A 144,179-nucleotide genomic window follows, 5' to 3' on the forward strand; every position below is an offset into this window, starting at 1 on the left:
CCGATAAGTATTATCCATGAAAGACCCAGTCTGCTCTCCAGGTAGCTGTGACACCAGTCTAGAGGACATCTATAAAAGCTTGCACGTGCCTCCTGTTGAATCTGCGGTACAGTCAGCTAGACTAGGGTCAAAAGATCACCTGGAAGTAGCCTTAAGGTAAGTGACTAATTTTGCCACATTGGTTGCAGAAGCAATCTGTTCATTGCAAGGAAACTCAAGCCTGAAATGCTTAGCCGGTGTGACACAGCAGTGTTACTGGTACTTGCAATGGGCAATATACTTTTTAAATGTAGTTTTGTGATCATGCAAGTTGCAGTTCTTATTTTGTTTAAATGAAATTTTGTGAGCATTGTGTTTGCAGAGAAAGCCTTAATAGTTCCTTGTCAAGAGGCAAACTAAAATGACTATTGTGTAATTATTTTTTAAACCTCTTCTTTTTTTGTCAGCTTTAATTGTGTTTTATTATTGCTTGGGTGCAGTGAATACTGAAAAAGTATGCATAGCTGATTAAAGTAACCTTGACTTATGTGCCGAATTTGATAGTAGGGATGTAGGTCCTGTTTCTTTAGGTATCTGCAGGTTCCAATATCGTACCTGCATGGTTGTGCTCTGGGCTGCGTTGGTACAGACAGTAATATGGACAGGCTGAAAAACCTGCACGGTTCTCTTAACCTCCAGCAGAACTGCACAAAGGAGGAGTTTGGTGCAGTGATGTGAGGGAGGCTGCATTGTGTCAGTCATTTGAGCAATTGGCCCCCGGTCTTATCCTTAGCACATACTTAACACATCTTGCCAAATTATGCGGTTGCTTAGTAATGCGAACAAATATCCCCTGGAGATTCAATAACCAAACTCATTATCACTTGTCATGTAGGCCAGGAACTGAATCCAGATCTCCAGGAGTGAATGACTGGTGTGTTAACCTAGTCTCCTACTGCTAAAATAGCAGAATGAATATGTGCAAAGTCAGCTCCATGCAGTGGGTAAAAATATGCCCACAGTAGAAACACAGAGAAGGTCTATTAAAAACGGTTCTCATTACATAGATTCCATTATCTGAAATAAGTAGGGGGGAAGTTAGCATTTGTTAATGTACTGAAGAGAGACACAAATGAAGACTGACTTCTTTTTTTAAGTATTTACTTTTAGTTTTGCAAACTAAGCAATATAGCTGTCCTGGTTAAGTGTTGCAAAGGAAGAGGTAGTTACATGTGTCATCTTCTGCACCTCAAGAGGCCACAAAGTGCCTTTGAAAACAAGACCTTGTTCCAGTGTCACTTGTGGATGCTGTTAGGTGGGTCTACACCATTCACCTATGCTCAACCTTGCTCTAGACAGGCTAGTTTGCTGCATTATGGCCACACTATCAGGGCTCATCACAATGGTGCTGACACCTCCCCAGCATCCAGGCTCATATCCCAGTCATAAATGTGCTGTGCTGCAGGGACATACCAGCTCCTCTGGGACTAGCTGGATGGCACTGCATTGTGCACACCATAAATCCGTGATCTGAAATTTTTGTGAAGAACTCTACTTTGTCTCCCCTCTCTTCAGCAGGTTCCTTCTGGTTCGTCAGGAAAATGCAGATAGTCAGTTTGCTTAACAATGATTTTTGGCAGTGAATCCAATATTTGTAGATCTGCGTACTGAATACATATGCTGTTGGCTATAAAGATACCACATTTTTTCACTCATAAGCAATCCCAGCTGCATATATGGGTTTTGGACTTCTTTAAAAATTTTATTCTGGAGTAAATTTCAGACCAGCTGCTCAGCGTACAAATGCAAATTGGTTTAATTCATGTAGATAATGTATTCACATCAGACACTGGGTGTGTGTGTGCACTCATAATGATGGAAGTTCAGAGGAGATGCAGATTGATAATTTGCCTGAACAAGGTCAATACTGACAAACATGGAAGAGAAAATCTTAAACTGCTGTTGCCCTTTCACTTAATATCTACTCAAGGGTAAAATGGGTGTGATCTCCCTTATGCAGCATCTTCTGTCACTTCTGCTGGACATCGTTAGCACAAATTAATTATTTTCTAGTGTTCAGTCTACAGGATCTTTCCACTGTCATCAGCACTTTTCAACTTCTGCTGAAATAACCTTGTCTGAAAGCAAGTTTGCAAAGTTTCGTGCAATTTTCTGTGCTCAAATAGCCAACAACTGTTATAATGGAGACAAATTGAGGGGATGACACCTTCTCAGTGCAGTGTTTTGGAACTGGGTTTGATTTTTTCCCCTTTGTTCTATGCAGAAATTTGTGTTTTTCAACTATTGAACACATAATTTCTCATTTCCTAGCTGTATGAGAAGACATTGATCTAGTAGCTACAGGATCTCACTAGCTGGAAAGTCCTCCTTTCTGTCTGGGGATTTTCACAGTTATCGGGTTCTTGCAGGGGTAATGGCATGTTTAGCACTCTAGAAGTATGAATCATTAGGTATTTGCTACACCGATACGCCCAAAGGGATTTTTAAGCTACCGTCACACTGCATCATGCTTGCACTGCCTTCATCTTGTGCTGCAGGACTTTTGCAGGTTGTGTGAAAAAGCTTAATTGGGGTTGGCATTCTTGCAAGGATTTAGATATTGGCCACATCTGGAGCCAGGACACAGGTCAGAGTGCACTGGGGCTCAGAGTTATACCAAGCGTCTGCTCAGGCCTGTATCAGTCTTTAGATCTGTGGTCAGAAAGGAAGTTTCTCTTCCACTCAGGCTGCAAGGTACTTTGGTGATGTGTTTTTGAATTTTTCTTGGTACCTATCATCTCACGTGGTAAGAAAGCCTTCACCAAACTTTGCTGAGCTCCCCTCCTTCATCAGGAACAGGACATTGGCATTACTTCCGCTCTCTCCTGTTGTCTTCATTTACCACGTGGAAGTCGCAGCTTCTGGTCATTCCTGCTTGGTGTTATGTTCATGAGAGGGGTTTAGAAGGTGCTCTGTTGCCTGTGGTGAAGTAGAGCATGTAGAAAAAATGGCTGAGAACATGAGAAATGTATCTATTGGAACATTTCTTGTTGCTTGCAGATGACTAGACTCAGAGGCCATGTGAGAGTCCAGCGGTCTCAAAGGGGACTCTTGTTCACCATTTCTTGACTTTTCTCATACTTGCTCAGATTGTGGATTTACTCATACTTGCTCAACTGCTGGGCAATTGCAGCTGAGTTATTGTTGTACTGTAATGGACTTATGCATAATTTCTGAGCACAAATGTATTCTTTCAAGTTCTGAATCCATAGAAACATTCAAATGAGGATATGGACTTAGTTGAGATTCCTTAGTTGAGATTCTGGCAGGCAGGGGGTTGAAGTGGTGAAAAGAAAGCACTGGCATGATATGGAAATTGAATTCCCTTCCTTTGAAATGCAGCACAATAATTCCCATCTGCTCAAGTGAAGGATCCAACGCTCTTTCTCAGACTTGGAGCTATCACTTACTCTCATACTGAAACTGTGGGTTTAGAGTAGGGGTGAGCCTATGCAGCCCATTTGGGAGCTGCTACTCTAAAAGGAGGTTCTGATTCCCATCTGAGCCCTCCCATCAAGTGTGTGGTCCCATTGCCCTCCTTGTGCAGTACATTTTCCTCGTCTTGCAGCCTGAGGAGGCAGCTCAGGGAACTAAGCTCACAGACACGTTAACCAGCAAAGACTGCCTGAAGATGGGCTCACCCATATAATAAAATTACACTGTTGTCCACTTCTTTCTCAAAATCTTTCTTCTAGGTCCCATTGCTGAGATAGTCAAGGAGGTTGCAGCTTTCCCCAGCAGCCCCAGAAAAGGAGACGTCTCAGAGAGAAACCACTTTGACCACAGAGAAGTTGCTGCTATTTCACAAAAATGTACTTGCCGACCTTTAGTCTTCAGGTTTGCTGAGGTCACATGACACACATAATTATGGATGGCTTTTTGGAGGAGGTATGATGGAATAATTAGGCATAACAAGCAGAGAAACAAAGCTTAATTGGTTTTGGTGTCACGGAAATACAAGATTTAGTCTTTTTCAGGGTACGTTTTTATTTTTTCCGAGCAGCACTCAACTCCATACTTTACCTGTGTTTTGCAGATGTCTTGCTTCCATACCAGAATCCACTGTCCTGAATTAGGCACCTAATCCCATCATGAAGAGATAGGGCAGGCTGGGAGTCTGAGGTGTGTTAGCCTGATGAAAGGGGGGAGGGATAAAACTGGTGTGCTGATTTAGCGGCTAGGAAGTGTTGAGGATTGCAGTACGTCTTACTTCTGTCGCTCTCAGAGGCCAAAGTTTTTTCTTCCTTTGGAGAGATATACTCTAATCCTTTCCTGGAGTTGTGTCTAAAATCTGTCTTTGGAAAGTAAAATACTTCTCAGTTTTATAGCATGGCCAGAGAAGAAGCCTATTTTATACAATATCCCAGTGATTATAGCATTAGCCCAAGGTAGAGGCACAGGAGTTCAGTTTTATTCTGAAGGGATTTGAAATCATACAGAGATGAATAAATAATAAAAATGTATACACCAGCACTATTTTGCTTTGTTGTTAAGTCTTTTTCTATTGCTAATATGCAGTGTATCTAATTGAAGACTGTTTCTTTATCAGCAGTGAAAACTGTTTCAGAAAAAGCAGTTTATTTCTCCAAGTTAGACAGTTACCTTCTTAAACCTGAAAAAGAAATGCCCAGACATCCCATTATTATTGGTTTGAATTATTTATAGCCTGTAGCATTTTACAAGACATTGGAAAAGCAAATGTATCCCATATTTTGAATATTACTTGGTGGTAAAAGATGCACGCAATGCAGTATAGGATTGCTATCATAGCATTTCCCCTGGTGTCATTTGCCACGGAACTTGACTGCTGCCACAACAGTGACAATCAGGAACACTGTCATTATGGCCAGTGGGGGAGCGCTTGATTTATTTACATTCACGTAAGCAAAGTCAGAAGTTGGCCTTGGAAAACAGTAAGGTCGTTGCATCTAGCAAGGTGTAGCTGCAGTGTTCAAAATGACTGCACAGCTTGGCAAAGTAGACTTTATGAGCTGGCTTTGTGTTAATAGCACATATATGTGAAATATTTTCCCCTCTGAGGTTTACAGCCCCATATTTTCTGACAGAAAAGCAGGGGTATTAGCTTTGTTGTGCAGCTCTGTTGATGTCAAATGCAGGTGCTAATAATGCAGATGTCTAACTAACTGGGGCGAGATTTCAGTGCTGGTTGTTCCCCCCCTGACCATTTGGGTCCTGAGATTTCCTGAGATAAGTAAGCTGACCAACATCTCAAAAACTGTACCTGAAGTCAAGCAGTTTTGTCCAGGAATCAAGTATTTACCACCAAGACAGAGGGAGACCAGAAATCTGGGACAGAGATGGTGCTTAGGGCATGGTGGGATAAGTGCTGACACTCATGTACCTGTGCCTTTTCCTCCAAAATCTCTGAACATCAGGCACCCTCGCATGAAGCCATGTCTGGCTACACCTGGACCACAAGGGTAAGGGAAGGCATACAAGCAGCACTGAGCATGCCAAGCTGCTCCCACATGCCCTGTCTGACCCATACCAACAGGTCAGTGAGCACCCAGGCCATATCCTATGGCAGGACTTGGTTCCCAAAAACTCTGGAGCTGAGCAAATCTGCAGCTTTGACTGTGCTCTGTGGAAGTACATTCACGGATGATAGAAGAATATGTCAAATGTGTCAATAATACATCAGGATATGATTGAGAGCATAACAAGTCCTTTGATGCTCTTCACCTTGGAGAACAGTCACTCCTCAAAACAAGTGAGCTGACTGTAACAGCAGAGACTTTGACAACTAGACAGCAGAGCTGCTGCTCCATCACTCACCTATGTCCCTGCGGATTATGCTGAGGGGTTTTTGTCTGTTTGGTTTTTTATTTTTTGTACTTCATTAGCACCAGTGCTTGCCATTGTGTACTACATACTCCAGGTTAGCCAGGAAGTCAAACACTTAGGTCATTAATATCAATATCTCTGCCAGAGGGCCAGTTACATCTCAAGCCTTTTCTTTTTCCCTTTCCTAAAGACATTTTCACTCAGATCAACGACTGGTGATTATCCAGTCTAAATCAGGATCCTATTATGTGAGGTAGAGGAGATTCTTTTGACTACTGCTGAAATGTATGTAATAATAATAGCCTTAGAGAGGAGTGAAATGTAGCACAAGCATCCTGTGTGTGTCTCTTTAATTAGAAACCATGCAGAGTTTGAAATCCAAGGTGCTTCCAAACATGTGCAGTGTTCATTTTAATCATTCCTCAGAGTGCAGGAGGAAGCATCAATTAAGTTAAGCATGAGAGAAACTCCTGGGAGTGGGTGCAGGAAATGAATTTTTTTAGTAATATTATTAAGTTGATGATGATGATGATGCCCAGGGGCAGCACTTGGAAAGCATTAACCTGAAAAGGCACCAAGGAGCCCTGTAGTATGTCAGCAAGCAGCCAAAGCACTGAAAGATCCTTAAGGCATAAATCTGACCCATATTCTGTAGGTAATCAACTTTCCTCTCCCCAAAGGGGATTCGGGAGAATGACATAAAAGCATGATTTGCATTATGAAGCCTTGTATCCTCCTTGATGTTTTCCTTGTCTGCTCCAACTGCTGTGGCTTCCTAACATCAAACTGCACAAAGGTTTGCTCTAGCCAGGGGAGAAGCTGCCTCCTGGCGCAACTGTGGAGGGGATCTTTCCTACTGCAGAGAAGAAGAGGACTTGCAGTGTTGGAGTGTGAGATGCTCTTTGACCTTTTCAGTGCAGCCCTTTCCTCTGACTGCCTGGCACATGTCAAAGCCAGAGCTGATTAAAGCCCCTCTGGCAGTCAGCTGGATAATGTGAGGGAAGGTGCCAGCCTGTCCTGTCAGCAGCACTGAGGCTTGAAAGAGATTCCTAATCATCTTGCTGAAGAAAGCATGTGTCAGTAAATTGCAGCTAATGAGTCATTTCGGGACAAGGAACCTGGATGGGAGGACAAAGTGGAGGCAGGGTGCAGAAGGCAGGGAGCCGGCAGTCCCGCCAAGGAATGGGCAGGGATCCCGAAAAATAAGGTCCTTTTTGGGGGGAAAATAACACTGTGATTTAAAAAGCATGGATTTTTCATTTTTAATGGATACCAGATATTTTATTATTGCTAATCGCAGCAAACAGAGGGGAAATAATCTCTAAATTCCTGGCAAGTAGGTCATCGTGTACGTTTCTTCAGACTATGTGAGCATGGAGACCCCCGATGTGCTCTCACTTGAGAAGGTTTCCGACAGCAAAGAGACAAGGAGGCTGCTCACGCAGTGCAGATGTGGATGAGCTAACTCCTCTCACGCTGACATTTTGAGCCAAGAACATTTCAACATTAGCATCTCCTAATGCAGTTTCATCTCCCTGGCTATAAAGCCTGTCCTGGTGCAAAAGAAACCTCTGTGATTTTCGTGTAACTAGGAGAAAAGAGCCATAGCTGGTTTTGTGTAACAGGATTTGTGTGGGCTGTTGGTAAGGGCATGCTGCTGATAAATAAGGTTCAGTTGTAAATATTCTCTAGTGACATGGGAATTTATCCACCTATTGAAGTTTACAACTGAGCTACCAAGGAAACATGTTCTTTAGCTCCACTGTGTATGCAATCCACGGTGCATTTATCAAACACCCTGTCAGTTCAGGGAAGGCACAGTCCAGGTAATACAGTATTTATGAAACCGTGAATACCACCTCAGAAAGTCCTCTTACAAGTACATTTTTTAAAGCTGTCTTATGAAAACTTTGGACAAGTGGAAAGCAGAGGATATATTTTCAGTTTTACAGTGTGGGAATCTGCTCTGTGGTCACATGCAGTGAAGAAGATGCAATAGAAAGACATACCTCCTAAGAACCACATATATTTATCATATAATAATAATAATAATGATGGCCAGTCTTCGCGAGCGAAGATTTGGGAAAGGTCATTAACCCTTCGAGCCTGCGCAGTGGATTTTTTTAGGTGAGACCCAGTGTGCGCTGAACTGAGCCCACCCTTTAATCCTGAGGTTTGTCTGCCGGGGCCGAGCAAGCTTGGACAGTGGCAGTGAGGGTCTCAGGATGTAGGTTTGTTTAGAGTGACCTTCTCTTAGATGGATTGCCTTACAGGGCTGACGAGCTCCATCTGCCCAGGGGGGCTGGGAATCAAACCCGGGTCGCAGCAGTGAGAGTCCTGCACCCTAACCACTAGACCACCAGGGGCCCCTATTTATCATAAAGCATACTGTAAAAGCTGTGTAAGCAAATTAAATGCTACCTTTTGCAGAAGTATTAAGGTTTAACAGGAATTTCATATCCTCCCCTTCATTAGAAATAATAATTAAGGCTGCCTTCTCATCCTCCACCCATTCACCCTTTCAGTTTACAGGCTACACTGACACCACAGGCAGGCTCTTTGGGTCAGCACTTTTTCATCCCATTCCCATATCAGAGGGTCTTCATGGTCATTTATCTTATAATGCCTCTCCCATACTCCTTGGAAACCGAGGCAGTGGCCCTGCTCACTCCCCTATAAAACTATCCCTGTTTCAACCTTCAGACCTTGCAATACTCTGGCAGCCTCAGTGACTCCCGAGTTCCTCAGCTAATGTAGGTTTCAGTATGGAGAAAAGATTCCAACATGGTCCTTGAATAACCCTTTGTCACCTCAGAAAGATAAATGTAAAAAAAATCTTTCTAAGTTGTTTTCTTTGGATACTGAAGCCTATGAGCCGAGGCTGCCAAAGTAACTTGTGTTGTTTCAGGAAATGATTTTCCTGATTCTTGGTGATTGAAATGATGGGAGAAGCTTTTGTATAACCTTTAAGTTAAAGTTTGTGTGAAGAGAGGGAGAAAGAGAGGAGAAAAAAAAAAAAAAGGAAAAATGAAATCTATTCTCTACTAGTAGCAATCCCTTCAAGATTTGCCGGAGTGGGGCTCCCTCTGTTGAGTTCTGGGAGCTTTGCCAGATGGTAAATACACCTGCTCACTCCAATTTTGGGGCAGCTTCATCTCCAGGTCCTTCCTTACCCCTCTCCCCTCCCTGTGGTTCACCTGAGAGAAAAAAAATTGCAATGGAAAAGTCCATGCAAAGCAGGGTCTGTGACATGCCTGGTCTCTATCAGGAGGAATCGCAGCTCTGATGAGTTGTAGCAGGACTGGACCATAAAGTCCTTTCTGTGGTGGAGGTGGGAGAGGGTTTCTGCTAGGAAAATGCTTGAGTCACAAAGCAAGGGGCCAAAAAGGAAGATGTGGAAAGGCTAGAAAATAAACCAGAGGTATTGGGCCAGATAGCAGAGTTACAAAGGCATGTCTAGAAAATGTAAGCTATCCTGTGCTTCATCAGCTTCCATCAGGAAAGATCAAATGTATCAGTTACAGTAGAGATTCACGTTATGGGCTTTTATGCAATATTGTTTAGTATTTTCCCAAAAATGTTCTTTTTTTTCCTTGCGGTGACCTACAGCATAAAGAATTGTGTAAAATTCCAGGGCTGGCTGTAAATGCTGTCATTGTGAAGGTGAAGGAGACTGAAAAAACTTAAGGCTCTCAAAATTGCACAGTGAACTGACTTTTGACTCATCTCTTTTGCTAAAAAACAAGTGAGGACTGGGTTCTGTTAGGTGGCTGGGAAAACTGGGTTATGATTCTTACTGAAGCAGTGTTGTCTGGGGAATAATCAGTGAGAAATTTCATGTTTACTTAAAGGATTTGAGACACTCTTTGAATTGAACACAAGGCAATCTTAAATATATAACTGCTGTAGTGCCTTGAATATAAGGTTTTGTTTTGTGTTTCTCTGCAGCCTCAAGGGAGCTACTATTTGGTTTGTAGCCCGTCTCTGTTGGTGGCTGTGGCAGTCTAAATGTAGTCAACTGTGCTGTCTTTCCTCCTTGAATTGCTCAGGTAGCACATTGCTGTCAGATTGCCTGTTATAGTTGCAGTGGCAGATGTTTTATTCTGTTATTTGGGGGTTTTTTTCTGTGTTAACCCTCCAATAGTTCCTGAAGCCCGGGCTTAGGAAGTATTTGGTGGCCCTTGCCTTTGCGAGGCAGTCAGCCAAGATGTATTTTTACTGATGGTTTCTCAGGAAGTCACGTTGCGTACTTGGGTTAGAAGTCATTTCGGCTGTTGGCTGGGACATTTTGTAGACCAGCTTTTGCTCTGAAGATCCTCGCACAGGATTATAGGGGTAAAATTTGGCCCTTAGGATCCAGTGAATGTTTTCTGCCTGAAATGTGAAGGACAGATTCTCAGGGCATACCTAGGCTTTGTGAAGTCTGTGGCCAGCACAAGACATCACTAAATATTTTCCTTGGTAGAAGCTGCTAGCCATTCAGCTTTGTTTCAGGGAAGATTACTTGTTAAGATAAAGCTCTATACTGGGTAGGAATTTTCTATACATCCACACCACTTCATCAAGATTAACTGGATTAAAGTGGTTTAACTGAAACCAGAATTTGACCTGCAATACCAGCAGTGTGTTGATAGTACCACTTATTAAAGAACAGAGTCTGGAAGCATTTGGGTTTTGCAGAACGTGAGGGACTTTGTGCTGACACAGTTAAACAGCTGGCTGGTGTAACCCACTGATTCTCTGGGCAGCAATAGCTGTGAATTCACTGCTAGAAATCCAGCCTGACCCTGAACATCTTGCTTAATAGGAGTGCATGTAGTTTGAGAATATTTCATGTAAACAACATGTTACTAGGAAAAGGGATCTTTGAATGTGTAAATGTTGATAGATACTGAGTGAGAGGCTGAAGCAATGTGAGACACTCTGCTGAAGCAGAGGATATGAAGCTATTTTAGCCGTGATTATGAGATCAGATGAGCTCTTGCATTCAAGATTAGAATCTTCCTAAGAGAAATGGTGTTGGACTGGAAAACTCAGTTCTTATTTTGGGAAAGAGGAGAATCCCAAACATACCTATGTGACAATCTGTGCAGTGGAAAGCCTGCTGTTTTTTTCTCGGTTGTGCTGCACGCATCAACTGCATTTGCTGAGGGAAACTGTGAAACATTTTTTAATCTTGCTGAGTACAAAGATGGACCTTATTAGGTAAATGCAAGTTGAGACTGTTTGCTGGATAAATTACAAAGTAACCTCGGGAGATGCTGTTCTCTTTAAAGAGCAGTTTGTGCTGCATTCACCCATTGCTGAAGAAGATTAACACTGTCCTGTTCCTCATCTGGAGTGGTGAGCGTCATTGTTCCCTGTTCTTTGGAGAGCAATGCTGATGTGCTAGCATGATGTTGTACCTGCCTGCCTTCGCGTTCCATCTGTTGAGCGATTCCCCTGGTATCCTCATGCTAATTGCAAAAGTCTCTTCTGGAAGTAGCGGATAGGTTCCTAATCTGTTCAGACACTTCCTCTCCATGTATAAATACCACCTCTTGGGAATGTGTAGAGGTGTTTCCAAGACCTTCTAGCACCTCAAAACAGTTCTGAAAAAGCATTTTACCTCCTACTCCAGGTAGGAGCTGCATGCAGCTCAAGTGCATGTTGTCTGCGTGTGTCTTCAGGTATCACAAGGACTGCAGCCAATCCACAGCACCATCTGCCAGGATCAGGGCCTAACTATTAGCTAACCATTTAGCCAAGTAAAACAATAGATTAAACTTCTTAACATCTTTAGTTAAGAAGTTTTATTATTATTGTGATTAATTCTATTTATATGGCACTATCAATAAGCATGCCACTTTCCAGAGTATATGAATGATTGCATTCTGTTTTCATTCTTTATGGTGCTGTTTTTATTGTCATATTAACTATGTTTATTCTCAAAGTTGGTTTCAAAAAGTTTGTACCTACAAAGTGTGATTTTTCAGGCTTTTATGATTGTTCACGCAGAGCTGAATAATAGCATGTAAATGGTTTTTATCTTTGCTACTTTGTGCCAAATTAGATTATTTCTGTTTAATCTTCTGTCATTAGCTTTCTGCAAAAGCAAATGCTGCAGCGTCACTGTTGAGATATGTCAGACAGGTGACCTGGAGGTGACAGTGCTTCTGAATGGATGTACGTAAGACAAACCATCTCACACAGAAGACAAACCACTTTTAAGAGTTTTTGCTGTGAGATATGATGATGATTTATGATCAGTCACCCTGAAAGTTCCTCTTGAGGACAGAAGCCACTAAAAACTCTGCAGGTCACAGATCTGGTGGTGGTATACATTTGTTATGACTGCGCTGGCTCAAGTTTGCCCCAACTCCTTTCTTCTTCAGCTTCTTGCATGTACAAGAAGGTACATTCTTGATTCCTAGGGCTGACTAAGTGACGTGTTCTAAGAACCACAATTAATTTAAGCGAAGTGTTGCTTTGGAAAGGTGTTAAATCAAGAGCAACTGTAGTGGGCAGGATGGCAAAGAGCAAGTGGGCAGCACACAGTCCTGCTGCCCTTGCCAAGTCTGGCAGACATGGCTGTCATTGCCAACGCAATCGAGTTGCTTGTTGTGCCAGACTGCCTTCCACTTTTCTGTCCCGGAGGGATCCAAGCAGGCATTTCATGCTCACAATTTAAATTGCTCTCATCTGACTTCAGTGGGTGTTTTTGATGCCAAGATCCGGGTGCTAGTAATAGGGAGTACCCCATCTCCTCAGCAGTCCTGCTGATGGATGCTCCACCACACAACCCCTCTCCTCTCCAGCACAGCTGCTGCAGTTTCTGTGGAGTTCTTATGGATGGCAGGAAACCATATGCTGAAGTGTTGCTCAGCCTGCTCGTGGGGAGTTTCCTACCATTTGGAAAATGTAAATTCAGTCCCGTCCGTCTCCACTGAATCTTAGCTTGTGTTGACTGGGAAATTCAGAGTAATATGTAATGCTTCAAAGTAATGAAGCAAGAAATTAGCAGTATGTATTTTAATTATTATTTCTACTCCATAGTAGTAATTTATGTTTAATTGTATTTTACCACTGAGATGTGCATGCTTTTCATTCTTTTTCATTACTTTTTTCTTTCTGTGTCTCTTTTCTCTATCAACTTTTAATTTACTCTGGCTGTTTGCACTTGGCAGTACTTCATGAAGGAGATAAATGTAAATACATTCATTCAGATGAACAGACTCTTCAGAAATGTATTTGGAAGATGGGGGATATGGAGATAGATGTTGGAGAATTTTCAAGAACTGCAACAAGCAACATGCCAGTGTGTTTTGCTAAAGTGACTTAAGTACAGGCTTAGAAAAAAAAAGACTTCCTGTCCCTAGCAGTGTTCTTATCAGGCTGTTCCAGTAGCATGTTCTGAGGCTGTTTGGCTTTGTCCATTCCTGCTTTAACTTTAGCTCTGACTATGAACAAGAGCTGTGAAGCAAAGGGAAGAAGGAGTTAAACACTCATCCACCTTTTGATCTTTTGCATTTCCCCAGTTCTTTAATCCTTTCATCCCCCTGAAACGAGGGTCAGGTGATGGTGCTGCCCCATGGAACATGCAGCATCACACCTGCCGCTTGTGGGAGATCCCCATGTGCAAGGGAAGCCCCTGAGGTTTCCCTTCTTTGCACAGCTTGAGCTGGACAAGGCAATAGCTTGAGCGAGAGAAATTACCCTTCAGCATTAACATGGCTTTCACGCTGCAGAAAACCAATCTTCTGCTCTGCTGTTGCAGAGAGGAGTTGTAGCTGTAGCCTCAAGAGGTTTCTTGGGTTTCAGGGATCTGAACACAAACCTGGTTTGAGAGAAGGGTTGGATCATAGCACTTCTGTCTGGGTCTAGTAGCCTTGCCCCTGTTAATTTTGGTTTTGATTTCTTATTTTGTAATCACACACACTGTACTACAGGCAAGCATCAGACCTTTTTTTATGTAGTGACCTCCTCCATCAAGTACTGCACACAGAAGTTGGCAGGCTTTGACCCATGTTGGAGCTTGCATTGCTTTCAAGCACATTGGGAAAATGTTTATTTTCTGTAACTTTTGTAAACTTATTACTTACTCTATCTGTGCAGCTCACATTCTACTAAGCGTTCTACTGGGAGAATTTATTGGAAGCAAGTATGTTTGGGTTTCTTCATGTTCCTTTTGTTCTTCAGGATACATAATGAAGAATTCTCCAGCTTTGACACTTAATTGCTTCATGGCTGTTGTTTGTCAATTTGCCAGCAGGTTTCTGCTTAACTGCCATTTGACATTGCTGAAACACAAATGCAGAATGATTGAGTTGCCAACATATCATTGAGTCTTCTGCAAGGGGGATTTTCAGCATATTAACGCTTCAGGCTTTTACGTCAGTATTGATTGCTGAAATTGAAAAGAAACCTTTGGCAGTATTCAGCATTGTGCCAGCATGGATTTACTGGCAGGAAAAAAACCTGGCTGTTGCCATTGACTGTGACTTCATCCCTTCCTTCCTGTCTTTCTTGCATTCTTTATTCCTATACACACCCACACAGTTTTGAAATTTAATGCACATTGTGGTGAAATGCCAGTTAGCCTCACAATAAATCAACACAGCAAATCAAGTACTTGATACAGTCAGATGTCAAGGCTGTTTAATTTTGCATCCACCTGCATTATGCCTGATCAGATTTCATGGCAGCTGGGGAGGGGGTGATGGCAGGCGTCCCTCGGAGTGGAAGTGCAGGTCAAGGGCTGACTTGGAGGAAGGTAGTGGGGTGGTGGTCTCTGCCAAGCTACTCACAGGGCAGCCAGGCTGCCACCACATCGGTCCCTGGATGCCCGAGTGCCATTATGGAGCTGGATACCGTGGGGAGAGGAACAGCCTGATGCTGCTGGGGCCAGGCTGGGAAAGTGAGTTTCCCTCCCTGGACATAGAGATGCTGAAGATGCCAACATGGGGCTCACAGATGAGCTTAGGTTGCGGATCCACAGGGACTTAGGCTACAGAGCAGGGCATGAAGTGCATGGTGAGGGTGTAGTGTGGTGGCTCAGTGTTGTCCGCTAGCTGTTGCTGTGGCAGTGCCCATGCGTGGGATGGGCAGAGCAAAAGGAAGGTGTAAGCACTCCTGCAGTTGCTGGAGAAACATCTCTATGTGCTTTGCCTCACCAAAACCATTGTCTGTCTGCTTTTCTTTAGTCTAATCTCTTAGATAACACGTTAGTCTGTTTTAGATTAGAATATTTTGTAGGAAGTACTACTTGGGCATTCTGAAGGTGATGATGTCTGACTGAAATGCGGTTAAATGGAAGAAAGACTTGAGGGGAAATAGGATGGGGAACGGAGCAGAGATTTTGAACATAATTTGGGAAGGACATCCTCACTGGAAGGTCTTGGGGAGTTTGCACGTCAGTCAGATATTAGTCCTGGACAACTGCTTTCCCTTTGAATTGGGGAAGTCAAGTGAAGAAGAGAGTGGTTAGGCTATAATTGCCTGCACAAAGATTTGGCAAAGAGGTATATAATCACAGGATCATAGGAAGATTTCTAAGAACCACCTAACTGTTGATGAGGAGTGACATTACAACTAGCAAACAGCAGCAGTGATTGTTTTTCTTCTGTTTCTGAAAGATGCTTAATAATCCCTCCTTACAGGTGTAGTTCAGAGAAGCTTTCTGAATCTGACTTGCTCTCAATTTATGGATTAACCAAAAGTAGGAACAATAAGGGAAACTTCCAAAAATATGCTTCTTAGGGACCATTAATATAATCTGAACACAAAAAGTCCACTGAAAGCTAGACATTTTGGCTAGAAAATATCACAAAGGAAGCTTCAGGAGTTTATTTTGGTTGTGGGTTTTGTGGGTTTGTTTGTTTTGGGGTTGTTTGTTTGGTTTTGTTTTGATTCTGTTTTTTTAATTGTGCTGCAAATTTCTCTCTTTGGTCAATCTGAGCAGACACTTTAAGCCTTAGAACAGGAAAAGTAGCTTTATTTGAAAAGACTTGGAGGATTCTGGTATTTCTTTACCCCTGGGCCACAGTAAATGCAAAGTTTACCTGGGATGCTCAAATCAAAATGGGTACTTCTGGCCTTATGGAAAGGCTGGGAAATGTCTCAGTTACAGCAATTTTTCAATAGGAGGTTATCTTTTCCACTGAATAACATGTTCATTTTAAAAAAATGCCTCTACAGAGTTTTTAGTTGAAAAGCTGTGGCTCAGAATTAGAAAAGCTGTAGCTGATAATTGGAACACTGACTTGTGGTTTAAGTACCTTATTTGCAGATCTCTGTGTAGGACTGTTCATAGATAGTCCCATAGCTAAGCCCATGAAAAAGAAGAGGAACACAAGCAACTAAATTGTCCATTCCCCCATTAAGATCTCCAAATAAAATAGTGCCAGATTTCAAATGAAAATTTGTCTTGCAGTTTGTATGTTTTGCTTAAAAGTCTGCATTTGCATCAAGGGAAGGTAAAAACAGGCACCTGAATCATCTTCTAGCCAGCTCAATCAATTAACAATAAAAGCCCAGCACGTGTTGCATAATAATTTCATTGATCATGTCTGCAATCGTGTAAAATCCAGTTTCTCTTTCTTAGCACTGGGGGCTGTTGCCTTATTACACAGTAAAATGAGTCTTGGGAAGAGAAAGTGGTTAAAAAGTAAAGAAAGTTATCTGACCTTGAATTGCTACAAAGATCTTGGGAATAGTAAGGCCCTGTCTAGGGTAAGTGATGAAGAGCATGCTTGCCAGGCGTGTGCCTGGATCAGCAGTGGTTCAGTGCGCACCTGGCAGAAGTTTCACTCTTACTTTGATAAAATGTCTTCTCCCAGCATGAATTAAAGTAATGAATCTTTTATTTCTAAATTACTACAAGGCTCTGTAGTCTATCAGCTTAATGTGAGTTTTTTTCTAGTTTAAAATACGTAATGCAATCTATGCCTTACCTAAGGAGTTTGATGGTATTGTATGCTTAATCTTTAAAATGCTGGGGAGGGGGGCAAAGCTTTGCTGTCAAGGGAAATAACCATCCTGACAGAGAGAAAAATATCAGTAGGATGCTGCCACTGATTTGGCAGAGACTGTTTGATGCTTTGTTAGCTGGCTGTTGATTTTATGGGGTTTTTTGTTATGTTTGAGGGCGCTTCCAAAATACTGGTCTTTTTAGAAGGTACAAGATATGGGTACCTTCATTCTGATACAGCAAAATTCAGAAGAATACACAGCAAAAAGAGGAACTGTAAATTGCTAATGAGAAAAGTTAGAACTGGAGACACATGTGAATGAAATTAAATCTCCCTCCAGCCAACATGGATAGTGCTCTGAAGAGCTGTGCCTGTTTGACTGCCTCCTTCACTGTATGCTCTAGGCAAAAAGATCTGTTGCACAGGCTTTCCAAGACCTGCACAGCTACTAGAGCCTTTCCTAATAAGAACTAGTAATTTAATGTCTGTGTATGAAGGTACATTCAAGAAACTTACTTTTTGATCAGCGTGGAGTCTGCCTGCCACAGTAACCATCTGGAGCCCAGAAGCAGGCGGAGGCAGCAGGCTGATGCTTCTCCTCCTCCTGCCAAAAGATGCAGGTGTAAGAGCATAAAACCTGCCCTACCAGAGCAGGTCCATTTAATGCACCCATTGGGACTGAAAAATGCCTCTGCTTGTGGCTTTAACAAATACCATGAAAAATCATCTCAGCATCTCATTTTCTGGCTCTGGTAGGGAAATGCAGTGTTTCTGTTGGGCCACTCCACCTTCTCCCTGCGGAAGGTATCTGAGTGTTATTTTAGGCACAGGAATGTTATCCAGAAGTACAGACATAACAAACAACTGGGGGAATACCAGGGGGTTTTATTAAATATAGCTTTACTTTTTCATTGTCCCTGTAGGACACCCCATTGACAACAAGAGTGCACAGCAGGGAACAGACTACTTATATGCATCTATATGCAGCAGAAAACGGTGTCATTTTTGCAAATACCTCTCGGAAAAAAAAAGACTGTTATGGATAGTTGATTTTACAGGACATCTCTAACATCTCCTATGTTATGTGCCGCTACATATTTGCATTGAGGCTTGCAAGCTGACTCTTAGTTCAAGCTAAATAAAATGAAAAATTATATAGGGTAATACAGCAGTACACCTTTTCTATTCTATTATGCATTAAAGAACTATTTTAGGACCAAAGCACCTGGCAGCTGTGTCCAACACAGTCACCCTCTGCTCTGTCGGATTCAGAAAGAAGGGGAACAAGTAGCAAGGAGGGTGAGGGCTGCAGCATTTCCACCAAAAACTTATTCATGCAGGTGCAGCCTGGGTTCAATAATCTTGCACCAGGAAAAAGTGAACTCTGGGAATAGTTCTTCACAATCAAGTGGCTTCAGTTAAATAGGTTTCTCTTTTCTATCATACCAAAGTATTAACTTTTTAGGCTTTGCTTTTCTCTTGTGGTGTGATTTTTTGGTAAGTTTGTGTCATTCTTTTAATGAGGGTGAAAGCCTCAAAGCTCTTTTTAGTTATAAAAGAAAGATTAGAGGCATTCTGCCTATTCCACTTTTCCACAGGGACATTAATTCATAAGCAACAGAGAACATTATAACTGTTTACAGTAGCCCTCAGCAAGCAGCATGAAACTTGGGGATTTTGAAAGAAGTAAGAGCATTTAGCTACAGAATCAAAAACTAAATGAAAAGCTTCAAACTCAAAAATATTTGGAGTTGCTCAAACAAGCACAATGAAAAATTATCAACTTGCCAACTTTTAGAACCATGTGAATCTTCAAGCTTGTTTTATTTTGTTTCTTTTCTGAGCTTCAGAAACCAAAGCAACCCTGAAGGTCAAAATGTCTAAAATTTTACCTTTACACGTGTCAAGGTCTACTCGTTTAAACACATTGTTCTGCTTACATAGGATATTTTGCAAATTAACTGATGCTGCTTGGTGGTGTATGAGATACTGCAGGTTTCAGCTGAGCTTCATGAGATGGACAGTGTCTGCTCTCATATAACGCACTTACCTTCTCAGGCTTACTATAACATACATCCTAGTTTTCTTGAGATCCAGGGTGTAGCATTATTTAGCAATCATCTTCAGTCATTGGGGTAATTTGGCCAAGGATGACCAGTTTGCTTCTAGATAAAAATGACTCTAGGAAGGCTATTGGTGCTGCCTGGAGTTTGCTTAAAGGTGTTTATTTTGTTTCCCCAGAATGTTTCTCAGCTTCCCTATGGCAAAGCCCTCTACACATATGAGGGAAAAGAGCCTGGTGACCTCAAGTTTAACAAGGGGGACATCATCATACTGCGGCGGAAGGTGGACGAGAATTGGTACCACGGGGAGCTCAATGGGAACCATGGCTTCTTCCCTGCCAGCTACATCCAATGTATCAAGCCTCTCCCACAAGCTCCACCTCAGGGCAAAGCACTTTACGACTTTGAAATAAAGGATAAAGATCAAGACAAGGATTGCCTGACCTTCACCAAGGTAGGGGAATAGGTTTTAAAAAAAGAAATTCAGAAAGGGGCTTCTGTAGGGAAAGATGGGGCACTTGTGGTGCTGGTAGCTGAGTCAGGAGCACAGTGATGCTAGGGACTGGTGGGACACCGTCCTGGCCTCCCTGGAGCCCAGGGACCCCCTAAACTCTGTTTTTCTCAACTGGTTTCTTTTATGAGAAAATGAAAGTCCTTGAGCTCAGGCAGCCTAGTGGAGACAGGCTGATGGGGCTAAATTTCCTTTATTAAGTGGGATAATGCCTCCTGTAACATGCTGAAGGACACTGACTTTTTCCAACTTGTAAATCCTCCTCTTTCATGGTTTCAACCTCAGCCAGCAGCCAATCCCCACACAGCCACTAACTTACTCAGATCAAGGAGAGAATTGGAAGGGTAAAAGCTGGAAAATTTATAGGTTAAGATAAATACAGTTTAATAAGGAAAGCAAAAGCCATGCACACAAGCAAAGCAAAACAAGGAATTATTTCACTTGTTCCCATGGGCAGGCAAGGTGTTCAGCACGCTCAGGAGAGCAGGGTCCCATCACTCGTAACAGTGAGCATGATGCCATATAGTATTGAATATCCCTTTTGGTCAGTTTGGGTCACCTGTCCTGGCTATGTCTCCTCCCAGCTTCCCATGCACCCCCAGTCTCCTTGCCCACATGGCAGTATGAAAGGCCTTGACTCTCTGAAACCAGTGCTCAGCAGTAACAACGTCTCTCTATTGTCAACCCTGTGTTCAGCACAAATCCAAAACACAGCCCCATACCAGCCACTGTGAAAAAAGTAAGTACCCCAGCGCAAACCAGCATATCCTCCCTGCAGAAGCAGAGCCTGCTGGGTGTCCCTGCAGTGTCCCATGCACCAGCAGTGCTGCAGGACTGGGTAGGCGTAAAGACTCCCATCAGGGTCAGCCCTGTGTAAGCATCATTGGGAAATGCCTCCCATTTTGTCTAAAGGAGAAGCCACTGAGACAGCTCGTGCCATGTATGGCAAGGTTGGTATAAAGCTAGTGAAACTAAACAAGTAGAACTGGCTACACGCTTTCTGAGAACATTTTTTCTGTCTGAGAAAAATACATTTCATCTGCATTGAAATGTTCCCCAAGAACAACTCAAATTTCAGAAAAAAATCTAATGGAAATGTCTCTTTTAATGTTCCTTGTTGAATCAGATGTTCCAGTGTTTTAAAATGACATTCAGCTTCAAAATGTATATTTCATCATACCATATATCAATTAATAGTTGAAATATACTACATCAAAATATATTGCAGTATTTCCTATTTTAAGAACATAAAAAGAGTAAAAAGTAGACATTTAAAAAACAGTTTTTGTTTTTTTAAAACCAAAATGTTTAATAAATTCACACTGGAATGAGAGAAAACTGAAATATTGTAATTTCCTTTGGATTTAAAATGTCACATTTTCTTTCACCCCCACCTCCCCACCTACTTTTTGCCTCCCCCTCCCTTCCCTAGCTGTTTGTGTTGACCTTAGATGGGTTTCATGGATATCAAGAAACCCACAGTAAAATAAAGCATATCCTCTATTGTTAATTTATGGCACTGAATGCCATGGAGAACCTGTTCATTGCAATTTTCTGTTTTATTTCAGCTGTCTGTGGCTGTTACAGTATCACATAAAGTAATAACAGTTATGCTGAAAATGAATATGAAATAGATGATAAAAATATCCTTCACCAGGATTTTACTGACCTCCTCTTTTGAGGCTACTTATTATAGCTGAATGAATCATTTGCAGCATATAATTTTCTCACCGAATGTAACCTCTTTTTCACTCATGCAACGTTTCTCAGCAGAATGCAATTTCCTACCCTGTATACTTTCTCATATTTATTTAACAAAAGATTTGTAAGCACTTTTGCTCCATAGCAAGTGAAGTGTTTGATTGCAAACACTGCAAGCCCTACAACTAGCCAGCCTCCCTGGAGCTGTGAATCTCTGTGAGAAAGTGGGCTGCTTAGTGAGAAGTAACAGCCATGAACTAACAGAAAATTAGACAGAAGTTACCTTTGAGATCCTATCAGTAAATATAAATTTGCTGGTGCGTTGTTTTCCTTGCTGCTTGCCCAGAGGTACACTGGAGACTTCTCTGAGAATGCAATCTTCGTTGTCTGCCTAAAGTATTCATTGCATGCACAATCTAAGAAATTTAATAGGCACAGCAGGCAGTTGTGGGTTTTTTTGTTAGAACAGATCCTTTCCTAGACACTTTCGTATTTGATATATTTGATGCCATATATTAGTATACCTCCTTTACAATAACTGCCTTTGTATAGTGATAGTTCTCATTTTCTCAGCTGTCCAGTGTCGTTCTCACAAGGAGCATTTCTTTCTGCTGTATAGCTATACTGTCAAGCTCTCAATTTGCCTTATTTTCATCTCTCATGTTACTGTCTGCATCCTTTTATCCCTGATGACTGTGTTTTTCCCAAGGGGGTTAGGTTTCTGTTCTATTGCTGTTTTCTTCTTTAGCTCTTTCCACTACATGCACTGTCACCTTGTAACTGTTTTTATGTCCTGCCTATTGTTCTCCCTGACAGTGAATAATCTGTTTTTGGTCTTGAGACTTTACCGTCATGTTTTCATCAGTTTTCTCAATGCTAATTTTAGCTGTCACCTGTGCTGATGAAGGTTTCTGTTTAGCCCAGATTATAGATCATCTGCTGATGCAGTCAGTTCCTCTGCATAGAGTCTTGTGTACTGCAGTGCTGTAATGTGATTTGTCACTTTGGGCAATATGCATCATTTGAATGTCTCAGTTTGCATCTGAAGATGCTGGACCTGATCTCAACTTTATTTAAGCTATTTTTTCCTTCCTCTGGAAGAGAGGTTGGTTTGGCATACCATTTATACAAACTAGTATAACCTATTTGTGCCCTGCAACTCATTTAATGCTTCCAGACACTCGTAATTGGATTTTATTTATAAACAGATAATAAAGTTTCCCTCTAAAGAAAAGCTATAAAAAGGAAACACAAACATAGGGATCTTCTCTATCATTGCGTTTTGTTGCTCTTTTGCTGGGCTTTGCTTTTTCCCATCCTCTTTGTTACTATACACTCAGAACACCTATTGGTGCAGTAAAAGAAAACAAAGGAAGGATATTTGGTGTTTCTTCTTACTAGTTTGTTTTATTTTGTTTTATTTTTCAAAATTCAAATGTTCTGTTGTTCCAGAGGTGTATTGCAAGGAAATGAAGTCCGCTTACAGATCTTCATGAGCAGTGCTGCAGAGGGCTTCTACCATTTACCCATTTTCACCTCCTGTAGACACTCTCCAGATTAAAGGCCAAAGATAACCCAAATATAATAATTTTGTATGTGTTAGAATAAAACCAGGAGGGGCAGAGAAAAATCTGTCTTGAGTATCCAGTGCAACAAAGCTCACGCTTGTGATTCCCTTACACCATGTGGACTGCTCCCTCAGCTCATCCTCCCAAATAAACCACACATGCAGGCATAGGGTTCCGCCACTGTTCTCTCCTCTGCAGTAACTACAAGATGATAGAACATCTCAGATTTGCTACTTAACATATTTTCCATCAGTGCTTGTCAGTGATCAGTCAAACCAGGCAGTTAGCAGTTATTTTTTCTCTGTAACAACTGTTTTCAGCCTTGTGTCGGCTTTGCACCAGTTTAACTCTAGTAGCTTCAGGAATTTTACTCCTAATATTCCCTATGTGGTTGCAATCAGCATGTGGCCTACAGAGCCTAATTGCATGCCCTTGGGATATACTTATTGACTCAGCTTTCTAATCTTACCTTACATGCTACACAGTATGGGCTTAGGCTCCTGCTCTCTCTGTTTTAAAAAATACTCTGTCCTCCTTTGGGCTATGCACTCTCTGGTACAAACATGTGCAAGAGGATTCTTTCAGGTACAGCAGTGCAAATCTGTAGTAATTGCGTTGTTGTTTGTTTGTGTAGTTACTCCACCCTTAGACTGAGTCCAGTCTCAGCCCACAGGTTTGTTTAGGTGTTTGACCACCCTTTGCATGTGTGAGTTCACATGGCCTCTAGAAGGCTGAATCCCAGTGGTAGATGAGTCTCAGACACGTCAAGGTAGCAACAACTGTTCACCATGCGTTATTGCTCATCACATTTTTAATAACATCAGCTATTTCCTTCATTTTCCAACAGTTTTGTTCCCAGGCCACAGTGGTGTTTAACAAATGCTGTGCCAGTCTTAAAACCATGACATCCAGTACTGGTTCCTGGCTGTGGAGCAGCATCCCAGCCCCTTAGCACTCAGTTCAAGCAATATTTGCTGTTCACAGAGAGACCATCCCGGCAATAGCTGGTGACAGGGATTCTCATGCCAGCTGGCAAGCGCTGTAACTGGACTCACTGAGCATGGCACAGTGCCATCCTGCCATCATTGAGATCTCCCCTGTGCTCGAGATGGAGTAGTTATCTCTGCAGAATAGCAGACACATCTGCTCTGTATTGCTTCGTTAATGGCCATCAATGACTAGAGTAAAAATCAGACTGTGAATCAGGACTGTTATTGGACACTTTTTGTGCTGTTTTCTCAGTAAAAAGATTCATTTCTCTGGCAATCAGACTGCTTTTTAAGTGATTTATCTTTGACTTCTTTTCTGATAATGATTATAAACTGAAACTGCAGGTCCCACATGCCTGTTGCAAGGCTGACCCAGCCCTGATGAATAGAGAGAAACTCAAGGAAGTAGGAGAGAGCAAATAATTAAAGACTTTAGCAACAGGCATAAAAAGAGCGCAACATATCTTTGTCCAAACTACAGTGAATACCATTTGCTTTTGAAATGAGATTTGAGGCTTGGATTCCTTTATGCTGCCTGGAAATCAATTTAGTCAATGTGAAATAGTGAAGTTCAGAAAGTCGAAGTGGTATGCCAAGAGATCTATGGCTTTTTACTATTCATGATCCTTTTGGGAATCTTTCTAGGAATTTATAAGTAGCACAGCTATCCAACTAGTACAAGGTACTAAAATAGTTCATGTTGAGGCTTTCACCAGCCCACTGTATAGAATGGTGTTGTTGGCTGTGAATTCAAAGAAACTTGCTATTAATAAAGAATTCCAAAGGATTTTTCGGGATTTGCTGTAATTCCTGGAGATTTTCAACACCCTTCTGAAAACTAATTATGTAATGGAATTCTCAAGGATTGCACTTTGCTCTCCCACGAAGATACACCTTTTGAATGTTAGCATATCTCAGGATGCTTTTCTCATATATGACATTCAACAGCCATACCTGGCAGAGCAAAACTAAGATCAGTGTATGGGAATGCTTCCAGATTTCATAGATCCTTAGCAGGTAAAGTTGAAAGGGACCTTTGAAGGTTACCCATTCCACATGAATAGAGTCAATGCAGGATAAGCCTTTCCTGCCAGGTATCTGTACAGCCTGCTCCAGGGATGGGATTGCACAGCGTCTCTAACAAAATCTAATAAAATGTTTCTGGGGTTTTACAGTTTAAAATTTGTTTCTGAATTTCTTATGTGTGTGTATATATGCAAATATCTATATACACACATACATTTATACTCAGTGTTGGGTTAAGGGTTGGACTCAATGATCTTAAAGGTCTTTTCCCACCTGAACAATCTATGATTCTATTCATAAGCTATGTATGCATTTACGCACATTATGTGTGTACACATAAATGTATAGTGAAAATGTAGACCCGTCAATCTTGGATTTTTAAAAATTCCTTTAAGGAAATAACTGAATAAACACAGAAAGTAGGAACACTCATAGCAGGTTCTTGAAGTGATGCGGTCGCTTCTTTTCCTCATATACCCCCTTTACCTAGATTCTACATTTATGATAATCAGTCTTTAGCGAGAGCATGTGGAAGCTTTGCAGATTACTGTCAGTTCTTTACACAGATCAAAAATGGTCTGGGCAGACAGGGCTTTGGAAGGGAATGCTATCTGTTTCTTCAGGAAATTAAATGCACAAATTCTTTTGCAACCTTCCAGCTGTAATAAATAGCTGAAGGACTCAGTCTGTGGCCATTTCTCTGAGCTTTCCCCTAATGGATCATTCAGATGAATAATTCAAAGGAAACATTTAAGCTATTTCAGAGTGCACATGTTCAAAATGCACATGTTCAAAAACTACAAAATACATCACATCACCCTGTTCTGGTTGTTTTTCTATCAATGCAAATCCACAGTCTGAACATCCTGGATCAGGAGTTTGTGGAGTTTTTTTCAACGTGAGAAGTACCTGCTAAAACACAACTCCCCTTGCCTAATCATTTAACATCAGCATCTTGTTACATGGAGGGTGGTAGACCATATCTAGCTCTTACTTTCACAGAGCGAGTAGTGGAAATAAAGTGAGATTGACAGGGAACTCTGTCTCAGCTTTCTGGAGGAAAAGATTTTCTTCTATTTTTGTAAATTTCTGCACAGGAACAGAAGAAGATTGCGTGCCATGAGAGAATGAAGATGACTTCCCAGCTTCTCTCAGCTCACTCTTTTCTTTGTTGTAGATCTGTCTATCCAGGCAGAGCCCCACAGAGAGGGCTGCCTTCTACAGCCGTTGTACCAAGCAGTGCTGGCTCAAGCCTGGGTTTAGTACAAGGACCCCAGCAGACAAGAGGTGATAGCAGAAATCCATTGGCAATCTGAGTAGCTCTGCTTGGGAAAATTCAGGGTTTGGTTCTAGTCACTTGAGCTTTTCTAATGACTGGTGTGTTCTAGGTTTTAACTATACGAAGAGAAAGTGTGAGCAGTATGAATCTGATTTGCACTGCTATACCTCCTGTTTTATAATCAGAAAAAATTTCATCAGCAGCTGAAATTCTTGTAAGGTCCCTTTGATTAAATATAATACTAACATGCCATTAGTTTTAGCAAATGAACTTGTGTCTGAACTGAAGCTGATCCAACAGTTGAATGCAATTTCTTATTTAGTATGTTGTCTTTGGATTTTTACCTGCTTTGCACTTTTACCTTCAAATTTTTATTTTTTTTTTTAAAGAAAGCTGACATTCAGCTTGTCAGCAGTGTAGGCTAGTTGCTGAGTACCTCATACTGTACCTTATGCTTCTTCTTGGAAGTTTTTCCAGGACTACCTGTGCTGTACTCATGCTTCCCTTTACATTGTCTTCTGGAGCAGCCAAGCATTACAACAGACCCTTGGATACACAGGGGCAACTTCATGCTAGGGAGTTTTCACCTTTGAGTTAGAGGTGATCTCCTGGATCAAACATTCTTCTCTCCCTGCAGTGAAGCCAAGAGCTTACCTGTTCCCACCTGCTGTGGCCAGACCCTTGGAGCTGCTGACAGCCAGCATGAGCTGCACTGGTCTGCAGCGTGCTTAAATGCACTTTGAATGGGATCCCTGGGGTAAGATGCTGGGCCAGGAATGCTGCTGGCCCAGGATCCAGGGAACATTTTTACCTGGTTTATTACATCCTCTGTGTAGTCTCTCTGTAAGCTGTCATGTGCATAACTAAAAATTGGTATCTTTCTTCTGAAAAAATCTGATTACGTATTTTTTTGTATCTCAATTTGAGGATGAAATTTTGACGGTCATCAGGAGAGTGGATGACAACTGGGCAGAAGGAATGCTGGGTGACAAGATTGGCATTTTCCCTATCCTCTATGTTGAGGTAAGTTCATACTGAGGTGATGGATGCTGGTCTTGATGTCTGGTGGGGGTGTTGTGCCTACAAGGTCAGGATAACCTCAAAAATTCTGAAATGAGAAGGTTAAATTACAACAGAATAACTGAAAAGGGATTTTTTTGGTTGCTGTGTGCTAAGGCACTAGGAGGGCACATCCAATTCAAAGTGGCCAGCAAAATATGTTCCCTGAACTGCTTTAAAGGCTTCCCATGTAGCATTTCTGATGTAATCTCCACAACACGTAGGGAAAATGGAAGAGGATGATTGCAGTTGGGGTACCTTGCACCCACCTGAGGAGAAGTGGATGTTGCCAGCTGGTGGGGAGCAGCAGTGCAGGTTCAGCACAGACCTTCAGAGGGGTGCTGTCGATGTCCCTGACCCCAGCAGGCAGCTCCACCCATATGCCCAAGGGCTCTCATTCCATGTGTACCAGACCCAGTTCTGTCCTGAGCTCTTTCCTATGGTAATTTCCATAGGAGTCTGATTTCAGAGTAAATGATGAGGCTTCACTTTCTCTGAGCAAACCTATTGTGCCACCTCATCCTACTGCTGCCACCCTCCTGCTGGGGGTGCCCTTCCAGCCAGATGCTGCTTGGGAGCAGGGCTGCAGCCAGCAGTGGTGGCCCATGGTGGCCCTTCTGGTGCAGCTCTGTTGTCCATGTCCCAGATGATGTCTTCAAGGAGCTTTTCTTCTTCGTGGGTGAACCAGGGGTGCAGAGAACAGATGAGCACCGTATGCATATGTATTTTTCCAAGGTGCTGCCACTCTGCACCCAGTACTCGGAGCAGTGTCCCTGTAACTCTGCTCCCAGACATAGTCTGGTGCCGCTCTCTGGAGTGAAGCGTCTCTTGTGCCCACAGCAGAGCCTGCTCTACTTGATGAGGCTCTGGTGCCTGCCTCCAAAATTACTTCTCCAGATTTCTTAGTTAATTATTTGAGACAAAATAGAGATAATTAGTGCCTGACTACCTAATTATTAACTCTGACAATGACCAATTTGGAATAAACCATCATTAATATACATTGCATTCCCACAGTTGAGAAGGACAATAATATTAAAACCAGAATGTGTAGGAGCCGTTATTGGCAAACCAGCTGCCTCGCATAAGTTAATGACTTGTTTTCTTCTATTCTAAATGCGTAACACATTTTCAGTTTGTTGTGATTAAATGAGAAAGCTGGGTTTCTCCCAGAATTCATTCTTTTTCCCTTCTTTTTCTTGTTCTGGGGAAGTGTGATGTTACTGTCCTGAACTTTGCTGCAGAAAGAGTGAACTGGGGACCTCTGCACAGTGAGCACCGTTACGCCCACCACCTTTCCCCAGCCCTAGTTTCATCTGCAGGCTGGCACTGCCTACGCACTATTCAGCATACTGATCCCTCTCCCACTCCTAGGTGTCTGTTCTCCTTAATTACTGCTCTCACAGGGCTCATAACCTCAGAAGAACAGCCCATTGGGAACATGCGCAATGTGTCACTGAAGTTCTCCAAGCACTAGCACATCCTGAGCTGTTGTGGAGGAGCAGGAGGTAGCACGATGCAGAGTCAGAATGGCAATGCTGGAAGTTTCTAAGGAGAGGCAAACAGCCAGCTAATCAGCACCAGGGGAGAAGAATGCATGTAGGAATGTCTGTGTGCATATACATTCATACACAGACACACACATAGATAAAATAAATACAACTATATACACTTACACATATATTTGTGTGTATACACACACACACACACACACACACACACACACACATATTTTATCTGTATAAATTTGAAATCTGGTGGCTTGAAAGGCCCTTTCAAATTAGGTATTTGGGTGCCATGATGTAATATTTGTGCATTGGTTTGTAAAGCCAAAGGGAAATGATCCTCCAAACAGCAATATCATACACCTATTTCATTCACATCCTGGTGGATGGAGGCCTTGTTCTAAATATGAGATGATCTTATGCAAGTATTGGAGTTATACAATTATTGTGCTGTTGCCAGCTTCAGATGCTACTTTACATTAGAAATTAAAAGGAATCAGGTCGAATCCCAAAGAAATTTTGAAAAGCTCAATGCTGATGTTTATAAAACACATCCATTAAACAAGTAGTACTTGAATCTAAAAACACCCCTCGAGTCTATCCAAGTCCATTAAGTGGTTTTCAAAATCTTGGCAAAATGTGCAGAATAAGCAAAAATTAACTCTTACAGTAGCCTTCCACTTGTGTGAGCCGATTGGCTGAAGTGTGTGGGATTTCACATGGCATCCTAAGCCCTGCACCCTGGATAGAGTGAATTCCAGCTTGGCAGGCTCTAATGTCTCCAGTTGCTCCCAGAGTCCAGACGAGAGCTCTTACCCTTGGTACAGCAGCCAGAGTATTAGAAAACAAGCCAGTCACTTCAAGGATGCCAGGGCTTCAATAGCGAGTATAATCCTTGTTGTGGCCCCCTTTGGTAACACTTTGTCCTGGCAATGTGCTGCCATACCCCTCAAATTGGTGCTTGCACAGAAGGCTTTTGCAGGTGCTTACAAATCTCTTGCACAAATAAGACACAGCAGGGTGGTGAGGAGGGGTGATCAGCAAATTCCTCTCGAGATGCCACTGGCCTCCCAGCACTTGGGCGTGTCAGCTGGCCCATGTGAAAGCCTGCAGTGTCTCCCTAGGCTCCATCTTCTTCCCACCTTGCACTTACTGAATTTGAGAGTGGTCTGCTTCTGTAAGGGAAGCCTGGGAGGGCAGCTTTTAGAGCCAGACTGTGGTGTCAGAAAGCAGAGGCACAAAAAATAGCCAAAGAAATCAAAATATATCTGGTCCCTGCAGTGTGTTAGGAAGTCTCTCTCTCAGCATTATGTTTGGTTGTCTGTATAGCCATATGAGTGTAACATGGCATGGATCTTATGCTTTATTCCCTACAAGTGTTCAGCAGGAGTGCTTGCATGCCTGCTGAGAGGCTTTTTCCTGCCTCTGTCCCAACCTCAGAGAAGCTGCAGTTGGATAAGGAATAAATATTTGCAGCTCACAATGATGTCTTTTATAGCGTCAGTCACACACAATATGTTCTGTCAGGGAGAGTTTGCACTATTGTTTTTTCTTGTTTTGTTGCTATCCTTCGTCTTCAGTAGAAGCCATTTGGGCTGATAATTTATGTTTTAATTTGTCTACAGAAAAAACACAACATAATCAAATTAATTCTCAAGGTGCCTTCTGTCCTGAAATAAACATCTTATTAATAATCTGTATGGTTTGAAGTCGTATTCTTGCTGGGAGGAGTTTTGGACCTTCAAGGAATTCTAAATCCTAACAAAATGTTTTTTATTTGCTGTCTTCAAGCTAGCTCCTTCATTCTTAGTAACTGCTGTCATTCTCTCTGTTTGAAAGTTGTGTTCTGCTGCTATGTGTAAAATTGAGGAATAATGGAGAATAAAGTGTGTTCTAATAGATTTAAATGTGTGGGAATGAAATTTGAGGGCAATAGTGTGCTGAGTATTTGGAGGGACGCATCCTGCTCTGATGGGCAGGAACTGGAAATTCAAAAAGCTGAGCAGTTAGAGCAAAATTTCTATCTTCAGCCCCCAGAGCAAGGAAGTATTGACCGAGATCAAGAAGCCTTATGTGTCAGTGGTACAGCAAGGCAATTATGTTGAGCGCTACTGTGACTGTAATATCTGCAAATTACAATTGATGAAGTGCCAGCCCATTGTTATAATGTTTTATGGCAGCAGGAGCACTGAAAGCTGTGATTAAGTAATATTAAGAGTTTTAAAATTCTTTTTACAGAGCAGTGAAGCAGGGTAATAGGAATCTTCTCCTGTTCTTCACAGTCAAAAAAAAAAAAATGGAAAAGGAGGTCTAGGAGAAAGAGGGAGGAGGAGAATGGGAAGAGCTGATGGTTTCAGTGCCCTGCAGCATAAGTCCAGAAGACTCCTCTGGGAAAATAATTCTTGCAAGTCAGTTTTTAAAAAGAGTTCAGCCAGAAGTGAAAAAAAATAAAATCCAAAGCCAAATTCATTTCTTAAGGTAAACAATGATTTTTCATTCCAAAATTAGCTTTGCAGAGCAGACCATCCCATTTAACAGTTTTGTGCTGTACCACAGGATCTAAAACAGCTTAACCCGTACAGGGGAACCTGAGCACATTTACCAGGATCCCAGCCGAGGTTGTTGAATAGTGTCATGGAGACCCATCTTCCCAGTAAAATTTGTCCTTAACTGTGTAACTGCACTTTGCTGAGGGTATCCTTTTGCCAGCCTGCAGATGAATGCAAATGGTTTAGACTTTCAGTCTGGATGGCAGATTTTGTCCTTTTTTTCCTCTATATGCAGATTCCCATCTTAGCCATTTCCCAGTATGGTGGTGTCCCCAGTGGCAGTCACCACACTTACATCCTTGAAAATTCAGATGTGTTCAAGTGTGCATTTCTACCTCTAATAGATATTTTGACCATTTTCAGCAAATAACTGTTGCCCTGTCCACTTGTATGTATTTTCTCTCTCCTCGGTCTGTTTGGTTTCTACCTTCAGCTGCAGGACAGATGGGTCCCTATGGGACTCTTACAATGAATTCAACCTTGATGTCTGACCTGTCATTTATGTATGTGTGGTCTATGTGAATCTTTCAGAGTATCTTTTATGAAAACCTTCAAAAAAAAATCGAGCATTAGACATTTATTAAATAGTAATGTTTGTTTGGTGCCCTTCTCAAAAAGAACAGGTAATCTCTGTTCTTAAGGACTGTCAAAATGGTTCATTTTAACCTTGCTAGTATCATTTAATGCGAATAAAAATGGATGCTTTTGAAAGGTGGGTAGATGGAAACTAATGTAGATTATTTTAGAAAAGCTGGCTTACTAAATCTCAGAGGAGCAAATTCATCTCAGTAGTAAGTAGGTGTAACACTAATGAGGTAAGAGTTATACCCATTAACATCACAATTGAGGTTTTTTTCTGTTTTCTCTCCTTTTGTGAATCAGATAAAAATGGATAAAGAACCTTGTAAAGCTGACAATAATGTAAGCTCCAAGAGATGTTCAGCCAATTTCTGTTGAAAAGCTTTACTGATACAGATTTTCAACTTTGTACATACATTGTTTTAAGAATTTCATTCCTGCACCTTTCTTGCTTCTAAAAGGTTGGTCCTGCTTGTTTTCATCCCGCATAGAATATTGTAGAATATTCCAAGATACTTTTTAGTATCAGATTTCTATGTGAATGGAGTACAAAATACAGTTCCCACATTTCATAGTCAAACTAAAACATGCAGACTTTGTGTTGTAGGCTGCAAGAGGAACCTCAGTAAGAACCTATACACCTGCTACTACTTTCACATCAATCCATGAATAAAACATATTGCTTTAAAGTACTGTTATGCACATACAAAGTAAAATAATTTATGGAACTTCAAATACTGATAGTGTTAGTCAGGAAAACTAAGAGTATTAGCAGTCAGAGGTGAGAAGAAGATTAAATATACAACATATTATAATATATAATTGTATATATGTATGCATATATGTATATTATATATAGAAATACATTATTTTTAGTCTTTGACCCATCTCTTCTGCATAACAGCTCAATTTCTTATGTTCCCTTTTGCTTCTAGAAATAAATAACCTTTTGCTCTTTGATTTAATTTCCTATGTAAAATGTAAATTAGCATAACTTTGGGCAGAAAAGTTTTTGTTTTAATTTTGAGTGATTTCATTTAGGTTTTCTTTTAATTTCTATCATCCTTCACAAGGTGATCACTCATACAGATTCTGTAACACTTTTGTCCATCTTTGGGATACAAAACTGAGCTGCATTGTCACCCTTGGCCTAAAATGTCAGGTTTTCCCTGGATTAGTTAAGCTTCTTAGCTCTGTAGACCTTTTCTAGTCACTCACTCCCCTCAGGCTATGTCTGGACAAGTCAATGCATGATTGCTTTCTGGTAACACCTCATTTACACTAAAGTTCATCTCAGGTGGGTGCCACAGAGGGGAAGCCTGCATACAGAGATAGGTGGGAGTACTGTCATATTTGAGTCATCCTCCTGCCCAGACAATTATGAGATCTGTGGTGAGCCATGGTGAGAGCCAGCATGTAAATTTAGACATAGCTGTAGGCTGTGAAAATTTGCCTTTTGAGAATTGACAGTTTTAGTTACAGGTCTTCTCTTGCTTGTAGTCCTGCCTACTTTCACTTGAAAGAATTCATAATTAAATTATTTGGATTTATATCTTATGACCAATATTTCTGTTAATCAAAACCAGAACCAAATTGTTATCACCTCTTATTATTTCAGGGACGTTGAACCAGAAATTTGCCAGCTGTCACCTCCAGAAATATCTTTCCCACCCACCACCTCTCATTATGAGTAACATCTGAATTTCCTAGACTTTATTTTGTAAAAATGACTCTCTAGGGTAATTTATAGAAAAAAAAAAGGTTTCCAGTCAACTAACTTAAGCACACAACCTTCACAAATAAGCCCAGTTTCTGAGTCTTTCAAAGTTATATATATCCATTCTATATCTGTGTGGGGCATTTTTGAAGTGCTGATTCCTAGGTGGCAAAAATTAGGTACCTAGGTATCTAAGTAAGATGGACTGACTTTTCTTCTTCATCTGATAACAAGACTTAGGTCTCTAGCCACGATCCACTAAAGGACTTCCAGCACTTCCCCTGCAAAATCCTGTTTGTCATCCTTCCCAGTGTAAACTGACTGGGGTCTGGCCTACTGTGTTTTGCATCTGCCTCCACTTCCCCATGCTATCAGCACATCAGCCCCACCCTTCACCTCCAGATCCCTTAAACTGTGCTTGTGCTTAAATACATGTTTTCTGGTCCTCGGTGCAATTCTGTCTCATTTTTGTTATTTCTACACTGAGTTTTGATTTTTGCCTCAAAGTTTATGTTCTCCTGTTATGTTTGTAGAGTTGCTTGTGTTACAAACAAGCACGAAATCCCCCTATTTCCCTGGATGGAGAGAACAAAATGTTTTCACAAACTGTTGGATCATGCTTGATAATTTCATCCATTTTAGTACTTTCTTTCTCTTTACTGTCCTTTCAACCTTTATTCCACTCTCTCTTCAGTTGGATGGTAGGTGAAGACACAACTACTGAAGCTCAGTCATATTGGCAGGTCCCACCAAGAAGCAGCATCAGCAACAGAACAGTGGTTCTGCCCCCAGTATCACTTTTGTACTGGGAAATACTCTTCCAAATCCTCCACAAGACCTTGCAGGTCTCTAGGTACAGTTCATCTGACCAACAGCAGAAAGTTCTCTGCATCTGAGCTAATTGTCTGGATTCCCTTTTACCATCAAGAGTAATAACCAGGTGCTCATAGGGAGAGAAATAGGCATTGCTGCTTAATGGAGACAGGTAAACACGTCAGGTGAACCTACTTGTAGAAGAGGCTGTTTCTCTTCATCGATTAGGAAGGGAAGGCAAGGCTGCCAGCTCCAGCCAAGGGGTGGGGGAACTACTCCTCATCTATTGTGGTTGCTCAGGCTGTGAAAGGAAAGGGCCCACAGTGCTCATTGCACATAAAACCTGCCATTTCACCAGCAAAGCATATCTTTGTTCAGGTCAGATTTTTGACACTGTAGGCTATTATTCACCAATTTCCAAAAGTACCCATCAGTCATAAACCTGTCAATATTCATTCTGATTTTGCTAAGGGACCTTAAACCTTCAGTGTCTTTCAAAAGCAATGAGATGCCCTGAATGGTAAACTTTTGGCAATGCTTAGATATGTGTTCAGCAAATATTGGGGAAGCTCAGGTGCACTCTTTACTACCCTTTACTTCCTCATTCTGCTCCTGGGATAGCTGAAGCCTGCCATGGGTGTTGAGTAAGTCTCTTCTACACACAAGAAAGTACATCTGCACGTGGTCCTGCAATGTTTCAAGTGAAAAAAATACCTCAGGAAAAACATTAGTCCATTTGGCTTTATATCTACTCAGAAGGACCAAGTAAATAAATAGCACGTTACTTATGGATAGCTTCTGCCTGTGCAACAAACATTCTGAACTTTCCAGCAATGCTCAGCAGCCTCGCAGCACACAACCATTGCATTGAAATATTTCAGCAATGATGCAGGTTTCCAAGCACTAGAAATTAGCATTCCCCATTGAGTATACCTGCTGTCCCAGGGCTCTGGGCAGGCTCTAGAGCACATCATCAGTAGTCCACACTCTCCAGAGGAGGAATGAGAAGAGGTCTTTTGTCTTTTCCAGCCATTGATCACCTCTGACAGCTTCTAAAGATTGTTTCAGCACTGATGAATTCCTGGGATCTTTTTCCTTTTGAAAAGACAGTTTCAGTCTCACTTACCTAGAGCTAATGCATGAATGTATATTAAGCTATATGTCAGCAGATACACGATTTGTCTAGCAGTTAATTAAAAATACAATCCTAGAGGATTTCATTATTTCTCACAGAGGCATTCTTCATTTTGTTTCCTAGTGGCCTTGTTATTGCATGTTGCACATCTTAATTAGCTTCCTTCTTGAGAAGCTTTCCTGGTACCTTAAAATTCTGAGTGGAGATCTTCAATCCAAATGCAGGCACAGAGAGTGGGTACGAGGGGTTTGGGAGATGGCCCTGATAAACTGGCTGTCTGCTCCGCTGCTGGTGGCTACAGCTCTGTAAAAAAAAAGAAAATGTTTCCATGCATCTCCCACGGCATTGGTACTGGAAGTGACAAAGAAAAGTGGGTCCAATATTAAAATCCTAGACTGTGAAAGGATCTTTGCAGTGCCAGTGGTAAGATGACCATCAGGGTAAGATGACCTCTATCAGAGGGACAGGAGGGACAGTTGATGACAGTGACACAATAAAAGATTTGCCAGGGAGTGCCTGTTAGAGCTCCCTCTGATTTCTGTTTGCAGAAGATAGCATGTTACATAAGTATTATGGAGAGACATAGATTTAACAGATGAACCACTCAGTGGATAAGGAATGGTCTGAATGGTCACATTCAAAGAGTTGCAGTCAATGTCTGGATGTCCAAGTGGAGAGCAGTGACAAGTGGTGCTCCTCAGGAGTCAGTATTGGGACTGGTGCTGTTTAATACCTTTGTTAGTCACATGAATGGTAGGATTGAGTGCACGCTCAGCACCGTTGAGAATGACACCCAACTGTGTAGTGCAGTCAACATGCTGGAGGGAAGGAATGCCTTGGGTTTAACTCTTTCTTTACTTTTTGTTGTCACAGAACCTGGAGTGGTCAAACTGTTTTTATTCTAGGCAAAAAGAGATCCAGGAATGCATGTGTGTGCTGAATGCATGCTTCAAATAACAAAAATAACAGATGAAGTTGATTTTTACCCTAAAAATGTCATTAGCTGTGCCAAACCCAGATGTTTAAGTCTGAAATCCTCTGACATTTTGTTAGGTGTTAGAGCTGAGCATTGAGAAAACCAAATTCAAAAGACTAGAGGAGGAATCTGCAAATTAAAAACAAAAATCAGAAACAGGGAAAGTTAGTTGGAATTAATTTGGGGATCTGCATCTTTTCCAGATTTTCTCTAGAACACACAGGACTATTGGAGGCTCACTGCTTTGTGTTTAGTCTATCCTGTAGAAGAAATTGCAAAGGGGTCCTTGTTTTTGCTTACTTTATTCCTGTACAAAGTAGACCAGCCATTGTTTATTTTATCTCCTGCTGCACCATTTTTGGGTGTGATAGTGACTGCCAAAGGGATTGTCCTGCTTTTGCTTTGTGTGTGACAATTCTTTCCTTCTGCCTTCCGTGCTCCAGGACTACCAGACATATCTGTGTGCTGAAATGGATCAGGGAAGTCACCCTGTTTAAAACTATTTGTTTAAGTTGGAGATGTTATTGTTTTACTTTCCAGACATCTCTGTTCCATTGTCCCATTTACTACATAGTCACATGAACATCCATGCTGATGCAGGGCAGAAAGTGGGAAGATGGGAAAGGAAGCCATGTGGCATCTCACTCTTCAGAAAAACATGACCATGAGGGGCAGAAACCCCCACCCACAGATATTCTGCAGGCAGTTGATGCCATTGTACTGTGCTCTAAGCCATCACACCAAAGTGGTGACATGAGGAATGTGGGACTTAGTGGAAGCAACCTCCTCTATCTCCTGCTTGTCCCTCTATTTATCTAATTATTTTATTAAGTAATAATTTTATGACAGAGCATCACTAGGCACTCCATAAACCAGGTTAATAATATTAGTTTAAGTGAAGCTGGAGGCAGTGTCCTGCTCTAAATCTGACTTTGAAGTCTTCTGATCTGTTTAGACACAACTGAATCAAATTGACAGGAAATTTCATGAGAGAGGTTTCTGTAATAGAATTTTTCCATAACAGAATTTTTCTGGAATCCTTGGGACAAAGCAGGAGAGGTGCCAGAGCGTTCAGGCAGTGGTGGACTCATGCTGGAGGTATTCTCCTCTCACCATGTGGCTAAAGGAGGGCACTGAGGGAAGAGGCAGCTCTCCCTGGTGTCACTGTTTCTTGAGAAGAAAGCAACCATGTAGAAGGAGGGATAGCACTCCCTGATGGTCATCTTCTTTATCCCTTTTCTCTGATCTGCTTCAGCCTCAAAGCCAGAGTAAGGAATTTACAGGCATGACTTCTCATGTCCTTTTTCTTTCCTTTTCCTAGCCCAGGAGTAAGGACTGTGAGTCTTACCTTTGAGAAATAATGTCCTCAGCATCTTCTGATGGGGTCGGGGAGGTTTAGGTTAGATGTTAGAAAAAGGTTAGAAAAAGGTCCAGAACAGGGTTCCCAGGGAAGTGGTCACAGCACCAAGGCTGACAGAGTTCAAAAAACGTTTGGACAATACTCTTAGGCACATGGGGTGACTCTTGGGGCTGTCCTGTGCAGAGCTAGGAATTAGGTTCAATGATCCTTGCACATCCCTTCCAACTCAGCATATTCTGTGATTCTGTGATTCTCTCCTTGCTCCAGTCTAATGATTAGAGAGGCTTGCCTGTTCCCAGACAAAGCCTTTCACCAACATACATGCATTGCTCAGGAAAGAGAAATGTGGTTGTATTGATTTGGTGGGTGCATGGTTTTCCTATCCCTCAATGTATGAACTATAGGAGTGAAAGAAGGACTATAGAGATGATTGATACTGCATTCCTGGCAGTGTCCCAGGCCAGATGAGATCTGCGAACTCTTGGTATTGGCACTGAGCTTCTCTGCCCTACAGCAGCTGGCTCATGGTTTAACCATGGCCTGTTACTGGTCATGCTCTGTCTCAAGCACAGGGTTTTGTCCCATGGGGGTCCTTGAGGGCAGAGAAATGCTCCTAAGGGCTGAGTTTAAGGTCCAAGCAAAGGCAGCTCCACACCACTCAGTGACACGTGTCTGCCTTTGCATAGAGCACCCCTCACTCAACACATACCTGAGTTTTCAGTGCAGTACACAGTTAAGTGTGTTACTTTCTGTTTGGTCACTGGTTAAAGAGGAATCAATGTACTTTCATGGCAAGTAATAAAGACATTGCCAATGGGAATCACATCCTCATGCCTGGTTCCATTCATCTGTGTGGCTGGCAGTCCTACCTAGTCTTTGTCCAACTTGATTGCTGAGTGTTCACAAAGATCAAATTCTTATCATGTCCTACCCTAATTATGGCTACATCCTTTTTGCATCCTTAGCAACTGCAGACCTGCCTCATTCATGACACTCTAATGTGCTCATCTGCCACTACTTCTTTCTTTCTCTCTGAAGTCCTTTTCTGTAGAGCTCATGCAACTAGCCCTTACTTGCAAACCTTTGATTACTCATTACTCTCTCTCTGTATTGTCTTTTATTTACTGCTGAATGCTACCCATGCCAGTCACTTTGTCAGTTTTTTAAATCCTAATTTTCTTCCACAGTGCTTTGTTCTTCACTGTTGTGATGAATGCTTCAAACATCTGCATCAGCATTGCTCCTCCAGACTCCTCTCTAAAATTGTTCTTGGCTGTAATGGTTACAGAAGATTTATGTTGTATAGAATCCTCTGTCCATCTTGCTTATAAGACTGTTGCATTGTATATTTTGTCTATATCTATATATGTACTTTCTTTGGGCCAAGAGCTGTCTTGTTGCTCTATTTTTATGTAATGTTTCTCACAATGGAGTTCTGATGTGTGGTAGGAGTTCTTCAACATTTAATGGCAAAAATAATAAAAGTATTAACAAATGTCTCTGTATGACTGCATCACATGGTATGGTCACAGTTTGGAAAAATTCAGTTTCCTAGGGGCAGCTTGTCTCTCTGTCTACGGAATGCGGAATGTAGGTGCAATTTGGGGAGTCCATTTTCAGAAAGGAATGTGTTAGGAAAATATTTGAGCATGAGTAATTCAACAAATAGAAAAAAACCCTCCAGTACTCTGCACTTTCAGGAAGATTTCCTACTGTGCAGATTTTTTGCTAGCCCATTAATTTTGCCATCTCAGAGCTCTAACAGCATGGCCTAGAGCAGTGGTTTTCCAAATTCCTTCCAGTTGTAGCATACTAACATAAACAGCATTTGCATATGGATGTCATAAAAGTGACTAATGCTGGCAATCATCATACTTTATTGCAGTAATGTGACAAATGTGCCTGAGCATCCTAAAAGATCTGCTCCAAGCTCACTGGCGCTGAAGAAATGGCACACCTCTTATCTAGCAGTGACACTCATGGCAGAGCAGGCTTGGACAGAAACCAGAACATTGATCCAGCTTTAGACGAGTGTACAAGAGGCATGGGTAGTAGCTGCTTCACTGCATGACTCCACAGCGCTGGGTACGTGTCCTTTACCCTAAACCAGAAATTAAACTCAGAAAGTTAAACAAATAACATTTTCTAGTTTGACAGCCAGAAAGTTCAGTGTACTCTTTGCAGCTGTTGGCAAGTCAGTGGGGAGACCTCTGGCTCTGACCTGAGCCTTGTCCCCAGTCATATTTTAACATCTTGGATTCTCCAAAGAAGGCTACAAATGGTTCCTTGAGGCCTGGGGCAGTCAGTCATGCCATGAGTGAGAGGCTTAATGGTGCCACTTTCAGTCAAGAGTTTGTGGACTTGATGGAATTTGTCACAGTTCAGCTTTGTCAGATTTTTCTTCCACAAGATGAAGGGGGAGAATTGTGAACCCAATTACATCATCATATAGCACAGAAAACACATTTTCATATCTTACAGACTGGCTTTCGGAGCATTCAGTTACTGGTCAGGCTTCTTACAAAACTGAGATGTGCATGTTGTGCAGTGTGCAATATATCATGTGCAGCATGCCATGTGCAACAGCTACTGCCCCGTAATGCCATCCCGATCCATTGCACACCTTTTACCAGTTTGACAGAAACATAAAGGTCTCCAAGGTAAGACAAGCTCATGTAAAAATTTAACTGGTCACTGCATAGAGTAAAAAAGGATGCAAGTTAATGCTTCCACTGAGGAAAAAGAGCCATGCTGCTGTACCAGGCATCAGCACATCTATATGGGAAGAAGGTGCTTTAAATATGCAGGCAATTCCAAGCAGAGTTTGTACTATAATAACCACTGGATAGGGCAACTATGAGATACAAATTCAGACTGTGAATTCATGTCTCTGTGAGCATAACTCCTTTATTTAATCTGTGTGCATAGGTAAGGAGACCGGTCTTCCTGTCACACGGACAATTCGTGTATCCTGGTGCTGCTGCCCATCTCAAACACACATAGTTCATCTCACATTTCAGAGAAACATCTCAGAACTGTCCCTCTAGGGAGTCATCAAATGGTTGGTTGAAACAGCAGCACATCATGTCCTGACTCATATTATCGCCCCAACTGGCAAATAGTAAACCCAAAACCTGGACGCAGCTCTCCGATGACACAGTGGCTTTTGTGACAGGTGGCTGCCATTCTTTGATTTTCACTGCTTCAGGTGAAACAGGCAGTGTCACCCTGCAGCTGGTACAGAAACTCTCCACTACAAGTAGTAACACTGCTTTGTAGCCAGCTATAACAGGAGCACCATGCACACAGGGTCTAACTATACAGCCCCATGGCAGCTTATACTGTTGCAAATACCCTGTACCACATCCAGCAGTTTTCTTCTGTCTTGTATTTGGGAAGCAGCAGCCAGAACACGATGTAGTAAAAAATGTCTTTTTCCTAAATATAGCACACACAGGGCAAAGGCTGTTTATCACAACCCTTTAGTGCTAATGGCTGCTTGAAGTGTGTATACCTTGGTTCCTTTTACAAGCAATTGAACCAAAACATTTTCTTGGCATTTGCTTTCATTCTTCATTTCACTGCTTTATCAGAGATAGAGAGAACAGTGCATTTATTTGTATGTGATTCCCCACAGGTAATCTTCAGTTGCAGCACATAAAACTTAATTTTCCCCAATTGCACAAGATTTCTTATTCTACACAAAGTTGTAAATCACTGCAACAAAGACTCCTTGCTTGCTCAGTGAAGGCAAAGCCTTGCAGTACTTGGAAAATTACTTTGGCTTTCTCACGTGTTCCTTGTGCTGCAATTCCAAGAGTTTCCAAGAGCTTCACAGATTTATCCAACTTCATGCTTTCTGCAGGTAACATTGGTAGTGTGACGTGCTTGTAGGTCTTTTTCTCATTGCCCACCAGAACACTTTTGTTATCAAATTCATAAAGGACTTTAGCAAATATATGTTTTGTTTCTTTCATCCTTATCTTCTGTCTTCTTTATCTTCTGTCGTCTTAAGCTGGAATCAAGTGTCTTCCTTAAAAGAAGGCATGGTATTGTTTCTTCTTTCACGCAACCCTGAACATTACAAAACCAGTATTTTCAAGAACTGTATTTGCAGGAACAAATCGGAGAAAATGAGCACAATATTGTGTCTGGTAGAATGTGTGCACAGTGCAGCTATCAAGAAGACAAGGGTCTCTTCAACAGCATGAGCATGATGTTGCCTGGTTCACAATCCCATTTATAATTACTTGGGATCACACACCATAATTTGGAAGCCATTTGCTTTAAGACTCCAAGCCTTGATGTATTAACTCTGAAGAGATCCTCTGCCTTAGTTGGTGGTATTTAACATGTTAGTTTTCAGTTAATTCAAAATGTTATGATCCCTTGAGTAAGCAATACCACCAGTAGCCTTGTGGAGCATTAAGGAAGGACATTGAAAGTTGCCTGAAAACTCTGAAAACACAAGACTTGGCTCTTTTGAAGACACAGAGGCTCTGCAGATATTGCTTAGAGTTCACTTGTGATCCACACAGCTCTGCTTCAGGATCTACAGTATCTTTCCTAGCCCATAGTGAAGTTTTTAGGTACAGCTGGTTGGAAGTAAAAGTTTTCCCAGGTGAAGGGGTTTCTAGATTCAGCACAAAGCTGCTTTAGAGGGCTTCCCTTCCTTGCAGTAGTAACTGACTGTAACAATACAGGGCTCATACAGCTACCAGTTGGCAGTGAAACATGAGGACATCATGTGAACTGCTTCTGAAAGCCTTCTGAGTCTATTTTGATCCCCTGTCCAGGTTGCTGCCCTGCATAAGGCTGTTCAAACTTCTACCAGCACCAGCGTCTTCCGAAGTGGTGCAGGTGGGCACCTGGACTCGGGGGGAGAGTCACAGAGGTTTTCCATTTTACAAGAACAAGAACAAAGGGGACTCAGACAGAAAGCTGGTGGCTTTCTTTTTGGAAAGTGGTAGTATTGTTTCAAGTCTTTCATGACACAGGGACTTTGAGCTGGGAGTCCAAGTATCCTGTTGAACCTCCCAAATCACTGTAACCTTGGCCATTTCTTGTCTTAGCTGAGAAACATCATCTGAGAAACAGTTTTACGATGGACATCTTGTCAAAACAAGCAAGTTCCTGGGAAGTACTTAAGCTCCAATGAGTTTCATTTTTTGATGAAAACAGTTTGTCAGTCAAATCCACACAAGCTTCAACAGGGACTCCTCTGGTACTGAAATCGGTGCCAGATGGGCACTAGTCCTTCCACCGTTGAAGGCAGCTGGAGTTTTGCCACTGACTTCAAAGGAATTAGGATCAAGCCCATGAATTCATGACTGCACTTTTTATTTAGCTTTCTGAATAATTTATAAGTAAAAATAGGATGGATTCGCTCACTCTTTCTGATGTCGAGTAAAGCTGTATTTGGTTACATTTCTTGCTTTCAAAGGAGCTTTAGTGCAGTCATGAGCATCTCATTATGAAAAAGGGTGTCCATAGGGGACAGATAGGAAGAAAAAGGAAATCCTTAGGCACAACGAACATACACAGCAGATCAGAGATTCAGAGATGACAGATCAGAGCAAGATAGTCCTCATAGTTGGAGCTGAAGGCTAGATAGCTAGCATTGTTTCAGGAAGTAGAGAGGGTTCTAGAAAGTGTACTTCTTTTTGGTGAGTTCATTTATTTTAATGATATTGCATTTAGTTTTATTTTCTTTCTTCTCAGTGATTTAGACATTAGTTTCCATAAGGTTACTTGCTGTGCTTTGGTTGTGAGCAGACTTTTAGCAGACTGCACATTTTTCTGGGATTCACCATGTTCTCCACCACTGCAAACTATTTTCCTTCTTAAAACTGTTCAGAAAAAAGGAGAAAGAAAAAAAATTCCCAGATCACCACCCAGGGCTTAGTGTTTACTTCTGCTGCACGCATCATTTATTTTCATTCTGCAAGATCATGATGACACGCTCATCCAAGCACATGCTGTTCTAATACGCTACATTCCTTCAGCCTCTCAGTGTGTTAGAAGTGACATTGCTGCTAAATGAGAAAGATCTTGTAGGACAGGGAAATGGATTGCTAAGTACTGCTGCCTTTTAAGGAACCATGTTGTAAACAAAAATTATTGACTTGCTTTTTCTGGAGTATACATAATTGTGTACAGGTATGACCCTGATTAGGAAGGCTATCTACTGTATGGTTTTAGGGACTTCCTTCCTTGAGAACAAGCTGACATATTTAGCAGGCTTTTGGAAAAGAGAACAAGATGTATGCTTCAGCCTACGACTGGAGGAACAGAACACTTGAAGTTTGAGATGTGCCCTAGCAAAGTATTTCTGCAGCTATTGTTCCATGTGAATGTGTTCAAGCAAGCACATGTACTGTGCTTCTTGTATTTCCTGGGTGCATGGAATAACTCTCCTCTCGATCACAGTGTGGGGTTTCAGAAATCTATCTTCCATGATGGATAAACCACTTGCAAAAAATCTGTTCCACAATTGCTTGTTCCTCCCTTGCAATAAATTAGACAGGGCAATAGTGGATTTGTAGAGATTAACATAAAACCATTAAATAATGCTTTGTTTTAGCTATAATATTTTCTCTTAAACCGTGCCTTACTAATTATTCTTCATTAGAAGATGGCACCTAAATGAACAATTGACATATGATTTTGTAGGTTTTGCCAAATGAATTTAAACTGTCCATGGAGAACTTTGGAGGTTTTCTCTAAACACTGTTAAATCTGAATTAATAAAACATATAAAAGGTGAAAATGATAGATGAATTCAATATAACTTGGTCAAAGAGCCTTTGGCACAACTTTGTCTGCTAATATCCCATTATTAAGCTCTTGGAATTGCTGTGTGTCCACTATACTAACTTACCGATGAACATCTAAAGTATTAGGTAAAGTACATAATTCTCCCACTGTCCATTTGATCAAAGGCTGTTTTGCTACTTGGCTATAGAATAAGAAGGGTTGTATCCTGCATTTTCCAGTAGGGATAACGGCAAGGAAAAGCTGTTTCAGCTTTCTGAAATGCTGCTTTTTGGGGATGAAAATGCTTTTACAGATGCAGTCCTCTCAGGGACCCAGCAGAGACAGAAGAATCTTGTACAGTTATACCCTTAGTTACTTAACAACCTCACTGTGCTTCAGAACATAAATTATAATACTAGCAAAACTAGTTTAATGAGGGCATAAGAACTTAGTATTTCCTTCAAGTAACTACTCTGAAGTTAATAAATTCTGTCTATTTATTTTAATCACAAAATCAGATATGAAATTTCAAGTTGCCAAAGTTTCCACAAGGCATAAAATAGGGATGTACGTGATCTTCTCAATATTTATGAACCATAATGTATAAAAATCAGCAGTCCCTAGGTGAAAATACTTTCAGTCTTTCAGGACATTGTGAAGATGTTTTACTAATAATTTTAGTTTTCGTTTCTGCTCTGCTCAGTGGTTCCTTTCCAAAAACTTGAGCATGATATTTTTTCTTACAAATTTACTTTTTTGTATTAGGCACGTATTGATTTGTGGGGTTTTGTAACTTCTCACTTTCAAAAGGGATCTGAAATAACATGTTTCTGATATTATACCTGTATTTGAACAGCACCATTCTTTAGCTAATAGTTTCCACAAAGACAGAAGGAGAAAGCTTAAGTAGCAAATGAAGCATTGTTTTCCTGAAAGTCTTAATAAACTGTACTTTACTGTTCAAATTGGCTCCAGTTTATCAAAATACTGAAGCGTTTGTGTAAAACTGAGAATTTAGTCTATCCTTCCTTGTTCAGAAAACAGCAACATTTTAAGTCCCATTGCTAACACTTTGGTCTGCACATTATCAAGTATGTGCTGTTGGTAAGCCAGAGTGAAGTCCTCTCTTTGGCAGGTCAGATGTCAGTCAGAAATTAATCCCTTACCTAGACCTAAATGACTAAAAAGCTAAGAGTATTCAATAGCAGAATAAGACTTACTGTCCTCCATCTTACAGAAGACAGCACTGTCATTCAAATGCAACAACCCAGGAGCTGTTGTGGTGACCACAGTGTAACAAGGTGTCCCTTAGGAGTCTAAGCTGAAGTAGAATAATTTTGCCACTAACATGGATTAGTAAATGCACAGGCATATTTGTCAAGGGAGATGAAGTAAAGGTTAATTATTTAAATCTGACCTAAATTTCCCATTCTTCTGTCTTGTTCCATACTAATAACAATAAATTCCAAGGTAATATTTTGTTATTTGGTCTAAATTTAGAATTATTTATCACCCACATTGGACAAGAAGTAGATTTTCCTTAGTCTTCACCCCAGCTGGTGTATGTAAGCAGGTGCATAATGCTGCCCATTGACACTAGAGTTCGCTAAATCACGTTGGGATATAAAGGGCATATTTGGTCCTATATGGGGATAGTCAGTGCAGATGACAGTTTCTCTCCTGTACCCCCTTATCCTTAACAGAGAAATATGTTGAAACCCTTTACAGGTGGTCTCTTTTAAACCCACATGTATCAGCAACTGGAGTGAACTGTGGTATATGTGTGTATATGCATGTGTGCAAGCATGTGCAACAGGGACCGAGAGAAAGTCACCATAATGCATTCTGCAGAAAAAAATTAGGTTTATCTAGAGACTAATAAAAAATAATTTTGGCAGTGGAGAAGTCCCAAGTGAGGTATCTTAATATTTGTACTGTTGTCACCTATGTGTTAAAGTCTCAAGTAGAGTAGCTAAAATAGTCGTATCTAAAATCCAGAAGAAGAAAAAAACCCTCTCCCTTAGTTCATATTGCATGGGCTGTCTGGCTGGATGCTAAAGTCATGACAGCTTGCATTGTGGCAGGGAGGGCAGTGTGGCTTCCTGATCAAGATCAGCAAATTTCTGATCAACAGCACTTGATTACTGCTCCCTTTGTGGGAAAAGGTTGTTTGGAGGTGAACAAAGCCCTTTTTCACTCTCAAAACCAGATGAGCTGGAGCTGTCTCCAGTATGATTCCTCACAGCTGGGAAAGGACATAGAGCTACACAGTAGCTCTATGAACTGAGACTGATGCATCCTTATCTCAGCCTGCAGGATTCACAGTCAATAGTCACCAAGACCCTCTGGACAGTTTTACTGCCCCATTTCATTGCCTCTCTTGCATGGAAGGTCCGTCAGATATTATAAGGCTTGCCCTTGCAAGATTTTGCATTCCTAGACAGGATTGCAGGGCTGCTGGGAATGTTTGACTGGCATTCAAATCCAAGCCTTATCCCTCTAAATCACATGTCAAGTTTTCTAGGACATCCCCTTTTTAAAGAATGGATTTGGGGTAAAATCAGTCTATCTGCAGTTTCAAGGGCATTTTACAATTTGGGCTTAGCAGGACCAGAATTTCAAATATAGGTTCTTTCTAGAGAAGGGATAAAAAATTACTAAGAAAGTTGAGTTCTAGTATTAGAGGTTGTCATAAGAGCTACAGACCTCTAGAAATGTCAAATTCCTGACACTGACTGTGGGTCAGAACTTTCCATTAAGCTTCTCATCTGGAAGCAAATCTGCCTGAAGATCAGATGACAGACACTAGAAAGCAATGCTTGTTTACATACTCAGAGTTTAAAATAAGAAATTTGCTATCATGTTTATGTTTAAAAAAGGGTTTCTAAAAGGGTTTTTTTGTGAAGAGGCAGCACTATTTGCTTTTACAAAGTAGGAAGCAGACTTTTCTCTGGTATTCATAGCCTATTTGGGAAGTACTTTCCAGCATCTGTGGGCAAAGCTGTTTAAAAACAGTTCTCTACAAAAATAAAGTTGTAAAGCTATAAAGCATTTTTTATCTTGGCAGACCAAAATAATTTTTTTCCCAGTATTTCAGGAAGACTTTGACATTCCCAAAAGTTCATTATTTTGACTTTCTGGGCAGGGTTTTTCTTTTTGTCTTTAATCTTCTACTGATATCAAGAATGATTTTTGTTTATATCAATACAGGGCTCTCTTATTGACATTTTCACTAGGTCCTGCTTTGAACAAAAAAGTAATGGATTTTGTTGTTTTAAAAAGAACAGTTCATTGTTAAATAGGATTCCAAACAGTGGGATTTATAGTCTAATTCTTACAAGAGATTCAGAGTTTGATATCAAGGGCTGGAGCATTTCGTTGTCCATATGGAGCATGTTGTAAAATCAGAAGTTCTAAATTCTTTTCTTTAACTCTATTTTTTTCCTATGTCAAAGAATTAGAATATATTCTTTTTCTGATTCCTGTTGATTGGCAAAGTATTTCCTCACCCTATGCTGTAGAAGAATCATGAATATTTGATGTCTTTCTCCTTCTCTCCTTAATATTTCAAGTAATTCAGCTAGACTATCTCCATCAGTGGGGTAAGCGGAGCTGTAACACCTACTTAAGGGAGTGGAGCCATCTGGTTTCCTTGCAACTTGGAGCCTGCTGGCAAATATTAGGTTGTACCAATTTAAAGCATGATGAAGTGGGAAATAATGGACATTTTTGAAGAATCTGAAATAGGATCAGCTGTTATTGGCAAAAATTGGCAGGTGCAGTGCACTACACTGGCTGTAAGCATGGTCTCAAGTTGAAGAGTGCAGCTGGGAAAATGACTTGCTAATTGAATGGTTGCAGGACTCCCAGCAGCTCTGACAGTAGTGGAGCATCACTAATTGGAGGCTCTTGGCTGAGTTGGTGGAAGCTGTCACTGAATGAAGGACCCTGCAAGTTGATGTTTACTTTCTAAGTGTTAGTGTGGTTTTTGCCTGTTACTGAGAATGAGTCCTCATGGAGTCAGAAGTGTTTTCAAACTTAGGAGGACTGGCTTAAGGTTAGCAATATCTATTTCTTTCATTTACAGCATGGTGACAGTGGTTGGGAGTTATAAAAGCTACTCGATTAGACATTTGTTTAACTGCATTTCTGTTGTCATCTTTCCCATACCTCTCTTTTTCCCTTTTATTTTCACTTGTGTTAAGTTTCTAAATTGGCTTGGAGCAGCAACTATTCTTTTTTTTTATTTATTTATTGACTTGGAAGACCTTGTCCTCAGCTGAGTTTCTTGGATGCTGCCATAATTAATAGAAGTTGTTATAGAAAGAAAAATAGCCTGGTTTTGGTCCAGAATAGTATTACATACACCTCTGATTTTTGTGGGTGTCAAAATAGCAGTGAATGCAAAAGCACGTATGCATTAGCTATATCTCCCCTTTTCGTCTGTTGTTTTTATTCAATAAATGCAAACATATTGCGGTGCATCCTAGTTTAATATAAAGGTCTGTTGGCAAAATGTGGCATTTTCCCTCAGCTGTTAGCACCCCTTGAGGGAAGAAGTATTGGCAACGAGTGCTGTGCAGAAAGCACTGCTGACTTCAGAGTATACTTCATGTATCATTAGTGACTGTAGCATCCCTGTGAGGCTAAAAACTCTCCAGCTATGTAAGGTGTAGCTATTCTGTATAAGTTATGGAGGCTAGCAGGTAAGATGCTTCAGTGACAGGGTTGTGCCACCCAGCATGCCTCTGGCATTTATAGGCACAAGGTTATCCCTGAATGCGGATTGGATGAGGAGCAGTGGGCTGAAACCTTGTCTGAGTGTCCTGGTGCTCTGCAGTCTCCCTGGGCCGTAGGCCAAGTTTTGAACTCTTCAAGAGGACTGATGAGACTACTTTTTCAAGCTGGACCCTGAGCAAATCTTGCAGTGGCCATTAAGGTCTTCCACAGCTTAGGTGATACAGCTGGGAAAAATATCTTCAGTTTGCATCTGCATTTGGATAACCTGTGTTAGGTGAGAGGCAGAGAGATGAAACTGGAGGGATTTGGAAGCCGTACCTCTGGATCAAAGCCATGTGTGACAAACATTAAACATAGGGCTATGATGGAGCTGGGAATAGCAAAACATTGATGCCTCTTTCACCAGGCTCTGACTCACCAGCCTGGGACAAGCTATTTTGGGGAATGCCATTTTTTTTAAATGTCATAGCTTGATATGGACCAATTTATGGTGCCTAGTTCTAGCCTACCTCTCTTTTAATTTTCCCAGCATTAACTAGTGGATGGAAATAATTCACCTGACTTCATAAAATTAAATAATTCATGGATTCATTTAGGTTGGAAAAGACTTCTAAAGCCACCCAGTCCAACTGTTAGTCCAGCACTGCCAAGCCCACCACAAAACCATGGCCCTGAAGTACTGTGTCTTTTAAGTCTTTTTAATACCTTCAGGGACAGTAATTCCACCACTTCTCTGAGCAGCCTGTTCCAGTGCTTGACAACTCTTTCAGTGAAGAGATTATTCCTTATTCCAATCTAAACCTCCCCTGGTGCAACTTGAAGCCATTTCCTCCTGCCCTCTCAGTTGTTACCTGGGACAAGAGACCAACCCCCACCTCTCTACAACCTCCTTTCAAGTAGTTGTAGAGAGTGACAAGGTCCCCTCTGAGCCTCCTTTTCTCCAGTGGAGGGACCTTATCACTCTCTACAACTCCTTTTTTAAATTTCACTTTTCTTCCCCACACAGCTGAATGAATCGGCCAAGCAGCTCATCGAGATGGACAAGACTTGCTTGGCTGCTGCCTCTGGCTGTGACATGCCGCTGGCGACAGAGACGGCGGCAGTGGCGGCGGCGGCAGCGGTGGGTCTGGCGCCGTGCTCCACGTTGGCCGGTGCTGGGGCAGCTGGGGCAGCCCAGCGGCAGGTGGAAGGCAAGAAGAATGCCAAGAAGCGCCACTCCTTCACTGCCCTCAGCATGACACACAAGTCCTCCCAGGCTGCCAGCAACCGGCACTCCATGGAGATCAGCGCCCCCGTTCTCATCAGCTCCAGCGACCCACGGGCAGCTGCCAGGATCGGGGACCTCACCCACCTCTCCTCCAGTGCCCCAGCCCAGGTAAGGCAGGGGTGGAGGTGGGCTTTGGGCATCCTTAGCAGATGTCACACCATTGCATCACCTCTTTCAAAATGGCTGACCCTTGCACGAAGCAGTCGCGTGGTGCTGTCATCCTGGTGTGATGGCACTTGGCATCTGCCGTTCTCATCCTTATGTTAATCAATGGGCAGGCTAGAGGCAATCAGGAGCTGAAGGATAAAGCCAAATTTGAGGCAATCAGGAGTTGGAGGATAAAGCCAAATTGGATTCACAGTAATGGAACACTTTTAAAACAAAAAAGTAATCCTACAGTTTGTTTGAAGTAATGCAGTTTATGTTGCATCAGTTTCTGTTATAGAAAGGAGTAATTTTGAGTGATTCCATTACCCTGAATGTAGCTGCTACCCTGCAGGGTAGCAATGTTGGTATGAAATTCACACATTGGGGATAAAAAAGAGTTTCGGAATAATTATTTCCATACAGATCACTGGAGGATGAGCAAATGTGCCATACTTTGACAAATGTTGTACCCAGCAAGAAGCTGCTGTTCAGAAACACCCAAGGAATTTTCAAACCATCACACATGCTAAGGGTGCAGCACTCTCTATCCTTCACCCTCTCAAAGGAGAGTGTAGAGGAGCATCCTCCTGGACATTCTCACAGGTCCCAAAAGGAGCTTCTGAGAGCTGGCAGGAACAGGAGCCAAACTCACCAGGAGTGTACTGAAACCCCTTGCAATTTCCCACTGTTTCTGTGGATAAGGAAGTCCAAGTGCAAATTTGCAGTTTGAAGGTGCAGATGGGAGAATAATTAGTCCCAAAACTCTTCTGCCTCAGTCTTCCTGCTCAGTCATCTACACATTTGGTGTGCAGATTAGCACATTCATTCTACAGACCAGCTCCTCATGGTCTGCTCTGCTTGGCATGGCAGTGCTTGGCACTTAAGCATGGCAGGGTCTTCCCACCCATCATTGCTGAAAAAAGCCATCCTTGCCCTTTCCTCTTCCTGGCTTTGCCTTCCAGCCCCTCACATCCCCATCCCCATACAGGGACAAACATGGATCACCTGCCATCCCTGTGGCCTGGAGCAGGAAGAGATCCATGTTACATGCTGGTATGCATGTAGACAGCTGGACGAGGGACAAGCAGCAAACTGTAGGGACCGTCTGGGGCAGAAGTGCTGTTTATGTCCATCTGCAGTGTTGGTGGGTCTCCCCTATGAGGCTGATGTGGTGCACCAGACTGTGGGGTCACTCTTGATGGCTGCACCCTGCTGCAACACGACATGAGCCCTCAGGTCCCTGCAATGCAGGTTTGCAAGGAAACTGGGGAAGGCAGGATGCCTGCATGCATGTCAGTGTGTGTGCCACAGGGCCAGCCAAAACAGTGTACTAAGAGGACATTGCCACAGTGGAGCAGAACCCTGTGGTCCTGCCTCAGCTGCTAGCCTACCTCCATTGCCCATCCACATGTAGGAGCCAGAGAGACAGCTCAGTCCAACTGTAACTATGCTAATTTTCTTCCAAGTGCCTTTTCCAGGCAGTGTTTCTGTGCTGTAAGGTCATTCCCCTCCTTTCAGCCTTCATTAGGAGGGTGAAGGTGAGGATATGGCCCCCACACAAAGCAGCAAATGTACCAAGATGTACTGGGACATCTGTGAAGCAGCACAAGCACTAGACATGAGTGAGGGTCCCAGACTCGTCAAGGACACACAGGTTTTTGGCACTCAGTGACACGTTTGGACTTTACAGAGATGTGACAGACAGTTTTCAGTTCTTGTGCTAGTTGAGAGAAATACCACACACCCCCTTTGCTAGAGTCATTGGAAGACTCATTCTGAGATAGTAAACCACAAAAATTAGACCATGAAACAAAAAGAGCCTTGATTATTCTCTCCTGCTTTATACAGAACAAGTGGTGGGCAAAACCCCAGTCACTTCTCAAACCATTGTGGCATTTGCACACAAGTGGTAGAGGACAAGAAGGGCCTCAGGTTCCTGGTAACAAGTTATGAGTATCAAAATCCAGCCTGCAGGAATGTTGGTCGGGTCCATTGCAGCGGATGGGGAGACGTGTAGTTGGTGTCATGGTCAGAAGCTCAACTAGGGCTGGGGTACAATGAAGTCATTCCTGTGCCCATGGCTGGAACAGCTTTGGGGAGGAGTTCTGCCTCAGGGCGTAGAGCCAGTTTGCAGAGAAGGCAGCTGAGCACATGCCTCTATCAGTGCTGGCCAAAACTGTCCTGGCCAAAATCCAGCAAGGGGAAAAAGAGCCTTGGTGGTTCAGATCAACCTTAGTGAAAAGAGGTTTCCCTCTGCCAAAAAGTGTTATTGCAGCCCCAAGGACCCTGCCACCACAAGTGTGGCATTTACACATATAAGTACGTAGCTCTGCTTTTAAAAACTTTGCTATTTGCTTTCTAATTTGGGGGATTTAAACATTTTCCTTTGCAAACTTTGCTATGAATGTGGATCTGTAGGGGAAAAAAGTGGGGCTGAAGTTTTCACTATGACTGTAGGAGCAACCTTCAGAAAAATGCTTCACCCCATAGGACTAGCAATAAAATCAAAAGAGCTACCAACATGAATTCACATGATTTTAAGCCTTCTTAGGTTAGGTCTACAAAGAGTACAGAATTTGTCTCTTACCAAATGTACATTACAATTGTGCAGCTATATTTATATAACTATTAATCCCATAATAATAAAGGTTACATTTTAATTAAAAATGTCAGAAATTCAGTCCCTTCTCTGCCATCTGCTAAGACCTGACATGGCTCTAAAGCAATTAATGATGTTGCAGCCTTAGACAGAAAATCAGTTCAGCACTTTTCTTTTATTCACATGGCTGAATGCCAGCCAAAGTAGCATAAACAATGGGCCCCATGAGCTCTTACATCAAGGCATTCAGCGCAGTGAGAATCTTGTCTTCAGATCATTTTGCTCGAAAATGCATTTGGCATTTTTAAGGTAAATGCCCTGTACATGTTGTTCAGGGTTTGACGTCTTGACAAATTTGCAAACTGATTCTACTGCTGCTCTGGAAGTGCTCAGGGGCATTGCTGAGAGCATGGGCAGGTCGGTAGGAAGGCTGTGCATGTAGCTGCCAAACTCACCGGTGAGCTCTACTGCAGGAAGATGTCTCACCTTTTCTTTCCTCACTTGAAGAGGAAACTCTCTGCACTGCAAGTCATTGTCACAGCCTTTGAGTGGTTCTTTCTGTAACCATCTCAGGCCCTTGCTAATTTGCAACAGCAAATTTAGCCAAAGCTTATTTCTTGTAGGGGAAACAACAAATTTACAGTTTCAGTATGGGCTATCTAGCAAATTTATGTCTTTCCTTTTAAAATTAGAATGTAAATTTGGTTTATTGTGTCTTTATATCATGTCCTTGAAATTTCCAGGCCATTTTTCATTGTTCATTTAATAGATCTCTTCATAAAAAGAAATAAAGGAATTTTGTTCACTTTAGTAGGTATGAATTTCTCTGGAACATATCAGGATTGGTACTTAGCTTGCAGCGGGAGTCTACATTCTGAAAAAGTTCAACATGGTTCTCCTGTAGCCTGTCCTTTGAACAAGCAGAATTCAATTACAGGAGTTTTTGAATGGCCTCCAGTCCCCTACCCCAAGGCAACCGGCTGGTGCCCAGCGAAACAGTGTCCTGAAAACAACCATCCATTTTCCTTGTAGACCTGAGGCACCCACATCTGGAGCACCTACTTTCTTTCTGCTGACATGAGAAGAAACAGAGACAACTAGGGCTTCTTGTTGCAGAAACTTAAAATTTAGGTGCAAATTTTACATGTCTCCATAAATGTGGCATATATTCCACCCCTTAGAAGTGATTTCATGCATACTACTTTACTCCTATGGCTTTTGTCAATTTTTGTGAATTGAAACCAGACTTCTATGCCGAGCTGACATGTTTTTTGCTTTTATGAATTGTTACACTGTTATAAGCCCCCTGCTTCTCCAGGAGAGCACAGATTTCTATATTGAGCACTGACATCCAGACCAGACTATGAAATCACATGTTTTGAAAGCACTTCTGCATATCAATTATTTAATAATTGAAGACTACGGGCCTTCCATAATATGTTCATTATTCTTTAAGCAGAACCAACTCAGCTGTTTCCCAAAAGCCAAGATGCATTTTGAAATGAATGATGGTCTTAAAAAACGTCTTTACTGACCGCAAACTTAGGGATGCTAGAAAGGTAGAAGAATCAACTTCAAGTCACCTCAGCTGAGTAAAATAGTGTCTGGAATTCCACAATAGCCAGGATATAGAGCATTTAATTTCAAAGAGGCAATGCCGGAATCTTAATTTTTTCTGCACCAAAATTTGCTTGTATGCTTTTTGCTGCATGCTGAGCATCACTCATTAAACATAAGATCTCCGTCTGAACGGTAATAGTGTCTGTCCATCATGCAGAATGTCCTATCATACTGGCAAAATGAATTTTTATTGAAGATGTAAGTAGTGCTGCGAGCCTGTGATGGAGCTGAAGCTGAATTAGGTTACAGGTGCAGAGGAGCAGTTCGCAACTGAGACTCCCTGGGGAGCAGGCAAGGTCCCCCTGGAAAGTAATTGTGCCTAGGCCTCAGATGGCTTGTCTTGCTTCCATTTTCACCCCTCATGAATTATTCGTCCCTGCTAGTTGAAAAGGTCATAGGTCACTACTGCTCCAAATCCCCTGGATTTTGACAGAAAATACGTCTCATGAATAATGAAGTATGGCTTTGTGCACACCAGGGTAACAGCTGAGTGAGGAAGAAAGGATCCTCCCCCCAGAAGAAACTTCTGTATGTTTTGAACAACTGATCACCATGCCCAAGAAGTCAATTTGTATCTGCAAGTATTAGTACAAGCTCCCAACCAGAGGACACATGTTCAGGAAAAGCTGAGAACAATGTCTTGCATGCTCCTAGTCCCAAAGAGTGACAGTATTTGAAATGAAAAATGTTCTTTGAAGTCTCTTGCTATATAAATCATTTGGAATTGTGTCCTTATCAGTTATTTAGAAATGCTGAATTTTAGCTGAGAAAATGTAATAGCAGAACTCTGGTTGCTCCTTGGCTGATAACCTAAATGTGCTGACCATGAGAAGCATACAGATTATACCTAAAATCCAGGGACTAAAAATGAACCTTGAATTTTCAAGTGCACAACAGGCTCTGGGAAAATAAGACAAATTCAGGTATTTTTCAGCTTTGCCCCAGAGTCCAAATTCTATCCAACCTGCTCTGCTGCTGGCTGTGAATGACGACTGGACATCCATTAATGAGAGTGAGACAGGTGAAACCAAGGGCAACTATTTTAGGAGGCTGCAGCAGTCAAAATGGCAAAAAGAAGTAATATTGGTCCAGTGTGTCTTTCTGTCATTTAGATCAAAATATATCACAGAAAATGCATAAGAGATGTCGGTAAAGTCTAACCTAAACTAATTCATTGCCTTTGTACCTTCTCAGTTCTACTCAAAGTCATTTATAATTGGTTCCAGATATTGCCTGTTTTAAATAACTTTATTTCACTGGGGGGTGGGGGTTGTAGGTGGAAGGAGTTTTTTAAACAGCAAGTTTTAGGCAGGGCATGATTGTAAGCTGCTTTTTTTTTTTTTGGATACTATTAGGTCTCTGAACACACTCTGCATGTTGGGATATATTGCATTCTTTTTCAAAACTGTTGCAGATGAGACACATGAGCTGACTCAATCTATGGACTGATTACATAAACTACTGGGAATCTGGGTCAAAGCAAAATCGCCTTTCGGAAACTACCAGTTTAGAGACAGTGTCTTCTCTTTATCCTATAATATGCCTCATCACAAACACATTTTGAAAGATTTTTCAGGAACCACAAAACCTGATTTTTTTACAGGATCTAGGAAGAGAAGGTTGTGCTTTAGATGGGTTATTCAACTGTGCTTGAAATCCCATTGCCTGTAACACAAAACAATATATTTTTTTCCAGATGCTCCTCGGAGTAGTAATCCAAAAACGTTTTGCCACTGAAATAATTTTTGCACACAGCTAATCCTGAGGCTTTACACTACCTGCCAGTCAACTACTGGATTGGAAACCTCAAGAGCTAGTGAGACACTGTCTTGGTATTTACACTATACCACAAAATCCTGTCTGTCTGGCACACACTATGTGAAAATGCATGAATGACATTTGAACAGAAATTACTAAAGTGTCTATTTTCCCTTTTTTGTTTGCTTGGGGGTTTTGTTTATTTGTTTACCACTATTTTCTCCATAGAGGGGAACTTCCTACAGGAGGCATTGCACAGGATCCTGATGAGTTTGTTGTACAGTTATCAAAAGGATAATAATGAATGTGGGACTAAATTAAAATCTTTTACAGGTCAAGCTTTCACTTCAAGTTTTCCTGTGTCTCTGCGTTTGATTTTTCATGTTCTTTGATCCCAGAATTGCAAGAAACTATTTTTATCATAAACTCATTTAAAACCTTGTGGTGGAGAGCTATATACTGGTACTCAGTGCTGAAGGGGTTAGTCTGAGAGAGAAACAAGGCTGAATAAAATATAATTCTCATGATGCTCATCCACATGATGCTTAATTAGTCCTCATTTAGGGGAACTGAGAAGCTGCAAACCAGAATAATCAGTGCTTTTGTGGATGGTAATGTCAGATAAATCTCTGGAAGAAAATTACAAAAAATATTTGGGGTTTTTTTCTTCTAACTTGCAGGCATCCTTAGTTTAAAAGACAGTGGAAATGGAAGTTCAGGAAATAAATTCACTTGACTTTTCCAGCTCTCCACATAGCTCTAAGGAAGATATGCTCTAGAGTTCTTGGCCTATTACAAGCCAAAAATAACCAGGGTGAACATGGTGCTAGAGCAGGCTGGCATAATACTCTGCCTCACCTTCCTCCACAGATACAGATACTTTCAGGTTGTAAGAACCCCTCAGTAAATGCTAAATCATTTAAATTTAGCTCCAGTTTTCACAGAAGGATCTGGGTACTTATGCAGCTATTTATGCAGCTGCAGCTGTTATCCCGCACATTTGTTTGGTTTTTTACACACATAACATTATGGGAAAAAAAGTCTTCCTCTAGAATTGGTAAGTCTATTTCAGCCCCCACTTTGACAATTAGCATTTGATGAGGGTACTTGATCTTGCGTGTAACACTTTTCATCAATACTTGGTGGCACTGCCATGCATTAAGTGCTAGTACATTATTTCTAGGAACATTAAGGCCCAGAGTGATTGCCACAGTCATTGTTTTATGGAGTCATCAAATGAGAGAAACAAGTAACAGGAATCTTAAAGCCCATTAGCCTATTTTTTATGGTATTTCCAGAGGATGGTATGTCAGCTTATGTGAGTTGAATGGGCGTTTTTCTCTTATTTTAAAGTAATATTAAAGAGAAATTTAAAGTAAGCTGTAAATATGCATTCAAGACATTAAAAGAATTTTTCCTGTGAATTAATGAATGTTGTAAGTGCCCTGTGGTGAGACAGTGCTGAATTTTCTTTGAAGTCAAAACTGAGATTTCTAGTTGGTGATTTTCTAGATGATAAGAACTTTCGTCTGATAGCAGCAACAATTATTTTTCAGTGAAGGCTACTGCAACCTGCAATATCATTGTACTTCTGACTTCTACTCTCCTCCGAGACTGAGTCATTTGCTTTTGCAAGGCACTTTCCTAATCCCTACAGGCACCATCTCTTTTCAAACTAAACCAAAAATGTGGCCTTAAAGTACTGGTGAAAATTTAAAGTAAATATACAAGAGAAAGAAAAAGATAATTTATGCTGGAAGTCCAAACTAGTAATTCTTATGCTTTCATAGAGATGTGGACGGGAAGAGAGAAAGTGAATGAATTTGACATGATGTTTCAGCCCAGATAAGTAGTTATTACCTTTAATTTCCTGATCTTTCTGGGCTTTCAGTAACATTTTGGGGGGATTTGTGTTTCAGTGGTTATAAGGAAGCTGTTGTGTTTACAGGAAAAAAGCAAAAAGTCCTTTTATATTACTATCCTGCCCATGGATACATAATCTCCTACTACACAAGGGTAGCTGGTGATGAAAACAGACAGCACAGCATGAGCTGGGACTGAGATATCTGTCATGCAGCATCGTTGTGCCTGGGTGTATAGTCTGGGAGTTTAACTGAAGATTTAGCCTTTCGCAGTACAGGTGAAGTTGCTGTGCTACCAATGGTCACAAAGAAGCAGAAATTAGTGCAGAGGGATCTGGAGGTGGTTTTCAGCATGCTTTTCCCTGCTGGCTGGCAGCTGGGTCTGTGCTGGCCCATGGAAGAGAAGATCTGTTGCTGTTGAGCTGGAAACATCAACAGTGGTAAGTGGTGCTTGGAGGATGTCAGGTAGAAGAGGGAGCGTGAAGAAGTCAGATTTGGCTGTTCAGTGGCCTAAGTAATTGGGACAGAGTTGGCAGTGTCTAGATCAGAACACTGCATGCCACATTTAGAGTAAACGTTCTCCTAATCAGGAGGTGTGCTACATGTGATTACCCAGCAGGTCATGTCTAGCAATTCAAAGGTAAAATGTTTAAAGGCATAAGAGGCTCATAAGGATAGAGAGGGGCACCAAATGATATTTTCAGAAGTGACTCTTATTACTTAAATTGCAATAAAATCCATGAGAATCAGGCAGTGAAGTACTTAATGCCTCCCTGAGAAAACTCTGCAAGGTGCCTGTTTTTATCAATATGTGCTTACATGCCTCTTAAAAACCTGGCTGTCAGAGACATCTCCTCCCCATTAAGCTTTAATAGTAGTGAGTAGCTGAGATGGAAGAAGGATTAACACACAAATGCTGCAGTGATTGAGCCCTCCCTGTGTAATGCCTTTGCATGGTGGTGTTTGTGTTTGGTGCCACAGAAAGGTGGATTATGTAGGGGTGTTCCATCAGAAAGCAAGGATGTGGCACACAATCCTCCCAAGAGGTATCAAAAGAGAGAACAAAAAAATCAGAGCATCATCTTGCATTTCCATTCCCCTGAGCAGATGAAGAGGAAAGGAGGACATGTTTAGTACCTTGTTCCTTAGATCACTATAGCAAAAGTACAACTTGGCTACAGGGCTAAATAAAGAAGGAAAACAAACTAAGTTCTACTACCAGCTGTGATGGAGAAAGGCCTGTTGTGTTCTCCAGGAGGATTATTAGTGTTACCAGTAGCTGAAGAGATGCACATAGAATTGTGTGAATGGAAACTGGAGAGGTAAACTTCCAATAAGGTAATAAGTATGAAGAAATAGGAGATTATTCTTTCACAAAAATTAATCTCTTCAAAATCCTACTGTAAATACTATCATGCAAAATAATCTAGCAATATTGTATCTTATAATATGAGCTAATTAATGGTACATATTAGAAAGAACTGGTCCTTGAAAGAGGCAGCTTAGAAAGCCTTCACCAAATGTGTCAGGGACAGTAGTTTAAATGTAAAGCTGGTGAACACTCAGATGCATAGTGACAATCAGGCAGCCATGGAGAGAGTTAGACAAGGAGCACAGAGGCAGATGAAGCTGCAGAGCAGAATACTTGCGTGACAGTAAATGCCGAGATGTGAACAGAGGACCTGAATTCAGTGTGTGGAAGACCAGCAAGTCCTGTGGAGTAAAACGTGATGATGGAAAGCAGGGTCATAGACAGACTGGCAAGTACATTGTCAAGTCAAAGCTGCAGAGGAGAGCAGCTAAAGAAAAACTGGAGCATGATGAGGAAACAGACACTGATTTAGAGTTTGGATGCATAGGATACTAGACCGTGCAAAGTGGCAAAAATGAATGGCTTGTAGGGTCCAGGCTGGCACTAGATGCAGTAATATTAGAGTAACCAACATAGGCAAGAAACTGAATGTCAGGTAGATAGATGACATACGTGACTATGGAGATATCTTTGGGATTATTCAAGGGAGGAAAGCAACGTTGTCATCAAGTGACACCGATGGCAGTTACATGATTTCTTAACCACTTGGACTATATGTTAGTACAAGTGTAATAGAAAGCACTTGAGATCATGCTTCCAGTAACAGAGAAGACACAGAACGCACCACTGTCAGTGCAAACAGGAAAATAGATGATGCTTTGACAGCTACTCTGCTCTCTGGGCTTGAGATCATCCCTCTGCAGAATCAGTCTGGCTTAGCCCACAGCACTTGCAGTGGCCAATCCAGGCTGGAGTAGCTGCATCTCTGCAAACTCTGACTTGGCTGCAGTGTGCAGAGGGAGGATCATAGCAGTTAACGAAGGGCTAGCATGTGTCTTGCAAAAAAGAAGAGCTGGAAGCATTGGTCAGCTCCCAAAGCTGCAATATCCTTGGTACTAGCAAGACTAGTGGTGCTAGTAGACGTTGGTACTAGTGAGCTCCCAAAGCTGCAATATCATTGGTACTAGTGAGACTTGGTGGAATGAGTTTCGTGTTTGGAGTGCTGGCATGGAGGGCTGAAGGCTGTTCAGGAAGAGTAGGCAGGGCAAGTGAGGGGGAGGTATGGCACTGTAAATAAGGGAGAGGTTGATTGCATAGCCCTTATAGTTCATGATGATATGGTAGAGAGCCTGTGGGGGAAGATTAGGGGGATGGAAAACAAAGGAGATACTGTAGAGGGTGTTTACAACTGATCGCCCAGCCAGGATGTAAGCACCAGTGAATTATTCTATAGGCAAGTAGGAGAAATCTCTGGATCAGTAGCCCTTATCCTTATGGGAGATTTCAACTTCCCAGACATCAACTGGGAATATCATACTGCTGTGATGAGGGTTGGAAATTCTTGAAGTTTGTAGGAGATAGCTTCTTGTCATGGGTACGCAGTGAGCCAACTAGGAAAGATGCCCTCCTGGACTTGCTATTTGTGAATAGAGAAGGACTCATGAAGAATGAGTCAGTAGATGACTGTCTTGGCCACAGTGATCATGAAATGGTTAATTTTTAAATTTTCACTGTAATGACAAAAAAGGGTGACAGAGTTGCTGCCTTGGACTTCATGAGAGCAAATTTTATGCTATTCAGGGAACTATTTAGCAGAGTGCCCTGGGAACCTGCTCTTAAGGGCTTGGGAGTCCAAGTGTCCTGGTCAATCTTTAAGATTCACCGTGCAGAAGCACAGGAGCAGACAATTCCATCGTATTGTATGTCAAGCAATCAGAGCAGAAGACCAGCTTGGCTGAACAGGGAACTCCTGGTGTAGCTCAGGAAGAAAAAGAAACTCCATGACCTCTGGAAGCAAGGTTAGGCTTCTCAGGAACCTGAGTACGGAGCTGGGGTTCATTTACACAGGGAGAAGACACGAAAGGCCAAAGCTCACTTAGAGTTGAAATAGACCAGTGTTGTTTCAGGTAACAAGATGGGCTTTTTTTTTTAATGTTAACAGCAAGAGGAGATCTAAAGAAAACATTGAACTGATACTTGGTGAAGGTGGTCATCTGACTAACAGGAATGAAGAAAAAGCAGATCCATTCTATGCACTTTTTATCTCAATCTTTAGTGATACCCCCTATTGTTGGAACAGAACCAAACAAATTTCTTCTTGGCTACTAATAGACCTTGGGCTGCCCAGTCCCCTGAGTTGGAGGACCACAAGTGTAGGAACAGTGATTTTACATTTGTGGACACTGAATTTGTAAGGGACCAGCTGTATCAGCTGAATGTAGACATGTCATAGGGGCCTAATGGGATTTATCTGAGAGTTCTGAAGGAGCTAGGGAATGTTATGGCAGGACCTCTCTTCATCATCTATCAAAGGTCTTGGAAGTTTATGGAGGTCCTGCTGACTGGAAGCTTGCCAGTGTTATTCCAGTCTACAGAAAAAGGCATGAGGGAAGACCCAAGGAACTACAGATCTTTTAATCTAACCTTGGTTTCTGGAAAAGTTATGGAGAAGGTTAAACTGGGTACTATTGAAAGATATTTAAAGAATGATGCAGTCATATTTAACAGTCAGTATGGGTTTACAAAAGGGAATTCCCATTTAACTGATTTGATATCCTACTCTGATAGGTCACCTACCTAGTGGATGAAGGGAAGGCAGTGGATGCAGCTTTTTCAGGATTTTAGTGAGGGGCTTTTGGTACTGTCCTTCAGCATGTTTTTGGACAAGTTGTCCATCCAGGGAATGAGTGGATTTGTGATGGACTGGGTGAAGAACTGGCCAAAAGCCAGAGGTCAAAGGGTTGTAGTGAATGGGGCTACAGCTGGCTGATGGCTGGTCACCAGTGGTGTTCCTTTGGGTTCAGTTGTAGGGCCAGTTCTGTTCAATATGTGTGTGTGTGTATATATACATATATATGTGTGTGTGTGTGTGTGTGTGTGTGTATCATGTGTTGCTGAATGCACCACTAGCAAGTTTACTGATGATAGCGGACTAGGATGGAAGCACCTAGGATGGAGGCGCAAGAATAAAGTGAGAGAGGAGTGGCTGGAGAGCAACCTGCAGAAAGGTGTCTGGGGGTGCTGATGGACAGTGGGAGTTGGCAGGGAGCCCTGGCAGCCCAGAGGGCAAATCCCATCCTGGGGTGCATCAAACACAGCATCACCAGTCACTCAGGACAGGTGATTATCCTGCTGTATTCAGTGTTGGTGCAGCCTCACCCAGAGTTCTGTGTGCAGTTCTGGGCCCTACAATTTAAGAAGGATTTGAAGGTACTTGAATGCATCCAGAGGAGGGCTACAAAGCTGGTGGAAGGGCTAGAAGGAATGTCCTATGAGGAGCAGCTGAGGACAGGTTGTCTAGCTTGGAGAAAAGCAGGCTGCAGGGCAACTTCATTGCTGTCTAAAGCTTCCTGAGGAGGGGAAGTGGAGAGGGAGGTGCTGATACCATCTCCCTGGTATCCATTGACAGAATGCATGGGAATGGTTCAAAGCTGCCCCAGAGGAGGTTCAGACCGGACATTAGGAAGCATTTCTTTACAAGAGGGTGGTCAACTCTGGAACAGGCTTCCTAGAGAGGTGGTTGATGCCTCAAACCTGTCAGCCCTGAAGTGGTCAGATGGACTGAGTTGGACTAGATGATTGTTGCAGGTCACTTCCAACACAATGTTCTAGTCGAGTCTAGTCCATTCCATTCCATTCCATTCCATTCCATTCCATTCCATTCCATTCCATTCCATTCCATCCCTTTCTGTCCTATTCTATCCTGCTGTGATCTTCTCTGTCTTTACAGTTGCACCCTGAGGCTGTTAATTCAGGTCTGTTTTTTTCATGAGGTAAAACCAAAATTATTTTTCCTAGTGAGAAAGGGTGGGGACTGATGCATTTTCTGTTTTCTTAGAGACAGTTTCTCTAGCTCAGAGCAGGCATGCAGTGGTGGCATGAGATGAAGGAGCTTGAACCAGTTAATTTCTCACCTTCTGGATGAGGCAGCTGCCAGGTGTCTCAGCCCAGCATCTTCCGCAATCCCTAACCCCATTAACCAGCTCAAAATAACAAATGAGGGATCATTCTCCAGCTACCCCTAAATTTTTTAGTGGGTTGTTGTGTTTTTTCTGTAAGTTGATATTATCTCACTGACAGGCAGTATTAACAAAGCCTTAGTTACTGGAAAGAACGCTTACTTTTCACGTAGGACTAAGAGCTACCTGGATCCTTCTTTCTTTGAGCAAGCAGCCAGAACGTTAGAGGAAATAATGAGAAAAAGGAGCTGTACTTGTCACTGCAACTTCATGATTGAGCGGAGGTGCTGGTGAGAGATGAGACATCTGGTTTTTTGCCAAAAGCTATGGAATCACAGTGCAGTGTCTTCATGTTTTGCTGCACAATTTCCTAATGATACTATGTTCATACACAGCAAAGCAATAAAACTTAGCAATGCACTGTCAAGACAGAATACTGTAATAATTATGTGGGCTTCTTTAGAATGAGGTAACATTGAAATCCAATAATTAAGGAGAAATGTGTGTCTTGGTTTAACTCAATGTCTTGGTTTAATTCAGTGTCATTTGTAAAAGCAAAAAATGCCTCTATGTTTGTGTTCCTAAAATCAATTAATTACTGTTTGTTAGATAGAATTTGGAAACAGAAAAGCTGCACTGGAGGCCTATGAACTGCTCAGAATCTTTGCTGTGTGTACCGCGCTCTGCGTGAACCTGCAACTTGTGTGTAAACTTTGGTTCCTACTTTGTAGAGCCATTCTGCATATGGATGTGCATACAGTATTTGGTTAGATTTACCAAAAAAGCTTTTTGCTCAAGTAAACCAAGTCCCATCAGCCCAGCTCTGCCCTGTCTGCAGTGAAGATTTGTTGCTACAGGCCTTGGCATTACTTCAGGAGAAGTTTCCAGTCAAGATTCATTTTTGATGTAGATGAATGAGGACTTTGGTGAGACATCTCAAAAGAGTTTGCCCTACATACTTTGGCTGAACATTAAGCTTTGAGAAATGAATGATTACATTTAGAATTGCCTTTCACATTAATAGCAGGAGAAGATCTGCCCAGTTGTCTGTATGAGAGTGGAGATTTATTTTCTGGGGTAAAAGTGCAGTTTACTACTTTCTTCATTCAGAGTTACGTTGTGGGTGGTATAGTCACCTTTTTTTAATGAGAATAATATTCATGATGATAAAAACAATATATAGAAATGAGACTGCATTTTGGAAATTGAATAGTATCTTCTTCTCCATAGATCCATAACCATTAGCCAAAAAAGTACTGATTTAAAAAACAAGTTTTTGAAGGGAAAAGATTACCTTTATCAGAGAAGGTACTATTGCAGAGATGCATATTTTGAGCTGATTTTACAAAATAGTCAAGTAGTTTAGTGTTCTAAAACATTTAAGATCTGCACATAAAATACAACTAAAATTTCTCTGACAGGTAGAAATTCTGCTAATAACCTGATATCCTTTGTGTCAGAAATATATTCTTGGAATATGTAAGGCTAAAAGATGTCTTTTTTAATGCAGTATCATGAAGTTAGAAAATCTGAGAATTTAATAAAATATATGTTTTTTTTCCTTTGTGCCTTCACCCCATAGCAATTTAGGAAACGATGGGCTTCATCTTAAATCCTTGTGTGTTCTTTGTGTATTTTCAGGATTCCTCTTTGATTGGAACAGCCACAGTGGCTGGTCCCAGGACAAGTGCAATAATTGGAGATCAGGGAACACCACCGAAGGTCCAGCTCCCCCTCAATATGTAAGCAGCTCATCTCAGTCACTGTGTTGTTTTTGTTTCCAATTGTATGTGCATGTGTGCACGTGCGTGCGTGTGTGTGTTTAAAATCCGAAAGCCCAAATCTCAGTTCAGGAGCATTCTGAGAAGAGAGAGACTGCAATTTCATACATGAGGCAGCCTCTTCTGAAATTGAAAAATTAGTAGAAAAAGGCAAGACTACCCCCTTTGTCTGTGAGCTCTTTTAGACTTTAAATATTATAGCTGTACGAACCACAGTGAAGCAAACTGAACACCTCGCAGCTAAAGAAGATCTTCCTTCATTTAAAGCTCTTATAAAGGTGTGGTCCCATGCAATTAAACACCCCATACATTCATCGTTAACCAGAAAAAAATTACCCAATTGCATTTTTTCAGTGCCATAAACAGTGAATGAACAAAGGCAATGAATGAACTTCATATCTTGGGCATATGGGCTTATTGAACAGTGTGTAGAATAACAGAACGTTTATTAGATACAGAAAAAAAAGTAGACTTCATTAAGTTTCTACTAGTCTGGTTGTTTTATCTGATACCTGTCTAGTTAAACTACTGAACCCTTTCCTCTCAGCACATATGCCTTGTGAAAGCAAGACAACTATAGAGACATATACACATATGCACACCCACATTTTGGGGCTTTATGATATGGCTAAAGCGAGGTCTGAATTCACAAATAAAATCCTAAAAATAACATAGGAAATATTCTTTAAGAACAATACCCCCTATTGTTGGAACAGAACCAAACAAATTTCTTCTTGGCTACTAAGTTGAGATCTTTATACCTGAGAGGTACCAAACATCACTGAATGCCCCACAGAGAGGTCTCGTCATCATCCTGTAGTCACCCTGTGCAGCTTGCATGGCACATAGTGGGGCACAAGTTTATTTCAAACTTTGCCCTGACTAGGAAGCAGTAACTGGCAATATTTCCAGTATTTAGTTGCTGAATCAGGACATTTTGCAGCTCTGTGGCAATGCCCCTGAGTCCATGCCTCAGCAACCCTCCCTTTCTCCCTCCTGTGCTTCTGTCATCTCCCTTGTGAAGCAGCCTTGTAATCCAGTCTGTCATTTTGCATTTGCGAGCCAAGTTCCAGTCAAAGAGGATGTGTTATTTGAAAGCTGTAGCAGTAGTGGGGAGGTGCAACCTAGACAGAGCCCCGGGGCTTCTGCATTATAAGTAGAGTCACAGGCAAATCCCCAAGTCCAAGAACATAAACTACCTTCTCACTTAAACTTTTTTTTTAGGGAACTTCTAATAAACATTTTAGTTTCTTCTAGGTCCCACTCCCTAACCCTTAGCCTCACTGTTTCATATATCTCAGAATAACTTGATATTGCATTTTGCAAGATTTCATTGTTTTAACACTTTCTTCTAGGTTGTAGGGAGTTAGGTGGTGAAGTTTTACACCTAAAATCTAGAGAATAGTGAAATGTGTCTGAGTCCAAAGACTTTGGCTTAAGTCAAAGTCAGCCTCAGCAAATGGGACTGCTAGACCTGATTTCCTGCCAGAGGAAAAACCCAGAAACACTTGCTGGTGAGGGAAGCTGCCTGCGCTCAAATTGTTTTCAGCCATGGATAAGAGCAGGCATCCTGCCAGCTCTTCCACAGCCCGCTCTCTGCCAACACATGGAGCATATGCCTGTCCCCATAGGGTGGGGCAATGGACCCAGGCGGGGCCTGTCACTGGGTTTGGAGAACCCCTTGCCTCTTTGCAACTAACAGAGGACACCCCCAGGGATAGACATCCTCACTGCCCCACATAGGTGGTGGGATTGCTGGTCCACAAAGAAAGCCCTGACCACTTCCATTGTCCCAGGGTCACCATATTTGCTTATCACATACAAGCTTTCATCACTTTAGCCGTACAGAGATTGGTCTGTTTTGGTATGGTGTCCATGCTGGGCTGTTGTAAACCTTCTTTTAGTCTCTGTTCTATCCAGAGAATGTTTAGGCTTATTGTGATATTGGATATTCAGATTTAGTGGTGGCTGATTTGGGGGAATTTGCAGGGTGAAGCTAGTAGGAGAGAACAGAAAGAAGCTAGTAGGAGAGCTAGATATAGCTGCAAGGCACAACAGCCTGTGATCCAATTAGGGTAATTTTCCTTGCACCTTCTTCCAGCATCTCCACCTGTAAATTACATTATTACATGTAACCGCTTGGGGAAAAAGGCTAAGTGAGTCTATCTAAAATGCTCTGTCCTTGACCCCCTGCCTTACCCATAGCTTCTGAATCTGAGCCCTGCGTAAGCAGCAACTTCAAAAGTGGTAGTCAAAGCCACACTTTCTGCTCCCTCGACTGCAGTCTGGCACTCTCTGTTATGTCCTTGCAGAGTGCAGTGCTGAAAGATCAGCACCGAAGCATGCAACCTTATTTCTTGTCAGGGTGACAGATTCTGATGTTCTTCAGTTCATATGTAGCCTCATGTTTTCCATTGTGTAAACAGCTACAGACCTGCTCAAGACCACCTGATTACATAGGCTAAACAAAGGATGTGCAGGGTGTTTCCTCCCATCTGTTGACTAATGAAATACAGTTTCTGATTTGGTCTTCGTACCCCACGCGCGTGGTAAACAGAGCCAGGCACATCAGCCTAAGCATTCCCCTAGGAGCTGCTACCAATATTTCATATTCTGCTCATTACTGCTGTTTATTTACTGTCTTCAGAATAAAAATAAAAAAATCTACTGATACAGTAAAGGAGTAGAATCAAAAAAACTAACAGGATTTATTCCTGAATTGTATTTCCCGGAGAGCAGAAGTAAAAGGTCATGTATCATTTTTATTGGCTGAAAATCTGCAATCGCGATGGTTATAGTTTTCATTATTTCTCTGGTTCACTGCTATAAGGTGGGCAGTGAGCCTTTTCTCACCCACCCCTGAGCCTAAGAGTATTCTGCTGCACTTTGTAGTGTAAATGCACATTCTGTAAGTGTTTTCCCATTCGTCTTAATCTCTCTTCACTGTCTGTAAAGAACAAATAAATAAAGAAAAACTCAAGAAGGCATAACCTTGATCAAGAATTACCAGAAATCCCTTTCTGCATCTGTAGAAAAGCTACATAACAAAAAAAAAAAAAAAAAACCACCAGTATTTACAAAGAAAATGTTGTTCTGTGTGTGCACTCTTGCTGTTCTATCCCAACTCTCCATTATTTCCCAAAGTGCAAGCAATCATTTTTAATTTTCAACAAGGATTTCTTTAAACAGAGAGAATATCTTTAGGGACTTTAAGCTGTAGTCATTTTACAACGCTAGACACATCCCTGAAGTAGTAACAGAAGAACAAAGGAGAGATAAATAGAAAGATTCTAAACAAAGGGAATAAATAAAAGCTATAATTAAATAAATAAAAAGTTCTACATATTGGATCATTATTAAAGATTTATTAGAATATTTGCATGCAAAACACCTAAAGCCAAATTCTACCACTTCACCTACTGAAATGAAAAGCCCCTTACAGAATTTGTCCCTCTGTCACTTTTGTTTTACCCATATGGTACAAGAACTACCATACCATATCAGAACAGTTTGGTGTGTTGTTGCTAAACTTGGCCAGCATAAATAGTGTTGAGAAAGATGCAAGTAAAGCTGTCGTAAGTGCTTTTGAAGTAGCCTACCCATAAGAAAAGTTTCTTCTGAAACTCCACAATAGGGTCCCTCCCTAAAGCATATGAATATATGCTTTATCCAAATGTTAGGCTTTGCAAAGCCCTCTTACTCTAGTCCTTGTTGCTCTGGCTGTCTCTGTAATTGTCTTGTCTTTCTGCAACTGCTGCTAAGTCCTTAACTTCAGTGCTGCTTTGTGTGGCAGTGTTTCGCTTTGGTTGTGCCCTGACTGAGAAGTATGTCTCATCAATTTCTAAATTACAGCCTATTTTACTCTGATTAGTTATTCCCTTATTGTCTTGGAATCCAGTCTCTGCCCTTCCTTGTTTGATATACTGTAATGATGTCCCTTTTCAACCCCAATTTCTTAACATTGCTTCTGCTCACTTTCTGCTCTGTGGGACTGGAGTTGGAGCGGGACAAGTGGTGGTTGATGCCATCTGTGTTCTCTTCCTGTATGACCTCTCCCCACAGCTACCTAGCCCTGTATGCCTACAAGCCCCAGAAGAACGACGAACTGGAGCTCCGCAAAGGTGAGATGTACCGGGTCATCGAGAAGTGCCAGGACGGCTGGTTCAAGGGGACATCTCTGAGGAGTGGGATGTCCGGTGTCTTCCCAGGCAACTATGTGACACCTGTCTCAAGGTGAGGACCACTGGCCTGGACTGGGGCTGAGTTCTCTGCATCTGGAGGACACTGAAAACAACATAGCTCTGCTCTGAAATCACATTTCCCTTCCAGAAATTTTCTGGTGGCATTGCAGACTTCAGTAATGAGACTTGCTGGTTGTAGCATTGGAGTTATCCATGTCCTCAGGAGATTGCAGTAGTTGTATTGGATTGATGGCATTTATAACCTCTGATAAGCCTAGGTTTTACTCTTGTAAAGAATCTGTTGGCTAAACACTTTGTTGTTGTTATAAAACTACTGGACATGTAACAAAATAAGAAATGCTTGCATCTTGCTTTTCAGTAGCTTCTCTTGTAGATTTTGTTTTTCTTAAAGCAAAGACCTGGAATGGTTTGGATCTGGACTAATGGTTGAACTGTTAAAATTCAGAAGTGGTAGGAGAGTTCAGTAAATTGTCTGATTTTAGCTACCCATCTCCATTGCAGAAGATGAGAAAAGGAAAGAATAGCATGTTTTGGGGAGCAATGCCATTTTTCAGAGTTTGGTATTGGAGAACACCAAGTCAAAGGTTGTTTCTGATCTAGAGCCCACTCTGAAATAGTCTGAAAGATGAGAAGAAAGTTCATCGCTGTGTCCCAGACTGATTGCCCCACATACTCCTTGCAGGTGAATGGTGCCATATGTATGCCCATGTCTCCTTTAGACAAACTGTGGATTTGCAAACTCAGCTCACTGCTTTTCATATGCTCAGTCCCTCCTCCCACATGTACACTGTCTCCACCATCTTCCACTCCTCGCCAGGGAAAGGCACTTCACAATTCAGACAGTGTTGATCTTGAAAAATTGATCCAGCTTTGTTCCATCTACAGTTTATGTCAAGTCTGTAATATGTGGGCTGAGCACTACCAAAAGTTTAGAGCAGATTAGAAGATAGCTAAGCCTGCTGACAGTCCTAATCTTGCATTTCGGTAAAAAAACCCTAAATATTAATTCATTGGTTCTTCACAGTTCATCAACCTAAATGTATTTACCTTATTTTATAGAGCTCCTTGGCTGCCTTTACTCCTTGCCTCTTCAGCTTTTAATTAGTAAGGAAGTTTGTGCTGAAGGGTTGGTGATCTGAATCAGCAAGACTTTATTAAATGCAGCATGTCACAGCTAGAACAAGACAGAGAAGTGCTAAAGGGCAAAAGTGCTTTCCACAAAACCCGAAAGCAGCTTTATGATTATATTTATGATCCTGTGAGCTAATTAAGTTCCCGTGCAAATCGCTCTTAGGGAGAAGAGCATGAAAAATCTGATAGCAACAAAACCTCCTATTTGCTGCACTTTCAGCATATTTTGTTGTCCTTTGACAGCAAAGAAGATCAGATTCATACATGTGTTTCTGCTGCTCCTTACAAAACCCAAGGAAAAGAAGTTGTCCATGAATTTAATAACACTGAACTAGATTTATAGGCTGCCAAAACATGCATGAGCAGACTGTGGTGGAAAAAGAACAAGACTCTTTAGATGGACAGACATGTAAAGGGCAGCAGAGGAAATTTGCCACATCCAACATCTATCCATCTCTGTGGGACTCACAGAGTTTCTGTACCTGTCAGCATGCATGTTTGCCTGACCACAGCTCTCAGTGGACTGTTAGGTGTGCTTTTCTGGCAAACTCAGTCTAGTGCAGATGGCCAAGTCAGCTCAGCTGAACCTTCCTGCCATCTTGCCAGCTCTTCATAGCAGATGACAGACAGTCAAAATTTCCATCTGGTGGGATTCCCAGTTTTTCCCAATCTATAGGTTTATAAAAAAAAAATTGAAGAAAAAAAATTCAGATTCATTTAGCAAAATGTATTCCAGGTAAACCTTGCACCATGAGATGAGTCAAGTCACTGACAACACAGTGTTGTCTTTCCTCTTGTGGTTTTGGGGGAGGGAGGACTGGGCAGAAGGGATAGCTATATTTTGCACTTTTGGACCATATCTTCCAGCCTGTGTGTTGGTCTTTTTCTATCAGAATTTCTGTCACTCTTTTGTCTCTTCCCTTTTCTACTCTTTTCTTAGGGTTACTTATTCTGTCATTCATGTCCTCTGAATCAGACCAGATTGTTCAGCATACTCCTTCCTTCTGATCTTCTCCTCTCTGTTTTCCACACAACAATCTTGGGGACCCAGAAGTTCTCCCAGTCCACCTCCTGTAGTTGGCTCTTGTACTTTTTCTGTTATTCTCTCCTCCCTTGCTAATCCCTTGCACTGTCACATTTCCATTTCCTTCATCTTGCTTTGTTCTGCCTCATATCCCTGTGCTGTCCTTTCCTGGAGGAGGACCTTCACACAAGGAGCAGCCCGAGAGAGAAGAACAGCACAAAATGACCCCTCTGTTTCATGGCATTTATTGCTGGGCATTGAAATTATTCAGGAACCTGAGTAAGAAACTCAGAGAAAGAGCTGCTGAGCAGCGTCTGAGTTTGTCCACTGGTGTCCTTCTGTTCTCCACAGTGTCCTTCTGTCTTGGTCAGAGAGTTTCTAGCTCAGTGGTAAGAGGATCAAGACATGCTGTAGTCTGAACTCATCATATGGGAGAATGAGCCTCGTCCCTTTCCTCTGAGGTCTACCTGGCCACTCAGATGAAATACAGATTATGTATACAGTTTAAGCAAGAAATGAAAGAGGGGTCGATTACTGTTTGGATTTCTTTTTCATTCAGGTCAGCTGCATTCCCTTCCCTTTTGCATTCCCTTAGCAAGTCTAAGCTCGAGCTGGTTACATCAACAGGGTAAATGTTCAGCCAAGCCAAGCCCTGTCAAGTCTGCTGCTTCTCAGTCCCCTTCAATAGCCACACACAGATTTGGCATTATCCATCCTTGTTTCTCCCCATAGGGCTGTATGCAGGTTTGGTCCCAAGAAAAGATCTCTTGAGTATGTTTTAATTATCACTCCGTGTGAAATAGCCTCTGGCACACAAAATGACATTTGGGAGATACTTATTTCCTCTGAATTAAGATTTGTGATTTTACTAGAAGCTATTCAGACAGAAATGTAGCATAATAAAAAAGTGATGAGATAAATTATCTTTTCCATTTTTACCCTGCACTTCTTCCTGTAGGATAAAGGGGTGAAAATGTCCTCCAGCATGCTTAAGACTGGGCTCTATAAAGATAAATGTATATCTATATCTCAGTTTACTTTAATAACTGATAGAGTATCATGTTAAAACCCCTAAGTAACTGGGGGTGCTTATCAGCACTGTGGTTGGGTATTGGGGTCTCTGCAGCATGCTTACGCTGTACCTTGATTCCATACAGGGTGCCAGTGGGAGCTGGGCAGCCCAGGAACAGCGGAGCTGGAGGAGTTCCAACAACAAAAGTAGCTCCAGGAGCCATCCACCCCATCGGGGCCAGTCACACCAATGTCACCACAACTGTCAGACCAGTTGTTCCTATCACCACTCCCCAGACGCATCCCCAGCTGCAGGCAGCCTCTCCACAGCTGAATAACTGCCTGCGGTACTCAGCTCAGCAGCCAGCCAGCCAGCCCCGCAACACCATGCAGATAGGTGAGTGCACAGCCATCAGTGCCTCTCACCCTGTGTAGGGAGGATTGATGTTTTACCCCTCGAACAGGCAAGCCTCTAGAACTTGCCTGTCCCCACAGCTTTCTTTCTCGTTTTAGTCACAGCTCAGTCAATGTGGGATAGAGTATGTTTTCTTTGCTTGTAATATTTATGGGTTTCTATTGATCTCTGGGAACCACGTTGTGTTTATCAGATTGTTCTGTTGCTACAGCTGAAATAGATTAGAGTGTTTACAAATATTTATACAATTTATCTGAGTGAAAGCAAGCACCCTGCATCCTGGGGAGATTAACAGTTCTGAGTCCAGTTGGCTTACTGACAGAAAAATACTGCCTGTATTGCAGGGCAAGTAATACATGCCTTAAAATTAAGAAGTATTTCATTGGGCTTCAGGGATGAAAGGTATTTATTAGGCAGAATGGGACCCAGTGCTAGTGATAAAGAAAAAGATCTGAAAAATGCTGCCACCTTTTGAAGTGAAAATAAGAGCTTCTTGCACCAGGGGGCCTCTGTTCTTTCTAGGTTCCCTTTCTGATGTACAGCACACTTTTCTAGAGTACAATTTATTCCCCTTTCCCTGATGTTAAACAGCCTCTGATGTTGAATAAAGTAAAAGTAAATCCTGGGGAGGAACTTTTTAGCAAAATTTAAAACATTTTGTTTCTGATATTGTATAGGGATGTGAACCATTGTGTTTGCAAAGGCAGATCAGTAAGAACTGTGACTGCTCAAAACTGAGGTCTTAGATATAAAACAGAGCAAGCACAAATGAGAAATACCCTGTGAAGTAAGTCATGGATTCATACCTTTTGAAGCCAGAAGGCACCATTATGACCATCTAATCTCACCTCCTACACAGTCCAGACCAAAGGGAAGAAAACATAATCAAATACATGTGAATCTGAATCTCGAACAGCGCGGACTCCTCTGCTCAGCAAACAGTGCTTTACATGGTATCCATGTCACACTGGGGGATAATCAATTTATCCTCTTTTTGTTTAGTTCAGAAAGTGCTGCTTACCCCTCAAGTCACACCCTTCCAAAAGCCCTTCTGCTCCCACAGTGCCGAGCCAAAAATGTCCCCTTTTAGGTGAGGCTCTCAGGAACTGTTCAGGTGCTCCTGGTGCCTCCTGAGCCCTCCTGACTCCCCTGAAACTGAGGTGACGGATTGTTTTGCCCCAGAGACCTGGCATGCCCATAGCTTTCTTCCGCAGTGCTGCTGTACTACACATCCAGCAGCTTCCCTGATTTAAGATTGCTCCTCCAGGTCACTACGACACTTCTCAAGTGCCAAGGAGTTGGCAGGCAGGGTGATCCAGGGACCACAGAACTGTTTCAAAACCTCGTAACAGGGAGTTCTCCAACCCTTCCAGAAGGTTCATGAGATTCTTATTTTAATTAAATAAACCTTTTCCAGGATAAATAAAGGAAATTTTCATGATTATCAATAATTTTCTCTGTAATGGATTTCCTTACCAGTATCCTGTGGATCAGAGCCCCTCAAAAGGTCCCTTTAGTCCTGCAGGACAGGTCAGTGCACCGACTTTTGCAAAAGCTTTCCAAGAGAGGCAAGCTGGCACAGTATTCAAATCACGTTTCTGTTGGCTTGCAATATACATGAGTAACAAATCAATTTTGCACAAGGCCACTAATGTAGGAATACACCCCAAATGAAATATGAGTGGTGTAGAACAAAAATAGCCTTCAGTGAGCATTGCTAATTAATAGCATGTTTGATGCAGCACAGTCCAGATACAGAGATCCAGAGCAAAGGCATACATTGTAACAGTAAGCAGATAAAATTACAGAATAAAATATAAGAGCTCTGCTCAGAGTTGATTTTTCTTAGGCCATTTCTTTTACTGTTTCTTATATTTTCTGTTTCCTTTTTGTGTGTGGAAACACCAAGTCCTACATGAAAGTATTGTACCTAATATTACCAAATCAGGGTTCTGCACCCAGGTACATGCAGTGATATTCCATTAGTGTGCTTTTGCTCTAAATCTAGGAAAGCCATTGCTCCCTACAAACAGTAATTCAAAACTTTGACCCTACAAGCTTAACTGTCCTGGAAAATCAGATTTCTGATAGCAGTGGTTGCTCATCACACAGGTTCCAAATGGGAAAATCAGGAGTGAATTGCTTCAAAATAACTAGTGATGCCCTGTCTGGCTCTCTGGAATTGAACTGCACTTTCAGTGTATGTTCTTGGTAATTCAAGGAGGGGGAGATGGTAACTAACAGTGATAGTAGTCTTGAAGGTATCTGTAATAACAACTTTTAGGGCCTTCCTGATGCTACATGATAAAATCACATCAAGTTACAGACTGGTTAATGATAGTTTCATTTGCTATGAGCAACATTAGTAAAAAGAGATGTTATAAAATCAAGAAGCTGCTGTGAGGGAAAATCATACAAACTTGAGAGGTACTAATCTGATGGTCACTGGCCCATCATGTTCAGTATTGCTTCAGATAATAGGACATAAGACTGGGGGATGAAAATTCCCTCCTGCCAGGAGTGCTCAGCTGGTGTAGTGAGTATGATTAATGGCATTGTCTCATTTCAATCCCTGGTAAGGGTGCCACTCTTTACCACAGAAACAGAAAATAGTGGTTGTTCTAGCATTGTTGTTTAGTTATAGATTGAGTGAATTCCAGCTGCATAAAAATGCATCCTTCAGATGAACTTGTAAGAAAACCACAGATCAAAGTGGGTCAGAAATTTTCCAGTAAAATACATCTTGGTCAAAGAAAAGCTGATTTGCTGAACTCAACGGTTTTTGTCAGGAATGGATGTAGTTCAACCACAGAACTACCAACCGTAAAGCTGTGCTGTTGCAAAGGGAATTGACAGCTTCCCAGAGGTATTCTCCACAGAAGAGAACAGTGCAGTGACCTGATCCTATGTTTTCACATCCCAGGTGAATAACCTGACCAGAATAGAGGTTATTGTGGTGTGAGTGAGTAGGTTGTTCACAGAAAAATGTTCAAAGGTTCAAATTTTGCACTGAGACAGAACTAAACAAGATTATGAAACCTTGAAATCATTTATGAAATGGGCATTTTCCAGCCAGTCCTATTACTGAATCATTTAAGTGAGGGAATGTCTAGGTGTGAACTTGACTTCTAGGCTGTAAATACTTAAGGTGGAGTGGTATTTAGGTTACGTCTATGCAATCAACCAACCTGGAAGTCATAGACAATATAGTTGTGGAAATGGACCTGGAGCTTTGTCACATATTTTGCAACATGAGGCATGCAACAGGCTCCGGAATCCCTGAAGGGTTGACCTTGGCAGTGTGTCACAGTCACTGTTAAACAGACAAGCACTAATTTCTGGTTCCCACTGCTTGCAGGCAGGGTTTGCTTAGCAGGGGCAACCAGACTAAAAGGCACTGCATAGTCCCTTAGGGACTCTGCTGGCAGAGAGGAGGCTGAGCTCAGAAATCCTCCAATGGATTTCTGCTTAATTTATCCTGTGCAGCACAGTGATGTGCTGTTGATCATTTTTTTAGGGCTGAAACAAGAGACTTTCCTTTGTAATTGCTGTCTGCTACGTCAGCCTGGATCATCTGGGCTAACCTTTTAGGTCCCATGTTGCATTGCTCTAAAACCTATTAGGTTAGGAGGAGGTTTGGAAGACAGCTCAGCTGGAACTAGATAATGTATTTTTAAAAGGTAGTATGCACAGGGATAGTCACATCACTGGGGAGGACAAGCCAATTTTGGTGACTTCAGACAGGCCTTTTGCAGCCTGGAAGGGAATTAGCTGCAAACACTTCCAGGCTGAGATATCCTGGGTTAAGGCTAAGAGCTTATCTCTGTCAGGCCCTGGCACCTTGTGGCAGTGATGGCCACTGAAGGGCCAGATCTGCCAGTGCAAGGCGGGTTTAACCGTGCTCTGTCCTCCTTCTGCAGCCCACCCCACGGTGCCAGCCCCGGACCGACCCACCGCCACCGTGTCACCCCTGCGGACGCCCAGCTCGCCCTCCCGCCTGCCCGCAGCCGCCATTCGGCCTCACCCCGCCGTGTCCCCCCAGCACGGCCACCAGCCGCCTGCACCAGGGGCCCGGCCCCTCATCCCCCTCACCTCTGCCGCCGCCGCCATCACCCCGCCCAACGTCAGCGCGGCCCACCTCAATGGGGAGGTGGGCAGTGGGCCCCTGTGTGCCCCCGTCACCCCTGGACCTGCCAGCAAAGCTGAGGAGAGGAAGAACGAGAAGGTAAGGGCCACTGTGCCTCGCACTCCTGCCGCATCTCCCTCCCCTGGGGCTGTTGAGGAGGGATCTGGCAGCCACCTGGGAGGGTGGAAACTGTTTCCATCACCAAACGTCTTGGACATCCTCGTCTCACATTATTTTCACATTTCATCCTTTCCCCCACACCATCCTCAACAGTGCTCTCGTGTTACCTGATCGCAGATGGGAAATGAGGTTGACTGAGCTGAATTTGTGTGTTTCTTCCAATGATTGGCTCCGAGATCTGCAGATCTGCAGTGGTGCAAAGAGATGTTGTAGTGGGCTCTTGGCCATTGAAACCCGACGGCCAAGTCAGGAGCATGTGCCTCGGGACATTGAAGAAGCTGATGGTGGTACCAGCCCCGCAGCAGGTGCCACAGACACTGGCTCATGAGTAGCAGGAGCTGTTTGACTGCTCCAGAAGCACCTCTGTTTCTACAAGAAACTTTCATTGCAGTGGCACAGCAGAAGAGGAGAAGGGAATTAAGTACGGCTCATTGGGATGTAGGTACAATGCACTGTAGGTTCAATCTCTCAGGAGGCAGCAGTGGAACTGATAGCTGAGTACACGTTTCCTCGTACACCTTGCTAAGGAAAGGCAGCATGGAGAGCTACTTTAAGCACACAGTGTTTTAGGTTCTTGGCAAATATTTTGTTTTTACCAAATATTTACATTGTATCAGCAGTTCCCATATATCAATGCTGAAGATTATCTCCCTACTGCTTAGCAGAGCAAGATCCTGGTTTGTATCTCAGTAGGGGAAAGATATGAGAGGGCCTGCTTTTCCTCTGAACCTGAAAAAAATCTTTTCCATATATTTCCTGAGCTTTTCCATGGTGACAGGAACATATGGGGTAAACAGTTACTTTTTACATGGGTAATACTGAGGTGGTAGGTCTCTCTGGTCACTGGGGTCACAGATAACTCCTAGCTTCACAAAATGAGGAATACAAGTTTTAAAATCTTCTCCTTAATCCTGTCTTGAATTTTCTCTAAATGCCTTTCAGTGAAAGGAAAAGGGTGTAGAAATTCTAGCCTGGATGTGAAATCCAGGTACATGCTTGCAAAGAATGACTCCCAGGTGTGCATCAAGGACTGCATGTAGTGCAAGCAGAATAATACCTGCTACTTCTGCAAGTCCAAGGAAGTGTATGGCATTTGGCAGAAGATGGTAGATCTTCATGTTACCTCAAAGTTTTGTGTACTGTCTTATTTAACACTTCCTAAAATGTATTAAACTATAGGTCCATATATTTTAATTCGTGCACACTGAAAGTCCATAGGCAAAATTATATTGAGTTCAGTCCTAACATACTGGTTAACCTTTCCCAAGGTGTTACAGCTTAAAGTTACTGAATTTGAATGCAGAAAAGTAAAGTGGTTTTTGAGCTCCATGGATAAAGGGGAGAAGCAAATAATATACAACATCATTGCAATGAGCATTGCCAAAGGCCAATTCACTAGTTGGGAAGTATCAGACAGAAGTGACAATAAAAATTTTCATCTCTGACTGGATTGGGAAATACATAACTGCTCCACGTTGAACAACATATTCCCGAATCTTGTCCATGTCATATTTCACTTTCATTTTAGAAAGATCTGAGTTAACAATGTTTCCTTTCCTTTTAGAAATAGTGACTGATGTTTGGCCAGTTAATTGTGTTCCTATTCTTTGCCTAAGCCCAAATATTTCTTTCAAGCAATTGGGAGCTCAGATAATGCCAGACAGAAAGCCATATAACTATTCAAAAAGGTATCTGTGAGTCAGAACTGGAACCATATCTGGAACCATGCCTGATATTTTCAAAGTGGAGAATGGTTGGGCAGATTTTTTGGTAAATAGGGAATAGTCATAACACTCGTAAGGAATAAGTGTGGAGAAAGGCAGTATCTATTAAGAGTACACCTAATAGGAAAAAGTCAGACAAGATCGAGGAGCAAAAAACAGAAGCAGGGGCATAGCTAGCAAACTGCAAGATAAGCAAAGATCAGAAGCAATTTTTCTGAGTTCAGTTTCATTATATTAATCAGTCAGGTATTTTGAGATGAAAGGAACAGAGGAAGTTAGTAAGAGGAGAGGTAATAAGGTCTTCAGCTCTACTGAACACAGGATGGAAGAAATGCACAGGTAATTATCTCTTGAGAAACTGAGATTAGCAAGCTATATGTGAGGTAAATTGTAATGTGCCATAAAATTAGCATTGTCGTTAGAATCAAAAATTTTTGGTGTCCTATGAAATTATTAACTTTAATCTTGTCTTAGTCTTTTCAGTTTCTTTTGTAGGATACCCCTGAGGATGAAGGCTGAATGATCAGAAGGAGAATGACTGTTTTAGAAGACAAGTTTTTGTTATTAACCATTGTTTTCTTTCATGAAGGGATTGTCAGTGTGAGTTCACTATGGTACAGAGGGCACATGATACATAAGAAGTAGTTTGCATTCAGGGATGAATATTATGAGGATCCATTGTTTGTCATGGTTCTTTTGAGGTCTGTGGAGATAAGTTGCGATTTTTGCATTTATCACTGATATAGTCAGATATATTGGTCTTTGGGAATTTTCTTCAGATGATAAGTTTAGCAAGGTTGGTTGCTTGCTTGAAAGCTGGGCTGGGAGATAGTGGGAAAAAGTATTTTAAGATAAGATCTTCTAACAATTTATGTATTATGATTTCCTATGTAGATTCCACTCAAGGATACTAAATGTGACATCAAGGGGCAGCTTCTGCAGAGAGTCTGTATATGCTATTTGGGTTGCTTGTTCCAAGATGGAGTTGACTTTACCTTGCAAACAGCCTTGCTGTCATCACTGTTAATGCTTTCCTCTGTGCGACCCTTTATATGCCAATATTGCAGGTTCCTGTTGGTGTGCAGCAGTCAGATATAGGCAGATCCCAGGACTTCTCTAAAATCAAGGGACTCCAATTCCAATTTTTACTCATTTCCTTGTGGTTTAAAGGCCACTAGCAGAAATGATCCTAAGGATTATATTTTTAGCTCAGCATGAATGGTTTTATTGCTCATTTTCTATTAATGTGGCAAATAAATCCTTAGGTCTATTTTTTGACATCTCTAGTTCTCTACTTCAGCTTATTTCTTGAAGATCTTGATCCAAACTTCCCAACCTGCAGATGAACCTTGGTACTTACATTCATTAGGCACCCTAATAGTAGTGTCTTACTGTCATATTCCTGATGACGCCAGTCTTCACTTGTCAGTATGCGTCTACCCACAGAGCATCCTGTCTGCAACTGGGCTTGTGCTCCACTTCTCAGCTCCTTGACCAGCCTTCTGTCTACTTGGGGAACAGTTTTAAATATTGTCTCCTTTACCAGGTGCTGGTGGTAGCTGAGAAAAGACTGCTTAAGTCCGCTGTGCAGCAGTGCTTAGAAAGTGCTCTGGTAGCCAAACAGGCTTAGAAGTAGAACACTTGAAAATCAAAGAAGTCTCAGTGCTATACGGACCCAGTATAAAGTAGCAGGAAAGGCAGCTCGTACAGGGGTACTGCAGACGCTGCAGGAATAACAAGTCATGAACTGAATAAAGGCAAGGCAGCATGGCAGAAGTTGAAGAGGTAACGGGGGTCAGGGCAGCATAGGAGAGAGAAGAGCATTGGCAGCTGCTGGCAGATATAGCAGGGGTCACCAGAGAAGCATGCAGGTGATGGGTGCTGTTTGAAGCTCACAGGCAGGGGGCCTGAAACAGGGGAGTTGAAATATAGAGTGTGAAATGTATCTAAGAATGTAGTTGAAGAGAACAAGATGTAAAGGAGACTCTTTCTTCTTTTTATCAAATACTTCCTACTTGAGGCCAATTTTTCTTCTTTTCCAAGGAGGTTTCCTTCACCAGAAGTAAAATACTAATTTTCCCCCAAAGTCACTGTGTTCCAGGTTTCGAAAATCGCAGGGATGGGAGAGAGGTAAAACAGAGAGCAAATGAAGAACATCCATTTCCTTTAAGGGTTTGGGGTGGTATAAGGGCTCCTTTGAGCTCTCCCTTTGTCATTTGCTACTAGTGTCTGCATGTGTAGCCATCTGAAACTCGAGGAATTCAGTCCCAGTTCCCAAATCTTCTGAACATCTGAACAAAAGGTATGGAGACCCCAGCTGAGGAATTGGAGCAAACCCCTGTGGTTTGGGGGCTTTTTAAAATAGGCACCCTGCTTTTTCGTGCCGGACAAGTACTACCCAAGTTCAACTGGTAGATTACAGCTGAGAGCTTGTAATTATGGCATGACTACTGCTTTGACCTCGGTCAATTTTTGCTATAATAATTTCTGCTGTACATAATCTGGGTTGATGCTTAATACCACTGATAAAACCACTTGTTTGAATGAATTAATGCATTTCTCATTAAATGAGCTCCTCATTACATTAATCAAATCAAGCAAATCGTGCTGGGTGGTTTGACCACTGTAATTAAACTTTCTTTAAAATCCACTCATTTGGCTTTTGATGAGGATTTTGATTAAATTCTTCCAAAATGTCTGGCCCAAGAGCTGATAAAGAGGAAAATAAGAGCTTGTGCTAGCGAGCTAGTCAAGTCATTAATTCAGCACTGAGTTACACTAATTTCTTACTGTTTTACCTAGCCAGAATATATAAAAATATTTGAAAATTGCAGTGTAAAATTAAACGTTTCTTGCAAGCATGTCAAGAGAACAAACCTGTTTGCAGCTTCAAATTTAGTAACTGTGTCCCTGGAATATATAGAGGATCTAGATAAGCAAGTCACAACAAACAGGAAAATGCATTAGGCTGCTGTTTACTGATGTTAAGATAACACGAGGCACATCTTCAGAAAGCTGCTTTGAACATGCACCAACAGTTTTGCATATGACAACAGAATCAGTAAACATCTGTCTGCTCTCACCAGTGTCACTCACTTTCTCAAGTACCAGTCTTTCTGCTCAAAATAGCTGCATTCCTCAAATGATACAATATGTTTGGCATGATGCTGGTGTAAGAACTATTTTGCAAAATAGAGCAAGGCAAGGTCTGTTTTCTGGCCCTGCAAGTGTCCCTGCATGACTTGAATCCACTCTTTTAAGCTTTTTTCTCTGCCCAAAATAGGGTGCCTGCATGCAGATTGCTCATCAAGAATAGTCCTTCTTGGTAAGTGGTGTGGCCCAAACTATGCCAATGCATTGTCCTGGGAGAGTGCTAGTTCACAGAATAATAGAATATCCTGAGTTGAAAAGGATCCACAAGGATCATAGAGTCCAGCTCCTGGCCCTGCACAGGATAGCCCCAAGAGTCACACCATGTGCCTGACTGAGAGTGTTGTCCAAACACTTATTGAACCCTGGCAGGTTTGGTGCTGTGACCACTTTCCTGGGGAGCCTGTTCCAGCCCAACCACCCTCTGGGTGAAGAACCTTTTTGTAATATCTAGCCTAAACGTCCCCTGACAAAGCTGCATGCCATTCCCTCAGGACCTGTCATGGGTCACCACAATGCCTGCCCCTCCACTGCCCCTCATGAGGAAGTTGTAGACTGCAATGAGGTCTCACTCGTTCTCCAGGCTGAATGAGCCAAGCAACCTCAGCTACTCCTCATATGGCTTCTCCTCTGAATCTTTCACCATCTTTGCAGCCCTCCTTTGGATGCTCTCTAATAGCTTAATATCTTTCTTATATTGTGGGCCCAAAACAGCACTCCAGGTGAGCACAGAGTGGGAAGCTGATATAAGCCAAACCCATAATGGTTAATGGATGCAGACCAGGGTTTGTTGCTAAATCCTGACCTCGTTTTATATGCCAGAATAAGCATGACCAGAGAGACTTACCTCTCCACCACTCCCCCTTTCTGTCAGTGCCTTCCTCAACCTCCTCCTAATTTGCAGCCCAGTGCTCAGTCCCACCTGGCAGCATCCCTTAGTGCAGACCTGCTGCCTGCACACTTAGTCGCCCACCCCAGCTTTTACATAGGGTTGGAAACAAGATCAAAGGCCCTTTTGAAATCTGGCTTCATAAAGGTCATAAGGTCAAAGAGATGCTCTTTGACCTTAGTTCACATTACAGCTGTCTTATTAAGCTATCAGTTACTAGAACTGAAGCTGCCTGAAGAACCGGACCCTACAAAGTAGTACACTTTCAGTTTTTACTTACTAAGTGTTAGTCTCTGCATTGCAGCTTCGTCTCATATTAACTTGTCCCTGAGTGAAAGGATTAGTTATCACTTTATATCCCCAAAGAAATTTAATTCTTTATCCAGAAAATGAAAGATCAGTCTCAAGTTGAAGTGTTGAGCACTTGAAAGGACTTTGTAGATATAAAATGATGTGACAAAAATAGTGGTCACCCTGGGATGAGTAGAGGAGGCTAAGGACAGAGTTGATGAAAGCAGATTTTTCAGATACAAAGTCAACATGACTGACCCTGAGATTTTGGAAGGCAAATTCAGTCTTCCTAGCAGATATGAAATTATTTATTATTTTTCACTTCATGAAAAATGTTTTACTTAGATTTACCAAAGAAAGCCCACTAAGTTGTACAGGTATGAAATGGAACGATAAAAACTAAGTGATGAAATGAAAGCAGCACAAGACACAACAATAAACAAATTGCACAAGAGCAGAGAGCCTGATTTGAATTCTTAGAATAAGTGTAGAATGCATTAAGAGGAAGCAACATTGGAATAGCAATATAAAGGTTTGCCTCAAAAAGAAAGAATAAGTTCTGTGACATTAATCTTCCTGAGTACTCTTTAAGACATCTGAACTGATCCTGGAGCCACCAACACCAACATTTCACTGATCATTTTCAGAGTCACCTTTGACTTTTCAGTGTAACATGTTCCAATTTGTTTCTCCAAAAGGATGCTTTAATCTGGAATATTTTAGTTCAGTTCACTCAAGACTTGTTCACAGAATACATACTGTTAATCCATTTCCTCTCAACAAAGGCAAGGGGGATGTCTTCATCACAAATGAGCCGCTGCTTCCCATGCTCTAGAAAGTGAATCTTGGCTCAGTGACCAGCAAGTGATTCACCAGACACTTGGCCAGGGATTGGAAACCTCTTCTTCTGGTCACGTGAATTCAGGCCACAAAGTTCTGATTTAGGGCAGAAAACTCATGCTTAAAATCTCTCCAGCACCTTCTCCTTCATCATTAGAGTTCAATTTGGAAGGACAAAAACCTGGCAACTCACTGATGAATATTTTAAGGCTGGCAAATAATCCAGCCAAAAGCATGAACCCCAGCTGTCAAAACATAGAAAACTTAAGCTTTACAATAAAACAGATTTCTGTTATTTCTGACTGGCTAGGATTCTCTTGCTTAGATCAAGGGCAATAAGTCATTGATCAAAATTTCTTTTTCTTCTTCACATTTTTGATGTTAGGAAATGCTTTCAAACTCCCCACAGATATTTCAAGCACTGACTTTGCTGCCAAGCAGTCTCCGAAAGCTATTCCTTTTTTCTCTCCTCTCCCCCTGCCTCTGCTTATCTGCCTCAAAGTGCTGTCACAAGATTTCTCAAGTGTCCACAGTGGATTTCTCTAACACTCTTTCGAGTGGTTCTGTGCTGCATTCCGTGGCCTTAAGGGGAAGCAGATCCTGGGGAAGAGAAGATGGAGACTTCTTTAACTTCAAGAGGAAATTCAGTTTATCTACTAACTGGAGATGAAGCTATCTGAATGCCAAGGCACAGCATTCTCCTGGCACCTGTAGAGACCTAATTTTATAGCACAAAGGACCCACAGGCTTTTACTAATCCTTAACACGGTTTGAGGAAGAAAGTAGAACTGACAAAAGAAAGAGCATGCAAGGGAGCACTGGAAGCAGAAGGCTGGAGGCGTGTGTGTGCGCGTGAGTGTGTGTCTGCGTGTGAGCATCCTGGCACTGGCATTCTCATGGTGTTCCCCTGCCTGCAGAAGGAATCACATGGGACCAGATGGCTGGATGGGGCAAGGCTGTGGGTGGGGATGGCAAGTATGTCCTTGGATTAGTCGGGTGAAATGTAAGTGCTCTTGTGCTATAGATGGGAGACATTGACACATTCTGGCTGTCGAGGGATCATAGGGGCCAGTCCTCACCCCAGACCACAGAATTCTGCAGCTGAGCATCCCCTTACAGCTTCTGCCCTATCCCTGCCCTGTTCCTGAAGAACACAGTTTGATCTCTCATTTCCTCATAACATCAAGCTCCCAATTCCCACGCATAGGTTAAAAAAACCAGTGTGAATGCTGTGCCTGTCTCCTGTAGTCCACTTCCTGCCTTGAAGCAGTAACACACAGAGCTGGCATGAGCTGCCACTACCCCACAACTCCCAGAAAGGAAGACATGTAAGGATGAAACCATTCCAGCAGAAAAGGATCGTAAGAAGATGGATGCCTTGAAAACAATGAAACATCTTAAAATGTGTCAGAGTTGGTGGCATCTTGGCCTCCCACGTGTCCAGGACTCATTGTCAGTGGTTTTCCAACTATGAATTCACAAGCCAGTAAGTTTTAAACCACCAAGAGGCTACAGAGATTATTTACTGAGATACAAGTATCTCAAGTGCCAGTGCAGTTGTCTTATGGAGACAAAGTCTGAATTTTTCTGTGAAAATTGTCTATAATCAACTTTTCAGTGCCCGTGTTTCTTTTTTTTTTTGTCACATGGTTATTGGTATTTTTCCTAGGTGGGTTAAAATATCTAACGTCAATGCAGAAATACTTCAGCAAGCTCTGCTAGAAGAATTACATAAACTAAATGAAATTGCAGTTTCTGACAAACATCAGTACGGTAGGAACAGCATGTTATAACAATCAACAAATATCTGTGGCATGTTTCTATTTTCATTCTGTAACTCGAGGGCACGACCAAATTTTAACAAAGGGATATTTACCTTATTTTGTATATTTTTGTTTATTTTTCATGTTGCAGAAACAGTATGAAGATTCACAAGCCCTCAGCTTTTCTTTTGCCCAATGGTAAAGCCACTTTTAAGTCAGTCTGGGTTGTTATTTCTTTTGACTGAATGTCTCAAGCATCTAGTAATTCCCTTCAGACCAAGTCAAGATATGGAGTCAGTACTGGTCTCTGAAGGACTGAAAAAAAAATGTTTTTATTATGCCCTCTGGAGAAAAGATCAGTCTCAGAGATTCAGAAAGTGCACCATGCAAAAGTTGCTTTTCAGACACTACATCTGCAGGCTGCCTGTAATCAATTAATATTGGGTGTCAAGCAGTCAGCTGTCTAATAACCAATTTATTATAAAGGCAGAACTTAACCTGTTTCTTTGCTTTTTTTACATACATTTTGTTTGATTCATATGTTTCTGTGAGTTAAGACTACAGAAGCTATAATACTAATCTTCAGTCACAGCTTACTGTATTCAGCACACTAGAAGCACACAGGCATTGGGCTTCATCACTAGGTGCCTAAGGGAGAGAAGAAGTAATTTGATGTGAGTCCGTGGCCAACTTACTTTGCAGTGAAGTAGATTTTCTGTACTGTAGTTTTTTGTCCCAGTTCATGATGAGCCCAGAACTGGTGTATTTTAAAATGGAACTAGCTGACTTTTTTTATGACCTCAGAGATCTCTATTCCCTGCTGTACAACATCATGTTATTTTTCATATCTTAAGTTTTGAGACAGCAAAGGGAGGAGGTCGGGCAGGCAGATTCTATCAACACGATGGTGCCTGCTGTGGCAAGGGCAATGCATAAGCTGGGCTTTGATCAGGACATAAAAGAGGGAACTGATTTTCCAACTTTTTACATTTTTCTGGATAGGTTTTATATTTAAGCCAGATACTACTGGTGGGCAGACTCAGAGGGAACCTGGCTGAGAGATACAGCTGGCCAGCAGGCACAGAGGAGGTAGTGAGGAGGTAGCCCCAAGACCTGGGATGGGTTTGCATTCATCAGCTGTGAGAAAGTCAGATGTATGCCAACTACCCACCATAGATGTCTGTCTGACTATTCTTAAAATCATTCCGTTAAGACCATTCTGCAACTTTCCTGAGCAATCCGTTCCTGTCCTTTCATATTCCTAGGGCCAGAAAATTCCCTGTTATATCTCCCAAATCTTTTTTGGTTACAAATCAATCTTGTTTCTTCATGTCTTGCTCCAGATGGAACAGCTAATCAGCTTTCTCTTGACAGTCTTTCACATGTTAGAGAACTAATAATGTGTTTAGTCCTCAAAAATTCTCGCTGAGCCCAGTTCCCAGCCTTTCTTCACAGGTAATGTTTTCGGGGCCTCTGATTACACTTTCAGCTCTCCTCCAGGCAGCATTCGGCTTGCTGGAGTATTAAACAGCAGTGCCCTGGAGTGGAGTTTTGCTGAGAACTTGTTAGTGCCAATTAGGATGGAATAAGCACTTTCCATGACTTACATGTAAGATGTTTCCAGATGAAGTTTGTCTTTCTCACAGCAGCATCTTGACTTACTCCCAATTTTGATCCAGTCTAACTCCTATGTCCCTTTTTGCAGAGCTGTTGACTGGCCAGTCACTCCTCATTTTTCATCTGTGCATTTGATTTCTCCTTCCTAACAGTAGCATGTCATGCTTGTTTTTGCAGATTTCACTGTGGTGACTTGAGATAATTTCTCCATTTTAGGAAAATTGTTCCGAATTCTTTCCCTGTTTATCCTACTGTTGTGGATTAACCCTGGCAGGCAGCTAAATCTCGCACAGCCACTCGCTCACTCCCTGCCACAGTGGGAAGGGGTAAGAATCAGTAGAAGTGAGAAAACTCATGGATTGAGATAAGACACTTCAATAGGTAAAGCAAAAGCTGCACATGCAAGCAAAGCAAAACAATGAATTCACTCACCGTTTCCCATTGACAGGCAGATGTTCAGCCGTCCTTAGGACAGCAGGGCTCCATCCAGTAATGGCGACTTGGGAAGATAAACACCATCACTCTGAATGTACCTCCCTTCCTCCTTCTTCCCCCATCTTTTAATTGCTGATCACAACATCACATGGTGTGGCTTATCTCTCTGGCCAGCTGGGATCAGCTGTCCTGGTTGTGTCCCTCCCAACACCCTGTGCACCCCCAGCCCCCTCGCTGGTGGGGTGGGGTGAGAGGCAGAAAAGGCCTTAACAATGTGCAAGTGTTGCTCAGCAATAACTAAAACAAGGTGTGTTATTACCCTTGTATGGTCACAAATCCGAACCATAGCACCATATGAGTTACTATGAAGATAATTAACTCGATCCCAGCTAAAACCAGTAAACCTTTCAGCTGCTTGTGGACTTATTCAGCTCAGTGCCCACTGCTGGTTTTAGAAGTGCACTCTCTAGCTTACCTACCAAGTAATTAATGGAAAGATTGACTAGCACTGGAACTGAGACAAGCCCTGCTGGTACATATTTGAAATGTCCTCTTGGTTTGACAGAAAATCATTAACTGGAAAACATTGCAAAGCAACTGGTACATCTGGTTATCTGCATTTGAGTTCTTCCATGAATACTGCTGAGTTAAAAAAAGGGAGAGTGCAACACTGGAAGGGACAACTCAAACATACACATTGCTGTTCTAGCAGGAAAAAGCTGAAAGAACAAACTCGTGCAAGATATTCGTCAAATTGCCTACTCTGCTCTGGGAAGATTGTCAGATACAGCAAAGTAATCATAGTACAGGAGCCTGAATAGAAGTCATGATTGCTTAACTAATGGACTACTAATTCTGTTATCTTTATAGGCAGACATTCCAATCAACCATGATCAAATTGAAGATGGGACAGTTCTAAGTCAATGTTTGCCTATTCTGTTTTGCTAAAATGAAAATAAGAAAGTCTGTCAGTCTGTCGATCAACCCCTGCAGTCTTGTACCGTTATCTGACTTGTGTAAAGGGTTTTTCATCTTCATCTGTGGTAGGCAGTCTCAGAAATGGACTGTTATGACAAAGCTGTCGTTTCTGCCCCAGTGCAGTAGTGATTTTGTAGTTTCCATCATTTTCGGATGTGAGATTTATGTGACCAACATCGTCACGGAGGCATTTTTAGCTTGTGTGTTAAAATTGACCCTTTCTTGCCAATAGTTGGCAGGATTCACCTTTTATTTCAGGTCACACTGGCCTCTTCTGCAAAAGTCAACTAACTGGCAGAGTGAAAAGCACTATGCTATATGTGTGGTGTCATAGGTAATTATTTATGCAGTAGTTGCATGTGAAAACACCAACCAGATGTCACTGCCCTATAGCCCAATCCAGACATGCAACAAATTTGTGTTCAGAGAGCTCTTGAGGTTACAGATGTAACTATGTGTGTAACCCAGGTGAGATCCTGCTCACTAGCTGCATCACTGAAATTACCCTACTATTAACTTTGACATAAAGGATGTCCTCAGACATCTTGGGTTACCCAAATCATCTCAAGCCTGACATTTGAGCTAACGTGTTTTGTCTCACAGTTGGTCTACGATGAGGAAATGCAGAACACTGGCTTAGGTGGCACATGTCACAAGTGGTAATTAGTTAAATCAGTGTAACTCAACTGCATTTAATTATATGGTCATAACTGCAAGTCATGTGTCAGGGAAAAAGAAGAGGATTAAACAGACAAAGGAAGGGAAGGTAGAATGGAGGGACAGGATAACAATGTAAAACCAGGCCTTGTCAAAAGGAAAGAAACCCACAGTGCTATTGACTCCCCTTCCCTCCTTATGCCCTAGTTGTTCCCTTTCATTAGCTCTATTTCCCTTTGCTTATCCTTCTTGCTCAGCTCTTTAATTTAACAAAGGGGAATTTTATACTCCTGACTTTAGTATAGGATATTTTTAGAAAATGTAGGAGGTTTAAATTTTTTTAAGTAACAAAAAGACGAAACTAGGAAAAAAGGTGAAATCGAATTTTTGCTGAAGAGGGGATGCTCTTATTACATGTGCCACCAAGACTTGAGAAAGCAAGCCTTTTGCCATTGCAAAGCTCACTAGTAATTACAACCTAAGTATTGTGGCATTTCAAAAACCACAGTGCCTGGGTCACTTTATCAAAGAAATTGTCATTTACATGCCTGGTCATTCCTCTGACACTGGCAGTCACTTTCTTTGGAATCCTTTAAAATAATCCTAGGATTCTTTCTTCATTTTTTTAAAGAGCATACGTGATCAGTTGGTCCCCGTGAGAGAAAGCTACTTCACCCACCTAAGTGTGTCCTAGGAGTAATTCACAGGGAACTTGGGAATTGCTTGGGAACACAGTAGCAGTGAAAATGCCAGTAGCAGAGCTGACAGGGGAGTTGCAGAAACATCAGCTGCTTTGCCTGCAAAACATATGCACTGCAATAATTGATTGCACATCAATGTGCAGGATGTCAGCTCTGTCCCTGAGTGAGGGACATTGCAGAGAGACTTGTGATGCCCATGGAAAAATATCACCTGGGACTTCCTGCACTCCCACATGTGCTGAGAGGCTGAGCTTCCCTTATTCCCAGAAAAGAAGCCATCAGCTTGAGCATGTTAGTAGTATCACTTGCCTTTTTTGAAACATTCTGTCATGATGGTAGGACGGAGCAGGAACAAGGCCTGATGTTTTTAATGCATGAAATACTTAGAAATTATTTTTTGGATGCTCAGATTTGATGCTGTGGTACATGCCAAAACTGAAGGTCAGCCTTCAGAGAAGGAAAAATTTTCATGTTTGTGGGTTTGATGGTGTCAAGGACCTGCTTCTAAAATGTCAGACCATCTGAGGACCCTCAGGGCCCCTCTCATTCATGCCCCTCACTCAGTCCAGGCTGCCCTAAAGTAGTGTGAAGTCCACATAATTTTTAGAAATACATTGACTGAGAAAAGGAGCTTCTGCTTTGGTCACCTCTAGGCTGCAGTCCATGCAGGTTTGATGTCTTCTCTCAGTCTCAGCTGAATCCTCAGTCTTTAGCTAAATGCATATTTTAGGAGCTGTTTAATCCTTTGTAGGAATTATTTCACTATAATATGTTACAGTGTCTAGTACACACAAATCCTGGCAATTTTTCATTGTCCACAATCAGACCTTTTTTCTTTTTCATGGGGAATCAATTTTGAGAAAAAATATATCTACTGTGATGCCTGAATTTTCCAAAAGCAATCTTCCCTCTAAGTGCAGGCCAGCCCAATACCAAGTAGTTTGTTGGAAGTGCTGAAATTAAACAGCCTTAGGTGGCACAGCTGCTGAACAATATCAACCAAGCGGGAATAGATATATCAGTGATAAGAGACAAGATGGCCTCCACTAATCCAAACCGTTTACCCACATGTTTCTGCTTTCTATAAAAGTACAAGTGTCACTTGCCTGTCATTTAACAAGATTACAAAGCAAGGCCAAGCAATTTTAACTGTTCGCTTCTGAAATTAAATCTATCCCTTCTGAATGGGGAGAGCCAGAGCCAAATATATGTAAGACTAGAGTATGTCAAAGTACACTGTGACTTCTGTCATTTCATTCAGGTGTTCAGTGATTAAGCTTGCTCTAGCTTTCTGCAAAATGTGAGCGTTGCTCCCAGTGCTCCCCAGGACCAATAGATCTTTTTCATTTCCTTATGAGAGACAAGGAGCAGCAAGCTAACCAGTCAGTCTAAATCATCTTACTTAGAAACACTAATTTTAAGCAGTTTGTGTAGCAGTTAATGTGTTTATACATCTTTTTCTCATTTTAGAGTCCTGTGCTATCAGTCAAGTTGTGATAGATTATCCTCTAGCTTGAATAAATGAACATAGAATTTCGGAAGAAGGCTCATGATCTGTCTAACTGTTTTGCCTAAATTCTCCAGAAAGTACAGTAAGTTTACCATAGTTGCCTAAATCACTTAGGCATCTTTGATTTGTATTAAAACAAAGGTTTGACATTTCTAGGCTTCAGTTTAGGGTACATCTTCAAGACATGGTGTAGTGTTACGTAACAGACCCCCATGGTAGCTCCAAGGAAGCTCTTGGTGTGTACAAAGGCAGTGCAATGCCCACTTAGGAAGTAAACTGGGACCCAAGAAGGAATAGGGCCCTGTCAGCCCCATCACCGGTACTTTCGTGGCTCCTTGGTGCAGTGTGAGAGCTGCAGCCCTTGATCTATGATGTTTTCCACAGCAGAGATGGAGCTGAGGAATCCAAATAGCAGTTGTAGGGCTGTGAAATTGCACTGGGGTTGCAGTTCCCAAATTTTTGTGTCTCTTCCTTGGCTGACACTGCATCCTGATAGCTGCCTTTTGCCCTCTCTCAGACCCTTGCAGCTGAGGAAGTCTCCAAACAGCTGATTTCCCAAAGCTGACAGGGCACAGGGGAGAGCTCATTCCTGGCTTTGTCCTGTTTCCTAAGCTCTTGCCAAAATACCTAACTTTTTTACCATAGCAATAATTCTGAGAATGTTACTGGTTTTATGATCTCTTTATAGTGAGGTGGAGTCTCCCTGTGTATGCTCCAAGTGCTATTTCATTTACCTGTTGGGACTAACTGAAGCACAGTTTGGATTTATACCATTATTTTAATAGCCCTTGCTAGATCTGTTTTCCATTAATTTGCCTAATCCCCTTTGAACCTCTTCATACTTTTGGCTTCCACAATACTGTGTGCATTAAGTCTCCATTTAATTATGTGTTGTGTGAAAAAGTGCTTCCTATTTTTCAGTTTTGACCATTTGCCTGATAATCTCATTAGGTTCCCCCTAATTCCTGTATTGTGGGAAATAACCTATCGTTCCCAAGTTACCTTCTCTGTGCAGGAAGGGGTTTTTTAGGTCACTATCATATTTCCTGTCAGTTGTTTGCTTTCCAATCAGGCAGCCTCAAAGTACACACTTTATGCCTCTCTGTGTAGGATGTACAATGGACAGGAGAGTGGAGCAGAGAAGGGGAGATCTCAGTGCTTTGAGCTGAAGTTCCCTTACTTGTTGTAGGATAATCGAAATCACGTGGCATTCTGAGTGAAGAAGGAAGCTGAATGCCAAATCTGTACAAGCATATCATGCCTACTCCTTTCTTTTGTGTCCCCAAAGAGGTTGCTCACACTTCAAAGGAAGAGATGGACTAAAATCAGGGCTAAAACACATATCCATCTGACCTTAGTTCTAGAGAGAGTGGCTGGTTGGAAATAAGAGGAAATGTTGACACAATCTTCATGAGAACCATGGTTTTATCACTTCTTTGTGGTGTTCTTGCATTTCAGTTTTTCAGTGCACAATTTTTAGTTACTTCATCACAACAGTAGTTCAATTCTCTGTGCTGTGTTTCAGCTGTTCCCACTAAAAAATAACACTAAAGTTGCTACAGTATCAGTGTAACAGGTTGTATGTCCGTCTTCCACCATTAATCATGTTAGGGTTCCTTTTATCTTCTACCTCTTATGAATTTGGCAGCCTCCAGGAAGCTCAACAATAGCTGAGACTCTGTGCTTCCTCTTCAGTTTTTTTTTCCTTTGAGCTAGCCTTTAACTTTGTTCCAGTGCTTGAAATGTCTAATATTCCATCCAAAGTGAATATTCAAATATATTTTTAGATTTCCTCTTTATGTCTTTTTGTAGTCTCTAGAGTCTTGCATCCGCCCCAGTTCAACAAAAGCACATGATGAAGTGCCTGTATGCTTTGCTGTATTGGGACCTGAACACCAATTTCTTCTTCTCAGTTTTGTTTTCAAAACATTTAAAATTCCCCATCATGTCCAGCAAGTCATTTTACTTATTTTAGCCTGGTTTTAATACTAACAATCTTCAAATTAATGACCACAAGTCTTAAATGTTTGTGCACATCTATATGCATGTTACTGTCACTGAAATTTAAAAGTTAATGATACTATGATCCCAAAACCCTTTTTGTTTCTTGGCATGTAACTTGTATACTGAGATCATAATAATAGACTTCTGGTCAGAAGCAATTGTCTCCATTTAAAACTAAATCTTTGGCAAGTATTTCCATATAATATATGATACTAAGCTGTTCTTTCCTTATAATCAGAAGAAATTGTGTAGTAAGTAATTGCTGCTGTCTTGTTCGGTATATCATCAATGCCTTATGAAAAATAGTGGCAAACTGCAAATGATAAATACATATCCAAAGACAGCCCAGACCTGAAGCTTTTCTTTGAGATGATGCTGGCTGGGGTTTTCTCAGGGCTTTTAAAATAATTATCAAAATCTCAAGTAAAATAATTTACAGATTTTAAAAACCCAAGTAGTGTTTTTTCTTCAAAGACGTAATCCAACATACCACCTACTCTTTCAATGCAAGCATCAATCACCAGTAGCCAAGTTGGAATCAGAATAAAAATGCACTATTCTCCAGACACTAACTTAGATTTACTCAAACAAGCATTGACAAAGTTAAACAAACAATAAAAGTGGTGGTCTGGGGGTACTGACTGATAGATGAGTTCCTCATTTGTGAGGGCATTTGAGCCCTCATAGGACTCAGGGCAGCATTTAAACAGTTTTGTTTCTCTTTTCTTCATTTTTAAATGAAACCTCTTTTTCTCCCTCTGGCTCTCTTATCTATTGATGTAACTGGTGTTGCATGAGAAATTACCTCATTTCAATGACTGGAGACAGCTTTTCTATCAGCTGCAGTAAGGCTTCTTCATTTATTTAATGAACCTGGATAGGTAGAAAATTAAATATTAGGAGTTGAAGATAAAAAAAGCGAAACCAGAATGTTCTGTGTATTTGGGTGGTTTGAAAAAAATATATTGTTATTAACATAGCCAGTACATATAATTGGTATTTGGATTATGGCATGATTATTAGTCTGCAGACAGGGGACTCTGTTAGCACTCAGTCATCAATGAAGTAGCTGCATTCTGTGCTCATCTCATCTCTGAAGCTGAAAGAAGAGCTAGTTATTATCTTCAAGTGAGTTATTAATGAGAGGAAAAATCATCCCCAATTACTGTGAAGCAAAATATTTCAACATTATATATCTCAGACTTTAATTTTGATCCTTCATGAGTTCTTAAACTCAGATGGTATTCATTTTTCCAAACATTCCCACATCAACATATTGAGAGGAACTTGCACCTGTCCAAGTGCTGGCTTCCCTAAGTGTATGCTTCAGGGTCACAGAAGTGCTGCCCACCCCATCTTTGTGCTGCTAGAGACTGATTTCCACTGAGATTCCTTCATGCTACACCATAGGAACAGAGTCACAAGTGTAGGCTTTGCCAGAGAAGAAATTCTGACTTGCCTATACTGTCTTTGTTCACAGTCCTTTTTTTTTTCTTAACTAGAAACAGCCTGGGATTTATTTAAAAGGACTAATTCTGCTCTTTAGCTTTTCTTTGAATCCTTTTGAAATTAATGGTTTGGAAGTTTTGACTCTGAACGTCCTAGAATAAAACCTGAGCAACACAAAGGTGATGATTTATATTCAGTTAAACATGTGGGCAGTAACCAGGAGATGGGAGAAGTGCTGTCCATACTGTGAATCCATCCATCAACACAGATGCGAAGGTCTGACCTTGGCAGATTCAGGAGGTAGGAACGTCAAACACAGTTTGCAGTCAGTTGGAAATGTAGCTACTAGACAAAGAAAACTCAATAATTACACAGCTGTTTCAGTAGATTACAGACTTCCTAGAAAACAATAAAACCCCCATCTGTGAATAGAAAAAAAGTAAACTTTTTTTTAATTCAAAAACTTAATTCCTGAAAGTCATCAGATATGTCCCCTGTAAACTTCTTATCTCAACAGAGTCTGTAACCAATCCTTGTAGATTTCTCTACAGCATTTATGCCCATTAATGCTTCATTGATTTACAGTGAAACTGCTGAAGGACTGTCTTGAATAGACATATAAATATTAATTTTTTGTGAAGGATGGCTGCTATTACACTAAATATTAAATGAATTCATAATACTTGGACATTTGCAATAAATCACTACTGGGACTGCATACTAACATCTCATTCCAATTTTTTGTAAAATTTTTTTAATTTTAAAGCATGGAAAAGGACTGGTTGCTCCAGAAGATATGTACAGCTTTGTAACACTGGAATCATTAACGAATTCCCACAGCACAAGAAGGAAGGAGTTTTAACTTAGTCCCATTTTACAGAAAGGGGGAGGAGACATGAAGTGGTTTAGGTTGAACTGCTGATCATAGGAGGTTCAAACCCTGCCTATTTCTCAGGAGAGGTCACAGGAAATTATCAGCTCCTGACAGTCCTTGTTTTGCTTGAAATGCTCTGAGCAGCATCGGCATAGGATCTGGCCTTACGATACCAGCAGGCTGAGAGCCAGACTCTAAAGGAGAAAGAGCTGGATATATTGTCTAATCTCCATGCACACAAAGTGGTTGGTATCAGTTCACCTCTAAATATCTTGCCCAAGGCCGCAACTGGAAAGATGGTACTGCTCAGGTTTTGACTAGGCTTAATTGAATTAAGTCATCTTCTCTCTTCAGAGACCGCAGATCTTCATTTCAGAAGTTTAGTAAAATGCTCAGTGGGGGCTAAAAATCAATTGTTTATTTTTCCTTTTGTTAAAGTGGAACAAAGGGTACATCAGCAAGTTCAGTATAGCTTTCTGTTATCCGAGGGATAGTAGCTTAAGTGTAGAAATTTATGCCAGGGCTAACCTTGTAGAGTGGAAGCCATTCTTGTAAACAAAACTGAATGACTGTCAAACTCATCTGCTTTTTAATGTGCAGATGTGTGTGAATATATGCACCCCCTTCTTCCCAAATATTTTTGCTTCTGTGACTTAAATGGTCTAAGTAGCACAAGGTTTTTCCAATGAAAATTTGCCAAGGTATTTAAATTAGAAGCAAAAATTAGAAGATCTGCTACAACACAAGAATATTAATTGTTCGTTATACAGGGCTTTAGTTCACATAGCTACTTTGCATGTGCAAAGCTGCCAATTAAAGAGGCTCAAAGTGCTCACTGCAGCACAATAGCCGTTTCTGCAGAGCCCCACAATGGCTGTTGTATTCTGTCACTGACCTTTGGGCACCTTCAAATACGTATTTACACAGGATGCTGGGATCATTAGAGCTGTTGTTTCAGTGTGCCACACGGAAAGGAGAGTTTTGCAGTTTCGTGAAGAGCTTTAAAATTTGATGTAATGATGACAGCAAAGATATTGCTTAATTAGAGAGTGAGAGAAACACTGAAGTATTTTTTTGATATTTCAGGTGAATTCCAGGATGCACACCTGACACATTATCCACAACGGTCACTTCCCACTGGGAAAAGAGGATATTTATCAGGGCATTTGGTCTGCTTTGCTGTTGTTTCCAGAGGAATTGATTTAGTTTTTTTGACCTGATGGTGCCATATGGTGCCACCCTGCCTCCTTTAGCTTTCATCGATTCTGACTGGGTGAACATCTTGGCAGGATGGATACTTTCATCCTGGAAGTGACAAATGCTCTTTGAAAAAAATAACCAGTGGCATTCAGGAGACTGGCATGTGGACACGCAGTTCAGACTCTACTCTTCAAAAATCCGTGGATGTTGGCTGTATCACAACAACTGTGCTTCCTTTTAGCTCTTCCATATCTTAACATCTAAGGTTTTCTTACCAGTCTGTGACAGTTAAAGAGAGTAGACAAGAACTTTGGAAACAGAGATACCAGATACTCCAAGTACATTTACAGTAGTAAAACCAAGTATCTTCTAAAAGCTTATATTTATTTTACTGTAGCCCTCCTATTCTTTAAAGCTGCTTTGAAAAATTACTTCAGCAGTCAGAACATAAAAGAGCATAATTTTAAACCTTGCATGGGACATTTTTGTCTGCAGAGAATAAATAAATTACTGGCTTGTGTTTCCAAAGCGTGTTCTTACTTGAAGATAGAGGTAGTTTCTGTTCCATAAGTCTTGCAGTTGCTGGGTTTGATTTTATCCCCTGGGATCCTATTATTGAACAAATTATCAAATACAGCTAAACCTTACAGCCCTGAGTCTCTGAAGTTTTTGGGTATTGGCTTGCTCTTCTGACAAAAGAGGAAGAAATCGAATAGACCTTTTGCAAAACTTCTTGTATCATTTTTTAGAAATGGAAAATTTACTGCTGGTTGCAACTCTAGCCTAGTGCTGTGCAGCATGTACCAGAGGATGGCCAGTTTCTGCACACAAACCCTCTACGCAAAAAACTTTCAAGATGAAGGACATAGTATTTGGTATTTTTGTGTGCTTAAAGTAAATGTGCAGCAGGATTTCTCACTGCACTAAGACTCACAATGTCAGATATGTTTCTTCAGTAATGCAGGCTGAACTATTTTTTTCACATTAATTGAAAAGATACTGTTATCTTCTTTTCATTCTTCTGTATCAGAAACCCTTGTAGAACTTAGAAACTTCTCATGCACTGCCACTGCAATTGCCAATTGTGAATTTTGTGGTCTATCTTCAAATATCAAGGTGATACTGTTGCCTTAACACATGAGAAGTGACCCACTTCTAGGAGAGAGACGCGAATAGGTATCGCTGTGTGATGCAGGATGTGAAGAGAAGCACATGCTCAAAAGAACTGTTAAACCACTGTCTTGTGCTTCCATTCTCCCTACAGTAAATCTGCATCAGATAGTAAATGAGGTAGTAATGATAAATGCTTCCCTTCAATGGGCTGGGATCTGAAGTCTCTTCTCAGCCCATTGGCTTCCCAGCAGAGGTTTTTGGCCACAGGTCCTGATTTGTTACTTGTGGGGTATTTCTCTATTGAGGGACAGCGTTATCCTGGAAGGGAGAGGGCAGCATTCTGCTGTCTTCTTTGCATGGGAAGTTTGTACCTTTGCTGTCCCACTGTAGCTGCACTATTTCTTTCAAAAGGCACATGATCACTACCTGGAAAGATGTGAAAATGGAGATAGTCTTTGCAGCATGTTTGGTCCTTACTCTGATGAATGAGTTGAAGCACTGTTGGACGGGGAGGATCTTTATTACAGAAAGCTCAGTTCTACCTGGATCCACCTCTAGTCATGATAGTTTTGAGACATTTTCTCACACACACATTGGGATTGTTCAATAGAAAAACAAAGGGAGTTGGTATGTCTGCTCACTGCCCATATTTCGTTTGGTTCCTTTGCAGAAGGAGAAGAAGAGCGGGCTGTTGAAACTTCTAGCAGGAGCATCAACAAAAAAGAAGTCGCGCTCCCCACCATCTGTGTCCCCCACGCATGACCCCCAGACAGCCATCGAAGGAGTTCTGCAAGGGGCAGTGGGACCTGAGCTCTCCTCTCTCTCCAGTCATGGCCGAGCTGGCTCATGCCCTATTGAGAGTGAAATGCAAGGAGCTATGGGATTGGAGCCTCTGCACAGGAAAACAGGCTCCTTGGATTTGAATTTTTCCATCCCTTCTCCTGCCAGGCCACCCCTCTCTTCCATGGCAGCTATTCGGCCAGAGCCCAAGCCTTTACCCCGGGAAAGGTAAGCTGTGTATTTCCTGAAGTTGCCAGTGTCCTCAGGGAGCATTTGGAGGAGGGCTGCAAGTTTAACTTGCTCAGGGGTTGTTGCAGTTTTGCTGCTCTGTGAATTGACGGTAGGTGGCTCAGCTGTCTTTTAGGAAGACAGGGCTTACACGTGTCTGCCCATTGAAAGTCATTTGGCACACAGTGCAGGTTTGAAAAAGCAGTGAGCAGCCCCTGTCCATGACACCGTACAGCCCTGGTCTAAATATGGAGGACAGCAGTGCTTTCTCAGTGTAAATGGTGTAAATGCTGTTGGCAAATGCCACTTTTTTTTGAGTGAGATTCCTATGTTTTAATAAACTTATGGTGTTAACATGTTATGTCCCACTTGGGGGTAACAGATGTGATGTGTTTGCTTATCAAAGCTCTTCCTGTCCTATTCTGCAAAACCAAAGGCTGTTTTGAATTCTCCTTGTTTAGGATACTTACAGGTATGGCCGTCTTCAGTGACTTCTTACCAAAAATGTAGCTCATTTCTAGAGAAGGATGTACCAGTGACTCTGGAGTTCATTTCAGCAGTCTGCTCTGCACCGTGGTACTTTAGAATAAAGGACTTTGCAAAGCCAAAAAGAGTAGAGTAGGAACACCAAAATACAAAAGCAGGAGAGAGAGATAACTAGCCAGAAACAAGGGTAGAGAGAAGAGCTGGGTCTCCATGTGCAGAGTCATATTGGCTTCAGGTAAATGTTTTCTACTGCAGTTTGAGCATGGGAAAGGGAGTAGATAATATACGGCTACAATGCTATGTAAATGCTTTCCACTCAGAAAGTGTTTGAGGAGAACATGTTTTTTACAAAAGCATCAAGGAATTTTCAAAAAGCCATTTAGGGAACTCTCTTGAGTTGGTATTTAAAAAAATTTTGAAACAACATCAAAATTGCAGAAGTTTGAAAGAAACTACTTTTGTCTGAGTGTATGAAAGAGGCTGAAGGGAATGGACTGGGAAAGACAGCTGACTCTGAATCCAGTTGGATCATGAGCCAGATGATGTAGGGCATAATAAGGATAGTTCATACCTTACACGGTGTTTTATTGAATGCATGTTGGAACTCGGTTGGGAAGGTGACAATGACACCATAACATATTTAAACCTTTCTATGGCATCTGGTTTGTTACCATAAAACCTCTTGCTGAGTAAAGTACATAAAACAGCCCAGCAGGTACTAAGGGGATTGAAAATTGATTCACTGGCATCAAATCTAAGTCTAGATGAGAAATCACTAAAAATGGATTACTTATGTAGGTAGTGCAGCCCAACAAGAGTTGGGTCTGGGACCTGCATTTTCCAACATAAAGCCTTTGCTGTTGCAGAACGGAGGACAGAGGTGAAGGTGGGTAATGAAAGAGGGCAGACCCATTGGTACAGAGCTAATTCAACTCATCAGTAAGGACAACACAGAGTAACAGTATATTAGAGAAGAACCAAATCTGAGGCAAAGTGGAGTGTTCTCAGAGAATCATCCTAAGAAGAATGAAAGACTTAAAACTATGTACTTGCAATGAGGGATACAGGGAGTTCTGGTACACCTGGTAAAGAGCAGGCTCAGGAATGGCTTGGTAACACTCTGTAAGAGACTGCAGTCAGGACAAAGATGGGAATATTTTTACTCCAGGTTTGGCATTTTGTCTAAAAGAGATGCTGTTGTTCAAGCGCAACTACTAAATTTGAAGCAGAAATAAATGCAAGGCAAGTCCTTCAGCACTGTAACGAAGGCAGTAAGAGCAGACTATCGCAGTAGTCTCTTGTCCTTAAAATCCATGAAAAAGCAATTTAGTAAAAGGAGTGAAAAACCAGTCCCTATTTAGGCACACTTAATTTGGTCTACATCAGTTCAGATTAATGCTATAAGAAAAGATAAATCGATATAAACCAGATTCAGCACAAGTGTAACTAAATCAGTGGACTGCTGCACCTTTAGTTAAATGTAGCCATGAAAAGAAGCCAGGAAGAACAGCCTCTGACATCTCCAGAATGACTGTTAAGGTGCTTCTCTCAAAGCTTTACTGTAGAGAATTGCAGACACATCATTTTATATTCCAGGGCTAGTCCCGCATCCTACAAATTTCTCAGTCCACCTCAGGGTGGTCCAGATAGGGAAACATTTATCCGATGACCATTTTAAGTGGCAGAATAGAACCAGCTGTTCTGGGCTCAGGAACAAATAGATTTAGACTGCTAAAACTGACTAAATACTTCCAGTTGCAGTATATTCTGATAAGGAACTTACTCTGATTTTAATTCCTGAGTCTTAAATCCAAAAATAAGCTATAATTGAAGTAACCCTAATTATACACAGCAGGCAAGATTCTCTAATTGATTTATGAATTAACTTCCATATCGTTGGTGTATCTGCATTCCTTAACTGATCATATGGGTTTTTTCATGTCCATAATGGGAAATATTAATTACCTTCATGCACTAGGAAGGATAATGCTTAGTTCTGGAATAATCTAAGCAGATACATTAAACAGTTGTCTCCTAGAAATTCATCCCACATCCATCTGTGCTCATTAAATCATCAAATTTTCTCAGAAGTACCAAATTATATTTTTTTTAAAACAAATTATGGTTTTCAAACCACTTGTTCTTTTCACATCTGGCAATGGAGCAACTTGCATTCAACATCACTCAGCTCCATATTTTGCTTGTTTGCATTTTGGTGCATTTCATCCGCACAGTAGGAGCAATTCTCTGAGAAAGAAAAGGGAGAAGAGGGAAAAAAAGGTTAGATAAACAGATTCAGATGCTGGATGAAATTTTTAAAAAGCTGCAAAGCATTTCAGTACACTTAGCTGTACTTGGCTTTCTGTCTCCCAACGCCCATCTGTGCACATAGAAACAGAACACTGAAAGATTGGAAGAAGTAGCACATTCCTTAATATTTACAGCATTTGAAATGAGGCTCAAGCAGGCAGCAGAGCACCACCGCTACTTTTCCTATAGAGGTTGGCTTGCAGCTCCAGCTCTTGCCATATCCAGGTTACTGATCAAACCCAATGCACCAAGAGGTGCGTTAAAGGGCTCTGATTGCTCATGATTTAAGGGAAGAATTGCCGATTCTGCTGCCTGACAGTGCAGCTCTTCCTGGGAGTTGCAGCCAGATAGACAGGAAGGTGAAGTGAGCTTCACCCTCTTGAAGGTGCTGGTAATGTTTATATACTTATTCATTTTTTTTTACATAGAAAGAGTGAGGAAAACAATTATCCTTGATATTCCAAAACCTGGTTATGGATGGCTGGATTAGAAAGGAAATTGCTTCTAGCTCTTCCATCATTTAGCATTCGTATTTATACCGTTTGCTGGGATAGTCAGAGCCCTCCTCTGCCTTCTGGGTGTAGTTCCCACTATCAGTTTAAAAAACCGCCTTTTTTTCAGCTGCTCTCTACCATAAAGCATCCAGCAGTCCAAGTAGCAGAGCAGAAAAATTTCCCAGGTGGTGTCCTTGTCACTTTGTGTTGCAGTGATTGACTGCCAAGTGAATACCCTATCAGGCTGTGTTACCCCACATGCTCTTTTCCACCTACTGCTCCATCCAGTTTCTTCTGGAGGAAGAAACAGGACCAGTATAGGGCTGCACTGTGGTGAGGCAGGTGCTGGGCCGAGCCTTGCCCACATCCCACCAACACTGTTCACATGAGAGAGGGATGTGCTGTGTGCCTAGCAGCGCCAAAACAAAATAGTTTCCTTGCTACCCCCTTCAAGAAAATATGACTGTACATTAAGCAAAACAGGAGAGTTGAGTGTGCATGTGTGTGTGTGTGTGAGTCATGTTCCCTTCACTGCCTGGCACTGTTCCCAGATGCAAACCTGATTCAAACATGTCACGCATTGTTGACTCTTAGAGTAACTGGCACTAATTCTGCCATGTTATATTCTGGTAAAGTGGCCATGTCCAGACTTACTGTCATGACTGGCATATCTGTGCTGTGTTTCTAGGGTTTACGTGGAGCATTCAAGCAAGCTGTAACCACCAAATAAGATGGGAGCAGTAAGTTTGACCTTTAAAATAGATCCCTTCATGTTTCCAGGTATCTTTCTACAAATCACTGCCACATTAGAAATTGAGCTCCCAATTCAAGGAAGCATTCAAGCATGTGCTTAACGCCCATTTACTTCAATTTTCCTGTGCACATATATCTTCTTTGCTAAAAAAGAAGGCAAAAGAAGGGTTCTTTTCATTCCTGGAAAGTGCTACTGGAGAAATGACCCCAGGAGTAATTTCTGACTGAACAGTGACATGTATGCACATGGTTAAGTGCTTCTCTGACTAGAGATACCTGCCTTAGGACTGAGAAACTAGAAGTAACCATCTCAGAAATTGAATTCTGCAATATTTCCAGCAGAAGGGTAAGAGACCCAACTGAGACTTGTTCTTCTAAGGCTGCTGATTCAGACACTATGCTATGGAGAAGCGGGTTCTGGCTTGTGCAGAGGTGCTTTGCAGATCTCTTCAATTTGCCAGTAAAAGAATGGAGAAACAGAGCTCCACTGATAAACAAGAGCGGTGGTTAACTGGGCTAGATGCTTCGTTGGCACCAATTATCTGTTCCTTCCAAAACCGTGTATCCTAGCACATAAGGGACCTGTTGGAGTCACAGGATTGGACTCTTGAAACCTGTCCTTAGTGCATGGTACTTTGACAAACAGGAACTTGCATTAAGCATCCAAATTCAAGAACTCTAAATAGAATCAGATTGAAGGTTAGCCCTGCAGACCTTATTTGCCTCACTGTACATTTGTTTTCTTAGGTTTCTCTAGTTCCGTCGGTGTCCTGGGTGCACATATTTACTCAGTGAGCAGATACGTAGTATTTTGGAGGAGTTTTTTTATCAGTTTCCAGGCCTGAGTCCAACCCTTAATTACTGATCAGTTTTGATCAATACTGTTCAATGTGCACGCTGACAGAGAGCCTGCATGAGTCATTTAGACCGTACAACAGACTCCTACACAGCCAGGGTGCATGAGATGAGTATTGCTCTGTGGAAAGTGTGGCACGAGGCTTTGCAGCTGGAGGAGTCAGAGATGGCACTTTCCCCATATCTGCCCTACTCAGTGAGTTTCATCACGGTCACTTGCTAGAGATATTCCAACCTCTGCAAAAGATGGGGTGGTTTCCATGTCAGAGCCTTGACTCACATCCAGAGAAGCATCTTGTGCACTAAATGAGGCAGGCATCCTAGGGGAAAAATAGTCTGCAGTCATATAATAGAAAATTATATTGCATGGAAGCAAAAGTGAAGTCATGGGCAATTTTAGTTGCCTGTTTCTTCATCTCAGGTGCATGGATGGGTGTGAAACACTCCTGCTCTGTTAAGGTAGTAGATGACTTTATGCATCTACATGCATGACATTTTTAATCATTTTGCTTCTTTAAAGGAAACAAAACCAGAACTTCCATCATGTGACATCTATTTGATATTAGGAGTCTTAGCTGCACCTTCCAGATTTCAATAGCAGTAGTAAAGGGAGAGCTGGGTGGGAGAGCTATTTCTTTTAACTGTGAGGACAAGTGCTATGAAGACAGGGGACAGTGGGATTTCAAGGTCTTTGCTGACAGCAGAGAATGGACCTACTCCTGCCTTAGTGAGCTAATTGCTGCCAGGCTGCCTATGCCACCCTCAGCCCCAGTGCCAGCCTCTACTCATGCCCCGCTGAATGCCATGTCCCTGCCCAGGCTCCCTCCCACCAAGGGTCTTTGCTCTCCCAGACTAAGCTCAACACATCTTCCCCCCTCAGCAGCCATACCCACACCTTCTGTCAGGGCTTCCAGTTTTCATCATGGTCCCATTTCTTTCTCTGCTCCCAATTTTTCTCCCTCTTCCTCCACCTCTTCCCTTACCTCACCCTGCCCTCCAACTCCCTGAGGTTTCCCTGCCCAGGCAAACCCCATCCTCTGTCCTTGGTGATACCACTTGCAGCCTCCCACATATTATCTCTTGGGCACCAAGGACCCTTCCCAGGGCACTACCCGTCCTGCACAGTCCCCTCCAGGGATGAAGTGCCCAACCCAAAGATGCCACAGTAGCCAGCAGTGGGGAAGTCCAACATCAAGTCTGTCCCCTGAGAGAAAAACACAAGAGGGGCCCAGTGTTGGGAAAGGAAGAGAAATGCAACATCTGAGGTCCTGCAGAGCTAGGTCAGCTTGGAGCATGAATCAGCAGAGATTTTACCTTCAGTGCTCATACAAGCCTAAACATGTGCCATTTTGGGATGATTTAAATGCTTTTAACTCAGCTGAGAGTGGGTGATTTTCTGAAGGAACACCATCCCTGAGAGACCAGTTTGACCACAGGACAGGTCTTTGCTCCCAAATACAGGGACCTGAGAGCAGTTTGTGGAGGTCCTCACCTGGCTCCTGCTGGTGCACATTTAAGTTATTCTTGGAAATGATGCAGCCATTGGGCTGTATGTTGGACCCTCAGCCTGACACAGCCAACTGCTGTGGAAAATTTGGGCCAAAACTATTAACATTTGGCAGAATTTTAACTATATGAGACCACAATTTATGACAGAAAATACCAAACAAAACTAAGAAAACTGAGATCCATCTAAAATGCCAAGAGACTGTTTGAGAAGATACTATGAAATTGTAGATTTTCTTACACCAAAGAGGGGACAAAAGGGGAAATGAAAAAGGTAGATATAAATAGAAGTATCCTGGACTGCCTTTTTAGGAGTGAGGGAGGATGTCTGGGAGAAGAGACCTTTTCTGCCAAAAAAATATGGCTAATATATATATATGTCCTTGCAATGCCATTGCAGAGGATAAGCGAGGCTGAGGTGCCACCTGGAGGTGTGGAGGGGCGGCACAGCACCGTGTGCCAGGAACAGTGCCTGGCTGCTGCCCCTGCAGCCCCCACTGGGATGCCTGTCCCGGGCCCTGCATCTTTTTCCATCTCTCACAGACAATTTCTTAACTGATTTGGAAGGTCTTTTGTCACTACTATTTTGTTACTCTATAAAAAACCTCTTCAGTGATATTCTGTAAGGTACTCTAGTTAATTAAATTTAAACCATAGCATTTGAGGTTTCCTAAATGGGAAAAAGGACCTCATTTTGTAATGCAGTGACTGTGGTTTATTTTTCTAAATCTCTAAGAAGATGCTGTGTAGAACCCCTTTAGGAGGATGGGCACATTCTTATTGAGTGTGGTCACCTCCCTCCTCATATGAACCATTTAGGGACTAGCAGCTCATCACTCCTAGGATGTAGCTTGGCTTTAAAAGGATGCCTCTGTGCTTAGGGTATGACATGAGGTGTTGGCAGTCCCAGCTGAGTCTTTAGAGCAACCCTACCCAAGACACCCTGCATTTCTGTTCCTGACCTGCCAAAAAGGTCCATGAGTACCTCCACAACACTCAACTAACATTGAGGTCCAGCTTTTTTTCTTTCTCAAAGCCCCACAAATTCTTGGTGCAGAGTTCCAATGTGCTGTGATTGTGCAGAGCTGTGAGATCTGAAACTTGGCATCATCTTGGCTGAAATTGTTCCACTCTGATAATTTAATTAATCAACACTGCAGCAGAGTGTTTGAAATAATGTGTGCATTCATTTGCATAATGGGTGTAATTGCCAAAGCTTCATAATATAAGTGTAGCAGTTCCACAGATGATAGTTTGATGGACCATTTTTCTGCAGCCAGGCAGCAACACACGTTTCAACCTCTGTTATTTGCTTTTCCACAGAGGAAGGAAGTGACAGCTAGATTTATTAACCAAGGTACAGAGAGGACCAGCAGATTTTTGATGGTACTTAACACATGTATTTTCCACATGACTGTGTTGCTGTGTCAAGATAAAAAAGCCACAGTCAGGTTTTAGAGAACTCCAGCTCCAAATGGAGTTTAATCCTTTATGAAGTAATGGGTTGTTTGGCTGTGGAGATGTCCAAATGTAGAGGTGGTATTTTCAGTGTCATGTCAAAGTGGAGTCTGTAGTTTCAGAACTGCAGTCACTAGGTACCTGAGCAATGTCTGCAAAGAAAATGGATGACTGCCATTGGAGAGTCTTCCCAACAACAGGATATTATCTTAAATAAATACTCATCTTGTTACAGACATAACTGAGGCATCAGTAGCCATGCAGCAGTTGTGGAAATATTCTCAGGAGATGCGCTTTATGCAATCAATTGGCATCTTTTAACTATCTTACTATATTCATTACTTTGCAATTAGCAAGACAGTTATTGACTGTTAACCAAATGCCAGACAACTGCAAAAGTACATGTGCTGAAGAAAAAAAACAACCGTGCAGTAGAAATATATTCCCTGCTCTGCACACAAGTGCATTGATATAAAATGACCCAGTCTGTGCTCTCAGGAGGACGCCTGCTGATAAGCCTTGAGTGCAGAATAGCTGTATCAGGTTCAGACACGTTGTTACTTCATTGAAATGGAGTGACACTTGAAAACTAAGTTCCCAGAGAGCCCTGTGAATGGTTCAGGGCTGAGGTTTCCTGTTGGTTTGGAGAGTGCTTTGAAAGTCATTTGATACCTCTCCATTTTAGCTTCCCTTCCAGGTTTGAGGGACCCAAAGTACATTCTCAAGGAACATAAGAAAAAAAATGTGAATGCTTTAGCTAACCTCTGCTGGTATCACAGGCAGTGGGAGCATTGCAAACCCCATTTTTCATCATCAGTGGACAAGGGAAGAGCTATAGGTGTCATCTATCTGGACGTCTTTGACATGGTCCCCCACAACATCTTTCTCTCTAAATTGGAGAAGGATGGATTTGATGGGTGGACTGTTTGGTGGATAAGGAATTGGTTGGACGGTCGCATCCAGAGGGTAGTGGTCAACGGCTCAATGTCTCAATGGACACTGGTGACAAGTGGTGTCCCTTAGGGGTCCCTACTGGGACCAGTGCTATTCAATATCTTAATCAATGGCACGGATGGTGGGATTGAGTGCACCCTCAGCAAGTTTGCAGATGACACCAAGCTGACTCATGCAGTTGACATATGGGCTCTGAGCAACCTAATCAAGTTGAAGATGTCCCTGCCCCCGGCAGAGGGGTTGGACTAGATGACATTTAAAGGCCCCTTCCAGCCCAAACTGTTCTATCATTCTATGATTCTATGATTTTGCATAGAGAAGATGCAGAGCTGGATGAGACATGTTACAGCACAGGCAGATGCAGCACTAGGATAAAGGGCTGAGTCCATGGCACAGGCTCAGCACACAACTGGGAGCATGGCCTGCTTTCCTGCTTTCATGGCCTGGCTCCAGATACTGGAGTCCAGAAACTGGTCCTGTCTTCAGTCAAGCTGGCCAGAAATCTCCATGTCTTACTGAGTATTAGTAGAAAATGTAGCTGCATTGGATACAACTAGTGTGCAAAAATGTAACTTACTGCTATTTCCAAAAGTATTTTTTTCCCCAAGATTTCTGATACTGATGCCTGGCTGCTTCCAGTGTGCAGACTGACCAAATCCTTGCATTTCTTTTTCCAAAGGTACCGTGTTGTGGTCCCATACCCACCACAGAGTGAGGCTGAGATCGAACTGAAGGAAGGTGACATTGTGTTTGTGCACAAGAAGCGGGAGGATGGCTGGTACAAAGGGACGTTGCAGAGGAATGGCAGGACGGGCCTCTTCCCCGGGAGCTTTGTCGAGAGCTTCTGAGGATGAATCGCCGCTCTCTCAACTGAGGAGCTTTCAGGGGAAACTGCATAGCACAAGAAGAGACAGCAAAGAGAAACTGGACTGATAACCACTGCCATTTTTATTTCCAAAGACTTCCCCCAGGCCCTTCAGTCTGCAGCTCTGGAGACACAGTGCCTGCTGTGCTCCCGAGACCGTGTGCGGTGCATACAGTGGTATGTTGAAGTAGTGCCTTCCACCTGGAATCACAGACTGAAAGGACGCCCATCTGGACTGTAGTAACCTAAACTCTGGCTGTTAACCCTTTGTGTAAATTATAGAGAAGATATCTTTAAAAAAAAATTAAGAGGAAAGCTGTTATATTGCTGTAACTTATTTGTCAGACTGCAGTGTTCTTATTACTGGCCTATGCAAGATGGATTTGAGAGTTCAAGAAAGTGTGCTAGGAAGCTCTTAAACTGGGATTTTGTTTTTCCCAAGGGAAAAAGAGGGAGGGGAAGGTGGAGAAAACCCCAGCTAAAGATCAGTGCATCGTTGTGCAGGAAAGAATGAGGAGTCCAAAATATTAATGTCATGCTTTCTATATACCTCAGAGATATGCTGCGCAAGTTTTTCGGTGAGTGTGTTAGTGCTCAGAGTCCCATACCACCTGGTGTCCTGGCGCTGCTGCCGGGGAAGTCCTGGAGGAAATACAGCTCCACCATTAAACTGTGGTTATTTGAGCAGAATCCCTTTTGCCTGTTTTCTGCCCTTATTATATGCAGCATGGATTTTTGTCCTTTGGTATCACTTTCCATTGCTTTTTTGTACAACGTACCTTTTTACTGTAAGAATTGCTCTACTTTATATATATTCCTACTAGATCAGACATTTTCTCTTTTCATACATCTGGTGCTATTTTTTTTAATTGTTAAAGATTTGGTTAAACAGAGAGGCTGCGACAAGATTTGCATTCAACATATGAAATTAGAAGTGTACCTGGAGATCGAGATCAGACTGCTTGTTCTTGCTTCATAGAGGAAAAGAGAAAAAAGCTGCATGGCCACCAATATACCTGGGGGAGCGTGCCTGTGCAACATGCACACGCTTGCTCTCTCCTACGTATTTAGAGTGGCTGAAGGCCCATGCTGAAGCACAGCATTCTGTCTGGAGAGTGATAATGACTCCAGAATTGGAAGCAATTCCCAGAGGAGTCGTTTTAATTGACTTTTTCATGGCAATAAGAAGAACACTGCAGGTTCTAGCACACACAAGGACTGTGGAGTTTTCCTCTGTCGTTGCATGATGGAGACAAGAGCTGATCTGCGACAAGCTGTAATTAGCATTATTGAAATGTGATTTCTTACTGTAGAAATGTACAGTTCCGGATACTGTTGGATTTCTTAACGTGGTCAAGCTACAATACAAACCGTATCAGGCAATATAAGCTTCCATCTACCAGGGACTTAAAGGTGCAATAAATGTAAAGTGAGTTTAGCCAGTTATTTGAATGAAACAGAATGAGAAAAAAATGCCGTAATGCAATTGTGAGGGTATTTAAAAAGACATCAGCTCTTGAGGAATGAATGGTGATGAAAGGCTTTTCATAGCTGTATCCATACCTTGCCTCTGACAGCAGCTGGCTGTTTGCCAAAGCCCACATGTGGTGGGTGTTTAAAAGCCTGTCGGAGGCACCGTAACCTGGAGATGATCTTATTAAAGGGAAGAGGCCCAGTGGGTGAACATCATTACTGCGTTACAAGTATTTCATATGTGAAGGTGTAAGTTTTGTTTTCATTCAAGCCGTGTGTACTAGTACATATCAAAACCCATGTAAGTGAGGATTCCTATTTAAGTTCAACTCTGTGACTTTGTTCTCTGTAAAATAAGTTCTTCTTGCTATCACATGTAACAAACCAATTCCAGAAACACAGTCCATGGCCAAGTATAGCACCTTCAAACAGGGAGGCCTCATTTTCAGGGCGTTTCTTTATATACTTAATGTTGCCGCATTTGTTGATATTCCAGATCGTAATGAATCAGCCACTAAAAATTTAGTTACTGTAGAGAGGAAATTGCTTTTTTATAACCAGTAAGAGACTGAGGAAATGTCTTCTGGAAAGACTTGATTGAGACTAGAGCCATATCTGTTCCACTTATTTGGTCCAGGTCAGAATTGGTGTCACTGCACCTCAAACAGTAAACTGCAAACTGCACAGTTAGCGAGTCAGCAACACCAAAATGTGTGTTATTGAATCCAATAAGAATTCTGGTTTAGACCTGTCAGAGATGAGATTTTTTTCTGACAACTTACAGTGGTTAAAGCCCTCTTAAAATCCTGTTCCATGGTGTATTTACTACAGTCAGAAAAATGAAACAGGATGGCAGCTTGCTTGCTGCCTATTCTGTTTAGCCAGATCTAAAATGGTTCCAGATTTCCACCTTTTCATGCTTAACTCTAACAGGACAAAAGTTGGTGTGTGAAAAGATCAAAGAAAACATGCAGATGTCATATTATTAAATCAATGCTTTGAAATATATTTTGCAGGGAGGATGATGGTTTTTTTAAATGGTCAAAACCCTTTCAGTCATACCTCCTGCAAGGAAAAATATAGAGGGGGAGGGGATGTGTTCTGTTTGATAGCAGCTGTTTCTGGCCTCTGTTTATTGTTTATCATCACAGTTTGGGTTACTGAGTAATCTCCTTGGACAAATCACTTCCATGCCAGGAGCACAAGTATTAAAGTGAACTTAAAACAGCTCAGTGATACAAAAATATGACCCAGTGCCATTCAAAAAGTCCTGGACTGAGAGGTTCAGCTCATTCTGTGGTCTAATTTTTATCTGTCATGTCAGGAAAAGGGGGAGGAGGGGGCGTCTGCATCTCCTGTAACAGGGCAGGGAAAAGGAAAGATTCCTTCTGGTGGCCTCAGTTTGTAAAATGCCAGGTTTGCTCTTCTAGAAGTGGGTTCAAGTAATTGAACAATTCCTTTGAACTTTGCACAGCTCAGAAAATGTTTTTGTTATACATGAATGTTAATGTGGTTTAGGAAGTGTTGGCAGATATGAGTACAAATGAACTATAATGACTGTGTTTCTGATTCTTTAAATAAAATAAACATTAAGGCAACTTGACTGAGGTTTCCCTCTCTCTTAGATGACAAGGGGAACAAGCAGAGTAAGTGGCTCTGAGGTTCACAAAGAAAGCAGGGAAGGCCTCTCTGCAAACCCTGTAGTAATTCCCACATAAATAAAGGCCGGTTAAAGGTAAGACATGCCTGAACAGAAGTCCAAATCTCTTTCTCGTTCTTCTTTTGGCAGACCAGGGGTTTCTTCAAAATCTCAAGAAGTTAACAACTAACCTGTGGAGAAAAGGTGTGTACTCCAGAGAAAGAGAGCGGGGACAGGCCAGGAAGAGGGAGTAAGGTGGCAAAGGCAAGGCTGTGGCAGAGAGGTTAGGAGGGATGTGGAAGCAGAAATATTTTCAAGGAAAACAGCAGCCTCTAATCCTGCTGGTGGACTTCAGGGGTGTTCTGAGGTCACCTGGTGGGTTGAGCAGGCTTGTAGGCAGAGGAAGAACCCTTTCCTCCTGCCCTGGGTGGGTTTGGGTGTGGTGCCAGCAAGGTCCATATGTCCTCCAGGCTATGAATAGTCAAGGAACTGGGAGAGGTGGAAGAAGCAGGTTGTACCCTGGGCATCTGAATGCCCTCTAACTCAGGTGATGGGTGTAAGCCCATTCTTGCACGTGGCCTGAGATTCCCATTCAGCAGCAAGGTGCAGAGCATCTGGAGAGGGAACATGAGTGCATCAGTGGGTCTGGATGTCTTTGCCTTGATTTGGCTGGGAGACACCTCTGTGGAAGAGACACCTGTAGGCAGTGGTTCATTGCCCAAGTGGGGAATGCATAGGGCAGGGAGGAGCAAGGCACAGCCAGCTCACCAGGTCGTCTGAAGGCAAGCCCACCCCTTCAGAGAGGTGATACGAGTCTCTCTTTGCCCCAGCTGGATCCCGAGTCCAAATTTGAAATGTGGGAACCACAAGAACTTAAATGTGGGCAGGCAACCCCTCTCCCTCTGCTCAGCCTCACTGGCTGCCCTGCCTGACAAGCAGTGTGGTGCAAAATACTGCACAGAGGAGCCTGCCAGCTACTTCCAGCTCGTCTGGAGTGCCAGTCCCTCCACACTTTGTCAGATCCTATTCCTCTGGTATTTCTCCAACCCTCACTGCCAGAACATACCACACACCTCACCCAGCCTTCGCACTGCATGTTGCCCCTTGCTTCTGCTCCAGTGCCTGATAGAAATCTCAGCTATGTTTTGAAAGACAAATAATCATTGTAAAATTGTTACATGGTTTGACTGTTCCTAAATGCTCAAAGAGACCAGAACCACCTGGACAACATCTGCAGGGCTTTCCTGCAGCCAAAAGCTCTTCCTGACATCAGCAGCTCCTTATACATGGTGAACCCGGCAGCTACACGCCTCGGCTAGCTGGTGCCAAACCAAATAAATGAGCTGTACTAGAAGGGAAGCCAAGAGGTGATACAGTCTGGAGAAGGCCCTGTCCTCGTGCCCCAGCCTTTCATGTAGTAAAAATAAGTTTCCAAGTGGTCACAGATGTATTTCCAATTACTAGGGTGTGGCTGTCTCCCCTCCCTTCATAAAACGACTTGATTTTTCTCAGCCACCAAGCAGCACCACCTGCCCCACAGTGCTGCGAAGGGGCCACGAGCCAGGACACCAAGGGGCTTGTCGGGGTGGTCCTTTTGCAGCACATGGCAGACAGCCTATGTGTGTCCCCTACGTTCATAGGTACAGCTCAGTTGCAGATGAGCCCATCCCTGCTTGGCCCTCTTCTTTACTCCCACCCTAAGGAGACCCCAACAGTCCATGGAAAGACAGCCAGGATCCTGCTGATTTGGCCAGGGAGTCACTGAAAGCTGTTTCCAACATAAATGGCTCTTTTGCACCAGCCAAGATGCCACACAATGTTTTTCCAAAGGCAAAAGAAACAGTCTTGCATGCAAGATTACAAGCTTTGTGACCTCCTGTGTGCACACCTGTGTGTGCAGAAAACCCCATGAACAAGGAGTGCTGGTGGGGAGTGGGGCTGTGCTGGTGCTTCCTGCCCACCCCTCTCAGAGAGGGCACTGGAAAGGAGAGAGATGGCTTTTTAGTTAAGCATGAGTGTCCTTGGGGAAATGCCTTGCTTGAGGAAACCTTGGGTTGGTCAGTGCCATCAGTGCTGCACCACCGCAAAAGACAGGGAGAGTGATAAGGAAGATGCTTTTGGTGGAGAGGTTGCTGTCACCCATGGGGTCCTCAGGGTTGCTGTCACCCTGGGGAGCATAGAAGTGATGGGGAGCATGGCTAAGTGAGGCGGCAGAGGAAAAATGAAGCCATTGAGAGAGGAGGGAAGGGAAAAGTGTCTTCAACTTACTGTCAGAGAAGGAAAACATACCAAATTTGCATTCTGCATCTGCACAAGGGCTTGGTAAAGCTGCTGTCAGTCATGCTGGTTCATGCAACCCCCCGATAGGCCCCAGGAGTGAAGCTGTGGGGTGTCCATGGCAGTGGTGGAGGGCAATGCCATCACCAGGAGGGCATGTCCTCTGCCATCCCACCTGGTCAAGCAGGATCACAAGTGCTTAGGGGTCAGGGTCCCCAGGGAGGGCACAGGCACAGTCCACAGGACTATGGAGACAGGGCAGTGCCTGACAATGCATCTCCACCTGCTGAGTGGACACACACCCAAGAAAACCTGCTGGGGCTTCTGGCTCTGCCACTGAATTAGGCTGGGAATTGAAGTCTGACACATCCCTACTGCTATCCCTGACCCAAGGGTGGTGGGTCATCACCACTGCCTCCACAAGGCACTCAGGACTGGTTCTTGTGTGCTGCTGCACAGCCAAGGGGTCTGGGAGCTGCCCCCCTCACCTTTCTCCCCAGAAATAACAGAAAGGCGTTCCCTTTCTCCTCCTCGTGGGTATGTCAAATTTGCCCTCCAGCTGCCCACTGGAAGATCAGCCTTGAAGGCAGGGGAGCAATTTGTTAGGGTTTTTCCCCCTCCCCAGAAAAACTCCCTGAGATCTGTGTTAATGGAAACATAAATTGACTGCCACTCAGCTAAATGACAATCAGGTTTTGTTTGACAGAGCTAGGAAGTAACTTATCCTGAACATTGGCACTGAACAATCTAAATGCAAATTGCAAAATGTTTGGGGGTAAGGAGGCTGTTTATCTTCTGATGAGGTTATATGATAATGCAGAGGGGGGAGAGAATTGCCTTTCAGTTCCTAAAGGCTATCAAAATATGTAATGTTTAAACTGTGGGGCCAGTGTTTACGTACTATTTTAATGGACCAGACTCAGTTATTCGGCATGGATTTTCTTTTAACAAATCACTTTTTTAAACAAGATGTAGCACAGTGGCATTTCATTTCAGCCATATTTCAGCAATTCTCAGGCACCTAGGTTAGCGTGGAACATGACAAAGCAGCCATCATTTTAATCCTGTTATGTCTATTGCTCCCAGCTTGTTCTGCTCTGATGAAACACATGGCAGTGCCTCGAAGAGGCAGAAAAACATTTGCTGCATTCCTGGCCTATTTCTCTTGTTAGATTAGCAGGTTTATACACACCAGCACTGCCCAGGTATCTCCAATGTTCTTATGCAGGAACAGGACACAGCTGAAAAATGAAATGCAACCAAGACCAGTGGCTTTCCAAGATGCCACCATGTGCCGGGGTTACATCTTGTGCTGGTTGTCCCACATTGGACGTGCAACAGCTTTTGTGCTAGTTGGTTGGTTGTAAAAAAAGTTACTGCAAAAGTCAAAACTTCTGAACCTGCTCAGCATGTCGCTCTTGAATAACACTCTGTGGTGTGGTGCTGAGTGCTGGGGTGAGGCGTGGGGGTACCAGGGCACACGCCAGGGCGAGCATCCACAGCAGCTGGCCGTGAGGGTATCAGATGTACACTGGCATTGGTCCCATGTGGCATTTTCCATAGGGAAAGCAATAGTTTTCAATAGTCTTGTCCTGTGGGGAAGAGATGTCCATGGCAGCTCAGGGGGTTCAATAACTCAAAGCTTTCAGCAACTCGCAGAATTGTTCTCCTTGAAGTTTTTCCACTGAAAGTTTGTAATCTAATCTTCTCTGAGCTTGATTTAGACATCTGCATTTCTCCATAAATTAAGAAACAAGTCTGAGTTTACTCCAACAGTTTTGCTCATCTGGGAGGCAAAGGAAGGAAAGGATTAATGTGTCATTTTTATTTTCCGATTTAAATATGTCTCATGCGGAAAAACGAGCATGAATCTCTGCAAGGCAGGAAAAAAGCAATAGATCTGTGAAAGTGACACGAGTTGTGTGTGTATAAATTGTTAGGCCTGCAGACTACTTGGTGTAGAACAGCCAAATAACTCACACGAATCTATGATTAAAAGGACATTTGAAAGTAAGTGAATACACCAGGGGTGGCCATGGTAATCTGGACTTGTAGGAAGGGAAATCATTAAGTGGTGATTGTAGCTCCATTTAGGAGGGGGCAACCAGGATTTTGGTTTCACCCACTGTCTGATTCTGTGACTGAGACCTTTAGAGACCAGGCAAGGAGTCCCTTCAAAGGGACTCACTGCACCATGGGACATGACTGTGGGCAGTTCTCCAAATCTGGCCAATTAATGAACACCTGTTTAACTCACTGCTGTTAGAAAACACAGCAAGTGATTTTCAAAAGGCTCTGATGACGTGGCTGCTAAACTGCAGCTCTTGTGAGTGGGTGAGTTGAGGACAGACAGTGGTTGTTGCTTCACAAACTGAATATGATGGACTTTGCCTTCACTACTGCGATAAATACATACACACACACACACACACATATATATACACACACATACCCATCTATTTATATATACCACCATCACTACTTTAGTACCAGAAAAGAGCCAGGCATTCTTGCTGAGCTCTTAGGGTGCTGCAGCACTGCATGCCGTCTTGATTGATGCTATTTAAGCTGGTCCAGGGCTACCTGTGCTTACAACTAGAGCACGGGGTGCATTGTAAGGGTTTCAGATGTCAGCTGTAAAGCAACACCAGGAACTTGAGGAAAGCCACCCTGAGGTCTGGGCTGTGAGTGACTCCTTTGTCTGAAGGGCATGGGCCTTCTGGCAGCTTCTGAATTTCCTCTGATGACCTCCCACCAGTTTAGAAATGCAGCAATAGGATTCGTTTAAGAAATTATCCAATGCCCAAACTTTTTATTAATGTCAGAGAACTCTGGAACATGTACTTTAAAAGAAAATTGAAGCAAAAAATGAAGTCCTCCTTCCTTCAGTACTCCAGTCCTCACAGAAGAGCTCTTCATTAAATAGGGCAGCACTCATTCAGATTAAAGGCAGTAAAATGTATTCTTGAGCATTTCCCATGGCTTAATATAAAGAGCAGTAGCAATACTACTCCTCCATCCATTTACCCTGAGCAGAGGACAGTAAATTGGTCTGGAAACACATACCAAATTAATGCTGGATTTTGCCCAAGAAAATTTGTTAAAAGCACTGCTTCGCTTTGTCTGAATAAATATTCATTAGCTGAGAGAGAGAGCAAGACAAAGCAAGGGAGAGTAACTGGAGTGAGGACGATCAAGTCACCAGTCACTGCTCCAGCCAGCGTCTGATTATTTATATGAAGCAGAGAGACAGTGACTGCCCAAGGCACCTTCCAGCCTCTCCATTTCCCATCCCGGGAGTCAGATGCTGCACTGGGAAAGGGGCCAGCAGCTCAGATTATCCCAAGGATGTGGAGAATCACATCACCCTCTCAATATCAGCTGAAGCAATGACACCTTAGACATGGCTGGATACTCAAGCAGCTGGTGGGGCAGCACCTCTCACCACCCCTGCAGCACTGCCAGGCAATGCCTGAGGCTCAGCATGAGCAGGAAGGGATGGAGCAGCCCATAGCACGTCAGCCCAGTTCCAGGAATGCTGGCGTGGGGCTCACCTATCACTCTTCCCCTCCTTGTGCAGTGGCAGGATGCGTTGCAAGCTAGTGTTTGAGAACCCTGCTGACACCCACCAGCCCAGACGCAGCCATTACTGGTACTGAACCCCCTGGAGGGGGGCTCAGTCCAAAATTAGGACCACTAAATGTGGCATACAAACTCCCCCCTGGGCCATAGGGTGGGATGCAGGCAAGGGCCACCACCAGGGTGGTGGTAGCTGGAGGAGGAGCTATCCAGGTTAGCACATTTTCTCAACAACTACTTCACGTTCACACAGATGCAGAGCAGTTTTTATCGTGCAGAAAAGGCTGCTCTTCTCAGCAAGTGAGCAAAGCAAATTGCACTTTGGAACCCGCCTAGTGAAGCATCCTGCTGATTTCAGTGCTAGGGAGGCTTGCAGCAGTGCAGGCTTGTCCCACAGCTCCACTGCCCTTGGCTGATTTTGCTCAGTGCTGCAACCCCCTGCTCGGTGCAGCCCTGGTGGGATGCAAGGATGCAACCTCGGTGGGTATTGTTGAGACAAGCGAGTTGCTGGCCCACCCTTACTAGGGCACGGCTGCAGCTCAGAAAGAGACACCCATTCAGTATCTCATTAGTCATAAACTACTCTGGGTAGATGGTTATAAAGTAATTTATTTTGTCATTAGCCTTATCTTGCTTTCTAAAGCTTAGTTTCTAAATTTCTGCACTTCCATTAATCTCCTTGGCTTGACAGATTAAATTAACCTTTTTGAGGACAGATGAAATTTCTTTAACTTTTTCATGGTCAAACGAATTCAGGGGATTCCTCCCCCCCCTCAATTATCCTTTATTGAAATAACTGGAGGTATACTTGTGTGCATCTCTGTAATCCACGCATTGGGGATTTTTTTCTTCCTGAGGCCTCTGCTAATTTTTGTACTGAAGCCTTCCTACCACATCCCAGATGTTAATAAAATTGGAAATGAGCTGCACCGAGAATGCAAGCATAAGAGAGATGGAAAAAAACACAATGAGGGACGGTCCCTCATATCAATAAAATCTGTCGCATTTCTCCAGGCAGTGTGTGAAATATAGCGGGCACATAATCCACACAGCAATAAAAGGCTGCCACATGCCTCCCCAGCTCCCAGGGAGCTATCATTTTCAATTAGGAACAAAAGCCTCTGGCATGTGACAGCAATGGCAGAAGAACTGAACGCAGTTAAGGCAAAATTTAGTTTCATTACGGTTTGACGCAGATTACAGTTTTTTCTTTGTTTTCGCACCGCGTCCCTTTGTCACTGTACGGGAGGCAACGTGGCAGCAAAGGCTTTTCTAACCGCTCCAGCAGAACCAAAAATGAGTCGAGGAGACCCTAAAATTATGTTTTTAAGAGGACTGCAGCACAGAAGACCTTTATAGCAAGTCTAAAACTATCATTCTCACTGAGCAGAGTGCTGTAATTTAAACATTAATCTGTTTCTGTGGTGCTAGACAGCGATCCCAGTAATCATCTGCGGATGTAAAAACTGTCTGTTTTCTATTTAGATGGGCTTTGAGCTTGATTTTAGTTCCTTTAAGCCATCACTTTTCCTTGGGCCAAACAGTGATAATATGAATTTAAAAATCCACTCTTGGTGCCTGCTCCTTTCCTGCTGCTTATGGCACCAAGTGCTCATATGATGCAGCAGCAAAGTGAAGGAAGGCACAGTGTCTGCCTCTGACTTAATAAAATTACAGCAAATCCAATATATTAGAACACATCTCTTTAATGTCTCACTTAAATCTCCATCATACCCTAATAAGTATAACTCAGTTTTTACCTCAGGTTTTCAGAAGTTAATCTGTTACAACATTGCCTTGCATTTATTAAAGTATTTCTTATATTTTTAACTGAATACATTTTGCAACCTAGTTCTGGATAGGTAAATTTTTTTAGGTGTGTAAAATTTATTTCTTCTCCTCCTTCTCTTTTCCTTTTCTCAAATGTTTATAAAAGTCTTTTCAACCCAGAGAGATGAGAGCTCAGATCAGCCCCTGCCACTGCCATGACTGGCCCCAGCACCACTCTGACAATGTTGAGGCCACCCCCGTGCTTTTGCCTCTCCTTGGGTTTGCTCTGGGCTCAGCAGGAACAGGGGCACACAGAGGGAAGGGGATTGGCTGCGGGGTTGGCAGAGGCTGTTCCAGCATCTGGGAATGACCAGCAAGAGCACAGCTCTGGCCCAAGGGCAATGGGGCTGTCACAGCCGACACTCTGGCTACCACAGAACCATAAGCCCACTTTGCAAAGCTGAACAGGAGGAAGGAAAAGCCAGTGGTGCAGAAGCAGGACACACTAGGATCCACTAGCAGATAAAGAATAACCATGGGCTTACTTGGTGATGCAGACCTTTGTGGGGCTGTGGGGCTGGCTGGCAGAGGGGTGTGCTCCGCACTGCCCCACTGCCGGCACTTTGCCTTCTGCAGTCTGCAAACAAGGGCCATCATCATCTGTGCCCAGAGTTTTTAGCCCTCCTCACCTGCATAACGAGAGAACCAAACCAGTGCTGTAGTGGGGCTCCAGGAGCACTTCTGCTTCCCACCTCAGTGCAGGTGAAGGCTTGGGGCCCTTCACAAACAGAGCTTGGACGCAGCAACCTGCACAGCCGCCCCTGAGCCCCTAAAAGTCGGGGGTTATTTCAACTCCTTTAACTGTGGCTGCTTTTGGCCAAGCTGCTTGTGGCCAGCAGCACTGTCATTCCTTAAAATTCTTGAGACAGCCATAACCAGGAACTTCAGTCTGCAACAAAGGCTTCAGCAAAGCTATGAGGGCAGGGGGAAGAGGAAAGAAAAGATAAGCAAACTGCAGAGCTGAGAAAAAAATCACAGGTAGGGCAAGTGGAAACAGTGGCCACAGTGGCAGGAGTCTCCATCCCTCTCTTGGGATGGTCACCAATATGGCCCACAAAAGAGAATCCACCCAGGGCAATGGAGTTGTAATGTAGATGTTCACTGCTCAGCTCTTCTCCCTCCCGGAAAAGCTCCCAGTTAACCCCAGCCAACTTCTGTGCTCCATCCCTAGTGATCCCAAAGCTAAATATCTGCACTCTACCCCTTATCCAACACCATGGGACCTGTGAAGCTGTACAGACACAAAGCAGACTTGCACGTCCATCAGCAACAAGCACAAAAGTGCTCCTGGTCGTGAATGTTTTTACCCAGTCCTTGTGAAAATATAAGGGTAGAAAAACACTAAGTGCTCTTCCTGATCTAATCTGCCATTTGTGGAATTATCATATTTTATGCATCCAGTACAATGTGCTTTACTTACCTCTGAAGCAATAGATAAGTATGCACAGACTCACCCATGTAAAATTGCCCACTGCCCTCTTACCACCTATTCCATTTTTGTGCAAGCCTAAAGTGAGTCTCAGTCCTGCAACAGCAATTACCATATCTATCCCATGTCTTACAAAATGACAAAATTTGAGTCTTTGATAGTGGCTCGTATAAGGCACAGAAAGGCTATTTTTCCAGCACTCCTGGCAACAGGGAAATACTGTCCCTGTTTCAGAGCTGAACACGAACAGATAGAGATTGCAGGGCACATGCAGATCATAGAATCATAGAATATCCTGAGTTTGAAGGGACCCACAAGGACCATCGAATCCATCTCCTGGCCCTGCACAGGACAGCCCCAAGAATCACACCATGTGCTTGAAAGTGTTGTCCGAACACTGCTTGAACTCTGTCAGGCTTGGTGCTGTGACCACTTCCCTGGGGAGCCTGTTCCAGTGCCCAACCACCCTCTGGGTGAAGAACCTTTGCCTAATATGCAACCTAAACCTCACCTAACACAGCTTCATGCTGTTCCCTTGAGTCCTATCACTGATCACCTGAGAGAAGAGAACAGTGTCTGCCCCCTCCTTTTCCCCTCACAAGGAAGCTGAAGACTGCGATGAGCTGTCCGCTCAGTCTCCTCACTCCAGATCAAGTGACCTCAGCCAGAGCAGAGCAGGGAGGCAGGTTCAAATCCAAAGTTCATCCCCTCTCCCTCCCCACTACAGCTTCTCCCATTTTCACATTTTAAACACTGAGGCTTCCTGAAAAGTGTCCCTGGTCAGCTTGCTGCCATTCCACTAAACAAATATACTGTCATACTGTTAGTCCAGAACCTCTAAGCACCAGCAAAAGGCTAAAATCTCCTAATACCAACAGTTCTGGTAGAGCTGTCTTCCCAACACATCAGGGTTTCAGGCCAGTCAGGAAGGGTGAGAGATTCCCACACTTCTCATGGGTACATCGGGCTAATCGAGCTCTTCACACCAGTGATGGGCCCAGTTGAATGGCCACCAACTGCTCAGAGCTGAGCCGGTTGTGCCATGCTCATTGACAGGCACAAGGCATAACCTCACACCCTTGGCTGCCAGGCACCCTGCTGGCTTGTCACTGCTTCATTTCTTCAGGATGTGCAGCATAAGAGCACTCCAGTCAGGAGTGCATGTCCTGGCAGACACCTGAGCTGATGTCAAACTGATATCTTCTTATTAGTCTTTATAAGAAACTGCATGCTGCATTTGGAGACAATATGGAGCTGGGAGGTGTTACAGTCACAAGTGAGGACAAAGAAATTATACAACAGGGCCTGAAAAGTTTACGAATCCCGTACATTTAAAGAATAATTGAAGAATAACCTGGAGAAGGTGAAAGCTAATATACCTTTATTATAAATAATAAAACCCACAGACATTTCATGAAGGGAACACTCAGAAAAAGGGCTAAAACAAGTCTGCAAGCAAGAGATGAAGAATGAGTGTATGCATGTGTGAGACAGCAAACAGGAGACTGGAAGAGCTTTTCTCAGCAGGAACTGCACAGCACGAAAAGCACAGGGTCATACTGCAGTTTTAAGGACACTAAAATATGTTTTTAGTTTCTGCACAGTTAATCCTGTGACAACACTGTCTGGGGGGAAGGAAGGATGCAGAACTCCATACCTGTCCCCGGGCAAGAGACTGTGCCTTGCTAAGAGCCACGGGAGCCTGGTGGCTGCCCCCTTGTTCAGGCCCCGGTGCAGGGGGCTGCAGGTTGCTTCATCACAACCAGGTGCCCCCACAAATGTGCCGCCAGCACTGCAGATCCTCCTCACTCCTGCTGCTTTCCTTTGGGTGCCATGGCACACAGTCCTGTCCTGCAGAGCTGACAGACTGTGCAGCAGTGCACAAAAAAATGGTGATCTGATAAATAACGAGCAAACCCTCCCAAGCAGCGCTCAAAAAACTCTTAGGTTTAAATCTTTTGCAAAAGGATGGCAAATGTTACTTGCTGTCCGTGCCGCATTTGCACTACATGAACCAAAAGCTTGTAGTTAACCAGCATGTCCCCATGCTGCATTACCAGGGAAGAGTTGCATCCCTCTGGGGTAAATTGCACAGTTGTATCAGCCCTGCTGCCAGCAGCTCCCTGGCAGGCTGCAGACACTAAGGCAAGGGGATAAGACCCTCGTGACCTACAAAAGGAATCACAGAGAGCGGAGGAAAGAAAAAGCAAGCTGGTGCTGGAATGGGAACCAACAGATGAAGAGACAGAGATTATTTTTCCTCTTTGCCAAAAAGGCTCGGGTTTCATCTCCAAATTCTTTGAAAACTAGCCCCAAGGTAAGAAATTCTTTGAAAATTAGCCCCTTCCCTGCTACCATCAGCTGAGAAATTGGGGCATTTACCTGAATGGCAAAGAGGTAGTGACAGTCCTCATCTCTTCTCAAGTGAAGATGGACCTGCTCCATCAGGCTCTGGGGATGTTCCTCCAGTCACCAAGCAAGGCTGAGGCTCAGCCATCCTGCAGACCACCTGCTGGAGTCAGACCACCTGGTATAAGGAGTATCCACTGCTGCCCAGCCCAGCTATAAAGACTGTTTTTCGGATGTTGACCATCCCAGAGCACCATCAGGATGCCCACGACATTAACACACGAGCCCAGAACAAATCCTCTCTGGCAGCTTGAAGGATGAACCTCATGTGATAGATGAGTGTTCAGACCACACTGACCCACACATGCCAGAGAACAAAATGTTTCATTGTGCCCAGAGGAGCAATTTGTGCAGAATGAAATGAAATTACATGTTTTATTTTATTGGTTTTTGTTCAGAAAGGAGAAGAAAAGGCTTTCTCTTCGGGATTCTATAGGAGCCAGGGCTCGAGTACTTCCTTCGCCTTTGACAGAAAGAAAATACTCCTCCCATCACTGATGACTCTCAGCTGGTGAAGTTTTTTCTTCCATTGCCTCTACTGTTTGCTGGAACAGAACTACTCCTGTCCTACTGCCCATCCTTACAAGGATCAGACATCACCCACTTCAACCCTGCAAGAACTCATGTCAGAAATCTAAGAAGGAAGTTCTTTTTACTAATTAGGAAGTTTTCCATTGTTTTACGTGGCTATATCTGTACTTTTAATCTCTACTTTGAGCAACTTCCAAACCCATAATCAGACACTGCTAACAGAGCATGGCATCAGGAAGCAGAGAGCATCTGCATGGGGCTGACGTATCTTCCAGCTCCAGTGTCAGCACACCAGGACAGTCATATCACCTGTGCAGTTTTTACTCTGAAGGGTGTTTCTGGGATGTAAACCACTGAGTATATTACCAAACAGCATTCTTTTGGACCTAGGTAATGCACCTTTTCAGCTTTAACACCGAAAACCTCCACCAGAAGATTTAGTGAGCAAGCAGCTGAGATGAAAAAGGATGTGCTGTGATGTCCAGAATTAAAAGAAAATAAAATGTGCAGTGAGAAAACACACAAGCTGGTCTAAATCACAACAATCTCTCGTGTATTTTGACAACTAAGATGAGACTCTTCTACATCCAAGCATTAACATATATTGTATCACACTTCCCAACTTGAGGTCACGATTTTTCACTACTATCATGCCACGCCTGCCCCAGCTGCTCTCCTCTCTGCCCTCCACATTGCTCATGCTAAAGACCTCATCCCTGCCAGCCAGCCTTTCACATCCCACACTGCTGAATCCTTCCTGCTGCTTCACTCTCATGGACTACAAACTGCCTGAGGATTTTCCATCCTGGTTGCTTCTGAGGAGTAAAATCCTGACAATCCTTTAATTTTTGGCTTTATAAAGTGGGGCTTTCACAGCTTTCCTTTGCTTGGGGGTTTGCTTTTATGCTTAACCATAATTTTTGGCTGGCAGCAGGACACAGATTCAGGAGCTGCAACCTCTCTGGAGTGGTCACACAGCACCCCTCACTGGCAGTCTCCATAAAATAGATTAAAACAGGCTTTAAAATAGAGAGGAGAAATAAACAAAAAATGTACCACATAGAAGATCCAGAGAAACACAGACTGACAGCAATCACAATACACCTTTCCTTCCTAGTTTCCAGGAAGTTACATTTTCAAGATAATTGTAATAATCTTTAAAATGTCTTTCCTGCAAACAGATCTGGTATTTCAAAATAACAGATGTCCTGGGTCTGATGTCTATTTTTCTTTCTGAGCATCTACATGCAAACATTTTATGTGAAGAATCCTTTTAGTAGGTCATTAACTGGGTTCCATCTACTGAAGGTGAGCAGATTACGGATGACACCAGAAATATGCATCCAGAGGACACCTTGATCCCTGTTTCTCTTACATTTGGCATAGTTACAAGATTAGGGATAATTCTTTAGTCTTTCTTGTAGACTTGAGTGAATGCTGGCCAGAGTAAAATTAATTTATATGAAAGTACACGTATCTGTAAATTCCTCTGCAGAGTTTTGGATGGGCTGCTTGACATTTTTAGTACATTTCAACTTCATTTCACATCAAACAGGAAATATTTTCTTTTTCCCATCCAGTCAAACTCACCGATGCACCTTCAGCCTCTGAGGCTGTGCAAGGCAGGGTCCAAAAACTTCCACATGGGGTTTTTATCTTTCTCCTAGAGGGCAGGGGAATTTATTGCTTCAGGTATTATGTTCTGAGATATTATATTAGTATTATTGTACCTTATAAAAAATTTAAAGTTGTAAATAATTTTTTAGAAGCACATCAGGATTGAATGTTTTTTTTTTACACATCCTATCCAGCCAAATTTCCAAACACGGCTTTTAGCAACGTGCATATTAGGCTGTAATTCCTTTACTTGTCTACCCAAAGTGACAGCAACATCAGCCAACTATTTGCAGCAATCACTAATTCACAGCTTGCAATGCAGTATCTTTACTTATTGATCCAATAAGCTCTGCCAATATACAAACACCATTATATTATCCAGTAAAACTCTCAAGGATCACTCCTGACCTCACAGGCAAATTAAGGCACATTCAAAACATGTGACTGACATGCAAGCCCTTACTAAGGAAATCCGCTGTTCCACTTACCATAATTATATTTCACTTACCAGGAATATTACCAGCAGTGCCCTCAGCTTATTGTGATCTTTAGCCTCTGTGATCATATTTTCAATGATTGGATTCATAAACTGAACTGTTTCCAGCCTCACCAGAATATTAGGATAGTACTTCCTTGGATGTCAAAATAAACACCGTGTAGTCTTTTCATTAGGATTCTTATATTTTTCAAAAACTACTGAAACAGAACATAAGTGTTTCTGTAATCTTTAAAATTCAGCTCACTGAACTGCAGATTCCCAAAGGGTCTTCATACATCTCATGTTTATCTTAAAGTTTTTTCCAGGTAAAGAATCCAGGCTAGCAGAGATTTATGAGAGGTGAATGAGTTTTGAGCCTTTCTTCCCTGCCCTGCCTGCCAGCACAGGATGCTGTCAGTTAGAAGGCTTGTTGGTCTCCTTCTCTTCAGCCACCCAAATATGAATTAAGTCTTTGCATGCTCAAGTGGAAGGCAGTTTGTGCCCAGATACTGTTTGTTTGGTTAGAAACTGGCTCAGCCTCTGCCAAAGCTGGACCAGTGAGGTCAGGCATGAGCCTGAGGTCAGACAAAGGCAGGAGGCTACAGAGGGCTTTCCGGCAAGCACCAGCTCCCAGGCCAGAGTGCTGCCCTTTCTGGAAAGGGAAGTGTGAGATGGAGTTTGAGATGGAGTTTGTTAAAAGTAGATTTTTTTTTTTCCCTCTGATGATTCCAGAGCCTCCCAGGAGTCACATGTAAACACCTGCCCTCCCAAAATCAACATTACTCAGGAACCTGAGAAAGTCCTGCCTTGTGAGAAACTCCGGGAAATATATTCACAAATAATTTTAGAGTGTGAAGAGTTTTAAACCCAGCCCCTTGCTCTTCCTGACTTGAAGGAGGGATTTGAAATGAGCTTTCTCACCTTTTAGACAATGAACTTGGTTGAAAATTCCAGGCTAAGGAATTTTTGAGGTAGGTCTTCCTTATCTCCTGTTGAAAAAGCTTCCTTTAGTAAAGACTGCACCCATACTGGAGCAATGAGCAAAATCTGACATGAACGTAAAATTGCAATTTTTTTTTTCTTTCCGGATCAATGCATACTTAACCATCTAAATAAAACTGGAAAATGTCAGCAAGATGGACTGACAACTCAAGATAAATTATGTATCAGGGAAGCCTCTCCTCTGAGAAGGACACACTCGCAGACACTTCAGGTCCACACCACGGACCATATTCCTTCGGGAAACCCAGTATGGTTTTGGAGACATTAACAATGTACATGAGTTCCTCTCTAAAATCTAAGTGACTGGGGTATCTAGATGCAACAGATAAGGCATATACATTCTGTATTTAGGGAAACAAAGGTCTCATGTAAACCTAACCCAAAGTGGTCAGAATTCAGAATGCATCCTCCTCCTTATGTAGATCACTCTCCACAAAAGCTCACCTATTTTATTTATCAGTATAAAAAACAGCAGGATCTAGAACTGTGTACAAGTCTGGGGAGACAGACCTGTGCTTAGTACCAGCAAAGGACGTCAGCACAAGTACTTAGTCCACAGATTCGCTGTGGGATTGTAACTACATATTAAAAACTATAACAGATTTACTTCCACAGCTCAATTTCCCTGCGTGACTGTAAGTAAAAAAAAGAAAAAATCTAAATACCCTTAAAAATCTAAGCCCTACCCACTGTGGGTCTCATTTTCCAATGCAGTATCTTTCAACTTCTTAATGCATTTCATGAGAATAAATACATGGAAGATTGAGAAGCAGTCAGAAGATACTCAACTTTCCTAAGATTTTTTTTTTCCCCTTGCAAAGCTAATGTAGGTAAAAAGAACTTTCTGTAACTTTGGAGACAAAACACACACATCAGTCTCAAATGCCATCACAACAGACAGTGGAATTATTTCTTAAATATTGGCATTGTGCATTTGTAAATTTTAAATTATTAGAGGTATATATTGATTTGACCTTGGGGCAAAGTTTGGATTCATTCATCTACTGTGAACACAGTCATAAAACAGCACTGGTATTTTGTATTCCTCTGCACAGTCCATCAGTACTGCCTGATGTGTTTCTAGATGGCAGCTAGTACAGATTTTCACTGGAGCCTGCAAGTCAAATGAGTTCTGTCACACCCCATGAAGTGACAGAAGGCTAACAAATGTTTGAGGAAAGGCTGCAACAGAGTTCTGCGTGTCTCATCTCTGGCTGCTCGCACACCTTGTCAGCTGGATATACCAAAATGCACTGGGATTGCTGTGTTCCCAGAAGGCTAAAAGGACCGAACATCTTCACGCTGCTAGCGCACAGGGAATGGAACTCCATCTCTGGCTTTCTGCAAACTTACCAAATAAACCCCATCTCAGCAAAACAGCCATAAGCAGAAGCCATTAAAAACAGCTACACAAACACCAGCACCTACTTATCCTCTTTGTAAACATGCTAATTATTTTCTCTTCTCTCCAAAGGGTGATGACTACCAGTCTGCCTGTTCCAAGCTTTGGGGAAAGGAGTTAACATCTTCCTGAGGAGGAAGGAGTAGCTCCAAATTTCCACTCTGTGAGAGTAACAGGTAAAATCTTAGGGGTGCAGAGAGCTCTGTCTCACAGTCTCTTCTCACTGCGGAGGATCTGCCCCTCCAAATGTAAGCAGACTAGTGGGGGAGCAAAGATTTCCTTCTCCCAGAACAAGGGAATGCAGAAACTGCAGCCAGGCATCCAGATCAAGTGTTAAGCACTAAAATAATCTCTTGAACCTATCACATAGCCTGGGGACCACTCTTAGCTAACTGTGGCACTTGTGAGTGACCTATATATCTACATACACACCAGCAGGAGTGAGACGCATCTCTTTATGTACAGTTAGAGAAAATGTATGGGTTTGTAAATATGAATAGGAAGATATCATAATCCTTCACACTTGGATATGAAAATCAGAGAAAGGCAAATTTCTGTCGTAAGACAGAATTTAATTCTGAAACCATTAGTTTGGTGGGCTCCTTGTTTATGCAATTTACACTAAGAAACTATGATACATAAAAGTACCAAGAGAGATTATTAGTTAGTGATCGGAAGTACAAGTACCCCAAAATAAAAGAGATGCTTAGAGACCTGATACCAAAAGACATTTGTGCAGCTCCATAATACTCTTTTTCAGAAAGCCTAAGGCTCACAGGACGATAAACCAGAAGACATCCTGACCAGAAGGCATCTCACTAGTACTTCCCAACAAGAAAATAGGGTATTTTTCTAGGAAGTAATTTAAAAATATTTTGCGTAGAATCAGAGCAATTGCTCACAGGAGCAACTGTATTCAGAATTTTTCAAATTATGAAGACATATTCCAGCATTTTAATGCCCTAGCAGGTCGGCTAGATGCTCTCACTGCACTTACTTTTATCCTGCTTTCCGTGCTTTACAGCTTTCTTTCTACAGAAATTAATATTCTCGTAATATTTGGAAAATAAATTGCTAATGATAAATGCATTTCAGAATCACAGAACAGTTGAGGTTGGAAGAGACTTCTGGAGCCCACCTACTCCAAACCCCGTGATAAAAGCAAGTTCAACTAGAGGGGGCTCTTCAGAGCCAGTGACACAGTTGCTCAGTGCCACAGTCCCTTCCCCAAAGTGAAAGCCATGTTCTTCGAGCGCACCCTAGTGAAAATCCTGTTGAAGACTTTTTTTTACTGGTTTAAAATGCTGCAAGTGTCTATACTTAGCTATCAGCGTTTTGCTGCCTTGATGCCAGGGTCTGAATTTTAAAAAACACATTTATTAAAGAAAACATGGAGAAGTAGACGCCCCAGTACCTCATAAAAATCCATTTAGGTATTTTACCTGTCCATGAATTACACTAAATTACTTTCCAGAGCGATATGCTGAATGTGAATTACACAAGCCTTCACAAAGGTCTTGGAAAATTTCTCATTTTTCTTTTGAGTATTTTAATTTCTATAAAATATTATGTTGCTGCTGTTATGAAAGAGGTTTGTGTCACTATAAGTTAAAAATCATTGAATCACAGAATATCTTGAACTGAAAGGACGCCATAAGGATCAAGCACAACTCTCCGCTCCTCGCAGGACTACTTAAAACTAAACCATTTGACTATGAGCATATTCCAGATATCCCTTGAACTCTGACAGGCTTGATGCTGTAACCACTGTCTCAGGGTTTTCAGTGACCTACTACCCTCCCAGTGAAAAGTCTTTTTCTAAAGTCCAATCTGAACTTCCCCTGAACCTCTGGCACCTGCTCTTCTTAGATTTCAACAGGTTGGGGATTGCCCAGCTCTCTAGCCTATCCTGACCTCTCTGTAAGGCCTCTCTATTCCAGAGGGATGCCACAACTTCCCCCTAATTTAGTATCATCGGAAAACTTCCTTGATGTACACTCAGTTCCTGCATCTGGATCATTTATAATAAACATTAAAGAGCACTGACCCTAAAACGGAGCCTTGGGGTGACTGGCTGCCAGCTTGATGTAATCCCATTTACTATAACTCTTTGAGCCCGACCTGTCAGCCAGATTTAAGATAAAACTACTTATGAATCCTGGCTGCATATTGTTACTGGCATAGTAAGTTTAAAGATATGGTTAAGAATATTATACAAGTATATATGGAAAATAACCTATGGAAAGGATCTATAAAAATAAAGCTTTCAAGTCTGTAAAGACCGTAAACAATTTTGCAATAGCCACATGGAGAAGGTACCATAACAATAAAGAAACCTCAATTAATGGTCCTGAAACCATTTCACCTGCAGGATAAACCTCTCTGAAGTGTTCAATTAAAAAGCACATAGCTAAGATAAACTACAAGGAGCCATATACATTTTTATTTACCACCACCATTAATTCTCCCCTTTCAGACGATATGTTTAGTTGCTCCTTTATAACTCTTCGAACTGCATTTGACTGTCAGGCTGTAATGTGCACTTGTGTGCCTACCTGGTATCTCACCTTTAGGCAAACTTAAACAAAACAACTACGGAATTTCCCACACTTACACATGACTCCCCACTGTTTAAATGATTATGGGGGGTGGGGGGGAAGAGAAACCCACCAGCTCTCTCATTTTGTGCTACATCATTTTCGTGCTACAACTGAACAAACTCGCTTTAATTGTCATCTGTTCCAAAGACCTGCACACGTGCCTGCACCAGTTTTGTTTGCCGCTAAGTCCTGCAGGGCCAGCACATGCAACTGAACAAAACCCATCTGACCAACACATGTGGTATGATACAGGACTATACGTGGTTCCCAGCTGTCAAAGCACTGCACATCCTCTAGTGCTGGCCAGGCACAGAGATATCTAGGTCAAACAGTACTTAACTATCTCAGTCTTTGTCCTCAACAAAACTGTCAGACTAGAGACAGCTAAATCTGTCATTGGATGCAGTTTTTTAACGCTAATGAAGAGCTGTGCTTGAGCTAACTTACATCAGCGGCAGTGACAACTCACACATGGATAACTGAGTGCTGACAATACACATCACTAAATTATTATTACATTCTGTTCAAGATCACTTGATAACACTTCTAATCACTTAAAAGAATATTTTTTCTTTTCATTTGGCTGTTATCTACTTTAAGGAGGACATATCCCTTGCTTCTAATCAAACAGATGCAAATGGTCCAGTCAATGGCAGTCCTGCAAGAAGCAGAGAGCTGAAGTCGATGAACCTTATTGGGTCCCTTCCAACTCCCTATGGCTTCCTTCCAACTTGAAATATTCTATGACTGTGATATGTATCGTGGTGTATGACAAGTACATCACAAGTCACATTGCCTTTCTGGTACAGTAACACAAGTCACCTATTTTTTCCAGTCAATAAGTGATTTAAGATATTTAAAACAGATGTAAAACATTTATTTTTTTCAGATAAATATGAACTCTTACTCCTTTTTATTAACACATGAGAGACAGAAAGCAGAACAAGAGTAACTCAAGTAAAACCAATCTATTTTATTTTTGTCAGGTTAGCATTTCATTGTTAAACAGTTGCACAAAAGAACTTCAGAGAACTGTACCTCTTATAGTTTCCCATTAGTTATCATGGTTACTGAAAACATACAAAGCATTTAAAACTTGTTTTAACCTGCAGCTCTCGTAGTTAAGAGTTTTTGTAAAGCTTCAGCTGTAACTGAACACCACATTCATAAGCATCAAAAAGTTACAGGTACTTTCCATATTAAATTCATGTCAGATAAACTATTATGCAGTACAGTACAGCACTGCAAAAATATTCCAATAAATTTTCCTTAGAAAGACCGTACCTGAAATCTAGAACACTGCATGTACATAAAAGCCTATAAACAAAAATCTGTCAGCAAAATCAGTATATGCTTCAAGTATGTCAACAGCTGTATTAAATAATACTTAGTAGACTACTAAACCCTACCATTTGAAAAAAACTCTTTAGAAAGGTCGTGGTGGATATATTCACTGAATACTTCTGTATTACATCGTTCATAGTCCAAATGGAGCTGTCTATGGCCCAGTGCACTTTAAATGAAAGCAAGCTGGCCACACGTACATAAGGCAAACACATATCAAGGCAGACTCGTAACAGCAAGTCTGCAATGGCGATGACAGTAATCACCTCGTTGTATGTGTACAGATCGTGCACAAAAATTCTTGTTTCGCAGCATGCAGCAACAAGAGATATCTTCCTTTAGTAAGAAACTGAAACTCCTGTACCTTCCAAAGCACACCATGAATCATTGCTTCCTCAAGAGAAATTATCAATACTGTGTCTTCTGTCATCAGTACTATGGAAAGCTGGAACTAAAAAACTAGAGCGAGCACATAAACTTAACTTACTCTGAAGAAATAAAACTAAACCAGAGAAAACAAATAAAAAATTTTCTGAAGTTTAGAGTTACTCATAGTAGTGCAGATAATGACCTCTGTTACCACGAATTCCACTTTCATATGTAAATCCAGAAAAAAAAAGGAGTCTTGGAAAAGGAACTCAGTAACAGTAGTTGAATGCAATAAATTTTGGCAAAAACATAAGCAGGCTCCTATCATAGACCACAAAAATGTCACATATTTGTGGAAATATGTGCACCAATCTAGCTTTGAAAGTTCTTCATAATTAGTTATTAATAAATTCAGAACCAAAAAATATCTGCTTTCAACTGCAGTAAATTACTAATTAACAAAATGTTATCTGCAGTAAATTTGTAACCTCTCAGGAAAAGAAATTAATAAATTAATTGACTTCTGATTTTGGAGGAAAAAAACATTTAAATCAGTTTAATTTATTATATAAGCATTTAATGCAATTTTTATATATGAAGAAGTTGGGCATGCTATTCTGGAGCCTACTTTTGAATATATTTCCGAAATTCCACAATCTATTCAAGGTTTTCTTTTGGGAGTGGAGAAAAAAACAAGTGGGTGGAAGAGAAGGAAGTGAAATCTTTAGCATGTCATATTCTGCACTCCTTGTATTTTCATAACCAATTTTATCAATCTCTTCTCTAAAAAATCTGCATTAGGAAGACACATCTAATATTATGGGACAACAGCAGTCAGACCACTTCATAAAACTACTAACATACCCTACATTCAAAGCGTTGAGTGCTGCAATCAAATACTATTTCTGGAATTCCCTGGGTGAATTTCTCTCTCTAACTCCTCCTCCTCACTTTCCCTCTCGCTCTGTTCTTGAACGTTCATAGTTCCTTCATCTCTGACATCAAAGCATTGGAGTTCAAGTTGAAAATCTTGGTTCTTTCATGGAAAAAAAAGAAAAAAATGTTCATAGAACATACAGCAGTTACTCTAAAAGTAAATCCAAGCATGACGATATTTTACACACTTCTGTCCTCTCATCACACAACAGAATAGGTGCATGTTTTTGTCTTTTCTAAAAGATTACTGAAATTTGAGTTATAAAAGTGAATGTAAGAATTTTTTTATTGCTGCCTCCGATGACTAGCATCAGCACTCACTTTCTGCAGTCCTTGTCTCTTCAAATTAACAATAGGGGTGGAGACAGGTGCTTGTGATTGAAGCAATTCAGCCGTAGCTTTCTTCTCAATAAACTCAGCTATTTCATCTTCTAGAACTTTTTTCTTCTCCTCTAATTTCAGTTCCTCTTCTTGATGTATTAGCATAAGACATTCAAACTTAGTTTGTACCTATTTTAAGAAAGCACAAATAACGCTTCCAGCTAGTAACACAAGGTGGTGATATCACAATATAAAAGCCCTCTGTAAATTAGCAGCAAAACCTACCTCAACTGGTGTTAATAGTCATAAGAAATTGCAGTTATTTCCCCAAACTGTTACGACTGAAAAAAACAGCAAACCATAAAAACAATCATTCCTATCATACTGTTCTCATGAAGCTGGGCTAATACACTAAGTACAAATGGAAAACATGGAAGGCACTGAATACTAGATTTCCTACTACATTTTACATTTTGTTATATCAAAAATAAGGTCTTTAGAGATGAAACAATTACCAACAGACGGATTAAATCAGGATCTGTCAAGTACAATATACTTCCCTAAAATCAAATGGGCAAGGAATCATACACAACTTTAGTTACATAGATGTGCATTTTCATATATATACATAATTTTAATATGTGTATTAATCACATTTAAGTATTAATATGTACACGCACAGAGTTAAGTCTGGTTGGGGAGTTACTGCTGGGACATAAGAAGTTAACTATTCTGCAGTAATTGTTCTTTGAGTGTTCTTTTGACATATTAATGCATTTTAACCTGCAGACATATTTTAACCAGTTAAAACCTACTGTGAAGTTATGCACAATGACCAAAGGGCACTTCACTCCATTCTTCCTCATCTCCCATCTTCTCACACACTAATTTTCCTAGAATCCTGCTTCTATATTAATTTGTATTGGTGCAACTCTGAGTGCAGCTACACTGGTACAGAAATCAGAGAGATTTATTTCCATCTTTTGCAAAGAAGAAGAAGAAATAACTAAGACTATAAACATAAAAGTATGCCTGTTCTACCCAGCAGAGCTCTCAAATTTTATAGGAGCACCTACAAGTTTTCTCTAATGGAGGATGTGAAAGCAATCTTAAGTATAACAGAAATTCCTGGTTTTCTTTAGTTTCCAGGTACATGCACACCCTTCGTGGCAAATGAGCAGCAAGAGGATATGACGAATGTTCTTTAGGAGTGACTGCATGATCACTTTCCCACATCGGGAACTTGGAAAACTAATATCCATAATTCAATTGCAATATGCAGAGTTCACAAACCACCTCGTATAAATCATAGAAGGAAAATATCAAAGAGTATCACAGATACTGTGTAAGACCTTGCTGAACCTACTTTGAACATGGCCAAGTATTCTTCCAGTTGGATAGCCTCATACTGAGAAGGACTGAATTTTATTTTTTTTCTCCACAAGTAGCATGGGGATCTCGACAGATTTAGAAAACAAATATTAAGCCTTCTTATTTAAAACATGTATCTGAACACCTCAAAAAACTGCTACAGCTTTGTTGGGAAACTGATGTACAGAAAAGAATATTAATAAAAATGCACAGGTTCCCAATTTCAATTAAACCAGTATTTGAATATAAATAGGCATGACCATGATAGAGTCTGGCGGAAAGTAGATGAGAAGATTCTGTTTTGCTAGTCCAGCTTGACAGGACTAAATCTTCAACAACATATTCAAGAAATATTCCATATCTCCCAATAGGCTTAAGGCAGCTGGGAACAGATGAGATTTTAAAACCAGAACCAAACCAAACCAACAAAAACACCACCATCAACATGAAGGTTGACCTTAGATTTAATAACTGTGGTAGTTTGGTCTAGGCCTTCCTTGGTGACCAGTTTGTAACCAAAGAAGGGCCCGGATTTACCCAGTATTCCCTACAATTTTTACGTAAGCCAGGCTATAAGAAGAAAGGAGGAGAGGCCTTCGCTCTTTTTTTCCTTCCGGTGGCTTGGAGGTGCAGGTTCCCTGCTGTTGAGTCTGCCGTGTTGGGGAGTGAGGCCTGGTAAGGCCTTGTCGACCTTGGGAGATGGAGGTTGCCGGCAATCGTTCCAGAGTGACTCTCGGTTGTCCCAAGGAGAGTAGTGAGATAGTCTTTTGCTAATTTCTTTTAGTGCTAGATCTCGGGTTACTGGTTGGGATATATATATATTTTATTTTGGTTTTGTTCCTTTTCCCTTCCCCCTTCCCTTCCCCTTGTGAAATTATATATATATTTCAATTGTATATAACTGTAACATAGTTGTAAATATATTTATATATATTGCTTTAGCTGTCTCTTGTTTCGGTTTTCTTGGTTGTTTTTTTTCCCCTCTTCTCCCTGAGGTTTGGGGGGGGGATTTCTTGTGGTAAGGTTTGGAGACTTGGCAGGGAGCCAGCTTCAAACCATATCAATAACTGAATCTGGAAGTCATAAAAACATACACAGTCCACTCTCTGAAAAAACAACGCATGGCATTTTTTCCTAAAATCTTTGTTTTTACAGAGCAATCTAAGCATGAAAAGTACCTAGTGTGCTGCTAAAGCTTACCAATGTTTCTCAGCATACTGCTAGAGAAGACAAAGAAACACAACTATTATATTCATCACTCTTTTACTTCACCATATCAACTCCTACTCTATAGACTTGGCCCTGCTATCCACCAAAACCATTAGGCCGTAAGCTTCCTCCTTCCAAAAAACGATTGCCATTTATAGAATGATATAATCATTTACGTTGAAAATGACCCTTAAAATCAAGTCCAACCATTAACCCAGTACTGCCATGTCCACCACTAAACCATGCCCCCAAGTGCCACACCTACAGGTCTTTTAAATAACTCCAGGGATGGTGACTCCACCACTGCCCTGGGCAGCCTGTTCCAGTGCTTGACCACCCCTTCAGTGAAGACATTTTTCCTAATATCCAATCTAAACCTCCCCTGACGCAACCTGAGGCCAATTCCTCTCATCTTGTCACTTGGCAGAAGAGACCAATCCCTATTTCACTATAACCTCTTTTCAGGTAGTTGTAAAGAGCAATAAAGTCTCCCCTGAGCCTCCTTTACTTCAGGCTAAACAATCCCTCAGCTGCTCCTCCTAAGACATATTTTCTTGTTTGCTTGTGCCTAATCAATCTGCTAAACCAATCAATCTGTGTAATCAATCTGCTTTTGATTTAAAGTGTTACTGTCCTCAAAATATTAGGAAATTATAAACATCAACCAGTGATCTTGTTAAGAACTTAACTGTTCCAAAGCTCAGCAAACAAGATAGACAAGCATGCTTACCTTTTGCTCTGCCTCTTTCAACATTGCTGCTTTCTCCTTCACTCTCTGCACAAATCGTTTTTTAATCTCCTCCTCTTTTCTTTGCAGTTCAAGGTAGAACTTATGCCTCTCTGCCTCACAGGCTTCCTGTAGACTGAAGTCCAAAAACAAGCAAGTTTCCAGCATGTTAATTTATTCAGTGTGGAAAACCAACAATCTAAAAAATCATTTAAACAATTAATATTCATCTGAAATATTAATTTCTAAAGCTTCCCACATAAAAATTCATAAACAAACCTGAATAGAAGCAAGCATCTTGTATTACTATTTTTTTATTTATGTAAACAACTCTGAGTAAAATTATTTATGCTAACTGCTCCTGGGCAATTTACATTTCAAAGTAAATACAGCACTTTAGGCATCTAATGTTCTGAAGTCTTGAGTTATACCTTCCTGACTCCAACATGCATAAGTTTCTCCTTCAAGTTGCTTACTAATGAAACACTGAAATTGCCAGGAAAATCCCCCCAAACTTCTGCATTGTAAAACCTCAAGTCTTAAAGTAGGAACTTAAGAAAGCAATTAATCTGGAGCATTAACACAACTAAAAAAATTATTATTCCTATATGAAAATTAAAGACAATAACAGGATTTTCAAACTATATAGCACTCTCTTTGTGTAATGTTAAAATTCAAATATGGCAGTTATATTAATATAGAATAAAAACAATTTCCTAAGTAGTTCAACATCGAAAAGACAGAGTTACTTTCCAACATGCATCAGTCAAAACCTCAAGACTGCTTGGTTTTTCCTGAATCCCCTCTCTCAGAAGCAAATATACTGCATACATGCATATTTATATTTGAAATTATAGAGGAGGTGTAAATTAGTTCAGATCATTGAGTAAATATCTGGCAATAGAACAAATCAGCAAGTAACTAAACCACTTCTTTACTTTTAAATCTATGCCTCCCTTTCCTTTTAGTACACAAGATAATGTTTTTTGTCCAAACAACAGGCACTGAAATTGAGATACTTTTTTTGTGGCAAAGCATATCATGTCAAATTAAAAGATGCTGGTAATTTATTCATACAAATAAACTACTAGAGGTGTAACGTCTATACTACCACTGCTATCACCCAGTGCTGGCAGAAAGTGTTCAGCTTTTCAATGAAACATGAATGGAGCTTGTCCACAGATGTATCTCATACACCAAAGTGCACACTGCCTTTGAAAAGCAAAACTGCTTAATGACACAAGTTCTTCCACCAAAATATTTACCACAAACTTTTCTAAGTCACAGGATTCCAGAGAGGCAGAATTGGTGGAACATAGCTGTGCTAATGGTTACTAGAAACTCAAAAGCACCTGCCCATTATCTTCTAGGACATAGGGTTTATGAACAGATCAAAACATGGACAATGTTCAAGCTGTTTTGTTTCTGTTACACCATTCATCTCTTCTAACACTTCATGAGTACTGACTAGTGAGCCCTTTTCAGCTAACATCAGTTACTGTCCTTTGCCAGGTATCTCACGCCTTCCACTCTGACATAAAATAAATAGGTATGTATATAAAATATTTAATTTTGGTTTTTTTTTTTAATACACATCCATACTTATGTATCAGGTTTTGTCTTACCTTTTACTGTTTCTATTTAAAAAGTTTATAAATGGAAAGACTTACTAAAAAGGGCATTTAAAAAGTTAATTATTTAGAGCAACAGTAAGCTTTAACAGCTCCCTTCTATATTTAAATTTATGATGACTGGCCAGTTTCACAGTCCTAAAGTTTCTTATTTGTATTCAAAATATCATCTAAAGAGAGAGAAGAATCATCCTGAAATTTCACATGCAGACAATGTTTATAAGTTATCAAGGTCAGAGCACTCTTCCTATTCTATCTTATTTGAGCAGTACACAGCAACAAAATAAACTCAGAACAATCACCCCTTTGGTTTTTTATTTGTTTTTTTTGGGGGGTTTTAACCAGCTGTGAAGCAAATTGGGTCATCCCGATATTCTAAATTCTATCATATGACATGGGGGCATGGTTTTCATACAGACACATCAATTCACAGAATCTTTAAGCTTAGACAATAAAGCTACAGCACAGGTTTTTCAAGTGCCAGCAGTCTCACACTATACACACTTTTGCACCCAGTGTCACTTCTGCCAGCAGACATGCTGCCTTTGGGTGCAATACAGCTGCTAGAGCAAGTGCTAGACTGAGCTAACATGCTACAATCACACCTTCATTTCTTCATGTGGACGTCTTTAGACTCAACCTAGGTTACTTTACCAGGTAAAACCAATTTTTTCTTGAAATTAGTAAAAGATTATCTTTGAAGACATTGGATTTACTAAGTTATCAAATTATGTGTAGAAGGAAGAGAAGAAATTAAGTGAATATTTTAAATTTACTGTGAGGGTGGTTGTGGATGCCCCATCCCTGGAAGTGTTAAAGGCCAGGTTGGATGGGGCTCTGAGCAACCTGGTCTAGTGGGAGGTGTCCTTGCCCATGGCAGGGGGTCTTTGAGGACCCTTTTAACCCAAACCATTCTATGATCCTATGAAATGCCCCCTCCCCCTGGACTGAGTTGTTCTGGAAATCACAAAGACAAAACTAAAACAAAATTTCCTCTTCTGCATTTGGCAGATCAGCAACATAATGACCCAAACAGTCTTTGGTTTTAGGAGGTTTGAGGAGGAGGGGGAAATAGTTCACCACATCTTAAGCCAATCCTTTCAACATTACTGCATCCATCACTCATAGTAAAACACTTTTCAGTTTATCTGAGGACTGGTTTCACTGCTTCTCATTTAGAACATTATGAAAATCAAGTTCACAGGTTCTCTCATTCTTCTGGGTTAGACCTCCAGAATTTTATACTCTATTCAAAGACACTTGCAAAATCTAAATGTTATAGCTAATTACTTAAATAATGCATTCTTATTGAGGTTTTGGAGGAAGGGATTGTGAATAAAGTCTAAACTAATCATAGATACCAGCACTACAACCTACCTTTCTGAAGAAGCATAGCTGTGACGTACAGTTTCTCTGTCTGCATAAGACTGAAAGCATGGAAGCCTGAAGATGCAAATTAAACAGGTTATGTTCATAAATAAAGACTATGAAGTGAATTCAACTCCCAGTGGAACACAATGTTTGTGCACTTTGAACAACACAGGTATTTACATACTACTTTACAGTTTGTTCCGCTAAATTTTTTAAAGCTTTCAAATTTGAAAGTAACACTTGTAACTTTTTGTATAACATTAGACTATCAATTAAGGTATATCTGAAAAACTAAAAAAATCCAACCAACCAAACAAAAAAACACTAAAAAAAAAAAGAATCAAAGGTTAACTAGTGGCAGGTATTTCTAGTGTGATGCCCTGACTACCTAACTACTTAAGTTGATATTAAGCAACACTAAGGTTGTGGTAGATCTAAATAATTACCATTTTCCCAGTGAAGGCATGAAAAACAGGTATTTTGGATGTAGTTCAATCTCATCTTGAGACAGTTAAAATACTGAGCTCAAATGCAAAGGTCTGCAGCTGGTCAGATGAACTCCATTCCCGAGTGAGTTCTTAAGGAAAAAGTCTAATAGCCTTTCAGATATTAGGCTTCTTTTCTTAGAAAAGACAACAAGAGTCATATCGACCTTCCTCTACACATAAACTTTATTCATATTACTGAATCCTTCCTGCTTTTCTGTCATCATCTTCAAAACAGACTGAAACATAAACAAGTTCAAGAACTGCAAGGTCTGAATATCCCAGTTTCAGGGAGGAATAAAGCATAGAATATATGATTCCTCGCATATTGAGCAAATGAGGTGCTTATGTTACAATTATGTTTAATTGCAATTATGATGAAGAAACAATTGTAATTATGATGACAGAAAAACAACTGAACCAGAGAAAGATTAACATCAGAAAACCTAAATGGAAGCACACAGCCTGAATATCAATTCTCAGCTTTTTTCAACCGACTCTGGTCTATTAGTTTTCTTCTTTCAAATCAAGAAAGTTCCTGTGGGAAACAACTTAGCTTAGATTGAAAAATGGACTTAACAAAATGTCCAGCTTCAAAACTACTAATCCTCTCCTTCCTTCCATCCTTACCTAACGTAACTATGTGTGTGAATATATTTAGAAGTTTGTTTTCTGGAAGCACTCTTCATGTCCAGATTTCTGTTTTCAACTACTGCCAATTTTTCCATTCAAAACATCTCAGCAAATATCTCTCAATGATATCTCTCAAGAATGACCTGAAAGTAGGAATTCATGTTCCTAATGGACATAACTGGACCATTGAAAAGGCAGTACTAGACCATCCACAAACAAAAAATAGCCTATCTTTACTTTTCAATAACAAAGAAATACAAATCCCAATTTTAAGTAGTAAAAAAAATACAAAAAAATCCACTTCCTGGATTTTATATCCAACAGATATTGCATAAAATGCATAAACCATACCACAAACACTCTGCTATCCATTGACTTCATTACTTCATTCTTAGAAGGCAATTGCAAATAAACAAATTAAAAAGCTATTATGAAAGAGCTTCACAAAAAATATAGGATTAGGGAACAGGCATTTTAAAAGTGTACACAAAACAGTCACTTCAGACTATTACTACTTTCATTCTCCCTTCTCACACCTAGTAATAGCGATGCAAACATATTTTTCTGTTGTGTGCTGAATCTATCTCTTTCTATATCTCCCATAAAAAATAAAGCTTGCCAACGTGTTTTTTCACATGTGAGTGAAAGCCTTTACAGATGTCTGCCCACAACCTACCTCACAAGGTAGCTGAACACCCAAGAATTACTGGATTTGCTTTGCAGTGGCATACAAATTTGGATGAATAAACTACTGCAGTACTTCTAAATCCAAAAGAATGGTAAAGGAATGTCACAGGCAGCTTCACAACATGCTAAAAGGCAAGGCATGTCATCTACTCAAAGTGTTGATGTTCAAATGCTACAAATAGCCAATTATTCAAGTCTAGCAAAAGTTTTCTAAATTAACATCAAATAACCCAATTCAGATTATCAAATTTAATATGTAGGCAGCTACATCACAGGCACAAAATATGACTTCTCAACATGCACTTTGATCATTATTTACACAAGCAGCATAAAATTTTAATCATCAGGCATATGCTGCTATGCAATATTAATTCAACTTTGAAACTACAGCTCTTAGAATCCAACTGTATATACTGTAAACATCTTTAAGGACAAAGAGGATAACAATTTAATAACACATTTTTGCCTAGAACAACTGGATAGTCCCTATTCTGAAAGATACATAAATGTACAAGTCATCAAAACAGGAAGCACTAAACTTCCTCTAGTAAGAAGACATTTTCTATGTCTATGCTGAGGATGACACCTCTTATTGTTTCCTCAGTAGCTTTATAAAACACCTTCCCGGTAAGGCTGCGTTAGTCTGCTAATTACACTGCATACACATCCCCTAAATTCTCTTCCTTTTTTATGGTATCATAAAACGTCTCTCCCAAAACACCAAACGCCTTCTCTTTCAGACCTCAGTGTCGTTCACTATGCCACACAACTGAGGGACAACCACACCCACCTTAATCATGCTTTTCTCTTCCTGCTGCAGTAAACCTGGTGATGCCTTAAGCCCCTAATGTTTTTTTTTATTTTTCTAATATTTGTAAGACTTGTAAGTTTTATAAGTAGTGGAAGTAGATTTTAAAAGCAGCAACCTTCCCTCCTTTGTCCCTTGTCCCTTTCCCTTTCTCTCTAGCACCCTTGTTTACACATTCCTTAAACCTCTTACCCCATTCTATGCTCCGTATATCACTCATACCCCTGAATATAGCAGAGATGTTTAGTCTTTTGTCAAGGCAAGGCCTAGATTGTTGGCAGAACAGCATATCAGGGCCTAAACCACAGAATATGGTCAAGAATTAGGTAACTATGTACCCTTTGTGCTCTGATGAAGAGGAAGGTGGGATGAACAGAGGGTCCCAAAACCCCCAGACCCATTTCT

General features: G+C 41.8%; 2 protein-coding genes across 3 annotated transcripts in view; one reads left to right on the forward strand and one right to left on the reverse strand.

The window, feature by feature from the left end:
- Window positions 1–14,783: 14,783 nt before the first annotated feature.
- SH3RF3 (SH3 domain containing ring finger 3) lies at window positions 14,784–109,917 on the forward strand. Its single transcript, XM_017817297.1, has 11 exons — window positions 14,784–14,856; window positions 16,427–16,554; window positions 19,035–19,310; window positions 26,858–26,953; window positions 50,126–50,494; window positions 65,504–65,604; window positions 69,706–69,876; window positions 73,158–73,408; window positions 77,347–77,651; window positions 99,598–99,935; window positions 109,431–109,917. Exons 1-11 carry the CDS (start codon window positions 14,784–14,786, stop codon window positions 109,597–109,599), a joined length of 2,277 nt encoding a protein of 758 aa, XP_017672786.1. The 3' UTR covers window positions 109,600–109,917.
- A 24,365-nt stretch (window positions 109,918–134,282) lies between these two features.
- Window positions 134,283–144,179, reverse strand: part of SEPT10 (septin 10) — a 25,264-nt gene continuing 15,367 nt past the window's right edge. For both annotated transcript variants that reach the window (XM_017817426.1, XM_017817425.1), the window contains 4 exons: window positions 141,168–141,233; window positions 138,163–138,295; window positions 134,853–135,041; window positions 134,283–134,631 (listed from right to left, as the gene is read on the reverse strand). In XM_017817426.1, coding sequence (XP_017672915.1) covers window positions 134,488–134,631; window positions 134,853–135,041; window positions 138,163–138,295; window positions 141,168–141,233 — 532 coding nt within the window. In that variant the 3' untranslated portion in view covers window positions 134,283–134,487. The remainder of the gene's footprint in view (window positions 134,632–134,852; window positions 135,042–138,162; window positions 138,296–141,167; window positions 141,234–144,179) is intronic.

Source organism: Lepidothrix coronata, unplaced genomic scaffold (genome assembly GCF_001604755.1).
Source record: "Lepidothrix coronata isolate B3197 unplaced genomic scaffold, Lepidothrix_coronata-1.0 Scaffold60, whole genome shotgun sequence".
In the NCBI taxonomy this organism is placed as follows: domain Eukaryota; kingdom Metazoa; phylum Chordata; class Aves; order Passeriformes; family Pipridae; genus Lepidothrix; species Lepidothrix coronata.

Bases quoted from the DNA above. Each gene is read 5' to 3' on its own strand.
- SH3RF3 (XM_017817297.1), top strand. From the start codon at position 14,784: ATGGGGCTCACAGATGAGCTTAGGTTGCGGATCCACAGGGACTTAGGC. The intron at 26,954-50,125 runs GTAAGTTCATAC...TTCCCCACACAG, and splicing joins TCCCTATCCTCTATGTTGAG to CTGAATGAATCGGCCAAGCA. The intron at 50,495-65,503 runs GTAAGGCAGGGG...GTGTATTTTCAG, and splicing joins CCTCCAGTGCCCCAGCCCAG to GATTCCTCTTTGATTGGAAC.